The sequence below is a fragment of the Centropristis striata genome, chromosome 13 (assembly GCF_030273125.1).
Source record: "Centropristis striata isolate RG_2023a ecotype Rhode Island chromosome 13, C.striata_1.0, whole genome shotgun sequence".
Lineage (NCBI taxonomy): Eukaryota > Metazoa > Chordata > Actinopteri > Perciformes > Serranidae > Centropristis > Centropristis striata.
This window is the reverse complement of record NC_081529.1, coordinates 7,674,912-7,803,311: the sequence shown is the minus strand read 5'-3', so window position 1 is coordinate 7,803,311 and position 128,400 is coordinate 7,674,912. Positions and strand designations below refer to the sequence as shown.

The window sequence follows — 128,400 nt, the reverse complement described above, 5'->3', positions numbered from 1 at the left end:
ATTTAACCATTTCTGTCCAGATTTGTTTTACTTCATCTAATGGGAAGCATGAAAATATTGTGCCCCCTTTAAGGACATTTTGTGGGTCATATCTACTCATTTTAAGCTCATCACATGTCATCAAACGCACCATTCTCATTCCCAACGGTCACAGTGGTTTACATTGTGAATTCAAACAAAACTACTTGGTTAGGTTTAGGAAAATATCATGGTTTGCTTTGAAATAAGTACGTTTGCTGTGTACATTAGGTTACATATGCAAGTTAAATAGTCAACATAAATAAGTTAGCTTGACTTTTGGTTTCACACAGGACCAATAGACAACAGGGCCAGCAGGGGGCGACTACACTGGTTGCAAAAAGAAGTCAATTGTATTGAAGTCAATGACAAAATTTCTCTACTTCTCACTTGAATTATCCCTTCTCCTATTAACTTTCAGACTTCTACAATACAGCATGATGTTCATTTAGTAAATTATGGCCCCATTTGGAGTTAAATACACGATCAAGCAGGGTATGCTTTCAGTGATCTGTGCGTTTTAGTCTAAGAACTTTTACCCTTTCACGGCTCATTAAAGTCATTCGTAACATTTTGGTCACTTCTGGCTCCAAAAAATCAAGACAGCCTAAATGCCAAATATGATGCTTCAGAGCCGCAGTCCACAAACCAGTGGTGACGTCACAGTGGCTACATCCACTTCTTTTTTTATTCAGTCTATCCATGGGACACTAATAGCGTCCTCCTGGGTGAAAGTCATGTGTTTTCTTGCTTTTTATACTCCGTCACATGACTTAGGGAGCACTTGCTCTGGGTGTCTGATATGACTGTGGCAAGAAATGATACGAAAAGCAAAACATGCGTAGTGATAAAAAGTGAAATTACCCCCAAAAATAAATTGGCACGTCATTCATAGACCATTTGGTGACACCAGACTGAAATTTTAATCGAGATCAAATCAGAGATATCCCCCTTCAGCCCTCATGCTTGTCCTGTTTTGTTCTTCCTTTAATTACATATCCTCCATCTCTGTCTGTCAGTCCCTTGCTGTTCCCATGCATGCTCCAGAACCCTGACAGCAAAAGCAGCCCACAAATCGGACCTCTGAACCTCAGGAGAACATTTCTGTCAGTGCAGGAAAAAGATGAAAAGGGGGAAATGAGGAGGAAGGGGCAAGCTGCTCGGTGACCGCAGGCCTCGAGGCTATCAGCTTTTCATTAGCCAGTCAGTGAGTGAGTGAATGAGTGTGATCGGTGGAATGGTAAAATAGGAGAAGCCATGCTGGGCCACGTCGGCTATTAGGGTGATTTGGGGGCTCCCACTGACTCCTATTGTGTATTGTCTCCAAAGTGGCGAGGCTCAACAGTGAGCCTTTGTGTGGGACATTTAAATGCCTGTTAGCATGCTAATTATGGGATGTGTGTCTGTGTGTGTGTGTGTGTGTGTGTGTCCATCATCTTCTCGACCTTTCCATCCCTCCATCTCTCTCCTGGGATTTATACTCCTTTTCCCGTGTCACTTCTTTAACCATCTTTCCCCGAGGCACTAACACACCACTGATCTCTGTGTCTCACCCCTTTTCAAACTCCTTCCTTTTTGTTCCCAGTTCCTTCACTTCTGTCTTTATATCTAAATTTGTGTGCTCCCAGGGTCTAATTTTTTTTTTAAAATTAATCAGCTGCTTTTGATTCTGCCATGCTTGGATCCGCTTCGCTTTCACTCTCACATTTCAACATTAAGCCTCTCTCAGTGTCAGTGCAGGACATTATCCACAGATTTAGCTGTGGAAACCCCCATTTCAGACATGCCCCCTCATTCATTACGAACAATCCAATTCATCTGACATTCAGCCGTCTTTAGCCTGTATAGTTCATCGAGCTGTGTGCACCTCTGGATGATATCATTTATCCAGACATAAAGGCATTTGTTTATCCAACAGATCTGAGACTTCTACAGCAGGTACAAAGCAGCAATATTATTATTATTGTTATATTATTTCGACCATGGTTGAAGACAGAAAGTAACGGCAATGTTGTTTACATCTTATATGAGTAACAAATAAACACAAATGTGATCTCATGGTTAAACTCTCATGAGTAAAGCTAGACGAAAAACTCACTTTGTAAGACTGGTCTAATCTCAAAAACGACTTCATAGGTTATTCCTACAGGCAGCAAAATACAACCCATATTCCCCATTTTCAGTACAAAAGTATCAGTGTCAAAATGTACTTAAAGTATCAAAAGTAAGTAAGTAAGTAGTAAATCACATATTCCAAATATATTATTGGATTATTATTATTATTTTAAATTGATCATATTTTTTCATGTTAAATCTTAAACATGTAAAGTAACTAGTAACTGAAGCTGGCAGCTAAATGTAGTGGAGTAAAAAGTACAATTATTGCCCCTAAAATGTAGTGAAGTAGAAGTATAAAATGACAAGTACAAGTACCTCAAAATTGTACCTAAGTACAGTACTTGAGTAAATGTACTTAGTTACTTTCCACCACTGCCCCCTTACTACGTAAAAACAAAACCCCAGGGGGCAAAAACCCTTCTACAACTTGAAGTACAAACTCTGCATGTCTGGTCATCCAACCATCTTATTCAAACTGAATACATTACTTTTTAAATTTTAGAACACAAAATGAATGTTTCCATTGGCAAATTTTGCTTAATAGTCTCTTGTATGCTTTATATTAACAACAAGCACATTCCATCTCAGAGCAGTTAGCTAAAACTGTCCTTTATCTCTCATAGAGTAAGCATTTCATGTCGATGCAGATCCACATTCCAATCAATAAGTAAGTAATTGAATACTTTTGGCGTCCATGTAGGTTAGTATGTCGACCGAGCGAATCGAGCTGCTCTAATGTAACTTGATGTCGTTGAAATAGAATTATCTTAACTGATCAAGTGGAAATACAATTGAACAGACACAACACTGAACAGTGACAAGCGTCTCTCGCTGACCACGACAAGGGCGGCTTTGTTTGTTCGGCCTGATAACTTGAACCCTTACACTGATGTTATTTCTGATCTGGACGCTCTAGACTCAATGCGAGTAATAGGGTTACAGGTGGTGAAAATAAAAAATGTCCATCACTCAAGCTGACATAAATGACAACCGATGTAGCAGAGTAAAGTATTTCTATAGTATTATATATTGTATTTATGTACAGTATAAGTAGCCATAAAAAGTCATGCAATATGTATCTCAAAAGAGCATTCATTCACATAATAACTCTCCTCAGCTTCATTGCAATGGACTTGTCGAATCATACTTTTTCAATTTTAATGGCTATTTGTCAGGAACCTTTTGAATTTATGATGTCTATAAATTATCTTGTGGTGCTACACAAGGTGGTCTGTCACAAGCATTTCTTTGAACTGCTTTGATCAATAACTTTGTACACTCTTCTTTAACTCTCAGAACAGATGTGATTCTTTAATGTCTTTAACCTTGGGCAATAAAGTTTTTCGAATATTTAAGTGTTTTTTCTGGATTTAAAAAAAAATCCACAATATGCGTGATCTTTCCGTGTGTGATCGACTGGTGTTTTTGAGTGTGCACCTAAAGGCACTGCATAAACATATGACCGTTTGTTTGTGTGTGTCTGTGTGTGTGTGTGTGTTTGCTAGAGTATGCATCACATGTATCTAAATGCATTTCTTTTAGATTCAGATGCTCGTCTGCATGTATTTTTTATGTGTTTGTGAGCATGTGGACATCCATGTTTTCATTCATGTATGTACATCTGTGTGTGCGTGTGTGTGTGTGTGTGTGTGTGTGTGTGCGTGTGCGTGTGTGTGTGTGTGTGTGTGTGTGCGTGTGTATACGCTAGCAGCTGTGGGCCCTGTGTTTGAACTCTCGCTCACATGGGCAGAGTGAGGGAGGGCCGCAGGGTGAGAAGGCGATGGGAGAGGGGACTGATGTCCGACAAACTCGCCATCTCCCTCTCCCCTTTCATCTCCCTCTCCCAGCATCAAACAACGAACTCTTTCATTCAGGCATCTTTGCGGCCAGCCGCCCCCAGACCCTCGAGGCCCCCACCCGTTCACGCTGCTTAATTCAATGTTCCGAGAAAAACTCATGATTGGAAAGTGACTTTTTTTATCCTCCTCCTTTTCCATATCTCCTCCTAGGACGCATCACCCCTCTTCCTGTTCTGCCTCACTCTGTTTTTCCCTCTGACATCAAAACAGCTTCTGCCCTCTAAACACAAAGGAAGTAAAATCCCAGGTCAATCAAGTCTCCGACTTGGACAGTGACGGTGGAAGGCACTCCCAATTATCAGTCAAGGGTTTATACAATTAAGATGACAGAACATTGCATGCCTGGCATGAAAATTATGTTATAATACCCATTATAGTGATTCACTCTTTTTTAAAGGACCAGCATTCACTCATAATAATACAAGAAATAAGTTCCTCCAGTTCATTAAAGAGTGAAAAAAGGGCATGAATGACTCATCAGCTCTTCATTTGCACATACATAACATAACCAAACCATCTCAAAAGGATTTTTCTACTCGACTTATTGGTCTTGATGTTATGAACTTTCAGAATGAGTTTGGTAGGTTTTCAGAGCCTGGGCTGGGAATACTGTGACTCTCATCTGTGACAGCACCAGCAAACACGAGCAGTTTTTATACTTGTACTATAACTTTTTTATAGTTCTGAAAGCCCCCCTTTTACTGGGATCACAGTGCCAGATAAAGGAATTATCTTAGTTCTTAGAATGCAGTTGTGAGGGAACTTTTGTATACTGTATGTGACGGGGGTAGGTGGGATAGCAACGTAATTCTGACTTGTATTAGTATCAGGTCAACCGCTGGCTGGCTCACATCCCTCAGAGATCCTGTTGGTGGCACAAATGCAAAGAAGAACTTCTCAGTGGTCAATTCCAGGAGGAATGAGAGGGATCTGATCACTGACTACACCTCAACCTGACTGAGAGAAGCTGCTGCTAATTCATGTTAGCATTAACTGGAGCATTAACTGGGATGTTAGTTTTGGCAAAAAACAAAAACAAAATGTACATTACTTACCTCAGAAAACTAAGCAGCGACTACTTGGAGTGTCTGTTAGTCCAACCAAACGCTGAACAAGACATTATTACTGAACAAAACGTTCACATAAACTGTCATTAAGGGAAAATATAGTGTGAAAGGGTCCTTTATGAATTTATATATAACTTTATTGACAGGTTGCCGTGGATACGCATTGCTCTGCTTCTCTCCTGATGACGGCTCGCCTTGTTAGTGACCTGTCAATCAAAGGTAGCCACACCCCAAATCATGCGATTCTTTATCTTCTATTTTCTTCTAAATGGGGCCATTATTTGAACTATTAACATCAAATTGTCTTGAAGAAGATTTTTTACTAGCGATTGAGACTATAGTGTTGTCCTAAAAAAAAATTCTGAGGTTATAAATCAAGTGAGATGTTTTCTCATTTTGCAATGAAATGAATGGACAGAAATCTTTCTGCAGCCAAACTTAGCGCCCCTTGCTGGAATTTTCAGTAGAATGCAGCTTAAGGCACTTCCTGGTTTGCCTCCCTGCTCAGACCCGGAGGTTGCCGCCTGCTAGAAACATCGGGAATTCATTCACACACCGATGAACTGGGAGCAATATTTGGGTTCAGTATCTTGACATGTAGGCTGCCATGGCCAGTGATGAAAACACAACCTTCTGATCAGTTGGCGACCGATCTACATACTGAGCCACAGCTGCCATTATCAGCTGTGCTAACAACATTTACTAACAGTGCTAAAAACAGCAACACTGCTGACAAAGCTAACACCGTGCATATACACAGACACACACACACAGGCTATGTCCCAAAGTCAAGGAAGGATCAACGGCTGAATTTGAAGAATACTACGTCATCGACTGTCCCAATGTCCAGGATCCTCCAGAGGACAGATTTTCAGTTTACACTGGATATTTGTTATCACATAACTTACAAAACCTGTGTTCAAAGTCAAGCAAAACATATGCCCAAAGAAATGCCAGAATATTTAGCTAAAATATAATAAACGTCATCTGATACATTGCCAATTCAGCTAATTGATGTTATCTTAGGAGGCTATATAAGATATTAACAGGGCTTCAGGTTAATTCATATTTACGTGTCAGTCTGATGATGTACTATGTGCAAAGTATACGTAGCGATGCCATTCAGAAAGTTAAACATTTGTTTATTGTGTTATTAACAGGGACAGACAGTCTGCTTTCATCCGTTATTGTTATTTATAATTAACATCACAGAACACATTTCCATGGTGAGTTATACTCCACTGCTTTTATGAAACTAAGTAGCGGCTAAATTCAGCCAGGATCAATCAAATATTCAGGCTGAATCCACTTTGTGGCTTTTACTCGCTAAATTGTGGAGATTCAACCTTCAAGCATCTTCTTCCATTTCCACAAAAATGTGATAGAGTGCTGATGCTAAAACCACATCCTTGTTATGTACTGGTTTTTAAATAGCGGCGCTTAATTTAAGCAGGACTGTCCTATTACGCAATGATGCACACCTGCACACTCAGAAGCTGTTCCTGTTGTGTGTTACACCAGTTATAGGGGCCTCTGGCCTCTGGAGGACCCGACTGAGAAGGAATGGTCCTCCTTAGGAAAGATCTGTGACTTTGGGTCACAGCAATGAGATAACACTGCGTCTTCATCCCCCACCTCCTACTCTTTGCACTACACTGCACTTTGAACTTGATTTTATATTTATATTTTTTATGTCTATTGTCTATGTTACAAAACACTTTCTGCTGCTACACGTCTGTGCAATATAAATATTCTATTTCTACAGCTGTATGTTATATATTTATACTATATTTATCTTATATTCCAGAGTACAATCACTGTGAGCCAATGCAGCAGAATTTCGTTCAATGTGCACAACTGAATGACAATAAAGTCTGTCAAACAGGAAGTCTATGTCTATGTCTAAGTCTACATCTTTACATGGCAAATATTTGTTTACTGCTATATTAATCTTCTGAATGTCTACTACAGCACCTTTAATGTGATGTAGACAGAGTAACAATAGCTCCCAGGAAACATAACGGAGAGAAATACAAAGCATGTGAAGCAGTCACAGTCTCTACAAAGTACAGAATTTTTCTTCTTCTTCAAAACCACCCAGAATCAACACAGCAAATATAACAGGAACCATTACCTATTATTAAGCCATGGGTTGTCGATGGACAGCCGTGACTAAAGCTGCTAATTTGTTTTCTTTTTTTTGGGAAAGTTCTTCTAAGAAAAAAAAAAAAGATTTTTCCCTGAAAAGAGGGTAAATAGGCCGTTTATACTCATCTCCCACTTTACGATAAAGGCCAAAGCTAAAAATACTGCACTCTAATACAACAGCCCTGCAATAATAATCCCACTATGATCAAAGTTAGAACATTTTATATCTGTTGAGAGTGCTTTAGAGAGGTATTAATGCAACTTTATGGTCATTTTGGAGGTTTTACTTTGTGCTGGTGTTAAATTGTGTTGCATTATATTGAAAGGTATTTTATTTGTTTGCTCTTTTAATTCAAATGAGGGTAAACTTATTATCAGCTTCTTCTCAATATTATATGTGAGTGTGCTGTATGACAACAATCTCAAACAGTTATCTAAATACAATAAATCTGATCCAGGCAGTTCTTCTGCTATAGTTAGGGCCACGGGGCAATCGCACCGAGCACTGCACAGCAATAGCTGTAAGGACTGTTATACTGTGGATTTCTTCTTCTTCCTCTTCCGCAATTTCGTCCCACTACTAGTCCTACAACTTGAAGAGTTGCAGGACAAATTATACATCAAAACGTGCAGTTTGATCGGGATCGGTGTGCTATTACTTTTCTCTACAGAATATGAATTTTTCGCGACGTAAGTCGCGAAAAACTGCCCAAAATTTTGCATTGAAATGAATGGGACGACCGAAAAAAAAATGAGCGAAAAAGAACAATAATTGGAGATTTTTAAACGTCTACTTCTCCGGCATAATTTCACCTAGAGACTCCATTTAAACTTTAAACAGTAGACACAAGTCTTGTGTATCGGTGTATTGTGTATTAATCCATGTTTCGATAGGTCATATCGTTTTTTATCAATCCCTGTTCAATGACCATGATCATTTTTGGAGAAATTCTGAGATTATAATGGGTGTGTATTGCACGGAATGTTTGTGTCAGTGTGTGACAGCATCGTCAGAGTGTAGAGGGAGAGAAAAAATTGTCAAAAAATAAATTTGAAAACTGCGCTCCAGGCCGCAAATTCCACTCTACAGAAATAATTTATACATAGAAACGTAGGAAAATTTGTCTTCTCATTCACAATCCTCTGGTAAAGCTGTCAGAGTTATAGTTTTGGCGTACGACGCATAGATGCGCCACCAGCACGCACCAACAACCTCATTGGCTCCCATATTAAAAAACTCAGGAAGATTTCTGAAAAAGGGAGATGTAACAGCTTTTTTAGATCGCTCTAACGCTAAAAAGCTATTTTTTCATTTTTCTTAAAGAAAAACATATGTAGACATTCAGGAAGAACTTAGGACGCTCAAAGTGAAGTCGAATCAATGATAGGTATTATGGTTTTGCCAAAAATGCTTTCTGTTCGAGGCCAGAAATTCCAGTCTGTCCACCTCTGGCTGCTGTCGCTCTTCTGGAACATTCGAAAGGTGGTGGCAGTTAATTTTGTTGATTGCTTTGATCTGATTGCCTTTGATCTTTGATGTGATTACAGTTACAGATACATACACACACACAGTGGGCAGGAGATATAAACTCAGCACAGCCACAGGCATTCACACACACACACACACACATTTTGAGGTTAAAGGGCATAGTCTGAAATCTCTGAAGAATCTCATCATAGTGTACACACACCGGCAGTAGCCCCTGTGGCCCTTTCAGAATTTCCCAAGAGGAAATTTTCGAGTTAAATATTTATCCTCTGGTTGAAAGTAAACACAGTAATACCACGCTATAGATTTGCTACATTACAGCTACAAATCCTGCATTCATGACGTTGCAATCATTTGCATTGATATATGACAATTACTCATATTTTAGAAGCTGATTATGTTTCCTATGATTGTTCACAATAGTTATAGTTAAAGTTAAAATAGTTAAAAGCACAATATTTCCCTCTTAAATGTAGTAAAGAAGAAGAAATATAAAGAAGCAAAAAATTAGAGTAGCGAACAGTACTTGAGTAAATGTATTCAGTTACTTCTGAAATGTATATTTGTGTTCTCTGCGAGCAGAATGTCAAGCTAAATTTGATATTTAATGAGAATTTTGTTTTTTGTCCGGGGGGAAGAACAGTCTGTGAGAGAATCATTAAAATCGAACATTTTTAGAGAGGCACATCAATGCTGTGTGATGATGTCCCGAACAGCCACCAGCCAGACATGCAGCAGGGACATCGGAACAAAGGACGCCCTTGTTCCCAGCTGAATTCTTGAACATCATTTTCTGCATTTTCCTGCAAATGACTCAATCTCCACGTCCCTCGCCTCTCATTCCGCCCAATTATCATTTTTCAAGCATGTCCCCTTGTCCTACAGAGATGGGCTGTTTGGGAGTTTCCAAATCTCGCCATGAAATCTGCTTATATGTGTAGGGATGTGTGAGGGGCTTTACAAGCAAACACACACACACACACACACACACACACACACACACACACACACACACACACACACACACACACACACACACAAACAATCTAGCTGCATGGTAAATGAAGAGAGGTGGACGTAAAAGAATAATGTGACTGATTTTGCACCGAGGGAGACAGGAGACAGTTGTGAGGGATACAAGGCAGCATTGAGGACTCTCTTTCTCTTATTCTTCCTGAATCGTCCCCTTTTATTTCCTTTTGCCTCTTGTTGCCGTCACAGCTGCAGCAGGGCTCAGCTTTAAGGGCCAGTCTTGGTTGATGCAAAAGGCTGTGATACCAGTCTGTTTGTTAATGGCTGCTCAGTGCATCTGTGGCTACAGAATAAAAAAGTGATCAATGTTAACCTGAACTGATGGCTCCAAAGGTATAAGGCCACAAATCTGAGCAGCACTTTGTTCTATCATGGTGATTATGTTTATTGCTTGAACTTAATATAAGTAAGAGGAATTCAACCTTTCACTTAAGTAGAAGGGATGATAATCTTGTGTTATCTTATGAAAATCACTTGCCAAGAATCAATCATGTGTTTGAGAGCACCAGCCTGAGATTCTTGGAACCATGCTGCTTTTTAGCAAACCACTCTGTGTTTCCACAAGTTTTCAGTGGAGCCATTGTAATCAATGAATGTGGACGTAGTCATGCTGTATTGAAGACGACTGAAACTAGTGACTAGAGACCATAACCTCATTAGGAAAATGTTTACTGAGCTAATAAATCAAGTGCACAGTAGGGCCATTTTCTCATAGACTTCTATACAATCTGCAACCAGTGTAGTCGCCCCCTGCTGGCTATAAGAGTCAATGCAGGTTATCACTTGGATATTTCAATAAAGCCAAAAAGGTCAACCTAAACCAAAAGTCAGAAGATCACCAAAGTTGGTAGGATTAATCCTCTGCTGACTTTGTTTGACGATGCCTCTATCATACGTGCTCTACCAGGTGTGCCACCGGGACGCCCAGTCCTCTGGTGACTTTTAAGATATTTTTGTCTGGACCTAGCCTGGGTATACCCATACTGCCTTGCGCACTCGATTTCATGTCAAACCTGCAAAAAGTCTGGAATCTATGGCCGTTTCTTAGGCGTGTTATGACGCGTACTACTCGACAGACAGAAGCTCGTAGTTTTGTAGTTTTCTTACGGATCCAACATGGCTGCAGCAGATGTGAAGCTCTCTTTGGATCTAGCTGTAGACAGTGCTCTAGATAGTTTAGAGCCAAAGTTTATTTTAAAAGGAGAACAATGTTTGACTTTACACTCCCGTTTCACAGTGAAAAAGGATGTTTAGCCTTGCTTCCGACAGGATTTGGCAAAAGCCTAATCTACCAACTAGCCCCGCTACCGCTTGCTGCTGTAATGCCAGAGACCTGCAGCAGCTCGTCTATTGCCCATAAAATCAGTGGATGTGTGTGGCTGAATGACATGAGGGAATAAGGCGTAAAAATAAATAATCTTGCAGAAAGCAAGAACTGGAGAAGCAAAGCAGCAAGCAACACACACACACACACACACACACCAACACTGCCGGTAGACTGTGAGCAGCCAGAGTCAGAACATGCTGCAGAAAAATGTTGCAGAAGCAGAATTGAGCATTTTAGTCTCAAAGTAGAGATGGGCTAGTCTGGCTATGTAAACATCAGTCATGTTCATGCTCGATGCTTCCTCGAATTTCTGTCACTCTACATACGTCATCTGGTATAACTGATACTATTGGCTAAGAGCTACGTACAGACGCTTTTGATAGACATTCATAGCGCCCAATAAACGGCTCTGGGGGATCGCAAACAACGCCTCCTCTACGGAGAAATGAATAGCTCGTTGCCAGACTAGATCTCATTTGTGATATAGTCTGGCGTTAGCCAGGCTAGTCTGGACCAAAGTGGTGGAACGACTGACACAGCCATCTCTAGAGACACGTCACCAGAATAGTTCAAAACTACAAGGTGATAGATTTGCAGGTTGTAATTTCTTAAAAACAAACAAAAAAAACGTCTTGAAATTACCTCTCAGTGTACTTTTCCACTGACTTCATGCAATAAAGCACTTGAACTCTAATCACAGTATGATGAACAATACATGAGCACATAGTTATAGATACCAACTGCCATACTGAGTGAAACAGAAAAGCCAAGTTCTCAAAAACAAGTAGAAGTATGATTACAGTCAGAATACCAGCAGAGATCAGCCACAGGTAACTAAACTCTCCTTCTCTGTCTCACCTGGGACCCCTACCCCAATACTCCCGCCCCATCCAACCACCAGTGCCCTTCCCCACACAGCCCACCTCAGCCCCCATATATCAATTTCCTTTAGATGTTCCCCCTTACACAATTGAAGTAACTAGATTCTTTCCTTTGGCTAGCCAGTGGAGATACGGAGCAGAATGCACAATGGGCTATTCATTAAGGTACCAACACACACACACACACACACACACACACTCTGACGTTTCACCCCCATTCATCGACCAGCCCCAGTAAGCAGGACCGTCCATCACACACATATTTACACATACACGCATGCATGTGCAGCCATACGACACACACTTCATGCACACACACACTCACTATCTCACAAAACCATACAAAAGCCCATGCAAATCCATTCACATACACACATATAGCACACACAACATCCCACCTCACTCCCCAGCTGCAGTGAAAGCCCTTCCAAGTCCTTGCCAACCCCTCACACACACACACACACACACACACACACACACACAGTTTCTACCCCTTTTCCTCGCTCGGACCAGTAAAAGACAAGGCGAACACAAAAGAATAGGAACTTTGGTGGTATGAGCACAAAGACAGGATTCACAGACGTTTAAGAGGGGGACCTATTTAAATGTAACACAGCTGCATGAATTTATTAAGACAGATGGACAGATCAGGAAGGTCTTGTGAAAGGCTGAATTATTTTTATTACCTATTGAAGATCCCTTGACATTTTATTGGGGACATAACTAATGTTTATCACTATTATGATATAATCTATATCACAGTAATTGCATTTTATTGTGGTAAGCTGCTTTTAAAATGGAGAGGTGGTCTGATGCTTAAAAAGAACAAGGAAGCTGGGTTCAAATGCCCTGAAGTGTTCTTCAACAAGACTCTAAATCCCTACCAGCTCTAGTTGTGTCATTCTATGGCTGACCCTGACCTTTGACCCACTGTGGGGTCAGAAAATAAATGGGAATCCATCAGTATCTTATCATTAATGCAATTATTCCAGAGGAACTCAAGTTTGAATGCTGCTTTTATTACAGACTATAAGACAGAGTTGATTACGTTTGTAATAACTTAATAACCGTAGCCAACCGGATCCTTCTGCAAGGTTGACTGATCCACTTCAACCAGCAAGTACGGACACACCTGCTGAGTCCTGCACAGGTGCATGCAGGGAGAGAGAGAGAGAGAGAGAGAGAGAGAGAGAGAGAGAGAGAGAGAGAGAGAGAGAGAGAGAGAGAGACAGAGAGAGAGACAGAGAGAGAGAGAAATGTGTCACATAGAGTGTGTTTGTGAGTAAGAGAGTGAACAGATTGCCAAGGTAGTGACTTATCAAACAAAAGGTAGCCCTGCCACAAAGAATGTCCTGGTTTGTCGTCTACTTTATTCTAAATGGGACTATAATTTATAAAAAAGGACATCATGCTGTATTTAAGAGGACCTGAAGCTAGGGATTGAAACTGTAAACTCTTTCAGAAAATGTTTACTGATGTAAGAAATCAAGTGAGAAGTAGGATAATTTTCTCATAGACTTCTATACAATTGGACTCATTTTTTCAACCAGTGAATTTGCCTCCTACTGTCCATTATAGGGAATGCAGGTTTATGGCACTTTGCTTTTACTTGACTTTTCAGAGCCAGAGTTGCCACTTGTTTAAAGCATCCTTCACAATCATATATGCAGATATTTTCTGAGTACCTCTGCTCAGACATTTGACAAAACCACAACCACATAACTCCCAGGTCAGATGAACAGATTCCTGCCTCTCGTGAGTCAGCAGGAATGTGTTTGTCTGAAACGGAAAACAGGCAACAAGCCAACCCATCTTGGTGTCCATGCTGAAGAATGCTTGGCTTCAAAACACACAATATAATGCATGTAAATTTAGATTCTACATTCCATACAGTGGAAATACTGATATATTTCTCTTCTTGAACATAAAACATCATATCAGCCACATTACTAGATGAAATAAACAAACAACTTTATATAGTTCAAAGGAAACATGCAATAAGTAGCTGACCATAAGGTGTTTAAACTAGTGTTAAATAAACATGTTTTGTAAAATCATGCAATTATGGCAGAATAGATACAGTGAAGATATTGGTATGAACCGCTCAGGAATGTATTGGTACCATGTCAAACCATGTCCTGATACATTTAGGAAGCGGTCTAAATTACACTCAAAAGGTAGGTTTTAGGATCGATTCCCCTATTTCAAACATGTACAGTATTATCTTTAATAATAATAGTAATTATTATTATTATTATTATTATTATTATAAAAATATAACAATTTATGATTTATCTGGCCAAAGCTTAGGCATAAATTTGGCTCTCATTCCACTGGCAATTTCCAGTTTGTTTTGTTTTTTGTTAAATTATAAAAAACGTGTACATTAATTGTTTGTGTTTTCCCCAACTTTAAATTTAAACTTAATTCAAACTGAAAGTGACATCACCTAGTAACAAAGATCAACCAATGGTGGGCATTTCAGTAGCAGTAAATGAGTTAGCTCACACAGTGTAAGGCTCCATATTTAATTATTTATTCATTTAATTGGTTTGTTGAGGAGTCTGTTAGCCCTGTAAACACTGTGTTTGGAGCCCATGGTAGTTGGCACAGAGACCAAATTGGGGTCCTTATCTTGAGAAGCATAAAATGTAATATTCAGTTGGGCTCATGGTCGGCCTCATAAAGTCAGACTGAGTGTGTGTGTACAGCTCTGATGAGGGTGGAGCCCCCTGGCCTGATGGTCACAGCACCGCATGGCCTGTTTCAGCCTTCTGCTTTGATGCTGCTGACCTTTAGCTGTCACCCCGTGTGCTCTGTGTGTCTTTGTGTACTTCACAACAAAGTGCATCATCTCTGTCACATGTCACGACAAGTTTGTACCATTTGTTTGTTTCTTTGTTTCTTTGTGTTGCTCCAAAAATATTTCCATGCATTATAATTATTGTCTCATTTCTCTCATGTAGCGATGTTTTTACTATGAAACAATAGCTTAACTGGTTGAAAGTGTACTGTGACGTTAAATCACTCATCTTGCACGAATCAAAGGAGGGCTGCTGTTTTGAGTTTTCCATATGTTCTGGTTGTTTTATTACTTTTACTTTTTTGTCTTTTTTTACAACATCATACTTAAAGTAAGCCAGGAATCTATCATCAGGAGGAAGTTACGCAATAAATAAATAAATAATTGACTGCTTATTATTTCTTAAAACTCTACCAAAAGGTTTCTTATAAGTTTTGTATGGTTTAGTTATTTTTTCAATTGTCTGAAATTGGTAAAGCTAATTAAGTGACCTGTTATTATAACTACTTAAGCTCAATTGTATGTTTTTTTATAATAATTAGCAAACTTTTTAAAAAGTATTTTCATAATGAATAAATTGTTTCCCTGTAATAAACAGGCCAAATAAAAAAAATAAAAAACAGGCCAAAAAAAAACTATTTGGATCACGAGAATTGGAGGCCTATTTGATAAAAAAAATATATAAATCAAATATTTTTTTAACACTATAAAAAGCACTGAGGTATTGCATGGCAGCAGCATTATAATACGTAACACATTGCACATGAATGTTTTATGTTCTAATCGTTTAATCTATCTCTCTTTACTTAATGAAATGTCTCTGTCTGAGCAAAGTCTGCAGACTGTCAGCTGTCATTATCCTGAAGGCATATTTCAGACACAGGTCAGCCTCTGTATGTATTCAGGACATTATTAACCGTGAATAAATGCTGTCTTTTCTTTTTTCAAGTAATAACTAATAAAACGTTTTTGAGAAAATAAATACATTTTTGAAGCGTTTTTTCACAATAAAAGTCGACCCTTATTTCATTAACCAGCACATTTTTCTCAAACATATAAACACGAATTACATATACTGACATTTTGTTGGTATAATTATCAGAAATGAATGTAGCAATGTATTTTTTGGGCCTGTTCATTTCCCTGAATTCCTCCTCACTTTCATTATTTGCGCACAAACACACACGCCAAAACAAGCACTCACGTCAAACCGAGGCCGGGCCGCAAATCCTCCAGGAGACAAATCCCCGGAGTGGCTTTCTGAAGATCCCCGGGTTTAAAGCTGCAGGAGCCGGACAGTCCCACCGCAGCTCCCCGGGGCTGAGTCTCCGCGCTCCTGGAGCATTTTTCTCTATATGTCAGAGTTTGTTGAGACGCGGACAAAGAGTGGCGGTAGAAGGGAAGACACAAGCTTTTTCTTTTCTTTTTTCATATGCACAAAACTGCTTTTTGTTCCCCACGTTTTTTTTTCATTTAAGAGGGAAGGGGGTGCTCGTTTTGATCACATGATTGCAATTCACCTGAGATAAAAACAAAGGACGCAAAGAAAAGAGGGGAAGGGAGGAATGAAACAGAGAGATACACTCATGGTTCCCTTATCACGGTGGACATTAATGGATAATGAAAAAAAAAGTGGTGATTTTTGGATTGGGTGCCAGTGCGTCGCATGGCGGAGATACAAGGGGTCATTGTTGTGAAGAACAGCGCTTGTGTTTGTGTCCGTGCGGCCCGTAGTGTCCCCCTCTCGTCTCTCCTTTCTGCTGTTTGGTTTGAAACGCGCGCTCGGAGGCTCTCAGTTAGATGCAATTATAACACTAACACATGGACATAAAGAGGCGTCACATAAACGTTTTAAGGGCCTGAATACACCTGCGCTGTGGTTGTGAATATATCACTTAAACATAATATAAAACTCAATACCTGAAGTCTACTTTACCGGACACATTAGACCCATTTAAGCTTCGTGCTGTTGTGATTTAATACATGCGCACTCATTTTGCATCCCAAATGTTTCTTTCTGCTTTAAAAAACGGATTTGGGTGGCTCAGGTAGAGCGCATAAGTCCCTTTGCGGTAAATCTCCCCGTCACTAACAAATAACGCATGAAAATGAAACATATATAGTCTTAAAAAAGTGTTTTTTTCCATGACAAACTGCCGATGCTGGTTAAGTCTCCTTGACTTGTAAATAGGCTAGTTAAAACAAACGATCAATTATCTGATTGTGTTTGGGGGCATTGCGGTGCGCAAAGGTGCGTCAAATCTGACAAACATTTTCTCACCGACTCCATCTTCCACTGCAGTCTCTGTGTGTTTGTGACCCACAGTTTGTACCAATCCTCAATGATCAGGCCTCTAATTAAACGTTTGGTTCTGTCAGTCAGTAACAAAATTATTGTTTTGCCTCCCAGCATGTTCTCAAATGTAAAATTAAACTGCGTCATCCATCATAATGTTTTTGTCAGCTGATCAACTGTCGACGGGACTACAAAGTCATGTTTAGGTATCGTACACAGTTTAAATAGAAATATTTTGACGCCAAAATAACACTTGTGTAATTTATCAGGTGTGTAAATAGACGAATAGACAGAATTTGTGTGACTAATTGACAGGCATGTAAAATAGCGCAGTAGCGCAGTGTGTGCACATTTTTAATTATGTTAACTTCTGTAGGCACAATTTACGCACCCTTATATCTGACTGCATTCAACCTCAAGTCAGAGAACGATAAAACTAAAATGTATTTTACTTATTAATTTCCTCTAAATTTCTGAAGAGAGAGAGAGAGAGAGAGAGAGAGAGAGAGAGAGAGAGAGAGAACTTTTCCTTCAGCCAACCAGAGCTCTCCTGGCCCGAATCCGTACTGCCCCTTTAAGACTCGTCCTCCCAAGTCTCTTTTTATTTTTTTCTCTCAGTCTCATACAAGGAGCTCTTTAAGCCCCGGTACCGACACACAGAGCAGGCATTCATACTCGGGCAGCGCGAGCGAGGGGGCTCGGGAGCGAGCGTCACTTTGGAAACTCGGGAACTCACGGATTCTCGTGCTAAACCGGCGACCTCCTTTTCTCATTACTGAAGTAAGGTGCTTAGCATTTCCAACTGTTTCCTCTCTGCTGCTGGTGGCTGCTCTGACTCTGCGATTTCATTATTTCTCTCCTTCGGGATCCGTAGAGAAGAACCCCGACTCATATAACCTTACAATCAAATAATCGTTAACTTTTCCGTGATAATTATTAACAACTCTTTGTCAGCTTGGACTGTTTGATATTATTTCAGCCGTTCAGGTCGCTGTGTAGAACAGTGGTGCTACTACATCTATTTCTGCAGCAAAAACAATGTTTTACGCATAATTTCTAACACTTTTTGTCATGGATTATTATCATAAACATAGTGATCTTTAATTATCTGTTTATTTTTATACGTTGTTGATTATAATTTGTTTGGACTGTCATTCTGGTCAGACTTTAAAATTAATGTATTTTCAATTAGACTTACTGAGAAGACAGAAGCCTGTTTTATATATGTATAAAAAAGTTTTTAGAAGTTACAAGAAGCTACAAACAACTATAAACGGATATTACTGACAATTATCCCTCGACATGGAGTGTAGATGGACATTTTTCAGTTTTATTTTTATTATTTTTCCTGTTTTCCTTGATTTTAGTGCACTTTGTTTAATTGCATCTTTCGCTGGCTTGTTCTTTATTTACTGTTGTTTTGGAGCTGTGTGGTCCAGATGACACTAGAAATTTGAGCTATTGTAAAACTAATTGAAAATACAAAACAAAAAAAAGTTTCCAAAACAAGCAAATTAAGGCCACCTCACTGGCAAGTCAAGCGGCGATAATGAGTTCACATAGCCGGAATTCATTACTCACAGCAAACGTGCTCAGCGATCTTAATTAACAACAAGCATGATTTGTAAGTGAAAATCAATATACATATTACATTTCCTCAGATAATTAATCAAATGACAAATGATAGGCATGCCCAGTGGACCGGCCACTGTCTGTTGAGTCCATTACTCGCTTGTTTATTCCTTATTCGATGGTACAGAAATAAAAGACTTTACTGGTGACGCAATTTAAGTATAACAAGTGATTTCTGAACTTTTGTTTCCTTCATAAGACTGACATTATAACAGGCGACACATGCGCAATGAGGCGCTTGGTGCCTTTTACGCACGATGTTTACGCATTGTGTCTGTGCAGCAGGGACCCGTTAGAGCCGTGATGACAGACCAGGTGGCAGGCGGATCTCATTCAGGCAGATGGTGAAGCTTTACACGCATCTTAGCAGGGAATGGATACGATCTGTGACATTCAGTCTTATGTTAATTAAAAAGCTAATGAAACTTTTATTGAGAGCCACATAATACTTAATCTAACCCCGGTTAATGGCCCTTTATAGTGTATATACTTTAAAATAGTGGTGGAACTTTTTCTCAAAAATAGAGGTGTGGTAACCCGAGTGTTAAGTGGGTATATCCCCCCACTTAACCCACACGTGAACACACAGACTGTTAAAGTGACAGGCTATTTCATAATGTCACTGGACGTGAGCGAGATGGCTAATTTTCCTGCAACACGATACCTGAGCAGAAAACAAACCAGCGGGCTGTTTGCTGGTTCACAGGAAGTTCGCTGATTTAGGACGTAAAGTTCGAGGCTGGGTGTTGATTTAATGGACAAAACAAGGACACATTTTCTGCCGCCGATAGACCAGCGCCTGTTTAACAAACAGACTGTGTCTGATTCACACACACACGGGGTTTATATTTCCAGCGCCAGGCCATGTTTATCCAAGAAGTGCAGAGTATAAATCCGAGGTCTGTGCTGCTGCGGCCTCATATCATTCCAACACTTTCTCTCCGGGGAGCTTGGAATAACTGCTAAACCTTAAACAGTATACAGCCATACAGGAGCTGCGCCTGTGCAAATAAACCTACATCCTTATTTTAGAGCTGGACTTTATGAGAAATCTTAACCTTTCTGATAATACCGATCATTAAATACCATTAGGAACACCAGTGAGGATATTTCAGCTCATTTTTGTATCTTACACAGATTTAAAAGAATATGAAATCTTTTACTTTTGTTCTCTATGAAAACGTCTCCAAAACTCACAACATTTAAATAGGTACGAATGATATACATCTGTACCGATAAATTATTTGCTGATCATTTGGAATGTATATTACGTATTATTCTAAAAATGAAATAATACTCAAGAAATTATATATGAATATGAAGCCAAATTTCTTTCAGTCCTACATGCGGCTTGTCAGCAGTATTGAGAATTTAAAACACTGACATATGTGATTTGACAGATCATTGTATGATATATTCTGATGTATTATATTGCTGTTGTATGTGATATTAAATCATCCATCTAAACTAAATGTTATTAACTTGTTTTTAAAATACAAAAATGTGAAATCAGTTATCGTATTGGTATCGGCTATGAGAGGCAGGTAGTTATATTGCTTGTATCGCTTTTAAAAAAGGACTATTTTATTGAGATATTAGTGTGGGACAACCTTTTTTAAGTCTTTTACATTTTGTCAAAAAATTGTGCACAATAAAGCCCAAACTTCCCCTGTAGCGAGGTCTTGACTTGGCTTTCATGTATTAAAAACACTAACAGATAACAGCACCTCAACCACATAATACAGTGAATCGGACTGCTATGCAGTTGTGTACCGGGATCACGGTACAAAAATTGACGATTATCACACTGTCTACATTTGCATATCTACAGTATATAAATGAATAAGACATTTACACATACTATTATGGAAGAGGATTGGGGCCAGGTAGGAGAAAAATATGAGGTTTTTTTTTTTCATATCGAGTTTGAGAATAAAGTTGAAATATGATTTTAAAATAAAGTCAAAATGGCGAGAATAAAGTCAACATTTTGTGTTCTGTAAAGTTTGAAAGATATTCACAGATTTGTTGTTCCTGTGTCAATACGTCATCAGAGGCACATCTATCTGAACAGGCAGTTACACAGGAGTGCAAGCTACACCCTGATTTTCATCATTGTCATAAAATGAGCAATAACCACCATATTTAAGGATGTAGTTGTACTAAAATCCCCCTACACAATGAGCTATTCTTGGTAGTAGGATACCACAACTGTTGTTTTGGGTTATTTTATATTAGTCTATTTTTAGACATATTGAGGAAAATCAGGTTGTAACTTGTAGTCTACTTTACCAATCTCAAAAAGTCGACTTTATTCTGGTCTTTTCGACTTTAATCTCAAAGTGCATAATTATTTTTTTCTTTCCTCTCATTATTTTTTTTCATCTATCTGGCCCTTATCCTCTTCCTTACAGTAAATTAAAAAATTTTAAGTTTCACTTTTCATAAAGCATTTGTTCAACCAAAATAAAACCTGTTTTCATTCCTTGAAGGGTCATTGTAACTGATAATAAATATAATGATTATGTAATACCGTGAAACCGTGATCCTTCCTAAGACGGTACGTGAAGATCTCATATGGATGCAAACCAGAGGCCTACAGGTGTTGGTAAATTTTTGGGGTACTGTGGCTCTGCCTTGTTGAACTGACGCATATCCTTCTGCTGTTTCAGGTCCCCCTTGTTGGATTTTAACCGCGGGTCAAACGGTGGAGAGCGTGAAGGGGAAGTGAGGAGGGAAAGGAGACCGGGTGAGTTTGGCGCAGACAGCTGTGCATTAGCAGGTAAACTGGGGTCCAAGGTGCGCACTGAGCCGCCTATGATACCAACAACACGGATGGAAAGAACTTTAATGTCGAACCCTCACAGAGTTTTGCAACGGAGGCTGAGAGTAGAGACAGACTGGCAGTTTATATTATAACTTGAAGGAGGCCAGAGGGACAGATCAGAAAGCCGTCAGCCGATACTCCGTGCGTCACTGTAGGGACAAACAGCAGCAGGGAGCCGACAGGTAGAGCCCAGCATTTAGGAACAGACCTTGCATCCTCTGCGCACCTGGAGCCTTGTGCGTGTAGGAAGATGTCCAGAGAGGAGCAGAGCCTGTCGGAGGTTGAGCTCAGTCCCGGGATGTCGGACGACAGCCGCTCCCTGTCACCGGGTCATTCCTCCGGTGCCACCGGCGGGGGGGACTCGCCTCTCCACGGGCAGCAGCAGCCGCAGCTGGCGGGTCTGGACGACTCGGCGGCGGGCTGCTCGTCCGTCAAATCCGACGATGAGGACGAACGCTTCCCCGCAGGGATCCGCGACGCGGTGAGCCAGGTGCTCAACTGCTACGACTGGACCCTCGTGCCCATGCCCGTGCGCGTGAACACCGGAAGCAAGAGCAAGCCGCACGTGAAGAGGCCCATGAACGCGTTCATGGTGTGGGCGCAGGCGGCGCGGAGGAAACTGGCAGACCAACACCCGCACCTGCACAACGCAGAGCTCAGCAAGACCCTGGGGAAGCTCTGGAGGTGAGGAGGCCACATCCTGATTGTCCGCACATACTCAAATCACTGTAATGTTCAAATGATGCTCATTAAAGCAAGGGTGTTGTTTTCACAGGGGGCCGCCGATTAGATACTATAAGCGAAAGAAGCAATAAACTTTGACTTGATTTTAACAAAGCAGCATACTAAGAAAAGTTCAGGATCAATAGACAGGGGCCAGGGTTAATTTCTAGGGTTGGGGTCAGGGGAAATACCTCCAGATTAGGACAGGGCAAAGGTCAGTGTCATGGTCAAGCCAGAGAGTTTCCATAATAAATGTAACTGGGTTAAGCAGTGTTGTTCTTTTCCACATTTTCCCAAATTATCAAAAACAAATTTTATAGAAATATCCCACTCAATCAGCTGATCTCTTGTACTCAAATCACCCCAAATGTTCTCTTCATTTTCCTTTGTTGTGTAAATAATCTCCCTTTCATTAATGTTACTTCAGGCCAATTTAAACAAGTACATTCACATAGATACTTGAAACAACAGTTTGTTAGGATTCTGTGTACTGTTTACAGTATGAAATTGCAGACACAGTTTCCTTTTTATGTTTTAACTATTTTATTATGCAATTCGTTCTTGTGACCAAAGACATTATTGAGACTTACTTTCATGAGAAAATGTAGCAAGACCTTATTCCCCAATATAAGATGATCTGTGGTATTATATTTTCTCCAAAATGTATTTGCTGTTATTAAGTTGTATATGAACGTGTTGTAGGAGACGTGGTTGTGCTAACACACTATCTCAGCTCACAGTATTTGTGTGTGTGTGTGTGTGTGTGTGTGTTTACTAAGTGTTCATACACTTTTCAATTATTGAACATGTAGCCGGAGTAAATGGCTCCTTCGTGAATCAGGACATGCTTTCACAGCATTTTAGATCATATTTAAAGGACAAGTCTTTAACCCTCAAATTTAAAAGGTATTGCAAGATTTTCCATGTCATTTGATTTTTTACATTTAAATCTGTTACTTCTGTCAAACCATCCATCCAATGTCTCTGTTCTCACACAGAACTGCACTGGCTATTTGCTGACTAGAAGGTCAGAAGGGTTGAATTCATTAACCTTGTTAGGAATGAACATTAATTCAATAAAAACTTGACCTTGGGGCTCAGGCATGATTGGTTAATTGGCCAAGAAACACGATGAACAGGGAGGCTGAGGAAGGTCAGGAGTTTCTCATGCCATTCCTGCCAGCAGTAGTAAGAAGGAGCTCAGTTTCATGTTTGCAGACAGGATGCATCTTTGGCCCGTATTACTTCATTACTGTCCAACAGTCAGAAGCCCCTGGCAGGCCTGATATTAGCTGCAGCTGTGCAGATGTAGTGAATGAGGTAAAATGTATTAATATGCACTGAAAATTGATCAAACTTATTGCTGGAAGTATGTTGCAGAGCTTATCACTTATCTGTGGAAGATCATTTTGACCCATATACTGTGTGTTGATATTCTTTTATGCCCTTTAATCCATATCTGTAAGTCTGAAGCCATAAAGAATCTAAAGTGCATCTTTTAGTAGATATACACACAATATTGTGGCCTAATTCTTACTGAGCGCTGAGACTTTTCATGTCTTCTTCATACCTTAAGCAACCCTATCTAACAACATTTTTTCTTTTTATCAAAGGCTTCTTAACGAGAGCGACAAGCGACCCTTCATTGAGGAGGCAGAGAGGCTCCGGAAGCAACACAAGAAAGACTATCCTGACTACAAATACCAGCCAAGACGCCGCAAAAGCGGAAAACCTGGTTCTGGGTCAGGAAGTGAGGCCGATGGCCATTCGGAGGGTGAGGTCAGCCACAGCCAATCCCACTACAAGGGCCTCCAACTGGATGTGGCCCTAAGTAGAGGAGCCGGGTCCCCTCTGGCAGATGGGCACCACCCTCATGCTGCAGGTGGGCTGCAGGCTCCCTGCTACTACTTTACTGATACCATCCCAGACATTACCATGTATCTTGGGTAATCTGATCACAAGTGGACAGCTTTAACTACGTCAGGTGACACCATCGCAATTAGAATGGGTCACCACATGCGTCCTGAGTGACCACTTGTGATTGGATCTGACTTTCTCTAAAAAAACATGTATATCATTTTCCTTTTGCAATGGCCAAATCTGTTGTTGTTTATCACCAGTGGGAGATAGCAATGCGCTATCTGTGCCTTGTTTGCCAGAAATTTAAAAAAGTAGATACAGACCTCGTCTATTCCTTGGCATGTTTCAAGTAAATCAAATTGCCCGAGAAATCAGACAGCATGTATTCTATGTACTCCATCTTGTTGTCCCCGTTTGTCCACTGTAATATGAAGCCATTGGTGCTCGATTGGGTGTGCTACACAGAGGACATCAGTTAATTTGACAGTCCTTTAATGTGGCCCAGGACACATTTACTTACACACTGCTAAAAGAATGGGGCCATATGTTGCCCAGACCACCTCTGCATGTGTTGTGAGTGATCAGATCTCAAGGCGTTGTCAGTGCATCTTGGGTGCATTCACACTTGTACTTGGATCTGGTATTGGACCAGCCAAGATGTAGGTTAAAGCCAGGTGTGAACAGGGCAACTGTAAAATAAGTCTGGGTACAACTGGACGGCTTGGCACACAGACAGATGATTAAGTTGCCCAATAAAACTACTGTAACTCCATGTTTCCTTCTGTCTCCACAGGTCAGAGTCACAGTCCTCCCACACCTCCCACCACTCCCAAGACTGAGCCTCAGTCTGGGAAGGCGGGGGATGGAAAGCGGGAGGGTGCTGGGAGTGGGGGCTCCCGTGGCGCAATGGGAGCCGAGGGAAGCTCAGGTGCTCCTGGATCTGGAAAACCTCACATCGACTTTGGTAATGTGGACATTGGTGAGATGAGCCATGAGGTGATGGCCAACATGGAGCCTTTTGATGTCAATGAGTTTGACCAGTACCTTCCCCCAAATGGACACCCGGGGGTTGGGCAGAGTGCTGGGGCAGGAGCGGCTGCAACAGCTTCTCCAGCCTCTCCGTACACCTATGGCATCTCCTCAGCTCTGGCAGTGGCCAGTGGACACTCAGCAGCCTGGCTCTCCAAGCAGCAGCAGCAGCAGCAGCAGCAGCCGCTGCAACATCAAGGCCCCCCTCTTGGCTCAGATCCCACCAAGGCCCAGATCAAGAGCGAGGCCGGGGGTGCCGGGGGTCACTTCTCAGAGGCAGCCTCAGTAGGTTCCCATGTCACCTACACCCCCCTCAGCCTGCCTCACTACAGTTCTGCCTTCCCCTCGCTGGCCTCTAGGGCTCAGTTTGCTGAATATGCTGACCACCAGGCCTCGGGGTCTTACTACGCCCATTCCGGCCAGGCCTCGGGGTTGTACTCTGCCTTCTCTTACATGGGGCCCTCCCAGAGGCCCCTGTACACTGCCATCACTGACCCAGCCAGCGTACCGCAGTCACACAGCCCCACCCACTGGGAACAGCCCATCTACACGACACTGTCGCGGCCATGACAGATAACGAGACCAGAGGGCACTGGTGCAGGTTCAGCCCCCATGTCAGACCCAAGAAGAATCGGCAACAACAGCATTGTCGGTGGTATCGGTGGTGCAAGTGGTCTGGGCTGGGGGGAGTGGGCAGGCACTGGGGGAGTCGGCAAGGGAGGCAGGAGGGAAGAAGCCCCATTCTGTCCTTGCCCAAATGCAGAAATGCTGTCACAGCCCAAGGATGAGCTTGGAGCATGGTGCTTTCAAGGGGTGGTTGATTATTTGGGGCGCTCCGTGTAGTAGTCAGAGAATGTATTACTTTGGTGGCATAAAGGAAGAACACCCAGCCACCATCGCAGAGTTCCAGGCTAGATTCTCAGCAGTCAAGCCTTGGTGCTCCAAACAGCAAAATTGGCAATGTTTATAAGTGGTAAAGGATCAAGTCCTTGTCAATTTGGTGACCCCATGTTTATCAGAGGAGGACCCATGCATTCTACCCCCTCTCCTACAAGGGGTCAGTGGCAACAGAGACCATGGTACACATTGAGAATTAGCAAGACTTCAGTCTGTATTATGAAGAGCTTGACTGAGATGGATTCAAAATCGTTCTATGTGAAATGGGGTTGTTTTGTGCCAGAGGAATGGAGTGCCAAACAATTTGGCTGTGGCCCATTCACTTCTCAGGCAAGACTGACCTTTTATCAAACGGATGTCAGTTTTGTAATGGTTTTGGAAATCCATTCAACAAATACTGAAATGATTCTGTTGGTTTCTGAGGCACATTTGTCCCTATTTAATTCAAATGATCATGCTGTTTTCACTTAAAATGCCTTTTGTACACTTAATGGATGTGCATGGAAGTTAAATGCCATAAAACTACAGTATGTTGAGGTTTTGTTTAGTGAATTGTATATTTAGTCAAAAACAATTTTCATGATGACTGACTATTATCAGGATAGTTTATACGATGTACTTGAAATTGCAAATGTATGATTATTGATGCATACAGATTTGAGATATTTGTAAAATGACCAAAGTTTTGAGACCAAAACTTATAGAAAAGAAACAGAAGTTTCTCCCAACTTGACACTCAAAACTACCTTTTGTAGCTAATTAGTTTTCTCTTCGCTGTCAACTTTTTTCCGGTGTGACTTATTGTAAGTGACTTAAAAGCATAACGGTGTCAAAAGCTACTTTTGCCTTTTTTCACAATGGCACTGATGAGTGTGAAGATTTTCATTAGTATTTGACGCATTCATGAAGAACATTCATGATAAAAGACAATTCTATTTATACTTGCATAATTCATTCATTCAATGTGTCATAGAATAGAATACATGATAGGAGCTTTTTCATTGTTTTAACAATTTACTGTATTAATACTGTTAAATGCTTTTTGCCATTATTATCTCCACTGAAAATCTGCACCACTGCCTTTTCTTTTCCTTTGTGTGTCAATCACAATGTGTATATAGAACAGTATTCAATGTGAAACGTCAAATCTAGTTGTGTAACTTAAAAAAAAAATACAGTAAGCATTTGTTGGGTGGTTTAAATATGGGAGATGCCAATACTGAGAAAACTGAGATTAAGCAAGTAAAGCTTCCAGGAGATTAAAAGTTTTAACACAGCCTAATATTTAATATGTTTAATAATACCTGCTACTCACACATGAAACAGAGAAGTATTTTATCTGAAATCATGTTTGTTTTCCTCATTTTTTAGACTAGTTAATCTTTTTCCATGTTGTTTCTTTCCTCTCTTTTAGTTTCTATAGTTCTGTTTCCACGTGTCGTTTCTGTTCATATCTCTGAAACAAAACTGTATTTTAAGTATCTTATTCTCCATCTGGTTAAGTAAAAAATTGCTTTGTTTTTATGTATATCACTCAAATATTCTTTATTACTACTGCACACAGATCTGAACCATAATATGCATGCAGCACTGCTTGTTTTAATTAATGGTCCAAGAGGCAAAATTCATATACATCCGTGTTGCTATGTGTGAAAATATGTAATGTTGCTATGAATTTTACATTTCTTTATTTATATTTGTTTTACGTTTGCGTGCGCTGTTCATTGTTTCTCTCCATTATGAGGACAACTTTTGACTGTTTCTGCCATTTTAGTATTTCATATTTCCATTCATGTATAACTGTTGCCAGCACAGCACGGCAACACGGCTTCGAAATAACAGCGGGAGCGAAAGCCTAAACATGTGATGATGACTAATGACCTTTTACGCTCACTTGAAATAAAGCTCTATTATTTCTGCTTTGATACGAGTGTGCCTCGTGGAACATTTTTACGATGGAACAAATAACAAATAACACATCTCACTCATCAACAAACTGTCCTCCCACATTATAAAAATGCTATGAAGTTGATAGAAACTAATAAACAAATCGTAACCGCATCTAGAGACTCAACTACTGCTCACATTCTCTGCATAATCTGTTCAGCTAATGGATAATTCACTTTGGCTGGCTGGGACTCAGCTACAGCACTCCACAACCATTAGCAGAGGTAAGGTGAACATGAGTGATGGGGCCTTGTACTGTATGTGCAGGCAGTGTATGAGACTGTGGGGACGGTGTGTTACATTACAACAGTAGCAGGACTGCAGTTTGTAGCTTTTTACTACAACAGTTTACTCCAGCTGAACTTGAACTAACCCAGCCCCACATGAGGGTATGATTGGTTATGCATGCCTATATGCATATCTCAAGTTTGTTATAGTGTGCATGTATGTGTGTTACTGTGTGTGTTGCGGGTTAAGCCTGACTCCTAATTCCCTCTCTTTAATCGGCTGTGTGATACTTTGGAAAGACAAAGAGGGCCATTGAAGGGGAGCTAGGGGAGGAGGGAAACAGGGCAATGAGGGAGCCTTACCCATAACTGCCTGGCCTGTAGCTTCACCGGGATACAAAGGGACTCTCATACTCTCTCTGCACATAGACCCTGCAACCCCCACTACCCAGCCTCCTTCCTCGCATCCCCCCACACTCACCCCATCCACTGAGAAAACTCTTTTCAGGTTGGAGCTGTAATGGGATTAAAACATTCCAAAAGTTAAGAGAGTAAACCAGGAATAACACGCAGATATAGTTATTTGATCGTTTTAGTGGTTTTTGAGCATGAAACTGTCAACGCAGGTGTCAGCCAGCAGCAGCAGAACCAGGAACGGAGAGTCAGTGGAGCCAGGTGCAGAGCAAGAATGGATCAAAAGCTCCAAAAGTTAGCAAGGTAGAACTAACGATTCTGCTCATTATCTATTCTTTACTTGCTCAATGAAATGTCAGAATAGAGAGAAAAATGTCCATCCCTGTTTCTCAAAGTCCAATGTGATGCTTTTTGTCTATGATTATGACTGAAATTACATTTTCTGCCATTTTATTTAATAATCAAAACAGTTGGCGACAAATTAACTAATTGATTAGTGGACTAATCGTAGCACCTCTAAGCAGTATAGGTTGTTGTTCATCTCAGTGATAAGATGGCAATCATGAGAATATATGGAACCGGAAACATGAAAATAAGCCTGAGATCTGCATTAAAATGCATGACGCAATTTAGAGAACAAGGCCAAACTGGTTTTAATCTGAAAAGGAAACTGCAGATTTTCAAAAGTGTCATTTGGGCAGGAAGCTTAGAGTGCTGGCAACATGGAGGAAAGCCAAACACAATTCTGCATATACAAACCTGATTCTAAGGAAGTTGGGATGCAGCGAAAACATAATAAAAAATAAAAAGCAGTGATTCCAACATACTTTGTGACCTACATACAGTTGAATGCACAACAAAGATATCTAGTGCTCAAACTAGGAAAGACTTCTTTTCTAAAGAGAGACATTCAATCTTAATTTGATGCATTCTGTTTGCATTTACATTTTACACTGCATCCCAACATTTTTGGTGTCATGGTTGAACTACACATTCATCAATGACACGTTTCCCTTCAAATGTAAAGCAGAATAGCAACAAAGTTGTAATCATGTAGTATCACTTGTTAGAAGGACATCCTGGAACAAAACACACAAGATACCCTTGACCCAATAATCTACAAATCCAGTACACAAATGCAAGGAACCATAAGCCCTTTAGTCCAGTGTAATCTAAGGGAATTGTCAGAGCATAAGTAAAAGATAAACAGCTTGAAAGAGACAGATTACACTTCAAGAAAGAACCAAAAAGTGTGTGACGGATGGACAGACCAGAGAAATAAAGGCATATAAGACAAGAAGACAATCAGAAGAAGAGGAATGTAGAGAGGGATGAACAAAAGAACAAGTGAGAAGATATTAGTCGCACCCTAAACTGGGTTGAAGACGACCTGATGGTGGCCTCACTGTGGTTGGTGCTGGTGAGTGTCACATGGGCTGCACCCTCCACCCCATGAAAGGAGCACAGCGACACCCTCAGGCACTTTCTCCTCCAATCAAAAGACTCACAGATTAAAGCAGTTTTTAAGAAACTCATAGCATGACTGTGGTTAGTTACACACAATTATAAATACCAGTACAAACTGGCTTCTCTCTGATGCCGATTATACAAACCTCTTGGCTTTACTTTACCACGGGAAACCTGGCTGCTCCATCAGTGTCTTGTTTTTTTATCAAGTACGATGTCCTTTCAGGCTTGTAATGCGTACTGTAGATTATATACACATGCTGAATATATAGTCCTTCCATTCATCTAGAGGCTAGGAGTAACATAGTGCAGCTTAGTCTACAATGAAGCAGCTACTCCTCACATGCTCACAAACTTTCAGCCCACTATCTTACTGCATGCACTGGTCCTCTTTCTGCCTGGGCAACAGCCTATTTTCAGTAAACAATACAGTGACTGTTTGGCTGCTATGTGCGTGTGCAAAATGTGTTTGCATGGGGGGGTGGGGGGGCACAGAGAGCATCATGATGATGACAAGACTTGTGCAGCAGCTGCAGGTGAAACATGCTTCACCTCTTTAAAGGCACAATAAGTCGGATTTGTCCATAGATGTTTGTGAACACAACATTCAGAATCGGTCTCTCTTCCCCGGCTCAAGATCTAATTAGCCAGTGAGTTTAGCGCTTGAATCTAGCCAGCTATTAACCCTCTAAAAACTTGGGCTATTATGTCCTTTAAAACATCTGTTAAAAATCTTTACCATGCCATGTTGGTATCAGTTTTTTCAGCGTTACCTCACCTATATGTCCTGATAATTCATTTTTAACTTTTGACTTTCTTACAAAATTTTGAACCCAAAAGAAACTAAGGAAATATAAAATCTGATCTTGAAAATTATATTTCAATACACAGAATTTTTAATGTTGCAAATATGAATACAGGTTGCATATATAACATATAACAGGAAAAATTAGGATAATATCTAGTTCTATATTTTATACTGAATATATTTGACATTATCTCCAGTTTTACTTGGAAGAATATCATTAAAAAAAAATCTGGCATGGAGTTTCAAGCCAGAACGTTAGAAGGAAGCTGATGGAAAGACTCAATGTTGCTTCATTTTTATGTCTTCACGTCATGAAGAAGTAACGTGCCAGTGCTTTCATGGACTCCAGAGCTATTTGTGTCCAGATAGGACATTTTTCAGCAGTTCCTGAGCTTTTGACTTAGAAGACATGTATTACATTACCAGCCAGGCCACGCCCAGAAACTACTTGGACACCGCAAAAGAAAATTCAAAATACAGGCAGAATGTCTCTGCAGATACAGACACCACAACACATCTGTAGTGAGTTGTAAATGATGATTGAGAGGGATTCTTTTTGTATTGGTTTTTATTTTTTGGTAAAATCCTCCTGCAGCTTTAAGACAACTCATCAATATTAAGCCAAATGACAATCTGTCAGGCGTCCATGCTCATAACAAAGGATAGGCTAAATAAATAATATGAGTATGAACATTTTTGAGAAGCTCATAAAGTTTATAATATGCATGATGGTAAATGTATATTTTTATGTATTATTTTGATAAGCCAAATTGTTCTTATTGCCCAAGTGCAGCATCTGCACATGCTGATACAGTAGGTGACGGTGAGCACCTTTAAAGTTGGTTTGCAGTTTACCAACAAACACACAGATATTTCAAAGCATTTCATTTGCATGGTGTATTCAATAGAATAAAATAATTTGAACATTTGAATCAGAACTGTTTGGTTTTGCTGTGTTAACAATATTTATGTCAGTTAGAGTTGGTCACGTCAGAGCTAAGGAATATTCATCCATCTGTGTGAACTACATGCTAGCCATCCCAATGATCAGATGTGCATAAACTGCAGATAATCAACTTAATATTTAAACACAAAAATTTGAAATTATTGGTAAATTGATGATATGAGAAGCAGGTAATTATTGTAAGATTAATAACTGAAACATGACAATGGACCATCGTAAATTGATATAAAACCATGTCTTGCAATGTATTTCATAAATCAAGTTGACATATTAAATACCTGTTCAGGAGGAAGATCAGTCTGGAATCCTTTCACTTCATCTGTTGAATGACCGACCAAGATTTCTGCCCGTGCTCCATCACTGTCTCGGTTCTTGGTCTTCAGTCAGATATTTTATTTATTTGTATCTCTGCTGCCCCATTATCAGCCATTACCACAAAATATAATGTTAAAAATAAAATTCTCTAAAAAAAAACCCCCAAAATAAAACAAAAACACTCTTCCTTACTACTCACTGCCAAACTTGCCTGTCAAAATGTGAACAAAGGCTCGTACGGTCTGCGTACCATAAATCTTTTTGTCTGATGTTGCAGAGAATTGAACCAACAGACCAACATTAAAATAACTATACACTGTAATAAATGATTCTGTAGTCATTTCATTTTACTTAATATATTTGATAAAATGTATTAAATATAAATGTATCCTTGATTTTGAGGCAGTTGTTTAAGTAACTTTAATATAAAAATGTTTGAGATGGAATCTACTTATTTAGATCACATTAAATATCATCTTTATGTGTATGTAATTCTAAATCAAGAGACTTTTGAATGAATCCAACACAAAATAATTAGTCCATTTTTAAATGACAGCCACTTCCTGTTAAGTTGTTATTAACTGAACTTGTAACGTAGTTAGATTTAATTAATAATATTGCGTGCAATCTGTTGCCTCAATTTTATTGAGTAGCTATTGTTTATCTTTTTTTACAGTGTACATAAATTACTAATCTTCTTGCTAATGGTCTTGTTTGCTTATGTAGGTCATATAAAGGCATGACTTCCAACTTGCTCTGGTTTAAGTAACTTACTGCATAATTATACGGTTAAATCTCTGTGACACAGACATTGACCCATACTACAACTTCAAATGAGGTTCATTGTGTTATGAGTGACACATGGTAATTTATACAAAAGAGTTTATTAATAACAATAAAAGAGTTCTTTCATACTAACCACCTCTCTCTTTCCAAACAACAAATGGAATAATTACAACACAGGAATATTTTGTAAAACAAAGTAAATGTTTGACTTAAGTTACATTTCCCCCTTGTGGCTCTAAATGAGACTGCAACTGTTAAAAAAAGAAGATTTTTGAACTTGAGATGTAACAAGTCTGATCACAGGATTATAACCCTGCAAGCAACACACTGTTTAGATTTTACTTCATCTTCTTGTGTCTGTTCAGTACATTTTATGTAGTTATATTTCCCCGACTCACAGAGTCACCTGATGTGATCGATGTTAGTGGATCAAACTGAAGCATGAACAGGTGGGTGATACTTCCATCAGCCTTCTGGGTTTGTGTCGCTGACTGACCTGATGCAATGGTGGGGCTGAACCAGCATATACTATTTTATCAGTGCAGACTGGGTGAGTGATTTAATCAGTAATGATGAGCTCGTCACAGCCCCAGTCCTCATAACTCCCATCTGGAAGGTACCTGCGGATGATGATGGGGATCTTTCTGCTCCTGTTGGAGAAGTTCAAGCAAAACTCACAGTGAGACATTGAGCAGCACAGAGAAGCTTTACATCAAAGATCACTCAAGATGCAGTTATATTATCTAATAAAGCATCAATGATCAGTTACAGTTACAGTATCACTTACTTCAGCTCTTTCATAGCTATTTGCAAGGGGTCTGTTTCTCCCTCCAGCTCAACCATGACTGGTGCACACATCCTGTTAGAAAATCAACACACAGACAGGTTCAGCAAATGCTGAATTTGTCAATATATTTGTGGCAGACCCTATTAAAAACGCCTATACCTGATAACGTTACCTCCAAACATCTAAACCCTCCTACAAGATATTTAGGATTGAGTAATGGTGCTAAAATGGTGCTGAAGACAAGAAGACACATCCACAGTCTTTTATAGGAACCACACATGTTTAGTCACACAAATCAACAGCATTGTGGCTAATAGGTTGCTATCCTCACACACAGCCCTCTCAGCTCCATGCCGTGGCCAAAATGCGGTGAACACAGAAAGCAACAGTGTAAAAGAGTGCGTCAACAGGGGTCAAAGGTCAGAGGCCAGATCTGAATTCAGGACACTGGACTCATGACATAAGGTTACAGTGTGTAGGTCAACATCTATCAAAAACACTCACGCTATCTGGAGAGCTCGGGTCCCGAGCACTCTGGCTCTCTCATATTTGGTCATGTAAGGTGTTGTGATCCTCTTCTGGTTGGCCTGCTGCCCCTCTCCTGCTGGAAGGATCTGCACGTTCTCCTGGTCCTCCTGCACACAAGTAAGCAGGTTTGGACTCAGTAAATATGCTCCAACTCATAGTTTCATAAAGAACAGCATTAACAGAAAGACGGTCTTGCTCGTCACCCATTATTACTCTCATCATCAGCATGGATCACAGTTGGGCTAGGACTGTTGCCATGACTGTTGTAATGGTTATGCATGATTCATCTCATCACTACTACTAATACTATGATCCTCAACAGGGATCATGGTTGGGTCCGGACTGTTGCTGCGATCCGGCTAGAAACCCACTATACCAGTATAAGTCAACCTTTGTATTCTTATTGCTACTGCTACAGACACTTCTGCTGTCATCTTATTTTCACTGCTACTATGACTGTTACCATTTTTTCTATTCCTTTTGTTCTATTGCTACTATTAATGTTATTTGATTGTTGTCATTGCTCATCCCCTTCTCTGTCTTTGTGTCCCCCCTATTTTACTCTGCTGATTTGTTCTGAATAAACAACATCTATTGCTCGTCTGTCCATCCTGGGAGGGGAATCCCTCCTCTGTTGCTCTCCCTGAGTTTTTTTTATTCTCCCCCTTAAACAGCTCCACCACCTGTGCACTGAACATTGCACCAGCACCCATACGTCCCCCTACACTACACTAACACTGTACTTCAGAGCTGCAACAACTATTCGATTAATCTTCCAAAAATCGATTATTGAATTAATCGTCAACAATTTTGATAATCGAATAATTGGTTTCAGCAGTTTTTTCAAGTCCAAATTCTCTGATTGCAGCTTCTTCAATGTGAATATTTCTGGTTTCTTTGTTCCTTTATGACAATAAACTAAATATCTCTTCGGTTTGTGGACAAAACAAGAGATTTGAGGACGTCATCTTGTGGTTTTGGAAACACTGATTGATATTTTTTAACATTTAATTGACCAAACATCTAATCGATTAATCGTTAAAATAATCGACAGATTAATCAAAAATGGAAATTATTAGTTGCAGCCCTACTGCACTTCAATCATGTCCTCGTGTCACTTTACCAGCTGCTGATATACTGTTTTGCTGCACCCTTGAATTTCGCTCCTGCTGCTGCTGCTATAGGTTGTGCAAATCTTGTCTTGTTTTAGTTTTATTTATTTAGGTACTGACATTACATTTTTTATAAATATTTTTAAATTTGTAACATTAACCGAGATCTAGGAAACTATATTTCATTCTTCCGTGCTGTGTTTGAATGACAGTAAAACTGTCTAAAGGTGTTTTTCCTTGTCCGCTGTGAGGGTCAAAGGACAGAGGGTCGGACCCTGTACGGCCTGTTAACTCTTTGAGGTCCCAAATCAATTTGTATTCTTCAATTGTAAAAATGTGTGGTTCATAAACAGCAGACACATTTCCTTTTAACATTTTAGTCAACTAAAATGTGCATCATAGCTCATGAAAGTGTACGGCCCAGCACCCTAACCTCTACATTTTCCCAAATTAAAGTCTAGTTTTGAGTTTCCCTAGCTTTTCTGAGATCTTTCTCAGGAGTCCAGCCACTTATTTGAACTTGGGTCCTCACTGCATTCTGACAAAATATTAATAACTGCTCATTGTGACCTATTAGTAATGTTGGTAGGCTAATTTAGACTTCAAATAAGGCTGTTTTGTCTTCATTGTAAGGCTCAAAACATTTGTGGCTCCATTCTGAGATTGCTTCGCTTATTTTGGTCATCAATTGCTCTTTTGTTAGTGAAGGTTTCCTACCACTGGGTTACACGAAAGCTAAATGCTTGTGAGAACACAAGAAACAATTATCATATAATATAATTAAACGTTGAACTTACATCTTCCACGTTCTCCAGGTCATCTAATCCTTCATCCTCCTCAGCATCATCAAAGTCTCCGTCGTCGAAGCTACAAATTTGACATGAAAAGAGTTACCACAAAGACCACAAATCCATGACAACTTTATTACCATATAACAGCTCGCTAGCAGCTACACGTTAGCTAGCTGTAATATTAACGTTCGCCCACGTTGTCTCCTGTTAGAAAGACACGCAGTTTGATTTCACATGTTAATGCTGTGTGTCGTCACTTACTTATCTTCGTTGTCGGACATTTTTTATTTTGACGCTCGTATATATGAAACCTTTATATTTAAAAATGTTCAGAGACACTTTTTGTTGTCAACAAGAATCCACATGAACGTTAGAAACCTTTAACTTCCGGCAGCTTGGTCCGTTGGTAAATATTCCGGGCCATTCGGAGGTACGTTTGTTTTTCGTTCCGCTTGTCCCGCTAAATTCGTGTTTACAAAAGTAAAAGCGAGCATTCTTTAGTCTTATGTGATAAAATAATTATTTTGTGTTATGAACTGTTGTTTAATGTGATTTTAAATCACCAGTATGCTGCAGGTCATTTCTCCATAACTTTAATAGCTAATTATTTTTATTTTATCTGGACTGCTAGGCTTGATCTTGCAGCTCTAGACTGCCCTACAAAGCCTAACTGCAGTAACTACGTTATTGGTCGAAATTGAGTTATAATTAAAAATGAACTCCTTGATGTCTGTTTTATCTTGCAACAAAGTTTTAGATTTCAATTTTGCTTTATTTCAGAGAAATAATTATATACAATTTGCAGGAACTACAAAATACAACTCAAAACCAAAGCAGACAGCAGTAATTGCACTTACAACAGTCTGCTTTGGATATATATACGAATTTAAACATAAAACCAAAGAAGACCGCATGAGGTGGTCTACTGTGATGCAGTGTAGCCTTGTATTTATTTTCATTGTGTTGAATAGTAAAGACAAGAATAATAGAAATGATACGTTTATTTGATAAGGAAATTATTATCTAAATAGTGATTTAGTAAAAAAAAGTGAGGTAAAATCATATTAAGACTAAAATATAACATTACTTTATCATATTAAGTCTAAAATACACAAATCTTTGAATAGAGTTGTTGAACATTTCTAAATACACTTACAACAAATTCCATTTGAAAATGTTTATTCACTGAAAACAAAATATAAAAGCTGTAAGAAGACAACAACATTGCAGTTACTGCACTCCGTTTTCGCTTTACTTTTAGATGACTTTACAGTAATGCAAAACCAGAGTGCAGTAACAACATTTTTGGGGTCAAGGGTCAAATGAATCATCATGATTTTTTAGCATAAAACTGAGTCATAAATGACTTACCTACTTATAACCCAAAAAAAGTTTTAAAAAACTTTAAAGCAGTTTTTCTCAGTTTTATCCTTTGCGTAGTTACTGCTAGTCAGAAACAAATCAAGACTCCCTTAAAAGCATGTCAATATTCAGTACTGAAAAATACTGACCTTTGAACCTAAATGATCTGCCTTAAATAAATAGTATTGAACAAAATTCTCAAAGCATGAATCATAATTTCACGTAATGGAAGTTTACATCTAGGATAGAGTAATTGCATTACTTATTTCAGCTTTTTGAGAATTTCCAAGCTCCTCTCTCCAGTGTTTTTCTAATCATAACATTGGTTAATGAGTTCTGGATATATGTTGTTTTTCATTAAACACTTCCAGACAAGTTGGTTTTAACTGACTGATATCTTGAGTTTGTTCAGCATGTTCAATAACTGATTTATTACAATGCTGCTTTAACATAAAATATACAATTATTCTGCATAGAAAAGACATAACTCTCCAAATACATATTTATTGCATACTTCAACTAATGCAAGTATTTAATAACATAAAAAATAATAACATAAATAGTGGTTGCATACAGGACATAGGGCAAGTAAAGAAACATGAAAGAGAAAATGTTCATTTATAACACAGCCTCATAAAATTCATAAACTGTTTCATAATTGTGACCATATTCTACTTTACCACCACATTTTTATTTGCCTGGACGTAAGAATTTCCGCAGTCATGATAGTGCTATGCATGATAGTCTTTGCTGCTCTCTGCTTTATGGTTCAGCCTCTTAAACATCTTTATGGACTTGAACTTTCCTTTTGACTTCTTAACCTCTTTAAATCCTTCTTTCTGGAGGTCTGAGGAGAGAAATTTTCAAGTGTGTTTTAAAGGAGAGACATGGACAGGAGAATACACACCACAGTCTGAAAAAGTTAAGGGGATTTTTTTAATATAAAAAAAAATCTTACTTTTGTTCTTCATCATGGACTCCAACAGCAGATCTTCTTCTCTTTCCCTAATCAGAAAAACACAGCTGCATTTGTACTTTTCAATATAAAAAATGTATGGATGTGAATGCCCCATGTGTTTTTATTTATTTATTTATTTCTGTGCACCTCTGCCTGTCCTGATCCAAGCTGCTGACGATCTGGTTCCTCTGTTCGATGATGGCGACCAGCTCATCCATCAGCTGCTGCTCTAGACCTCGATCCTCCTCACTCCAGTCGCTCTCTGAGTGTGAAGACGATGGCGTGCGACATTAAAAAAACAAGACAAAACGAAACACTGCCTATCTCTCCTTTGCACGACATCACATTCACCACATCCAGGAAACTGTACCCAGTGAGGTTTCAGGTTTCTGATTTATGATTAAGATATATGCTTATTTATCTTTGTCTTGTTTGATTAGAGCAGAGAAAAATAGTGTTTTGTCACAGCTATATTGTGAGTCAATTTGTTTTGCCAAGTGTGTCTGGAAGCCTGGTAGGGGTTCTCTGCCATTTTTGTTAACCCCTTTTCTCCTGTTTTTGCTTAGTTAGAAAGCTTAATATATATATCCTTTATTTAACAGGTAAAAGTCAAGTTGAGATTTAAAAACCTTTTTTTTCTTTTCTTTTTATGCTGCTTTCTTGACCTGGCCAAGAAAGCAGCATAAAAAGAGACAAGTTACAACATTCAAACACGGTTATCATAGCAATTAAATACAAATACAGCATCACAACAACACTGAAGGAGCCTTAGTAGAGACTTATAAGGAACAGTCACACAGACCAAGAGAAATTAATTATTTATCCTTTAGAGTCGATTTAAATTCACCGATTGTGATCAATTCAGACCATTCCAATTCTTTTTGCAGATTGTTCCATGATAAAGGGGCGTAACTAAAAGCTTTCTCACCTAATTCAGTTCTCACTCTTGGTACCAGCATCAGTACAATATTTTGCGAGTGTAGACCATGTTTAGCTTGGTTTCGACACATGTATGCACACAGGTAAGAGGGGAGCAGCCCAAGAATACATTTATAGATAAAAACTAACCAATGAGAGCCTGCAAACATACAAAGACGGCATTTTAGCCGTGGCATACAGAGTACAATGATGTGTACGATTTCCAAGCCAGTAATGAAACACAGAGCACAATGATAAACACAGTCCAACTTCTTAAGTCTCTGATTAGTTGCATTCATGAAAAGCAGATCACTGTAGTCCAGTAGAGGCAAAAAAGTTGCAGAAATCGAGTATTTCTTAGTATTGTCTGTTTTGTTTGGTAGATTTAGCTGAATCTTATTTTCCAGTTTGTGGTTGATCTTTGTTTGTTATTTTGGCCTAAGAGACCCTGATGATTTAGTTGCTCCCTTTTTTCTGTAGTGTTTGGTTGGTTTATCTCTGTATGTTAATAAATATGATCATTGTTAAACCTAGTGTCCCAGCAGCTATTTTCTGCCTAGTTTTGGATTTACTCATTGTACGTTACTTCCTGTGTCCCCTAGACATCAAACTAAGGTTGTAGCAACACATAAGAAATTTTAGAAAGAAACATTTTTGGTTTAAGGTATCATCACAGCTCTGTCATATGCATTTATCCACACACTCATATTTAGGTTGGTTATAATAATATATAATAATAATATTGCTGCACTAATGGCTCTTATTGCACTATACCTGGATTGTTCCCCTTTTTTCCTGTAAGTCGCTTTGGATAAAAGCTAAATGACTAAATGTAAATGTAAATGTAATATATATCTTATTTTAGATGGCAATGGTATTATTACAGCAGGTAGCCTACTCCTAGTTGTGAATCACTTTCCTTAATCATTCCAGAGTTTCCCACCAGCGTTTCCACTGTTGTTTTTTAGATAAATAATTGTTATTATGGTCATAAAAAGTGGAGAACACAGTTGCACACTGACCTGGTTTATTAAGGAGACATCTGAGCTCGTACTCCACATCTGCCTGTCGTTCCTCTAATTTGTGCTGCTTTGTTCTGAGAAAAGGCACAGCACAACGTTCAAGAAACCTCACATTACCACAACCATGTAACCTTTTCAATGCAGAGTAAGATGCACTTTCACAATCCCTGTCCTGGTCTAGTGTACTTACAGATAAACCAGCTCTGTTTCTCTGCACACCAGAACATGTCTCTCATGGACCAGAGAGAACCACTCCATCAGCATTTGCTCCTCCTCGACATCTAGAACAAAAAGAACGACCCATAAACATCCCTATTACAGGGTTTGTATTCATGCACACGACATTCACAAGAACCAGCAGGAAACATTTGGTTAACCATTCTTTTCGTCTCTGAGATTCCCCTCCAGTTCCACTCCTCTTTGTTCCAGTGCCTCCAGTTGTTTGTCCAGTTCCCTGATCTCCACCTGCAGGTCTTCTTTGGACACATTCTGGTCCGTCTGCACCTGACAAGCAACATCAAAAACTCACTCACACAAAAATACTATGCAGAACTTCTGCAAAACCAAGCAGGAAGTTACACCAGAATAATCCATCCCGAATGACAAACCCTTGTGATAAAGCTGAAACAATCAGTGTTTAAAATGATCAATTTAATAACACATCCTTTTATTAGGATTGAAGATGATGATGTGGAGGCAAACCTAAACTTTTTGGGAGCAACGTGTCAGTATATGTAATTTAATCACAAATAAAATCCATGTGGCCTACAAGGGAATATTTATGCATATGGCATCAATTTAGCTATTTTCCTAGTTTCCACAAAAGTTATTGCTGCTGTATTATGGAGCTCTGCAGTGTCAAAATCAAATCCAAAAATCAAAATGTAGTGCCAATCATTGACATATCCCAGACTCCCGGAGAAAACCCAGAAAAAACAAATAATACATTTTTATTGCAGTTTTTGGAGTTGGACATGTTTGTCCTCTAAACACAAAAGAGGTTATTTTTATTGTTTGTTCCTTCTGAGCTCTAGATCTTTCCATCGTACCTTCCTCTTGATGAGTGGGAAGCCGTGTCCGGGGGCAGGGGCCCGTGTTGATGGCAGGTCCTGAAAGGTCTTTGACTTGGACATCGCAGGTTTTCGATCAAAAGGATTCTCCTTGCAGGCCAGCTATGGAAAGAAAATGGAACTTTTTAGGTGAACTATATGTGTTTGTCTTGAAAAGTCTGTGACTGAAGAAGAAAACATTTAGATTTCATTATTAACAGCGAGACTCTATCTGTCCTCATACCTTGCTTTGACTGGAGAACTGATCAGATTTATTTTCCTCTGTTGAGTCAAAACGCAAAAGGGAACTCTGACAGTGTGCAGATGTGATGGCCGGCACAGACACACTCCTGGATAGAATGTGACTCTGCGACGCTTCAGCCACATGTGGTTTTGGACCTTTTGTGGGTTCAGTTTCATCCAAATCTGACAGACCCAGTTGACTAGTATCTCCAGCTGGTTCACTTGAAGCTCCCACATTACTATCAGTATTTTCAGCGCCACTTGAACAAACCGTGCCAGGTGTAGCGGCCTTTTCCTTCGTGTCCTCGTCCTCGTCCTCTCCAAATGGATTGGGAGGAGGAGGCACTGTGGGTCTCTTACACGGCCTCCGCAGTTTTGAAACAGACTTGGATCGAGGCGTGGGTACTGGTGCTGGAGCTGGGGGCAGCTGGGTCCAGGGCCCGGGGTGGACGATGGTCATCCATGGATGGTTGGTTTGTATTTTAGGACTACCCCGGGCCGGGCTGGTGCTACGAGGGGAAAGACAAAAGGTGCTTTAAGAGATGAAGTCACTTTATTATTATTATTATTATTATTATTAGGGCCACGGGGCAATCGCACCGAGCACTGGTACCATGCAGCAATAGCTGTAGGGACCAGTGCTCGGGGCGTGATCCTTGATGTGATTACAGTTACAGATACACACACACACACACACACACACACACATTTTGAGGTTAAAGGGCATAGTTTGAAATCTCATCATAGTGTACACACACCGGCAGTAGCCCCCGTGGCCCTTTCAGAATTTCCCCAGAGGAAATTTTCTAGTTATTATTATTATTGTGGTACGTGTTAGAATAATCTGTTATTCCGTCTCTTATTCTGTCTCTGTGTGACGAACATCACTATCCATGCATGCGTAATTCACTATATGTGTGTGTGTGACCTCTCTGTGCATGCAATATGCTTTGATACAATGATCATGTGCTACTATGGTTTTTAAACTATGATTAAACTAAATACATTTACTGCATCTACTTAAACTTCCTTTTAAGATTAAGAGATTAAGATTAAGATTATTTACTTTGTTAATCCCACAATGGGGAAATTCAACCTCTGCATTTAACCCATCCTTTTTTACACACAAGTGAACACACCATGCATGGAGCATTTAGAGTAAGATTCTATAATCACAAAAAGATATATTTTATGTTTTATTGTTTTGTTGCCAAATCTGTGTCCAATAATATCTCTGCAAGTCCTATCAAGGCAGGAGTTTATGTTTTGAAAGTTTTGTTAACAGGTCAGGTCACAGACATGATGAGCAGAAAGATAACCATCTTCTCTGCTTGGCGACATGACATGTCCATGTATGCAATAAACTGACAAATCAACGGATTAAAAGGAGGCACTTCTGGAGAGATCTACCTACATTCTTATTAAACCTCGGTTAGGTTATAAAAAGGGTTTGAGGGAAAGTAGACGGGTTCGGCCTTCATGAACTGACCAGCCTAAAGTCATGTCAGGGACGTGTAGATTGAACCCAGAGACTCTGTAACTACACATTTCTTGACGTATTGTAATAAAATGAAGTTAAACTGAGAACTGGGACGTCTCCTGCTCATCATCCCCATCAAACGATCGGCGCAGAGAAATAGATGAGGATTTACTGTTGGAGTCAGATAATTTCATTTTAAAGGTTTCCTCAATGCATTTCTCAACATACGTCTCAATATTTTTATAAAGAACCCTGCATCTGATGCTAAAAGGGTCTATTATGCCCATTTCAGGTTCATACTTTTATTATTGGTTTCAACTAGTACATGTTTAAATGCTTGAAGGTAAAAAAATAAGTTTATTGTTTTGGCTCCTGTCTTCATAAACCTCCCTTCCCAAAAAGCCCTCTCTGCTCTGTGTTTTAGGGTCTACATCTGCATTTCTTTGCATCTCTGCACCATCATTGCAGCTGGGGAATGACTGTAACAGCACTAGTGGCACTTTCTACCTATATATAAAACATCTAAAGGCTGAGGATGGCTGAGGTCAAACCAAACCTGCACACACTTGCAGGCTCTTTATAAGTCCTAAAACTTGACTTAACATGTGTTTTTATGTATCTATTTTTCTATGTTTTTATATGAACTTTGGACATATTGATGTATATGGTTATTTGGTTATTTTGGCTATATTCTGGTGTGTTCTGCTGTGACATTCTGCTCTTGTACTGGAAATGTTCATTAACATGCACTGTCTCTTCCAAATAAACAATAAAAAAATAAATATAGCTTATATGTGACATCACAACCACGCAGAAGTCCTGACTGCTTGTTTAAAGGCACAGTCTCTGAATACATGTTATGTGCATTTCTCTGTGGATTGAGTGTTTTTATACTTTCACAGTATTTAGACAGCAGCTAGGCCTGCTTTATAATCTAAAAAAAGCCCCATTAAAATCTAACTTTTTACAATATGGGACCTTAAAAATGTTGCAAACATTTGAATAATGTATATTCCCCTTTTGATTAAAAAGATTAAAGATTAAAATGTATACATATATATAAACAACGATTCTAATTATTGTCAATATTTAATAAATTCAAATATGTAAGTTACAAAGGTTTACTGAGTAAATCAAGAGGAATACAGACTCTTTCTGAACACTCACATGTGAGATGAGTTGGGTGAACCTTTATGTTGGCCTGTGCAGAGAAACAAGAGAAAAGAAAACAAAGAGAGAGAAAAATAAAAATGTCTTTCCTTATCTTTTTGCTCCGTTGTGAAGGAAAAGAGTACATCAGCATACATACATGCATGGAGTAATTCAGAGAAAAGCTGAGCAGCTATACTGCCCTACAAAGTCTAACTGCAGTAACTACGCAAAGGGTAAAACTGAGAAAAATAGTTTAAAGTTTTTTAATGTGTTTTAACTGGCCAGCCAAATGTGTTATAGGTAGGTAAGTGATATTACACTTATTTCCGTTTCATGTATTGGTGATGTAATTATTATGCTCAAAAATCGTGATGATTTATTTGACCTTTGACCCCAAAAACGACTGCACTCTGGTGTACACGGTGCTCACTTTGCTACAATGTTGTTGTCTTCTTTTATATTTGATTTTCAGTAAATAAACATTTTCAAATTTATTTCGTTATAAGAGTATTTAAAAGTGTTTAACAACTCTATTCAAAGATTTGCATATTTTAGGCTTAATATTATAAAGAAATGTTATATTTTAGTCTTAATATAATTGTATCTCACTTTTTAACGAAATCACTATCTAGTTAATACTTTCCCTTTCAAATAAACTTATTATTTCTATTATTTTTATGTTTAAATTAGTATATATATCCAAAGCAGACTGTGGTAAGTGCGATTACTGCTTGGTTTCGAGTTGGATTTTGTGTTTTTTATATAATTATTTCTCTGAAATAAAGCAAAATTCAAACTTAAATCTTTAAGTTACTGCAGTTAGGCTTAGTAGGGCAGTATAGTGAAATAATGTAGCACCTACTACCTGCAGCAGGGGAGCTGTTGGTGCCTGAGGCAGTTCTGGTCCTGGGTGCAGGAACAGGCGCTCCAGAAGAGTCCAACATTCGCCTGGGTGCTGGAACGGGACGACCACTTCCTTCTGTCACTTGTGCACACGGTGAAGAAAGCTCACGGCTTTCTTGAGTCTTTGCCACTTCCTGCTGTTTCTTGCTTTCTGCCAAGATGGATGCGTGTTCTGCTTCTCCAGCCCCTTCGAGGCTCGTGTCTGGAGGAGGTTGAGGAGGCGCTGGCTTTGTTGCGTTGCCCTTTAGGCCAACAGTTGCGTCTCTGTTTTCTCTGTGGTTCAGCTCTCTGATTCTCTCCTGCCTTCCCTTCCCCTCTGACTGCGGTGTTGTACAAACCAGTCTGTCCTGTGACTCTGTTGTCTTAGTGTAATGAGGGACGCTGCTGATAGCCGACCCGCCCAGAGAAAAGTAACCTGGCTGAAAGTGACTCTCAGTGGATCTACTCTGCTGACTGAGGTCAACATGAGAACTTTTACTGTCTGTAATGTGGTGAATGCAGATCAAGGAGCCATCATCTCCTCCCTGTGTGTATGACCCCGGTAAAAGAGTGCTGCGGCACACTGTGCATCTGGAAGAGAAACAATGAAATGTGTTGTTGTGAATATTAAGGGAAAGAAAGGATAAACCTGCACTGACGTTTCAATAACTCATATCTATATAGAGGCACAGCAATTTATCCGTCAGATGATTTTATTGGCTGGTATTTGCATATTACTCACAAATCGGGTCTATTGGTTTGGTATATTGGTTTTTTTGATATGCGGCAATATGGAAACCGTTATTACAGAACATATAATGCAGGAAATGATGCTGGGGTGATTCAGCAATGGCGTCATATCGCTATTTATTTTATTCAAATTTTATTTATTCTTTATTTAAATGGTCAGCAATTGACTAATACTGAACATGCATTGATGTTTATTTGGCTTTTTTAAAATTTATTTTTTATTGTAATGGTCAGCAATTGACTGATAATGAGCATAAACTGATGTTTTTTTTATCAATTTATTTTACTTTTTATTATATTTTATGGTCAGCGATTGACTGATAGAACTGAAGAAACAGAATTACTTAACTTTTGTTTTTATATTTGTCGTAATGGTCAGTAAATGACTGATAATGAACAAAAAATACTATTTTACTATATATATAAATTCTTTAATAAAATGTTCCACAATTGACTGATATTAAACATACACTAGTTATGTTTATTAGGCTATATCTATGTTTTTCTTTATTTTCTCTGTGTTCATTTATAGGATTAAATGAATACACTGTAATGTGTATATTTTTTTAAATATTCTTAAATAAAGTTATTTGTTTATGAAAACCCTTGCATAGCCATATCAATGTAAAATCAGTAAACAATCTACATAGAAAAGGTTGACTTCATTCCAGCTCAAATTTTCATTATATCAACTGTCATATCAGTAATTGGTCATTTTTCCCCTCTAGAATTAGTATCGTCTCAAAAATACCATACCAGTCAGGCTCCGTTCTCATGTTTTCTCATTCTAAAGTCCTCTGACGATTTAAAACGAAACAAAAAACAAACAAACCCAGTTCTCTTCTGCTGTATAGCTGTGCACAGATATAGATTCCTTCAGCTATAATCATGTGTGAGCAGCGACGCCCAGTATGAGCACTCTGGTCACTTGAAACACATCTGAAACGCATTCTTGTGTGTGAAGTGCAGCCTGTCTCCACCAGCTCTACACAGACTGAACGAGTCTGGATCCAAACAGAAGCAAAGAAAGGCTGCTGTTACCTGGTAAACTGTGCTGTTACCTGAAACAGCTGCGGTGGTAGACCTTCCCGTCAATCAAACGTCTCTGTATGAGGTGGACAGGCATAAAACACGAAACACACACTGTCCGTGGCCTTCTGCTGGATGAACGATCTTCTCTGCTGGTTTCCGGCTCAGTCGGGCTCTGGAAAGAGAAGAGAAACCAGTAACTGAGACTGAGAACACAGGTGTGTTCACACTGGGAATATATGTGCATTAAAATTACCTTCAGGGGCTTCAGACCATCAGGAGTTTTACTCTTCGAGAGGTTGTTTAAGGAAGTGACATGTGATGACCTCAAACTGGGGAGACCTGTTGTAAAGTCAAGAGAAGGAAAGCAAAGAGAGAACAGTTTGGCAAATGTGATCTTTAAGATTAAAAAGCTGAAGATGTTCTGCTCTTATTCCTCTGGAGAAGTTGACTCATGACCTTAATCACAAATCGTTCTAAAAAAGTTCTGGAGGATCTGGGAACCATTGCGTTCCTTTTTACAGAAGTTATAACTCTTCATCTGTCCCTGGAAGATGAGGCCCTTTCATTTATTTTATGTATGTGCTCTTCGTTTACCTGTCTCCTGTCATCTTTTTATTTACTTACCTATTTTATGTATAAATAGAAATATATAGTGCAACGCTCACTTAGTTCATGGTGGGACGTCTTTTGTTTTGTTTTGTGCTTTGTTGTCTGAATTGTTTTTGTTTTTGTTTTCTAACGTTTGTGCTTGAAAAAATGAAAAAACAATAAAAAGAGTATTAAAAAAAGAGCTGAAATTGAAGTATGGAATGTTATTTCATTCAATAATAAATACATACATCAATAGGTCTATGAAATAGATCCTGAAATGTATTAGGCAATAAATATATAAATATGTATAAACATATATATTATCAGTTTAACAAATAATAACAATGTAACGGATGGCTATAAAAGGAGCTGTTTATAGCTTTTTATATATCTCATACTTGTTTTATGGTATTTATAACTTGGTTGGTTTCTATTAATATCCCATTTTAAAAAAACCCTCTTTAGGATATTATTATTTTATTGTTGTTGCTCCTTTTGTCTCCTGTTTTTGATACCTATGTTATTAAATAGTTTATTATCAGCAGTAGTAGTATAAATCAATCAATGTGAATTTATTAAATAAAAGTCCTTTGTAAATGTTTAAATAAATATTTTAATATTTATTAATTTATTTAACCATTTTGACGCACTTATGTATTTTTATTTACAGTTATTAATATATTTATATTCTCTTTCACATCCAGTCGTATTTATTTATGTATTTATTATATTCATATATATATAAAACAATACAAAATATATATAATATATTATGTCTTTCAATAATCATGTATCTTGTTAAAAATGCTCAATCAAGACAATATTTCTCCACTTGCTGATTATCTGCATGCAGCTCTGAATAAAAGCATCTGACAAAGAGCTGTGAAACAGAAAGAGACATTATACTCAGCACACCATAAGACTTCCTGTTGAAGAAGTGGTAGTACTGGGACAGATAGGTGATGACGCTCAGACAGTCAGGAACCTTGGTAGAAACCAAGTCCTTTGGGTCCAGTAATGCAGGGATGCCCAGCTTCCTCTCTGCAATCTCAAAAGCCTACAGGAAACCATGAAAGAGAAACAGAGAATGAAGGTAGACGAGTGTAAAAAAAATAGGAGTTGACTTCTTCTTTTTGTTTGTTTACAGTCTTGAGAGAGACAGACATAGACAGAGACAGATAGAAATGACTCACCAGTTTGTTATTTTGAAACACATTATCTTTGGAGAGGGAGCTGAAATCTCTGGAGCAAAGTGAAGAAAATAGATTAGCTGATGATGAAAAGACAAAATCACAAACAAACAACAGTAGTTGATCAATCAGAGACTCCAGGGACATAGAGTAAAGAGCTGCACACGCAAAACACAGTGGAAGTTCAGATATTTAATTTGATCATTCTAGTTCAATCACTGTTTGTTAGAGGTAAAACAAACCGACTAATCCCATTAAACTGGACAAGAAAAGGTTAAACAGAGGGACAGAGACAGATTAAGCAGATTAGACACAGTGTGCAGGTCTTCTCCAGATTAGACAGCACATCAGTCAATCTGGTGCAGCCCCACAAAGAGGACAAATACATCCTGGACAGGACCCCCACAATGTGTTTACAATGTTAGAAAAGTCATAATATGGGATGAATGCACTTGAAATGCTATGAAACTACAAGTCTACTTACATCAAGTCAGGTCGGTGTTTGTGGATGATGGCACAAAAAGCAAGTCCATCCCTGAATGAGGTTGACATGTTTTTTATTTCCACATTGGGATAATTGGCGCATGTGATGCAGCACCACTCCTGCACAGTCTTCTGTGATGCCATTTCTTGTGTGAGATTTGACATGTGGGCCGGATGATCATGGCACTTCACAAGTTAGAGATCAGATGAAGCTGGGCAGGTTTGGCTTTGAGAGGAAACAGGAAACGAGCACCTACTACCCATGCAAGCTACTTCTTATGCAGAAAACCTGCGGACAGACCTGCGCATCGAGTCGGTGGAGCAGCAGGAAGGAAGTTAGAACCTATTTCTATCATATTTCTCCTCTCGTACGTTGTCAAATACAAACGGAGCGACTTCACCTTGCTTCAGTTTCCAGCCACAACTAACGGCTTTCCTCACTCACGCCAAGTTTTCACAACAAACCACAAAAGAGCTTCTGAAAGAGGCCAACTGTGGTCAAAAACCTCTGCAGTAACCCAAAGACTCCTGGTAGATTCAATAAAATGGGTGTACATTTGAACCAAATCCCGTTACTTGCGGTAGTCCTTCTTGTTGTGCTCCACGTTGAGTGAAATGCACAATAGCTGCCGCTGGAGGGCGACACCGAGCCGCTGCTGCTCTCTATAATTAGGAAGGAGAGGTTTCTGGTTACAGATTTATTTCTCCACTCTTCTTTTTTTCTATTAACTAAGTGGCAGCGATATGTGATTAACCCTTGTGTACTGCTAAAAAAAAGTATAACACCAATGGTCCTCAGGGGTCAAAAAGGACCCCATGACATTAGACTGGTTTTAGGACATGTAGAAAAAAATTATTACCAACTTTTTTCACCTTTTAAGGCAACTCATGACCAACACATTGGTATATAATTTTCATATTTTTTTCCCCATTATTATTGGTCAATTTTAGTCAAATATACAAAATTAGACCCCATTTCAAGAGAAAAAAAGTCATAAAACCTGAATATTTAAAAAAAATATAGTTATAGTGAAATAATAATTTCTTGATGGGATGGTAGTAGGTTATGTCAACTTTTAGTAAAACTTATGTTTTGAAAGTATTGTTCATTTTTGGATGTCAGCAAAAATAAAAAAAATATAACACCCATGCTCTTCAGGGGTCAAAAAGGACCCCATGACATTAGACTGGTTTTACGACATGTAGAAAAAAATTATTACCAACTTTTTTCTTTTTTCTTTTTACCTTTTAAGGCAACTCATGACCAAAAAAAATTGATATATTATTTTCATATTTTTTTTCATTATTATTGGTCAATTTTAGTCAAATATACAAAATTAGACCTAATTTCAAGAGAGAAAAAAGTAATAAAACCTGAATATTTGTTTTAATAGTTATAGTGAAATAATAATTTCTTGATGGGTATGCACAGAGTAGGTTATGTCAACTTTTAGTGAAACTTGTGCTTTGAAAGCATTGTTCATTTTGGATGTCAGCAAAAAAAAAAAAAAAAAAAAAAAAAAAAAAGTATAAAACCCATGCCCATGGTTTTAGGACATTATTATAGGTCATTTTAGTCAAATAAACAAAATTAGGTCTCATATCAAGAGAAATGTATAGTATCTATAAAGGATGCAGAAGGGCACATATGCTGAACATTTCAAGCAATGCTATGAAAGTTAACCTATATTAATCGTAAGTTTACGATCTTCCTTTCAATCCTTGCCATTTTTGACCAATATACAGATCTCCTGATCAAAATATTACCTTTTTTATGAGCATATGAATTTTCGGCTATAGTTTTATTTGGTTTTATGAGAACACATCTTGACATTTTAAAATTTCGTCAGTCGTAAAGTAAAACAAAAAAGTACATCCGGTCAAACAAGATAAATAAAAACTATAGCTTTTACATTAACCTGCCAAGTCCTGCAAATTAAAAACTAATGAAATAAAAAATAAGAGGCGAAACGTGTAGAACTACTACTGAAGTAATTCTACAATGTGTAGTTCAATTTTATTTTATTAAGTTGGTGGGCACATCTGCTTTAATTTTGAAGGATTTCCCCCCAGGATGTTGTTTTTGCTGACTTGACGCAGCGCTCTGATCTTAGAAATAGATTTACAGGAACGGTTATTCCCATTCCAGTTGATCACTAAACACATAAACACTGTGACAACTGTGGTGAAGATGTTAGTTTAAAAGAGGACCATGTTTTATTAGATGATCAATATCATTATCAGTTATTGTCCACCTGAAAGTGTTCTTAATTTCAATCAGTGTAATAGTGATAACTGTCCATATGGCACCTTTAAAAACAGGGTTCGCAAATTGTTTTGACAGACACAACAGAGAGCAAAGGCAGGATGATCAGAAGGCAATATAACAACAGAAAGAGAAATAGTACGGCCAATCAAAAGCAAGACAGAGAAAAGGTAGTGAGAAACTAATGAAAAAGTGCCCCAAAAACTAGTTAATTAATACATAAATAAATACATAGATTAAATAATAATAATAATAATAATAATAATAATAAAAGAACATATTTACACCACAAACTAATGAAAAACGCCCCCCCAAAATTAGTTAATTAATACATAGATTAAATAATAATAATAATAATAATAATAATAATAATAATAATAATAATAATAATAGTAATGATAATAATAAAATAATGTATGTACATTATAAACTACTACGGTAAGGTGTTAACACAGTGTATATGAGTATCATATAAATATATCCAGGCGTTGATAATAATAAGTGAGTTAGTATCTCTTCTGTGGACTCTTAGTTAATATATCTTCTATAGACTAGTTAATATATCTTCTATAGACTAGTTAATATATCTTCTATGGACTCTTAGTTAATATCTCTTCTATGGACTCTAGTTAATATCTCTTCTATGGACACTAGTTCTGTAAATATCTCCAGGTGTTGATAATAATAAGTGAGTTAGTATCTCTTCTATGGACTCTTAGTTAATATATCTTCTATGGACTCTAGTTAATATCTCTTCTATGGACTCTAGTTAATATCTCTTCTATGGACTCTAGTTAATATCTCTTCTATGGACTCTTAGTTAATATCTCTTCTATGGACTCTTAGTTAATATCTCTTCTATGGACTCTTAGTTAATATCTCTTGTATGGACTCTTAGTTAATATCTCTTCTATGGACTCTTAGTTAATCTCTTCTATGGACTCTTAGTTAATATCTCTTCTATGGACTCTTAGTTAATATCTCCTCTATAGACTCTAGTTAATATCTCTTCTATGGACTCTTAGTTAATATCTCTTCTATGGACTCTAGTTCTGTGTCTCCTCCTCCTCTACGTGCCCGTGAGTCCCTCGCGAGACCGACGCACCACATAAATCTCGCAGTGATGGCTGCGCCGCCCGATACGGAGAGTTTGGAGTCTCGTATCAGTGAGTATTTTAAACTTATTCCGTGGAGCAGGTGTGGTCTGGAGAGCCGGACACTCACTACCTACCATCCGCGAGTTGTTGTCGGTGCGGTGACGGCTCAGCTCGGCAGCGCTAGCCCGGCAGAGGGGCTCGGACCTGCCGCCACATCCAGGATGCTAACTAGCTCCGGAGCTGCTGTGCTGCCAGCTGTCAACACACAACACACCAGGCGTAGCTTTAGCTCTGCGGCTCGATAGCTCAGCTAGGTGGTGGGCAACAGGATCCCGGGGGGCCCGTTTTTAGTCCAAGTAGTTGGTTAATGATTACGCAGAAAGCTAATGGCCTCAGAAAGTTCTAGACGGTGACACAGAGCAACTGCCGACAGCAAGCTAGCTACCGTGACACCGTGTTAGCACCTGCCCTGTGTGTTTCTCTGCACGGGGGCAGGCTGGGTCGTTGTGTGGCAGTGACTTATTGAATTGTAAGTCATGGAGTCACTGGGAAAGCCTGTGGGCTCTCTTGGGCTTTCTTAAACCTCTGAAGTCAAGGAGATTTTGGTTCAAATTTGTCAACTTCCTATGCATTAATTCTGTCTCTGTTTAGCATCTTTCTGTCCTTACACCTGATGCATGGCTCCTCTTTCTCCACACAAACTTGGCTATCAGTCAGATTTTACATTTTTGCAAATTAACAAAGTATAAAGCTGCCAGGAACCCAAAATACAAACAAAAGACACAGGTTTCTATGAAAATGTACCATTTTTTAAATAACTATTTTTACACACAAAACAGCAGAAAAAATAACAGAGTCTTTTTGCATGTAAATTAAAAATAATGAATGAAAATTCACATTTTAAAAATGGTCTAGAAACATAAATGGCACACTGTGTGAAAGCCCCTATGATTGCACTTTCAACTGGCTTTCTCATCTTGTCTGTTATATAAATAGAGTTATTACTGGAAATAAAATATGCTCAGTATATTTTCGATGAATAGATGGACTCCAGAAGGTTAAGTGCTTTGCTGAAGTTGTTTGTATGTGGAAAGCTTAAACATTTTTGAGTCAAAATGTCTCTATCATGTGAAGATAATTTGGGAATAAATATTGATCCTCCCGTTCAAATAACATCTATTTAGTTGCCAGATTAGCTACTTCTAGCTGAAATTATACAAACAGAAAATAATTGCACAAGTTGTGCAAATAAGTCTGGAGGGTTATAATGTTTTTGCTGTGGTTCTGTTAAGTTATATTGCATTGTATTTGGGTGTTTCACATATTTTGGTTTTATTGATACAAAACGACTGCAATAGTGTTATATAGTTGTAGCTAGTAAAGCCACCTGAGAGTAGAAACAATAACTAAACAAGTGGGGATGTTCACTGTTAATTTCACACACATTTTAAACAGTTGCATAGTAATGTATTGGGGTGTGATCGATATATCGATTGAATGAGCGATGATCCAATATCGATGCAAAGTGATACTATCATCTTTAAGATGCACTTTTAAATGTCAACGTTATAGTTATTCTTGGTATTAAAAAAAATAGATTAATAAGACAAATGTCTGGAAGAGCTCAGTGATAATATTACCAAAATAATATTTTAGTTGATATGATATTGTCTCTTATCAATGGCGGTCCCTGAATTGAACCAGACTTTGTGATATCAGCAAATATCATATTGATGTCCAAAGACTTGATATAATATAGTATTGTTATGAAATTTGTGATGTACCCATAGAATTGCAGACTTTCAACAGTAATGTCACCTTTAAACACTGGAAGAATGTCCACCCATCCATCCATCCATTCTCCTCCGCTTATCCGGAGCCGGGTCGCGGGGGCAGCAGGCTAAGCAGGGCATTCCAGGCGCCCCTCTTCCCAGCCACATCGTCCAGCTCCTCCTGGGGGACCCCGAGGCGTTCCCAGGCCAGGCGAGAGATATAATCCCTCCACCGTGTTCTGGGTCTTCCCCGGGGCCTCCTACCAGTTGGACGTGCCTCGAACTCCTCTAACGGGAGGTGCCCGGGAGGCATCCTTACTAGATGCCCAAACCACCTCAACTGGTTCCTTCTGACACGGAGGAGCAGCGGCTCTACTCCGAGCTCCCCCTGGATGTCTGAGCTCCTCACCCTATCTCTAAGGCTGAGACCAGCCACCCTACGGAGGAAACTCATTTCAGCCGATTGTATCCGCGATCTTGTTCTTTCGGTCACTACGCAAATCTCATGACCATAGGTGAGGGTTGGAACATAGATGGACCGGTAAATCAAGAGCTTTGCCTTCAGGCTCAGCTCCTTCTTCATCTAAACGGTCCGGTACAACGCCCACATCACTGCCAACGCCGCACCAAACCGCCTGTCCATCTCACGCTCCGTTCTAGCCTCACTCGTGAACAAGACCCCGAGATACTTGAACTCCTTCACTTGAGGCAGTACGAATGTGTTATTTAATATTACAACGATTGTTGTAACCGACACCTCCAGATATATCTATTCTAATGTTATTACAATAATAATAATGATATAATGCAGTAAAGTTCAGGTAACATCTATTACCTCTGCTGTCTGACATCTCATTATCTAATATTTCAGATAGAGCCACAAACCCACTGAACAGAGACACAGACTGGAGCAGCATCCATGCCTTCTGTGACCAGCTCAACAATGATTTGGAGGGGTAAGAAGACGTTTTTGCTTTGTACTTTAATTATGGTCTGAGTAACTGACTCAAGTTTAGTAATAACAGACTCCAGCTGCGGTAGTGCAAATCTTTTCTACCACAGAAGTTTTCCCTGTTGAATATAATTAAGTTCTTCATCTTCGTTAATTAAACTGAACCAAACCAAACTGACATGCGTGTAAAACTAGAAACAATAAGATATGAAAAAAAGGAAACAATAGATATGATATCTAACTTGACTCTACTTGCTGCTCTTGCATTCGCTCACTTGTTGTATGCAGTTCTTTGGACACTCAGTTTTGTTTGTGACTTGTGTTACAGACCTCAGCTGGCCACCAGGCTCCTGGCCCACAAGATCCAGTCTCCACAGGAGTGGGAGGCCATGCAAGCCCTGCTGGTCAGTTCACATCTGTTAGTGTAAAGTAGCTGCTGCATAAAAATTATGATGATTTTCAGGGCAATTTTTTGTGTCATCAGTTTTTTTGTATTCCACTAATACTACGTTTTTTTCCCACCGTACTAAGTGTACAGGATATTTATATTTTGGGGGTTACATTCTCTATTTTAAAGATGTTTTACTACTACGGCAGATTTAATCAACACATTTTCTATGGGCTCCCAACCCCCTATATGCATCCTTAATCACAAGTGTGTACAGTATGCTGAATTTTAGAGCATGGTGTTGTTGTTTTCAGATTTTGTTTTATTTTTATCTTTTGCACTGTATTCATTTTTAGGTTCTGGAGGAGTGTATGAAAAACTGTGGGAAAAGGTTTCACAGTGAAGTGGGCAAGTTCCGTTTTCTCAATGAACTCATCAAAGTAGTTTCTCCAAAGGTAAGACTTTGCTGAGTGTTTCTCTGAGTGAATCTGTTTTTCAGACTGTTTTCTGCTGCTGTGTTTTTTGTGGGTAAATCACTCAACTTTTGTTCTGAATCCCCCACTCAGTACCTGGGCGCACGGTCCCCAGAACCAGTAAAAAAGAAGGTTTTGGAGTTGATCTTTAGCTGGACTTTGGGGTTACCTGACGAGGCCAAGATCTCAGATGCCTATCAGATGCTGAAGAAACAAGGTAAGATGCCAATAGATGAATGAAAATTATAACTTCTAAAGTTGTTAGAAGGTACTAAGATTAACTTTGACAAAATTCTTGACATAGTAATGATGACTAAAGCAACTACTAATTAGTGATAAATAACCATTTAACATTTTTTTGTTCCTTTTCATGTTCTGTGTTTGTAAACCAGGTATTATTAAACAAGACCCAGAGCTGCCACCTGACAAACTGCTGAACCTTCCTCCACCCAGACCCAAGAATGCCATTTTTGAGGACGAGGAGAAGTCAAAAGTAAGAAACAAGCTGCTGGAAGTCCACTCTCCTCTCAACTTACTGATGCTTTGTATTACCTAAGCGATCGTCTCACACCCCATTTGCTATTCATCTAGCTACTTCATGCTGTGACAGAGAGTATGCATGCAAATGTTTATTTTGAATTGGGGACATGGCTGGATAGCTCGCAAGTCTTGTTGTTTTATCATCTTCATCAAATGATATTTACTGTTTTCCAGCCGTACACAGTGTTACTGACTTTGAATCTTGCTAGCATAACGTTAGCTTTCTGGCAAACAGCTGAGCCAAAGGGTTCTATAAGTCGTATTTAAGGTTTGTCCTGTTTACTGGAGTAGTCCTATTGCATAAGAACCTTATTGGATGGTAATGATTGTTCCAGGTTAACCCCACAGATGTTACAAGGGAAACTGAGTTGTTGTTTGAGAAAATCTTTCAAGTTTGATTGCAAAAAACATGACTACACAAGTTAGTGGTCAATATTTGTCTCTGGCATATGACCATTGTATAGGTGGGATAATTCCCTTCGAGGTGTTCATTATATGGAATTAATGGACTCTGCGGAGGCATTCTGGCCTCCTAGTCGTCCATTAATTCCCGATAATGGGCACTCCGTCGGCCATTATCCCATACAATTTTAAAAGATGCTTTACCAACATGATAATAATGTGACCTGAGCCATTTACTTGCCCAAGGTAAATTGCTGTGATTGTGCCCGTCTCCCCTTTGGGAGATTTGAAACCTGATCACTCATTTCTCACCATGGGAACTGTCTGTTTGTCAGATGCTGTCTCGCCTGTTGAACAGCTCGCACCCTGAGGACCTGAAAGCCGCCAACAAACTCATCAAGGAAATGGTCCAAGAGGTAAACCTGATCTGCTTCCTTATTAATCACACTTTTCTGTTATATATAAACTAAACCTCTTGTGTGCTATTTTTAAGAAAAGGGGTGAAATACAAGAGTGCTGCACTCATGGCAGGAACATAAACTGGATGAGGAAATGGGTTGGTTGCCCTGGAGGGTTTTGTGTGTCACTGGCACTGGTGATTCAGCAGGACTTCAGAGTAAATTTGTCCTGATTTCAGGGGTAATAGGAACTGCTCTTTGCTCTTGCCAGTGTTTTCAAAATGGCCTTTTCCCTTGCTGTACTTTCCTTTGACTAAGATTAAGTGTTTATATTATATGTGTCTGCAGATTGCTTCATGTGGGATCATTTCTATACATGTGCATGTGTTTGTGGTCACACCTTTGGGATCTCTCGTGTGTTTCAGGATCAGAAGCGAGCAGAGAAGGTGTCAAAGCGGGTGAACGCCATTCAGGAGGTGAAGGAGAGCGTCGCTCTGCTGACTCAGCTCCTGCAGGACTATGACAGCACCGCCGACAATCAGAGCAACGCTGAACTCATACAGGTGGAATGCAAGATATTTTCAATCAGAGGGAGATTTAGACTGTTCGGTGTATAGAGACAGAAACTGGATATCAAGTATTTAACAAAGTGTGTTTGTGTTTTGTGTGGTCAGGACCTGTACCAGCGCTGTGAGAAAATGAGACCTACACTGTTCAGGCTGGCAAGTGACACGGAAGACAACGACGAGGCTCTGGGTGAGCGTTATTCTTATTCTACATCTGCTCTATTAGGTAGCTTTCACATATAAAGTGTGGTGGACTCAGTGAGATTCAGTGGTGAAGTTGTTGCAGTTTGGTTTGCTTTTACACAGTGTTTTATCAAGCATAAGCAAATGTCCTTTGTCTATTGGACAGAACATTTGAGGGAAAGAGCTGCCACTTATCTAAGCAAGTCGCAGACTTTAAAGAATTGTTGGCGGAGTATTTTCACTTTTATTGATCCGCTGTGCGATTGATTTCATAAGCCACCATTCTGTTGCTAAATAATTTGAAGGCTCTGTTGTTTTGTGTGTAGCCCCAAGCAACTGTGTTCTGTGATCGTCTGACCATATTTCAATAAGTGCCTTACTTCATCATTAGACCACATCTGTCAATGAGACATATTTCAAACCTGCTACTACCTTGAATGGCGTTGATCCTGAGATTTCCGGCCAGATACAACCCAGAATGCTCTGTTTTTTGGTTGCTTCCTTCCTTTGGTTTGGACTGATTTCTCACCTGCAGTGAACTAAACTCTGGTGCCAACCAAGTTTGTTTGAGCATTCACAACAGTAAAAAAAAACTATCTGACAAAAAGCACCAGAGTTCGTTTCAAAGCATTAAGTCCTTATCAGTTAGACCTAAAGTCTGTTCATCATTCAACTGTTTAGGTGTTTTCTATCTTAAAGACAACCAGCAGTACACTGAACTCTGACTTCCTTATTCTTTAAGCCTGATAAGAGTGCCAGAGACACACCCACAATATAAATATAGAAAACATGGGAGCTAATCGTTGAAGCAGATGGTTACCACACACCATGTTGCTCTCAACAAAACGGCTGCAAAATTCTGGTACTATTCAGGGTGGAATAAAATGGAAATATAGGAGTTATCTAGCTATATCATAAGCAGATATAATCCTTTTTTTGCCACATACATACAATGTAAATTGGTCAATTTGGTGGGTTAGCTAGCAAGTTCACTAACGGGGAAAGTTACTTTAGTAACGCACGCCCACATTGTGGGCAGTGCACAAACTCAGGAGAGACTTGACTTCTGACTGTTATCTTAACAAAACAAAGAGTACAGAGCATTCTGTCGTGTCTTTCCAGCTGAGATCCTGCAGGCCAACGACAGCCTGACTCAAGTCATCAACCAGTACAAACAGCAGGTGAAGGGGGAAATTGTAAACGGCAACAACGCATTAAACACACAGAAACAAACAGGTGGGTGAAGGACTAAGCACAGAAATACATGAAGTGTGCTCGATAGATTGTTTGGTAGGTGTCAGTTTGAAATAAACTGGGTTAAATCCATTTGTTACAGGAGGAGGGACAGCCCTGCTGGATCTGTCAGGATTGGACACATCACCACAGTCGCCTCCATCCTTCCCAGAGTTCCCCACTCCAACAGACAGCCTCAACGCCCCCTCGCAAGAGATGGGCATCAGTCTCCTCGACGACGAGCTCATGTCACTCGGTAACAGCATGTCAGACACCAATGAGTTGAACGCAGGATAACGATTGTTTAACCGCAGTCCTAAATAGCAGCACCACTCTTTGTACACACCACAGGTTTAAGTGAAGGAACACACACCTCTAACCCTCCATCACAGCCAGAGGACTCCACAGCCTGGGACTCCTTCCAGGTGAGCAGAGGGAGGATTTGTTTTGAGTTATTATTATTAAAGGGATAGATAAGTGCAGTTGTATGAGGCACTTATCCATTGTCAGTGTATTACTTACAGTAAATGGCGGTCGGAATGCCTCAAGTCTGAAGAAGCAGGCAGGAGCACAAGCTGGAGTAAAAATGTGCTGTTGTGGTCAGGTGCTACAGCAAAATATATTTTAGTCACTTAAAAAACCCTCTAAGTATAATAAGTGTATACTATATTTTGAATATTTTCACTTCTTTAACCTTTCTGTCAGACAGCCCTGTTTGTATGTATGTGCAGGGCACTGAAATAGTTATTAATGTTCTCTTCAAAGTCTTTTGTCATTTTACTTGCAGAACTCTGAAGTAGCTGGTCTACTGTAGCCTTGAACGCTTAGTTTATTTGTGCTATTGTGCAACTTTAGTGTTTAAAGGGTTTTTTCAATTCACCAAAGTCATAAAAACAAACTGATCGAGACAGTGGTAGACAAGCAACACCTGTGTTCTGTGAGGTAAAAGTACTGTTTTTGTCAATGGAGTCTAGTGGCACAAAAAACAGTTTCAGTGCCGGTATTCCTGCTTGGTTATCCAAACTGGGGGCGTGCTAACTCCCATCTCCTGTAGGTAGAACACTGACTTTAGATAAGGACCTCATACAACCCCATTTAAAACAATCCAAACCCTCCCTTCAACAGTTATACGACTTCATTTGTCAAACAAGCACAACTAATTTCAAATGAAATGTTAACGGGCATCATCGCTCTTTACACAGTATCTAGTATAATCAAGACTCGTACCACTGTTTTCACACACTCACCCACACTTTCTTCCTCCAGTCCTCTGACAGCATAGACGCAGACATCCCAGCAGCACCCAGTCTCCTCCTGAGTCCAGACCCACCCTCCTACTCTCAGCCCCTTTCGTCTGGCTCCACTCCTGGGAACTCGGCCCTGGACGAGCTGGACCTGCTGGGGAAGACACTGATGCAGCAGTCCCTGCCTCCAGAGGGCCTGCAGGTCAAATGGTATGTGACATTCCTGCAGTAACGGTTGGAAATAACCTCAAGTTAGCCCTAATATTTCATAAGTTTTTGTTTGATATGCTTGTCTGCTTGGTGTGCCTTTTGTATACATATTTAGTTTAAGTAGATTAGTGCTATAGCAGCCACTGTAGGTAAAAGATTTCAGTCTAGTTTTCAAACATCAGACACTCCTAGAGCACAGCCACAGCACTCCTGATTAGGTCCTGATCAGAGAAACAACAGCCACTGCTTTGAAGCCTCACATTTTTATTCTGGCGCTTGTTTTATTAACTTGTGTTTGCCTATGTGGCTCAAAATGCTCCTCAGTTATTAAAAGCTTGATATTTAAAATTGGCATTTATTTAAATTCAAAGACAAAAAAATACTGAAATGATATATTTTTACTGTTATTTTTTACGGTAGAGACTATAAAATATGTGAAGCAGTTTTTAATTGAGCATCCTGTGAGAAGGACACACAGATTCATTGCTCCTTTATCTGCTTTCAGGGACAAGCAACAGTGCAAGCCAACTCTGAGAGATCTCCAGAGCAAGTCTGGCTCCAACATTACCCCAAACCCCATCCCAACCTTCGCTGCTGAACAACCTGCACCTCTCAACTCTCAGCCCGGCCTCGCAGTCACGTTGCTGGACATGTCCCCGACTCACACTGAGACTCCTGCAGAAGTCACCCTGACTGATGTTTTTGTACCGTTAGAATCTATTAAGCCCAGTAAGTGAACCTGATGTCTTTATGCTTTTCTGGCCGTGAAAGTACAGATTTATGATCTATTCTGCTCCTCTTTGTCTCTCTAGGTAGTCTGTTACCTGTGACTGTGTTTGACGGACACAGTCTGCGGGTTCTCTTTCACTTTGCTCGCGAGTCGCCTCCGTCTCGTCCTGATGTGCTGGTGGTGATCATCTCCATGTTGTCATCGGCGCCTGTCCCCGTCAGCAACATTAACTTCCAGACTGCAGCTCCAAAGGTCAGCAGAAAGAAAAGTTCAAGGCTCACTCTCAATAAGAGCCGAAACATACAAGGTTCATCTTGTAAAGACGCTTTTATTAAACCACTCCAGCTCATTTTTGCCTTAGTAAAGAAAATGTGTTGTGTATCACCTGTAGTCTATGGCAGTGAAGCTGCAGCCTCCATCAGGAACAGAGCTCCCGGCTTTCAACCCCATCCTTCCTCCTGCTGCTGTCACGCAGATCCTGCTGCTGGCAAACCCAAACAAGGTAAAATGACATTCCACATAGACCTTGGGGTTATAAATTTAAAAAAACACCTACTTTTTTGTCTCTTAAATGTATGAAAATTACCTTCTACTGGATTTAAATTTCTCAGGCAGGACAGTAAAAGTCTTAGCGGGGCTAATGATGGCGGCATCATATGCTGAACATATTGACAACACCCTTTAGGCAGAATTGTGATATTGGGCTATAAAAATGAAACTGACTTGACTTCCTATTAATGTACCAAAGACTGAAATAACATTGAGACACTTGACAGAACCACTCTGCTGACATTTACAACAAGAAATGCAGTCACTGAAATAAAATAATCCTTTCAAATATCCTTTCAAATTTGGTCACATTATTATGGAAGAGGATTAGGGCCAGGCAGGAGAAAAAAATAATTACATAAAATATGTAACAACTACACTATTTAAGGTTTTAGTAGTACTAACATCACACATAAATTAGCTATTCTTGGTGGTACAATAATTGTTTTGAATAACAATAAATGCATGGATTACAGAAAACTAAGTGTTTTAATTAAACCAGCAGGGATTGGTTTGTGTGGGGGGTATTTTTTATTTATTGGGGGGTATTATTATTTTTTATTTTTTTGACCCTACACCTTCACATGGTAACATGGTATTTTTGCAGCATTTCTCCTGGGTATTACTCTTTGCAGACAGTCCCTGCACATTCGAGCCACTGCTAGCAGTGCATAGGAGCCAACTGTAAATTGTCGTGCTTGTGTTGAGGAAAATCTGTTTTTAACTTGCAATCTACGCAGCTGTCTACCAATAGACGTGCTGCTGAAGACTTATTGACACAGGAACATCAAATCTGTGAATATCTCTAAAAAAAGACTTGACATTTAGACTTATTTCTCAACATTCTATATTTTTTTCATAAAGGGGTTTACTGAGATGTTCTCTTATTCCGTGTGTGTTTGTGTGCTTCAGGAGAAAGTGCAGCTGCAGTACACACTAACCTTCACCATGGGAGAGCAGGAGCACAGCGAGAGCGGCAGTCTAGAACAGTTTCCTCCTCCAGAGACGTGGGGGAACCTATAGCATTTAAACATCCACAACCTGACAGACTCTCTGCTTTCAGACTCCTTCCTCCTCCAACTCTCCAACTCAACACTCTGCATACGCCTGTTTTTCCTTTTGTAAACATTGTACTTTCTTTGATCGGTATCGATTATTTTCCTCAGATTACGATCATGCTCAGTCAGTGTAATGTGTGTATGCTTTGCTCTTAATGAGTCATGTGTGTCTAGGTCTAGTCTGCTATGTGGCTGCTTCAAAACAAACTTGCAACAACTTCTCCAAAAGTTGTTGTCAAAGTCTTGTCATATTGTTTAACAAACAGCGCTACGAAGGAAGGAAACTCCATCAAACGTGCATATTTGCTCATTTGATGTGCTTGATGTTTTCAGGCGCAAAGTCTGTTTGAATCAATTATCAGTTGCGTTTACCTTCACCTCTGCATGCTCTTCCAACATGGGACACCATGCTTGCAAAATCCAGCACACCAAGAGAGAAAGGACAACATTACATAGATGCAGCCCATCTTGTTTGCGAAACAAAATATACTTAATCAGCGTTTGTGGTGTGTATTTTCTGATCACTCATGATTTCTTTCGCTACGACCGAGTCCACTTTTGATTTGCACAGAATGATTTTTTTGATTGTACTGTTTTCTTGTCTTCTTTTCCCCATCTTGTGTAAAAAAAACAATATACTGTAACATAGTTGCGTATCATCTGCCATATGTGCCTATTTTGCAGTTGTAACAATTAACTTTTTGGTGCGTTTGGATGGATTTGTTTTTCTCATCTGTTACACATCAGTCATTAGGTCTGCAGTTCGTCTGCAGCTACATTATTAACCTTAAATTCTTAATATATTCAAAACATTTTCAGTAGGGTATACGTTACATTTTGACTAATCTTTTCTTTAGCTTGTGATTTAAGTTAATATTTCAGCATTTATTGGGTAAAACGGAATATCATGCAAACTGAGACGACCCAGGTGCTCTGAGCACAGACACGCAAGTGTCTCAAACATGTTCAACTTGTTTCTACAGTCCGTGATGCATGTCAGCCACGCTGAACACTTCTTCCTCCCCACAGGCTCTCATTCACATTCCGCTGCACTTATCTCCAATACGACTGCTTTGTAAATACCAATAATGGCAGTCCTGTTATGTACATTTGACTTGTGCAATGTGCAAGAGCATAACACTGGTAAAATATTCCAAATGGGTAATAAAGTTTTTTTCTTGGTGACATGAAGGCCTGTTTTTGTGTTACAGTGCTGTCAGAAAACTTCCATTATTTCACTGATTCTAAATGTCTAACACTGTTATTTATAGAAATTATTATATTTTCCATAAAACTTAACTCTTATGGATTGATTTGGTTGAAATCTATGGCAAAAAAAATTAGCAGTTGTACTGTTAGCTATTGCTACTTGGAGTGACTGAATGTTAACAGTTTTAACACTTTTTACAAACAATTTTAAAGTTTTACTATTTGAACTATTTAGTCAGTGAGCCGACAGAGTATTTCAACAAGTTTTTCCAGAACTCTTATATTATTTTAACTGTTGTACAAATTTCTATGGTTTAGTCAAAACTTCAGACTATTTATTTCTACCATTAATTCATTACTTTAAGTTACCTGTTTAAACTTCTGTGCCGGCATACTAGTTTTCTCTCTCACACACACTGCAAGATGTAGTGTTCAAGTATTACAGCTGATATATTATTCTAATCGAATCATTTTCTTTTTCAAATAAGTTTAGCCAGTTCTGTGAGTTCTGCCTCACCACATTAAAACTAGACAGTTTGAACCCTGAAGCTACAGCCTTCATGATTTGTGTAAAGAATTTAAAGACCACACAGTGATACATTAAGGACCTTTATTAAACTGTAAAAAAAAATGGACTTGCTATTTTCTAGGAAGTTATCAATCATTACTGCTGCAAAGACCCACACAGGTTATTAACTGAATAAGGTAATCTATGGTGGAGTTACAGTTAACACAAATATGAAAGAAAAGAATTCATGACTTTGAACCACCATGCCTACACAAAGCCCCTGCAGAGTTGCCTCTATAAGGCCTTAAATAATATATATATGTGATAAAATCATAAAAATTAACTTCAAAGAAAATGTTACAGGGCATTCTATGAAATAAAAAGTTATTAACCGTAACTCTGCACCAGGATATTCAAGTCTTTCTTTAATCAATTCAAACTAGTTTTGTGGCTTGCAAGCTTTTAAACACAAAAATAAAGATATTGAACTTAAAACCGAAACAAGCCTATATACAAGAATCAGCACCTACCTTCGATACACCTAAAGGGGAAAATCAGATACTCCAGCAGCCCTATGTAGCAGCTCACCATACAAAAACAGCATGTTGGTACAAAATGATTTTGTTTCAAGACCTTTCATTACAAAGTTAGTAAAATGACACAGATAAGCTTCTGTCACTCTAAACAATGAATGCTGATCAATTTGACTTCAAAGAAAAAGACCACTTTAATTAAAACTGGGAGCCAAACCAGGAGCCAGTCTAAATGATGTCATTATTTTGAGACTCTGGGTGTCGTGTGTGTTTTGTGTGGCAGATCACATTACTTTCTGCCTGATGGAGGGGGTGGTGCTGGAGGAGCAAACTGGAATGGCGAGTGTCCCATCAGGCCCATCATGGGCTGGGGAGGGTTGAACTGCTTGGCCATCAGAGGCTGGGGGCCTGATGAAGAAGGCGGGGCCGGCCCCGCTCCTCCACCGCCCACCGACCCGGAGCTGCCCCTGGAGCTGCTGTACTGACTGCTGCTGCTGCTGCTGTTGTTGTTCTGGTACTGGTCGTATGAGTTGGAGCTGGAGCTGGAGCCGTAGCTGCGTCCTCCGTCCCTGCTGCTACGATCTCTGTAAGACGAGGAGGATGAGGAGGAGCGGTCCCCGTCCCGACTGCTTCCTCTGCGGCCGTCTCTGCTGTCGCGGCTGTAGCTGCTGCTACTGCTGCTGCGGTTGTCCTTGCCACTGCTGCCCCCACCCACAGAACGCATACGTCTGTCACACTCATCCTGGTACATCAGGTTGGGGTTGTTAGCATTGGAGCCGCCACGAAAACGAGGACGGCCACCTGGTGATGAAAAGGACAAAGGGGAGATAAAGGGACGACAAGCAGCCATCAATCTGCTGTGTTGGCTCACCAGACAAGTAACTATTTGTTATGAGATAAAGCACTAACGCCTAAAACATCATCAAGCATTTTTCATGTTAGATAAGACTTAGCCCATCTTTCACATCACCCCTACTAAAGACACTGGACATTAGATAAATACACAAACTCCCAAAAAGTCCAAACCAATTCCCCTGAGGCAATGACAATGATTTAGCCTCGGGCAGATATTTTCACAATATGCAATCTTGCTGGCTATACAACTCGCCTACTTTGAGACAAGACACACCCACTTTACTACACGACACGCCCCTGAGATAACTTCAGGTATCAACATCCTTATTTAAACCGAAACCGTGATCTTTTCCTAAACCAAGTAGTCTGGATGACTAAATGAAACCAGACTTTGTCCATTTCAAGGGCCTGCCGGGCAGTAAGTGTGTCCTGTACTACTAAACCAGCATATATACACTACTCTGGCAGCTTCACCAGAACCCCAGACAAATCAGATCAAATGGGTATCCAGAGCTAGACTTCCTCTTCCGAGCTAGGGTCACTGTTTACAGTTCGGAGAGCAACTTGAGACATGAGAATGGAGAAGGAAAAAAAACGAAAAAAACGACGTCTATGACTGGACTGTTTCACAAGTAGCCAATTTAGCTAAATTGGCTAAGCTACCAAACAGCTTAATCGTTGATGATAGCTGATTGGTTCCAAATTTGCATTTCCGCAACCTGATTTGCTCTACACGATGAGTGTTTACCAGCAGTCAACCGAAGCCAACTCAAATGTGATTGGTCAATCCTACTTGAACAAAAGACACCGAATGCTTTTGTTGCCAAAATGCTCAGACTAGATAACAGTAATCTAATCAAGCATGAAGTGACCCTCACCTCCACCGCCTCCTCCACGCCCAGTATCAACCAGTTGCAGCAGTTTGGGATTGATGGCCTGTCGGGCCTCCTCCAGCACCCGGATCAGCTCGCGGGCCTGGCGGAGGTTCCCCGGAGTGAAGAAGGTGTAGGCGGTGCCTTTGTTGGTGCTGCGGGCCGTACGACCGATCCGATGGATGTAGTCCTCAGATGAATTGGGGTAGTCATAGTTGATGACGAACTTGACGTCCTCCACATCTTGACATTTGAGGCAGTAGTGGTAGTTGAGAAGGGGTGGAGTGATGGAATCAGTTACAGGGATGGAAAAGACAAAAACACAAGTCAGGACAAAACTAACACCGGCTGAAAAATAAATCAATTTGCTCCATTCATGGATATTAAGTTATGTGCTTTTTGAACTGGGAACATTCAGACAGACAATACCTGCAAGACACCCATCAAAGCTTACCCTCACTTACCTGTCCAATGCTCAACTGTTCGTACAATGCACAATTAGAAAATTATTTTACTTACCATGCTAATTACACAACACGGCTCAATAATCTGGTATAGTGATGAAATAGTGTTCTTGCACGCATGCAATTAATTCAAGTGCAGCCAAAGCTACAGATCAAATTAATTAAGTGATGAAAAAAGTTGCAGCGGTTTGCTTAAAAAACTTGGGGAAAGCAAATTTTAAGTGGCCCTACAGGCGATCCCTGTGTAAAAGACGGATTCAGTGATCTAAAGAGATTGCTGATTAATGATTTGAGAATTAAATGGGGAAACTTAATTTCTTTTAGGAAAAAAAACTGTTCAAAACAAATTAGAGGTCTGTTTCTCATTACAGTTGACAAAGGGCTCTGAAAACACTGCTGATTAGAGGAAAAACAAGTCTTGTTTTGGAAGCTTCATGATGAAGGCTGGCGGAGGAGAGAATAGGGAAGGGGGAGAGTTGAGGTTCAGTACTTACCCTGGATCAGAGATTAAGTGATGGTTTATAAAGTGACCCCTCTGTCCCCCTACCCATCACCAGTCCTGGGAGGTCTGCAGGGGTAGGAGGGGAGCGCACGGGACAAAAGCAGTCCCTTGTCCCACCTCGCCACTCCTCCACAACACTCCCAAAGCTGGAAACTTCCCGGGCCAGAGCTCCAGCTCCACTTTTCTGTGCCTCTTCATGTCAGTTTATGTGGTTTGTAGCACAAGGGGATTGGTGGAGACCTTTACTAGATTCTGTCACGTGAACTTCAAAGATTTTAAGTCCTTGTAAGTACGGTTAATACCTACCTATTAGAAGTTTTTGAAAAGACTTTGAATAGACTAAATTCTGTATTTGTTCAGAGATTACAAGATTTGGCAATGGGCCATTAGTCACAGGACTACAGCTAGATTCATTCTGAGATATTTTCCCATCCTGCTCCAGTTGGAAAATATTATGCCAAATTCCCTTTAAAGGAATATGACAGTTTCCATTCCTACGTGTCCGTAACACATTACTCTAGAAACAAAAGATGAAGGACTTCACATGTCAACAGTATTATTGTCTACCGCAGCACCACAACTCTCGCAAAACTCTCATGATTTCCTGAAATTTGTTCGCAACAATGAAATCACTTGAAGACTTGTTTGGTGTAAGACCAGCGTTACCCTGCCATTTCTCATATTATTGGGTGGCAGTGACAAATAACTGTCCCATCGTCACGTAGAGCGGTGGAAGTGGTAGATTTTCCTTCAGGCTTTGGTCGGTGTGCCCTGTTCCAACTGCCTCCAAAGGTCACTTCCAATGGCAGTGATAACGAGCCCAGCTTTTCAAGTTTAGTAACAAGAAACAGACACTAAGGAGAAGCCATTTGGATGCTTTCTTTAAGAAGGATCTAAGAGTGGGCTCTGTTTGTGCCAGCCCGTATGGGAGGATTAAGAAAGTCATCTAAAGCTGGCGAGTTATTTACAGACTGGACTGGTGGTCTCTGGGATGATGTATACACAGAAAAACTGTCCTAAGTGTTAAAGACAGGTGGGGTGGGGGGTGGGGTTGAAAGCAGGACGCACAGTAGATTTGGTGAAAGGGGGGTAAGGGACAAAAAGGACAGGGGTCAGCAATGGTTTAAAGAAAACAACAAGAAGATAATAGAAGACCAGGAGAAGTTAAAGGGCAGTAAAAAGAGGTAGAGAAAAGAGACGAGTGAGAGAAAGAAGGAAACATTTGAGAAATTAGAAAAAAGTACAGATCTCCACTAGGTGTGTCTCCCTCTCCCAGAATTAAAATAATACTTAAACACATGCTTTTTGGTAGGGTATGTATTTGCTGAATTACAGGAGGTGTTTGGTCAGATTTGGAAAGGATGGTAAATCGAGTTCCATTGGTACATCTGATTGGGAATTAGAGCCAAATTATTATTTTCCTTTTTTTATTGTTACAGAGTTCTTCTGACACAGACAACAGCTCACAGAGAGACTGTGCAGCAGCTGGTGAGCAGTTTCAACTTCATTTGTTCCTCTGGTTAGTGCTAGCCAAGTCTTGGGACCCGCAGTTTATTTTTTGACAAAAATCTAGATTTACCATCTAGACTCTAGAGGAGTGAGGTGTCAGCAGTCAATGATGGAATAAACAGTCAGTAAAATAGGTTTTTCAAAAACTGTGAATCATCGCAACCACTAGAGGTTATTGAGCGCACACTTATAAATGTGCATTAAAGATATTATGCTAATTGGCCAGTAGAATATGAGTTTAGCTGCAGACAGACGGACAGACAGATGCACGTACGTCAACACACGACCAGAGAAAAGATCTCCTCCAGGCTTATACCTGGCGGAGATAATTAGCAAAGAGGAGAAGAAGTGATAAAGTGAGGAGACAACAGCAGGAAAAAGAGAGATGATGTGTGAGCGAGGCAGAGAACTTGAGTGAAAGAAAGGACAGAAAGGAAGAGAAGGAAGAGGGAAATCGCTTATAGAGAGGTGGCTCCTCCAGGCCAGGACTCCTGCCAGCCAGGACCAGACATGACGTCCGCAGAGGGAGAGGCCGGCCGGCACAGCCAGTGGTGGGGGGTGTCAGGGGCTGGCATCAGGGGGCAGTTCAGAGGGGAGCCTCCAGCAGAGCCGTCCATGCCCGGCTTTGGCTGCTGTCCACCCTCACTTCCTGGCAGTTGTCTTCTTGTAACGCACCACTGTATCTCAGCTTCACAAAAGTATCATCTATCAAACTGTATTATCTGCCGGACCAATTTGGATAACAAATTTTGCTGTCTAAAGTTTGTTACTGGGAATGGAAATGTATCTCCTCAAGGACTGTCCACAAAAGCTTTTTTAAAATCCATATCCCATCAGAATAATATCGAAAACTTTGTCAGAGTCTGAGAATTTATTCAGGAAATGGCGTGGTGCGTCACTGTGATGATGGCATGGCTGAGGGGAGCCCACCCTCCTCCATACCCCCCTCTTCGCCCTCTCACCTGACAGCCGCCCCCGACCCTAGGATCAAATTTGGAAGCCCAGCAGCACCCCGCGGTTGCCACGCCCCCCCTGTCACCCAGGCAGCCAGTGTCCTGGAAGGGGGGAGAGTTTTGTTTGTGGGCTCTGTTCTAGGTTTTCAGCGGAGATGGCTGTGTCTGGGACTGATTAATCAGGCCGTCTCTCTCCCCAAGTCAGCTTTCGATTTGTCATGCCTAGGTCCGGCTGCAGGCTCCCGAGGGCCTGTGTGCTTCTAGTTGCCGGAGGAGAGACTTGGAAACAAAAAAAACAAACAAAAACAAAATGAAAAGAAAACAAATGAACATAGAATTAGGTTAAAGGTTGATTGCCATCCTGTAAGGGGCTGCTGCACTAGCCTCACCCCTTACATCTTCACACTTTATTCAACATCATACTTATCTTTAGTGTTTTCTGTAATATTTAATAAAGCAAAGTGGCAGGAAACCCTGCTTCAAATATGACAATCTTCTTAGATACATATTTTATCTGAGAAGCATCATATGTTCTTTGGAAGAAAAGCATCTGTATGTGTTTGTGGTTATATTTTGATCATAAATCTACTGTAAATTAACATGCAGTGAGTCTAAGGATTATTTAATGACCATTATTCTACAAATTAAATGGTCAAATATCTTGTATGTGTATGATATCAGGGTGTGATTATACTGAGGAAATTATTGCTTTGCACTTGACCACACAGGACGTACCCAAACCACGCGAGGCCACGTCAGTAGCGATGAGGATTGGAGCTTTGCCGCTACGGAATTCTGCAACACGAGACAAAGAATAGATTATCAGGATCATCTTCAAAGAGAAAGCATAAAAGAAAAGGGATCAGAAATAAGTCACTGTTGTTAAAATGTCAGAGTGTTTGTTGTACCTGTTAACACCCAGTCTCTCTCGGGCTGGCTTTTGTCACCATGAATACACATCGCTGGCCACCTAGAAAACAGACAAGCAAGCTGTCACATAGAGAACCATGTACAACTCCGATTCAGTGAGTGGGAGAACGTATATTGTTACAACTGTGTTGTAGATTTAACCACTTAATGTCACTACTGATAATTCTGTATCACCAAAAGGAAATTAATGCCTTCCTGTTTCCACAAACATCTTGTTCATACATGAGATCTAGCATCTTAAGAAGACCAAAAAGACAAACCTGTATAGAACTTTTATTACTACTCACCCATCACGTCTCATCCTGCGTGTTAGATCGTCACATCGTTTCTTGGTCTCCACAAAGATGATGGTCTTGTTCTCTTTCTCAGCCATGATCTCCTCCATCAGCTGGATCAACCTGAGGAAAGAAAAATATTAATAAAGTACAAAATGTACAATATTATAAATATAATTAACATTCATCTTACTTGTTACTCAAAAAATAGTGCCCACTATCATTAAATTAGGGATTAAAAGAGACTGAAAAGAAATACGGTATACAGGAAAAGGTAAAAAGTCAAATAAAGCAACTAAAGGCACCTAAACAATACAAACTAAACAAACTGTAATAAACCAAAGCAAGAAAAAAAGTATTTTACTTGTGATCCTTCTCACTCTCCATACAGACATCCACTATCTGAAGAATGTTGTGGTTGGCGCTGAGCTCCAGTGCTCCAACATTGATTTGGACATAGTCTTTCAGAAAGTCCTCTGCCAGCTGGCGAACCTCTTTAGGCCAGGTAGCGCTCCACATCAGGGTCTGTCTGTCGGGCTGAGACAAAGAGTACACCAGATAATCAAAAACAAGTAATAATAATAATAATAATAATAGTAATAACTTTATTTATAAAGCACCTTTTAAAAACAGCAGTTTACAAAGTGCTTCGACGGAGAGCAGTTAATCACAGGGAGAATGATGCCATAAGGCTAAAAACAATTCTTACATTAACAGAAAAACAAAAAGAAAAACAATAAGAGACAGAACAGGAACAGTCACAAGACATTCTCAGATTCACAGAAAATAAAAGGAAAAAGGAGTAGAAAAAAAATGTCATTGCAGATACTAAAATGAGTGCTTCACCTGACAAAAACTTACTTGAACATAGTACATAAGCTATCACATCCAGCATTTATCTGGTTACCCATACACATAAACAGATTAATTGTCGATAAAAACAAAAATAGGTGTATTAGTTTTACCCTGATCTGGTCCACAATCTTGCGAATTTGTGGTTCAAAACCCATATCCAGCATCCGGTCAGCTTCATCCAGAACCAAGTAAGTGCAGCGTCGTAGGTTAGTCTTTCCAGCCTCAAGGAAGTCAATCAGACGACCCGGGGTGGCAATGCAGATCTCAACACCTAGGAGAGACAAACTTGCTGTATTAGACTTAAGAAACAATACTTTTAGCTCAGACATTAAAAAAATAAAGCTTATTAAAGGAACCTAAACAGTTGACACTCCTAACCTCTCTCCAGGTCTCTGATTTGAGGTCCCTTGGGAGCACCCCCATACACACAAGTGCTTTTGATGCGGGATGACTTCCCATAGTCGTATGCCACCTGCTGGACCTGCTGTGCCAGTTCTCTTGTGGGGGCCAGAACCAAGCACTGCAGAGCACATGTAATACCATAACAATCCACTATTTAGCATATTTGATACTTTAATGTTATGCCAAGATGGATTTTAATATCATTCATGTAAGCTCTGACATCCCAAAGCAGGCTACTCAAAAATGACTGCATTAGATTTCTCCTCACTTACAATGGGTCCATCTCCACGCTCCAAATAAGGTTGATGATTGATGTGCACAATGGCAGGAAGGAGGTACTGAAGTAAAAAAAGGGGGAGATATCAGTGAGTCATGCTTCTGTTTCATTCACCAGTATGTTATGCATTTATATTTCCAAGTACAGTTAGAGAATGACGTATCTCACCGATAAGGTTTTCCCAGAGCCAGTCTGAGCAATTCCCACCATGTCTCTACCACTGAGGGCCAGAGGGAAACCTTGTGCCTGAATGGCTGTGGGCTCCTTGAAATTCTGCTGCATCAGTACATCCATTACATATTCTGGATGGAGAGGCAGAAAAATATCATCCTGGTTATTTCTGCAAGAACAGATCTTGTTTTTTTATAGTAGTTATTGCTGTGCATGTGGAGATACCAATGAGTGCATGTACTTACGGGGAAACTGTGCCTGATGGAAGTTGGTGACAGGCTTTGGGCAGCCTGTCCCACGAACAGTGATTTCTTTCTTCCTGCAATACTCCTCAACATCATACTGAAAGCACCAGACAACAACAGAGAGTGTAAAAGACAGACTTAACACCTGTGTACAATGTTTTAAATATTGCACCGCATAATACAAGTTTACTTCTATCTATAAAAGCAAGAAGCGTCTGTGTGTGGGTGTGTGGATGTGTGTCTAGGGCATATCTGTCTGACCGTTAGTCAGACTGACCTCAGGTTTCGTATGTGTCTTGCGCATGGCACGAAGGTGTGCATTCTCGATTTTGAAGATTTTTTAAATTTATTTTTCAAAATATCAATATTTACGTAGGACGTATTGCAGCATTGCACTGTTTCCAATCTGGCGACTTTTAGTGGAGCTCCGCCCCATTGTGTGATAGGCCTACACCGGGTCAGTAACACAATTCACTCTGGATTTACACCCTGACTCATCTCATCTGTAAGTCTATTTAGCCTACCTATCTTTGGAGTTTTAAAGTGCGCTACAAAGTTTGATTTTCCAATAATATTTGAAAAGTTTCGAGCGAATATTAATGTTCAATGTGAATGTGCTGGATGGTGTGGTACCTTATGGTAAGTAAGTGTTTTATGGAGTTGCAGATGTTGTAGTGATCTGCATGTTATGTGCAAATTCTGTTATTCACATTCATCTGTTTGTGCTGCATGTAAACTTATTCCCTCCTATATCTGTGTCTGTAATAATGTCTAACCATGTTGAATGATTAAGTTTATTTTTCTTAAAATAACTATTCTCTTTATATCTCAATGTACATCGCTGTATTACCTAATATACACTTTGTATATCAATACTATGCAACAGTATTACACCTCATTGTACATCCCACTTTCACACACAACCTCATTTGGCCATAATTGAAAAATATACTTAACCTCCAACTATATGAATACATACTTCCTACGGGCACTGCACTAGTTAGGGGGATGTGTAGAAGATACTTCAGGAATACCTGGCTCAATCGCTGCACTTCCGGATGTTCACTATAAAAGTTCTTCTCAAATTTGGGAAGCTCATCCAGGTCCCACCTCTTCTTCCGTAAACGCTCCCCGGGGTTCCCAAACTTTCTGCCAGGTGGTGGACCGCCTCTGCTAGACCCGAAACGAGGGCTGCTGCAATATGACAAGACACACATTGTATTACTAACTTTACCATACTTCTCTTGCATCGATTATTAATGTTGTCACAAATGCATCAAAGCTTTTTGAAGTAACGGTTCACCGTTAGCTGCTTACCCTCTGTCACGGCCACGGTCTCTATCTCTGTCTCCGTATGAACCTCTCATTTTGAGGAAACACAGTTATACAAAAAGAAAAGCAATTTTTTAATGTTTAAGTTTAGCTGGCTGTCGCTTGTTGGTACCGTTTCAGGCCTTGCTTGCAAGTAGCTAGCTAATGTTAGCTGTAGCCGACGCGCCCACTATTTCTGCCAAATGCAAACGTTAAGTTGAAACGCTGACTAAATGAATAAACTGTCGCTTTCTTATTGGCTTGTCGAAAAGTTAAATGTCGGACTAACCTATTTTTAGTGTTAACAATTTAGACTTAAGGTAAATTGACACAATAAAGAGGCGCAGTAAGCTATACTGCTATGCTGTTATGGTATGTTTTGTACCGCTGGCGAACGGAAGTGACTGTCTGCTTTAAATGTCCCGCCCCCACGAGTGATTGACGTGTCCTTTTTTCTCCTTTAAATAACATTTTATATTTTCTGGTCTCATGAGGACACAACAAATCTTAAGTTTGTGGTCTTTGCACACAAGTCATAATTGGCTCTTTACCAAATTCCATTCCAACAATAATAATAATATGTTAAATGTACATAATGCACAAATGCTTTCTAAAAGTATTGATTTGTTTGTCTTGGTTCTCTCCTGCCACTTGATTGGATACTGTCAAATTGGTCAAACATAGTAGACCGTGTTGACTTGCTGGAAAGGAAGATATTTCTATTTTTATAGGCACTCCTTGTTATTTCTATAGTGTTTTTCATAAAAGCAGAATAATTATTAAATAATAAGAAAAATATTCCACAGTTTTGATAAAAATATCTACTTCAGGAATGTCTTGCTTGCATTTGTATTTTATTTCCTTTTGCAACACCAACAGAAAACAATATAGCATCAAAACAAGAGATAATATTACCGATATACAAATTAAAAAGTGTACAACAGAAATAAAAGAGGAGAATATATGAAAATTAAAATATTAAACTAAAGCACTATACCAAGCAATGCCATTACAGTCATCATCATCATGAATGTTTCCCAGTGCTTAGTTTAACTCTATTTACAACATTCCTTCCTTTCTGGTATAATATGTCCTGGTTTAATATATTCAGCTGCAGCTTTTATATCACAGGGTATCAAAGCGATCACTTGATAGTGTTTTGAATATGATATGCTCAGGGCAGAGTAAAAGGCAATTAATGTATCTCTTTCCAAAACTACAAAGTTAGTGTTACAATTATAGAACAAATTCACTCAACCTGCCTTTGAAATTGAAGCACTACAGGCTCAGCAGTCAGTCGGATACAAAAGTGATGCGTTAGTAACTGAGTGTAGAGTGTATATGAGTAAGCAGTCCCGGCAGGAAACCAACTTTTCAACTTCATTCTGATATTGAATATGATTTTCTCATTAGCAAGTTCTCTTTTGAGTATGCACATCAATTTGGCTGTTCATTCTTCATCCACACTACATTCAATACTCAGAAGTACTTCACCATTTGTTTAGCTGTGGTTAATAGAATCTGTACCATCTGTTTGGACCCTGCACTCAATATAAGAGGAAAACGATGGTTGGACATTTAGAGGCGGCAGTGGGCCGAATGTCACTCATCAAAATGATCTACTCAGCTTTTACATAGCTGTGCTCTGCCGTTTAACATTTACGATCACGACCACAAGCAGTTTCTATACTGGCCCCTGCTAAAACGCATATTAAACATCAGTTGTAACATATGAACAATTAACTCTACTAATAACAAACAGAGGATACCAGGCAGACCTGAAGGTGCATCACTGCTATAGTGTCCCTGAACAAATCTATGTGCATGTTGCAAACTTTTAATGCCCATATATTCCCTTTCCAGATGTGCTTCCAGTGTAATTTAAAGCCCGACACATCTTTGCATGGCCTTATCTCTCTGTAATGTCCCTACTAACTCACTACTACTATAGCAGTGATGCCATTATAAACAATACCAGCAGAGGCAGGCCTGATCTGTGCTACACGTAATGCCCTTAATTATGGGATTACAATCCGCAGCACATCACAGCTGGGCCCGGCTCTGCAGGGAAGTGTTGCTTCTTCAGTAATCTGTAATCTGTGTGGGTGTCAGTCTCTCGACCCACACTAAAATCTCTCCCACAGCTGTTCCCTCCACAAACAGTAACAAAGCACGAGAGAGCCAGGCCGACAGCTTACACTTTTGAGTCACTTGTTCATACAAAATGAAAACAAACACAGAATATTTATAACATTTCAGGAATAACAATTTTCCAACAAACTACTCTTTAAACGAGTTAAACCTTCAAGGTCATACAACATTTAAATAAAATAAAAAAAGAGATTAGATTCTTATATATTAAAATGAAGCCTGGCAATTCAAAGGCTCCGTAGTTTTGCTTGACTATAAATCAATTCTAAATCTTAAGACAGTGTGTCTCATTGACAGGAGCACAGGGTGCTCCCTCTATTTGGCAATGTTGCGGTAAGAGGCAGAATTGGCAGAGGACTGAGGAGGAGTTTGGATTAAGAATCAATATAAAAAGTGAAAAAAAGAGGCCATGTGTTTCAGATGAAGATGGCACTTATTGACTATAGCATACACCTTATATCTGTCTTTTTTTCTTTAAAGTGCAGCAGAACAATGCTATATGCAGGCACAGTTATTTGTACCCATGAGATATGGTAGATCTGTCAGCAATGGCCTCAATGACATCAACACAAATGACAGCTTCACTAGTTAATGAACCTTATGTCTAAAAAATCATGACTTCTCTTCTCCCATCCTCTTCTCCTACTGTATCAATTACTTTGCCTCTTTCCTTGTAAAAACACTCATTCCCTTCCCACAGCCTGTTAACCAGTCTAAATGTATAGAAATAAATCTCTGCACACCTGAATGTGAGCTATGAGATGTAAAAGAAAAAAGAAAACAAAATCTGATCTGTAACGTTAATGTAGCAACAAAAGATCTGATTTGTCTCACATAGTTGATAAAAATTCAATTTGGGCTACAGGAGTAAATTGAGCGTGTGCGCGAGTCTCAGAACTCGTCGTCAGAGCTGAGCAGAAGGGTCTTTTCGTTGTCTCCGCGGGTGCTGAGGTTACTGTGGCTGCGGGAGAGGGGCGGCCCCCCGCTTCGCTCCAGTGTGGACTGCTGGGTGTACTGCTGATAAGCTGGGGAGAAGTTATGGATGGCGTCCTGGACCATGTCCCCTGGATTCATGGTCTCCTTCAGGCTGCTGGAGATGCTCTTCATTGGGGCACAGCGACCTGGAGGTGGAAAAATTGGAATATTAATAAGGAGACACAAAACTGGATGAACAGGGAGGGAGATAGGAAAGTGACGGATGATTGAAAAAAAAAAAATTATAAATTCAAATTAATTTTCTAAATAAAACTTGTAATGCTGCCAAAACGTATCTGTTGCCTAAAATGCCATAGACATGCAATTCACTTAACAAAAAAGTAACAGGGGGCTGCACAGTGGTGTAGTGGTTAGCACTCTTGCCACACAGCAAGTGGGTTGCTGACAACCACCCTCTCATTCACTCCTACGGAGAACATGCAGACTCCACACAGAAGAGCCACAGGCCGGAATTGAACCGGCGACCCTCTTGCTTTGAGGCAAGAGTGTTAACCCCATCACCATCATGTAGACCTAACATTATAATAGTTGGAAACAAATATCTACTATGTAGTGATATAGTGCAGTAATGGCGTCCTGAGCAGAGAATGAAGTCACACTCCGTGTGTTTGTAATCCAAACTTCTCTGCTCTTTGTTAATGCATGCGAGTTCTTCCCTTTCAAACTATTGACATCACCTGAGAGCTGTGTGTTCAGCCATTCCTGTTTTGAATGTAATATACAGCACCTTTGACATTTTATGGCATATAAAAGGGCACGTGGCAATGGTGTTATAGGCAGATGATGATCTAACATCAGTTTACATTATTCATTAAGGTTGCTTCAGTTAATGTCAGTTTTAGTTTTTCCTCAAAACAAATGTTTTCTGCTGGCAGAGAGACAGTAAAGGGGACCACAGAGCCTGGGTAGGAACATGACCAAAACAAAATTGTGCCAGGAAAACTGTTCAAAGCGGAAATTCACTGAATGCAAAATTAACATAAGGACACAAAACAAAGCAGCCATAGAGCCATGATTATTAAATGTCTGAAAATGAATTCATGCCAAACTGAAACCAATGTTGACATTTAACCACAATCAAACAGAAGAAGCAAAACAAAATCACTTTAATGGGGGCAAAAATACAGAACTGTGGTAGATACAGACGAAACACAGCTAACATCAGACCTACCGTACTGTCCATAGATAGGAAATGAGCCTTTGAGTGCCGCACAGTGAAGACGAGAGAAAAAGGGGAAAGGAAGACAGAGGAACAGAAGAAAGTCAAGATGAAATGAAGGAAAAGCAGAAGAAAAGAGACTCAAAATATGTTGAGAGCATCAAAGATAGGAAGTAAAAAATAGGTTGGGAGACATAGAGTGAGGTCAGATCAGTTCTGTACGACTGCAGGAATCAGTCTGTATCGAAAACAATTCCAGAGCAGAAAGATTATATTGCACATAGTACACAGGCTCGTTTTCTCATTATTTACATATTTTTACTATAGTTTTCCAATCTCAAATGAATCACAATTACACAGCCTCTTAATACTTGTGCACACACACACACACACACACACACACACACACACACACACACACACACACACACACACACATGCATGCCCACCACACACTTCCCTTACCATATGAATCCAGTCTTTTATCCATGTAGACCTTGTAAGTAAAGGCATGGCGCAAAGCAACAGCAGCAAAGAACATCTCAATGCAGATGATAAAGTTTTGGTAACCAGCGGCAACTGTTCCCTCGCCCACAGAGAAGTCAGCCGAGCTGATCTGAGGGATGGCCCCGCACTTCTCCAGGATGGCCAGCAGCATCCCTGACAGTCAGAGTGAGAAAACAGAAATCAGAAACTGAGAAAAGGCACGAAAGCTGTGTGCATTTTTAATCCGTGCATGAGAAAACATTTCCTATTGCAAGTGCAGAGGCTGGCATATTAAAAAAAACATGATTTACAAAAGGGTAATGAAAGCAGATGTGAAATTCAGAGAAGATGCTACAAAATCCAAAATAATTCTTAAATATAATATAACAATTACAGGTTTCAAATTTCTTTGGCAAACCTCTTGAAAACCTATTACCATTCTTTATAAAAATAAGGGATTTTTAAAGAAGGACTGCCTTCCTGTTCACTTGTAAAGCCATATATGTCATACTGTGTTGAAATCTGGGGAAGTGCATATAAAAAAAATTTGGGCCCTATAATTAAACTTCAGAAAAGAGCTATTAGAATAATAAACAAAGCTGGATATCGTGAATCCACTATTCAATACTTTATAGAATCCTGCACTTTAACATTTCCAGACATTGTTCATTTAAAAACATCTTTCATGTAGTGAACAATAGCTTTCCTGTTTGGATTCAAACATTTTTAAATGAAGAGAAAGAAATTATAATATAAGAGGGTTGTTTATATTTGATACATGTAAAGTGAGAAGGAATATAAAATACTGATGTGTTTCAGTTTTGGGGGTCAAACTGTGGAATGGACTTAATGATGGGTTGACTTGTGTAGCTCTCTGTTGGGGTTTAGAAGAACTTTAAAATGTAAAATAATTAATGATTATAATATTATTATTTTTTCCTTCTTTCTATTGCTGATATTCTGGGTAGGATAGGCAAAAAGCCATGTGCTTCAGCCTTGGCTTATTTCAGTTTGTAATTATGGAGAAAAAATGGGTGAAATAAAGTAATTCAAAAGTCACTTAAAATCTATACAATATTTGGATTATGCCATACTTAAAAGCTGCTTAAGAAATGATGTCAGAATAAATGTATATGTGTGCATCTGTGTGTTAACAATTTCAGAAGGGAGTCTTCTTACCTTGCCAGAAGGAGAGAAAGATGACCGATTTGACCATGAAGAACTTGAGCACGGGGTTGTATGGGACCAGCAGTTCACGTGTGGCGAAGTAGAAGAGGAAGAGAGCGTAGAGTGACAGACTGACGGAGATGTTGTAGATTATGGTCACATACAGGTAACCGCTCGCCACGCTGGAGGAGAGAGATAAAAATAATATGTTTTAGTTTAGACACACATGGCAAATTTAGAACTGAGGAAACAATGAGGAAACTGATTTACAATCAACTTGGAGTTGGACACAAGGCAAGTTTATGTTGACAATTTTCATTTGGGCATAAAGTGAAAACCCTTTCAGTTTCTTAGTGCTGGGGAGGCTGCAGCTCTTCCTCATGAAGGATGGTGATTTTTACAGAAATGTGCAGCTTTAACATAACATAAAATCAACCTTGTTCCGGAAAAACATTTTTTCACCATCTAATATTCAATCTGTGCAAAAGTACTTGTGACAAAAACAAGAGTTAAAAAAAATATGTTGACGTGCAAATTACAGGGTTCGTACACTTTTTCAGTGGTCAAATTCAAGCACTTTTCAAGGACTTTCAAGGTCCATTTCCAAGCTTTTCCAGGACCTTTCAATGGTTGTAAATGGAATGTTTTAGATGAGTACTTCGATACTAAAAGGGGTAATTTCACTTAACCATACCACCAGCAATGGTATTACACTTTTAACAACTAAAAGTAGTTTGCTAATCTCATAAAACATATTGGTATGGGAATCTAGGGGCTAGGAGCAAAAGTAAACTCACAAAAATCATCAACCGGCAGCTGGTGGAACTAAACACTACCCAAACTAGGAGGAAAGCCCCACAAATAGCCCTACTTCAGGACCCTTCACATCCACTAGGAATTTTAAAAACTCCCTTCAGTAAGAAGATACAGGGTAGAGCAACAAGAAACACCTCAGAAACAAGAAGACGCAGGCAAGACCCAAGCGGAGCGGTCTTCATTTCAGATAGGCTATGGGCTATTCAGTTTTGTTTTGTCATTGAAAATGCGGTTATCTATAGTCAGATTGCAAGAGAAATACAGTAAGAATTTCAAGCATTTACAAGCACTTAATCCAAAATCCAAGCATTTTCAAACCTTGAAATTCAACATTAAAATTCAAGCATTTTCAAGGATTTCAAGCAGCCATACGAACCCTGAAATTAATTCCACACACACAAAAATGTCCCTTTTGTGCAAAAGCCTTTACAGTAATAACCTAATTTATATCTTTTGAAAATGATTCCTCCTTCCAGACAGGAACTGTCTGGGTTCAACCAACCTCAGCCATTATGGTGTGAAAAGAAGTTTGCCAGTGTCTATAGTAGTGTGACAAAACACAAGTCAGAATGAAAGAAATCACTGCTCAGTGAGCTCTTTTATGCTGTGAATGATAGTGGATGTTGTGAATTATTGTGGGAACCTACTTAAAATCTCCATCTCTGTATTTCCCGAAAGCCTGAAGAATGACAGTGATCACTGCCATCAGAGGTTTCACCACGCAGAACTGGAGAGTTGCCTTGAGAAGAAAGAGTGAGACAAAGAGTGAGAGGAGAAGTAAACATGTTGGAAAAAAATGAGGATATAATGATGTCAGGAAATATCAGGTCAGTAAAAAGCAGAACGGGTACACCAGAATGTTCCACTCGTATGTTCTACTCACCCCAAAATCACATTCTACACACTTCATGCTCAATGTGTGTACGATTGTTCAACATCATTTTGTGCAAATATTCGGAATATTTTGACAAACAATATGTAACACTGGACAGTTCATCTCTCTCAAAAAGACAACAGTAAACCCTTTGTTAAAATTAAACAATGTATAACATACAGAACAGGCCAAAAGTTTGGACACACCTTCTCATTCAATGCATTTCCTTTATTTCATGACTATTTACATTGTAGATTCATCAAAACTATTAATGAACACATGTGGAATTATGTACTTAACAAAAAAGTGTGAAATAACTGAAACCCTTTGCTTACTAGAATATAAGTATTCTAGTAAGCAAAGGGTGGTTACTTTGAGGAATCTAAAATACAAGACATGTTTTCAGTTATTTCACACTTTTTTTGTTAGGTACATAATTCCATATGTGTTCATTAATAGTTTTGATGCCTTCAGTGAGAATCTACAAGGTAAATAGTCATGAAAATAAAGGAAACGCATTGAATGAGATGGTGTGTGTCCAAACTTTTGGCCTGTACTGTATATGTCAAGAAGATGGCTAGTACCTGTTTGCAAAACCTGAGGAAGCCAATGGAGTACGTCCTTCCCCACAGGCAACAGGTCCCATACACACAGCTGGACCTAAAGTGAAAAGTTAAAGGAAAGTTAACATGGAATTTCTGAAGTAAATGTAACAGGAATTAAGAGAATGGAATCAAGCAAACAAGACTTACTCAATAGGTTTCCCTCTGATCTCAGCCATGATGGCGCTCTCTCCTCCCAGATACTCATAACACAGACTTAAGAAGTTGTAGATGACAAAGGCTAAAGAGAGAGTAACACACAGAAAAAATGTTACTGTTACTGAGCAGAGTCCCAGCCTAACTGCATTTTGTAAATGTCATGTCAACATTGCTGATGTGGAATTGGAAACACTGGGAATTACTAAAAGCCTCCAAAAACATAAAGATGCCTGATTAATTTTAGGGGTGGGTAAAAAAAAATACAGCAAAGTATAGCAATTTCTTTTATAACATTCACATGGCAAATACATTGAAGTGAAATGAACAGACTGAAATCAGATGTTTACAAAGTTTTCTTCCCCTTGAAAAAAGGTAGTAAATTGCAATATATCCTAATAAATTTTATTACATTATATTGTATTGCAAAATGTTTAAAATTGCAATATTATCATACAAAAGTTTTCCTTTATGTTGAAAAAAAGGTAGTAAATTGCAATAAATCCTAATATATTTTATTACACCAATTTTATTGCAAAATGTTTAAAATGGCAACATGATCATACTGTAACTTAGGTATCATGATATCATATCATAGACACTCTGTTGATTCCCATCCTTAATAAGTCTAACAGCATTGTAGTAGTTATACAGTGTTGCCAACACTTGTTGTAACTGCCATAATAATAGTAATGTTTTGCTGATTTTGTTTCAGAACTGCTGTGCTTGCCATTTCAGAGCAGAAAGGTGAGTCACCCCCCGCAGCAGACTTGAAATGATTGGGTAATGTTGAGAGTCAACGAGAAACCTAAGCATAATTGTAAGGTATAGTTGTCTAGTACCGGTTGCAGAAGCTAAGCTGTGGGATAAAGGGACGCCTGTGGAAAAGAAAAGCAATAATACAGAAGAAAGCTCATGGTCATGTAACACTGCCACACAATATAGTCACATAATGTAATGTGATATGTAATATGTTGTGTAACTACAGCTAATAAAGGTAAAAACATATTCCAACATGTGATGTTTTGTGTTATTCTTCCACCGCATCATGGGCCTTAATGCGAAGCTACAACAGGTCTAATCTCTTTAGACAGATTTATGATCATGGCTGCAGAAGCTGTGGGAAACAGGAGGAGATTTTTGTATATTAAGTGTTCTGGTTTACGTTTCAGTCAAAGTCAAATAGGCAAATCACGTTTGAGCGGGCTTTGGTTGCATGCAGGTGAACCGTCTGTGTGGAGAGCAAAACAGGTGAAACGCATTAGCCAAAGTTAAATGTTGTCTGGAACTAAAATGTATAAAAAGTATGAATGAAGTGGCTTGAACTAGGGATGGGAATAATTATTTGATGATCGATTAATGGTCGTTAATAATTTGGTCAATCACGTGGAATTTTTAATTGATCGGTGTATTTTTTTATTTTAATTTAATCTATGACTGTATCAGTATCACTGAACTGAAACAGGACGAGCGTTCAGTTCTGCAGCCGTACGTCAATAAGCCAATAAGATGAGAATTATGTTGGATAAAGCTACAGTTTGCAAACTGAAAGTTGCAATAACAATATTAGTATTCATTTGAGCAAAACAAGCTTACTGTATCAACCTTGCTAGCCTGAATTACTGAGTATAATTTTATTCAAAACTTATTTAAACACAAAACACATTTAAATATGCAAGATTACTGTGAAAACTAACCTCATGCCTCTTCGGGGGCTAAAACATAAAACATTGAACTCCTTGACAGGATCAAGTCTCTTTTCGTCCTTTCAAAATAAAAGCGTCCGTTATCAAAACAGGCTTTTGCACAGTACTGTATATAAATCTTTTGATTAATTGATTGTTAACATTATAGATAATCAAGTTTGCAGGTTTCTTCCAAACGCCCATCCCCATATAAGACAGTTATGTCATATTCTGTCTGTGTAATGGCCAATCACTTCTATATAAGTAATAATTTACTTGACATTTTGTTGAGAATAACATACCATTGTATAGACTATATAGTGCAAATTGATCCAGGTAATTGGTGTCCCTGAGAGAGCACAATGTTTTTTCATCTGCTGCCCCAGGTGTTCTCAGGCTAATTTAAGGGTAACCCACAGATACCAGCTCCCCACTGCCTCAGCTCTCATTACCGAGTTTAGAAGTAAGCCTGTGAGTGAAGCACACTGAATATCCTGCCAGAACACAGTCAGCACAGAGCTGCCTTTGTTAATGTTGCATAACTACACATAAGGTAGTTTTCGCTCCAAAATGTACTCTGCTGCTTTTAGCTTGAAAGGGGCCAGCAGATTAAAATAATTTGAACATGCGTTTATTTTTAAAGTGTAAATATCCAATAGTGTAAGAGAGCAACAGCACACCTACATTTATCTGTCTTTACTCCTAATGGTGAAGACAAAGCTTATCATGTCAATACTCTGCCTTAATAAAGCTAATTCTGTCACTTCTATCATGTCTAATAGCATAAACAGTAACACCCACTTCTACCATTTTGTAATATGTACTGGAATGTCATACTGTTGTGGGAAAATATAAAAACAATGTATGCATTAGAGTGTGTGTTAAACAAGATAAAAAGCAGTAGTGATCATTCTTGACTTGTGTTGATCTAAATGTGTGTATGTTACAAGTAAGAGCTGTAACCTGATATACAATAAGCAATCACTGTAATGACCAGACTAAAGGCAAAAGTAATGTGAGAGTAAAGCACGGTAAAATCCTGATATGTGTTAAAAGGCTTGTAAAAGGATATTTGTGAAAGTTATAATAATTAAAAGCATGATTGTGAGCGAAGTTTAATTCATAGTACATAGTACATCTTTCACAGAAGTACTATAAGAGCCACATAATCAGGGGCAGGATGACATTACAAAACTAACACCATGATATAACAAACCTGCAGGGATGCAGGTTACCAATTTTTCTTAAATGAATCCCTCAAATGTGTTCTTTTTGAATCAATTTATTGTTTCTGTAGTCACAAACGCCCATTACAACTTCTGAATCCAAGGTGACGTCTTTAAAAGGATTATCCAACCAATGGTTCCTCACTCTGACTATGTTAATATGCACACTAATATTTTTTTTACAATATTATGGATTTGCTACAGGTCATGTAAACAGCATATTCCATTTGGATATTCTGTATCACAGTTTGTAAAACGTGATATCTGGCCTTGACACAAATGACATTTCTATTTGGAAGGAGACACTTTTTGTTATTATTTAAAAAATATCATATGCACATAGACAGTCAAACAAGTCTGCCACTGGCGGGAAATTACAAAGGCAATTCCACTTTTCCATATTTTGACATGATAAACATGTCAGAACATCGACCCCTGCCTAACACTCTACAATTGGCATATGCACGGCTGCATGTATATAAGAATATTAGTGTAAAATTATTTTTTATTAACCAGGTAAAGAGCTCAGTAGGATTTTTTTTCCAAAATAAGAGCAAAACCAGCAATACTTTGTGCTTGGAAATGTGAACCAGCTGATAAATGGGATCTTTGTGATTATTGTAAATCAACTAATACTATAAGCACTTCAATCCTGTTCAGGCAATTACCCTAATTAAGTACCTGTAGAGTACTCAAAGCAAATTTCCATTAACATAATCATAGTATTTCATGTAATTGCTTGCTTTATTCTTATTTGTTTTCAGATTTTGCACTAAAACTGTGAGAAATTCCTGCAACAGTCGAAGCTTTACAGTCTGGTTAAGTCAAAGAACAAGCTTATCTGTTCACAAGTGAGATGCCATTTAAAAGTCTTCTCAAGGATTTGCTCGTTTTCATACAGTTGCTAGGAAACAGGTTTCCCCTCCCCTGCAATCCCAAGAGGCCATGGAGCCACGAGGACAAAGATGGCAACCTTTGTAAATGAAGACACTACAAAGGCCATCTGCCAATGGGGTATCACGACACATAAATGTTCACACCCGTCTGTCTACTGGGAGTTCAGGGACACACTGGAACACAGAACACTCGCTCCCACCGCGGTGGTGAATATTCTGCCGCTTGCATGCCAAATACGGCAGCACATAATCCAATCTGCAGCAGAAAATGCAAGTGTTGCACTGCGCTCCTCCATCCACTCACCTTCATAGCAGTCTCGGACTGTGTCAAAGTACACATAGTACTCCTCATTGGTGAAGAAAAGAAGGCTGAGCCAGGAGTCGAAGGCATAGATGGGGACTATGAAGAGGATCCTGACGATGTGCCTCTGTTCATTTGGGGAGCTGTAGTAACGTAGGTGCATGTAGATCTAAAAAGAAGAGAAAAAGAAAACACTTAGAAAAAAAAAGGTCAGAAATCTAAGATTATACTTTGTTCAGTGATACCATGAAGCACACCATTATGAAACACTTACTAACTAAACACTTATGTGCTTGTGATTAGCAAATATCCATTCAATGTTATTTTCTATGATCTTGTCATAAAATTGATGCACAATTCAAGCCTGAAACTGAGGCAGATTTGACATCTGGTTACCTACTTATTTTGTTACAGACCACAAACTGTGGTGCAGTACCTCAGAAATTTAAATTAGAATCTTCCCTTAAAATACTTATTTATGAAAAGCAGACATGCAAAATGACTAAAACATTTGGTATTTTGTTGCACATTTGCCACATTAAAAATTAGATAAGAAAATTATTATTTATCATCTCCCTCCTCAGCTCATAGCGTGGTTGGATAAATGGGTTTAATTGAAACTAATTGCTTCCTCATAAAACCTGTATGTGTGTTCTCATCAAGCTCTAGTCAGTCTGTACAGGTCAGGGTACAGCCAGTATACATTTGCCTGAGTGGGATATTGGAGTACTGTGTGTGGTGTTGTGTGTGTGTGTGCATGGACATGGGTTGTTTTGGGTAATTGATACTGGGCTTTTATCACTCCTATTGAGAGCAGCTGACAGACAGGAAGAACGGGGTGGGCCTTTGTCACCAGCACCTCTGTCTGCTCCATCCGGCTCCTTTCCACTTACACAATACCCCACCTATCACCTTTCCTGGTCTGTAAACAGACACACACCTTTGGTAAAATAACAAACAGTGGGTGACAATACACCGAGCGAGACGGTGCGCTCCGCTCACAGGGCTTGTTGCTAGGTGACCCTCCTCCCTCCTCCACGCACAAACACTCCCATCACTGGCTCTCTCACGTCCAAGTCGAGCCGGGAGCACCTGTTGCCAGAGTGACCGAGGGCTCTTCTTTAAGCCAGTATGTGAAGAACAATGGTGGACAAATCATTAACCTAAGCCTCGAGGTACAGTAGATCTCACTTACATAAAAGGGACTACTATTACCAAATACTCATGTAACATGAGGGCTGATAAATTGACACAAACAGCACTTTACTGAACGTATCTACAACACTAACACTAAACACCTCCATTCTTCAGAGATTTTTAACATAATTCTAAGCTGTCAAAGCACAGAAGACCAATCCATGTCCCTTTGCAATTTATTTCTCCGAGCTTTTCCACCCCTAGTTGATATTTTCTAAATCCTAAGGCAGATCATTCTATAGGCTACTGACAAGCAGCAGTTAAAGCAGCACACATGCTTCCCCTGTGGCTAGGCTTTCTGAGGTATTTGGCACTTGTTGGGTGTGTTTCAGGGGGCATAATCAGCCTCAGTCAATCAAAATTGGCACTTAGGAACTCACTGGCAGCCTTGGATTTCAACATCTCTGGTTCATCTCCGGCCAGTGACATTTGTTGCATGTCATTCATTGTCTTTATCTCCACTTTTTCCTGTCATTACTCTACTGTTGGCTATTAAATAGAGGCATAAAATACCCCTCAAATGTATTATTTTATATTCATTATGTTCAAAAAACATGCTCCTTTTAGCAACTGTCTCTTGAAACCCCCCTTGCGAAAAAAGCCCAGTCTGCTCTGATAGTTCAGTGTTTCTAGAAGAAGTTATGTTTTGAGGCAGAAATCTCTACCTATGGAAAGCCTTTCTAGCATGTGGTTAATATGGTAAAACACCTAACAAGTACTTTTGGTGCCTAAGTCTAAACAAACCGCAACTAAAAACAAAAAAAAAGAACAAACAAAAAATAAAACACAACAAGACAACTAAGTCTGGTGTCTAATGGGACACGCACCCCAATCTTCTCATAATAACTACTTTTTTTTTGTCTCATTCTATTCACACAACCAGGAAAAATGTTTGAATAAATTCTCAGTGTTAAGCCAATGTGCAACAACTAGTGTGGACCAGCTCATGGAAAATCTGCTTGTTTTTAAAAGAAGCCTTCTCACCACAGACTGTGAACTTTATTAAGCACATGCATGTGTGTCTCAAGGTTCATATTGCCTTATACTACCAGGGGCTCATGGAAAAGTGCTCCTGGGTGTGAATGTGTCTGCTGTTTTTTTCTTTTGCTGAAAAGGAGCTGTTTACAAAGCATAATGAAATAAAAGTACTCATTCATTTCAGTAAGACCACAGCATTGGGAGCTAGGTGTCCCACTGCATGCTAGCTCCAGCGACCTAACATTATTCTATGACCTACTACATCATATGTTACCCACTCATATGTACTTAGCACACAAAGTGGTTGTTGGACAAAATAAGTAGTTGTGGAGACAGAATCTGTTATCTTGAAAGTTAAGTTTAGTTTGAACCCTCTGACTGAGATCATCTGCAACCTCCAGATGTCATGTTCTCCTTACCTGGTGACATGTGATCAAAAGAGCTGTCCATACGAAAAAACCCGATATAGTTTGGGCAGTGGAGGTCATGAGGAAAATGGGCTCTTCTGGTGCGACCACTGGGGCTTCTGGTACCCAGGAAGTATTGGATTGTTGTGGGGCCACCGTTGCTGGGGGCCCCGGGGCGAAGCCGACAGGAGAGTCATTCCCCAACCTCTCTGACAGGGTGATATCTCGTCGCCAAAGCTGACCCATCTGTATAAAGAAAGAGTGTACATGAGACTCAATCAAAGAAGAGGCTCTTTATCTTGAACTAATTTAACTTGGACATTGAGTAAGTGGTAGCCTATGGTCAACAACAAGAAGCCACAGAATATAACATGCAAGACTATGGAGCCTGAATGAGTCACTGTAATGTGTAAATGCATCTCAACAGGCCTGCACAGTCTAAGACCTAAATCCTCAGCCAACATCCCCTGATGTTAGAACGAGAAAACAGAAAAGGAAACGGAGCAGAGCAATGTAGGGCATTACACAGATCTACAATGCAAAAGAGATTGTGTGGATAGACAAATGGAGATCAAAATGTGCAAAGCCAAAAAAGGAAGCATAAGGTAGGTGGGTGAGGAGAGGCTGATAAAGAGTGTAAAAACACACACACACCAACACATGAAGGGGGAGGGATCAGTCAAACACAGCAAATCAGTGTGACAGCAAAGAGCTGAGGGCTGCTGACCCAATTTCTACCCTCTTTTTGCAGTGCTTTGCTGAGGAAAGAAGTATAGTGTAGCTAGAAATGATGCTAAACGCAAACATATATTTTCATTGAACACCTTTCCACCAATTGGCAGCAAAGTTGAGGCTCAAGAGACTGAGGCCCAATGCTGCAATAAGATAGATCCATGACATAAAATTGAAAAAGAGTGAAATAATTGTAAAACCTCATCTTTCTTTGTCTTCCGAAAATGGAGCTATCACCAGAGCAATAAATTTAGAGAGATTAGAGGCGTTGGGCCTTATTCAGGAAGTGATATCCAAATAAATTTCCTCTTATTTTGTGGTCGAAAGCACTCGTTCCAGAAGAACTTGAGTTGCCTTTATTATAATATTTGTGTTTCCATTTTTCTCAACATTCATTGTCAAAAACTGTAAAGCACTGTGCAGTCCAAAACCTGCAGCATTGTCTTTAGTGGGTTTGAAATGTAGCAATCCTAAAGCTTAAGCTGCAATTGTGCCATGTCAGCAGAATGGGAAGCTATCGCCTCCACTGCAAAATCTCCATATCTCAACATTTGATGTGTGCCACATATGTACTTACACAGGACAGATTTGGATTTATCATATATATGTGAAAATAAGACCAAACTGGAGGTTGCCAACATCAACAAAAATCCAGAAAAATGCTCTATGTGCCACCACCCGCATGATCACATCATTTCAGATCTGGTGACTGTCATCATCCATCTACGCCAGTGTCTTCGTGTGGATTCCAGGAAGGCGATAATCTAATCATTCACAGTGAAAACTAATTTCACAATGACTTTCAAACCCCCCTGTGCACCGGCTAAATATAGGCTGGCGCTCATTGTGGTTATGGATGACTCACGCTGCTTGCCAAAGCCTCAATCAGCTTGTGGCAATGAAGGAACTGGGAACACATCAGTGTGTCAAATTTAAACAAGAATATGTTGAAAGGGACATCTCACCCCAAAATCCAAAATACACATTTTTCTCAACCTGTAGTGCTATTTATCAATCTAGACTGTTTCGGTGTGGGTTACCAAGTGTTGGAGATATCGGCCACAGATGTCTGCCTTCTCTTGAACATGATGCTTGAGGTGCTCAAAGTAGTTTCAGGTAGGAACTAAACTAGAAAGAAAACTTCAAGAAACTGCTCACAACCAGCTCTGTGAACTACCTTGAGTAATCGGGTTATGTTTCTGGAAAGAAATATTTCCAACACCTGGTATGTGTATACATGTATTTTTGATTTGGGGATAAATTAAGTACCAAGGGAAAGAACCTTCAACAACGCATCTTTCTGAAGCCCTGGACTGTTTTATGGAAGAAATAAAAGATTATGATTTTTTCTGATAAAGCAGTTCCACCCATCAACATCAAGTAGACCATCAAACTGCTGTGTCCAGACAGATGTAATGTACTATATAATATTACTGGTTGGGATGCTCCGATACTGACATCGGCCCAATACAGACAGCTGTATCCAGTGTTGATGTCAAAGGGGCTGTTTTTTTCATTTCAATTCTATGTTTATACTACATATTAATATAAACTTGAATTGTAATTCTCATTTAAGTTTTAACCAACAATTCAGTAACTAATGTCTACATATTTGTTTGATACATTATATTTCAGTTTGGAAAGAAATGTCAAATATCAAGCATGATGTTGCCTTGAACATAAAAGAATGATCCCAGTTAGAGCAAGAATGACATATGGACTTGCAATAACGATATATAATTGGTCAATATTGGCCTGTCACAGATGTATTTGCAGCTATCAGTACCGCTGTATATGTTGTCCAATATGTACTAACTTTTCTTAAAGAACATATAATGCCGAAAACGAAGCTTGAGGTGTGGGAGTACTTCTCCAAAGATGGTGCTGTAACTCACACTGTAATATATTGTATGTAGAAAGAATAAGAATGCTAATATACTTTAAGTTGTTTATTTAAGAAAGCAGCCTTCTAAGGAGTTTTGCATAGTCTTAACAATGCAAAATCAGTGTATAATCCACAGAGCAAAAGTCTATTTTAATTTCATTTTATAAAATCGTATTGGTTGTAAATCCCATATCTGTTGGGACTTAATCCCAGTAGCTTCCACACAGTGGAATACATCCTATTAAATAAACACTGGTATCGGGATTGGTACTCTGTATCAGCATACTGTACATATCAACTTGCATTTACCATGGTATCTTTTTGCCATATTGCCTTGCCTGATGAAGAGTAGTAATCTGAAAATGGATTCAGCTTTTTATTTACCACTCATGGTTGGTTGGATGCATGAAAATCAGTCAAAACGGGTTATCTACATATCATCTGATAAAAATGAATACAGGGTCAGGTCTTTGGTCACTGCATACAAGCACTTCTGATGATCACCAGCACCAGCTCAACTCCTACAACAAAGCTCGGTGCTTCCCAGTGGGCCACAGACAAGAGAGAGAGGCAGCTCATCAAACCTGCTGACTGCACCCATGGGTAGGTTTCAAAACAAGCATTGTACTTTGACCTCAATCGAATCAGCAGTCTTTGTGACAGGCCATCATATGTCCTAAGGACAGGACAGCTGTCTCAAACATATTGTAAAGCATCCGCCTATTAAGGCTGCTTTCAATCAGAGGCACTAAAGACCACAAGACCACTTAACAGTGACCACAACTCATTTTAACTGTTAAAGTGTTGCTATAAAATCCCACAAAGAACGGTGAAGCGTTTCCCAGCTTACAGCCAACAGTATACACAATACCGTGCTGCATTTTTGTGTGACATCATATTTAATGAAAATCCAGCATTTCACTTAGGTGCGCCGATTTGGCTTATTATATTTCCAATAAAATGCGAGTAAAGAAAAACACGCTGAACAGAATAAAATGGTAGCTGGTGTGTTCAGTGCTCATGGCTCCATCCTGCTGCTGTTTTACTCACCTCCTCTGCAGTTGTTTGATCTGCGCTGCTTTGAATCAAAGCATCAGTTTAGCTCATCGTCTCAAGTCGATTGCAAACCTTCTGGAGTAGAAAAAGTTAACTGGTCTAATACTCAGACGACAGCCAACCGCGTCTCCAATCACTGCATCATTGTTTGAACCCCAGAAACTTATCTCTTTTTTTTTTATAAAGCTGGCAAGTGTCTGCAGCTGAGCCTGATCTGAGCCGAGCGCTGCTAGCTGTTAGCTTACGTTAGCTAGCCTTCCTAGCTTGGCAATAGCTTACTGTTGCTTGTCCTCGTAATCAAAACAAAGCCAAGAAATGTAACACGCTCTTATGAGGCGTCGCACTCAAGTACAATGTCAAAACGTCAATAAAAAAATGTTTTTTATATCGCTATTTCCCACCCAAAGCCAGTGGAGTAGACACCGTTATTTCATCCACATCACCAACGGCAGTTCACTGTATCAACAGCAGCTGCTGCCTGCCACCGAAACTGCTGTTAGCGCATGCGTAGTAACAGTTTCCAGTTCCCCGAGTCTCTGCCATTGACTATGATGTAACTTTCTACTGGACCCACTGAATGTTTTATTGTGTCCAGAAAGACCAATTAAAATCAAACGCACCACCCTAAAAAAACTTCCACACGCATCAGTGAGCAAAAGCTGAAAAGAAAGGTCATCAAAATGTTGTGAGCAACGTTATTCATTTTTATTACTTCATAAAATATACACAAATACTGTTGTAAATAAAGTGTGTTAAAGAACTGTACAAGATATCAGTACACAATACATAAAGTGAAATCCCCATCACCTCAACCTCTTCTATACCATTCCCAACCCGACAGTTACAATGCCACTGGGTCATGGTGGCCTGTACAAAGGTAATTACACACACACACACACAGTACACTGCTATTTACACATCCCTGCAATTGCATCAGTTATGTTTTCTTTTGAATGACATCATCAAGGTTGCTGGAGGTTAAAATCCAAAAAGGTGACATCAAAACTATTAGCATATCATTTTTGCAGAAGGAACATTAAAAGCCCTATGTATTATACAAGGTGTACAACCTTTGAAGTATAAGGACAGAAGAGCAAATGGACTAAAGAGCTACGTCTAATAAGTTACAGGAAGATGAAAAACAAAAACAGAACAAAAGACATGAAGTTATTTCAGACATATAAAAATAGTTTAACATAAATAGCAAATAAGGGGGATAAAAACAATTTACATAAAAACAAAGGACAAAATGAATATTGAATTTTTTTTAGCAGGGATTCACTGTATCACTTTCTCTCAAACACACACTCGAAATATTGGATGACCCAGCTGGCAGAGTAACATTAGCTCACCCCACAATTTAGTTCTTTAAATACCTAAAATCTTGAACCCAGCCCCAATTTATGTCATTAGTATGCATTTTTCTACTTTTCGCCTTAAAACAAATAACCACATTTTGGCTTTACATCAAAATAAAAAAATATTTACAGTGAAGTAAACATTAAAAAAAAAAATCATTGGATGTCCCATCCCCCTAACTGAGACTGCCCACTCCCCCATGACCTCCAATAACAAAAAAAAGAATTAAAAAAAAAAGGTAACATTTAGAACTATCATAAAAATTGCAGCCACTATTTGTTAGCCAAAACGGGCAGCTGTGGTCTCTGGTCAAATACACTGAGAATTTCCTGAGGAGCTTCCCTCAAGACTTGGAGTGTGTCTTTGCAATATCTATGGTCATTCTTCACCTTACCCACTCACATTAAAAACAAGTTTAAACAGGCAAAAAAAGGGGGATGGTGGAGGTTTTGGTGGAAGAGTTTTGAGGGATAGTAAAATCATCACGACATGGATGAAGGGCAAGCAAGCACCAATTGCTACTTCACCAGAAACATTACTCTATGACAGCTAAAACATCACTTACTTATCCTTTTTAAAATGACCTGTCTTTTTGCCCACTACCCTCTCACCTGCCTCTCCCCATTTCTTTATCTTTTAGCTGTTATTTCTCTCCCTCAAAAAAAGCAAAAGACAGGAAACTCATAAGAAGCTCCAATTTAACATATCCTCATGAAAGATAAAAGACATACACTTAAAGTTGTTTTTGCAGTGTTGAGCTGAAAAAAGATAAATCTTTACTAAGCCTATAATCAATCACAAAGTTGACCTTTGACGAGAAACATGCGTGTGTCCCTGATACCTTTTTGCTTCTTTGATGCCAACAGCTCTTCACATTTGTCAGACAGAAGGTACTGAGGGAAATGTTTTGAGGAGTGGAGCAGGTATGAGCAACCACAGAGTAAAAATGGTGGACTGTCATTCGTTTTGCTCTTTGTATTGTGGTGGTGGTCCACGGTTGAGTAAAAAGGGTTCGTTAAAGATCATGTTCTCCTCTGGATCCTTTAAAAGATTTACTGTCCTTTTCCAAAGATCCATGTGTCCATTGGCAATCTTTTCATAAGACAAGGTAAAAATAAAGGAAAATAAATTGGAGCGATGAATAAACCTTGCAGCCCTGCAATAACAAAAGGAGCTATAGTTATAGAAGGCAATGTATGAGCAGGTGGTGGATTTCTGCATTATGTCAGTATGGGAATAAATGAGTGACAGTAAGATCTCACCTGTCAGGTTCATGTGCATGCAGAGCCAAAGAATTTTATTTCCCCATGTGCTCAAATGGCACGCTGACCTGCAAGAGAAACAGAACAAAGACTCAGGAGCAATTTCACAGTCTAGCTCTCACATTCACACTCTAACACACATGCATCATGCAAAATTATAACATGTTGAACCAGGTCCCTCTCCCTTAGTAGATTTATTTCCATTCACCATTTTTCATGTGCAGTTTGAAATACTGCATAAGAAATGCTGACTGGTAATGCCAAAATTTGATAAAACTTATTCTATTACGTTTGTTTGAGGTGGTTTTTGCTTTCATCCGAAAAGAATGAATGTGCTAAGTGGGTTGAAGATTGCCTTTGCTGAACAAGTTCTCATGTCGCAAACTCACATGACTGATCAGCGGTTCCTGCTGTCTGCGTCATCCCAGATAATGTATTAAATTGTCTGTCTCTGGACAGCATGAAACATAGACAATACCAGCCAACATGAAAGAATTAAGACTTGCCCAACTGAACTAAATGCCTGAAGATTTATTTTTGCAATTTGAAACCTCTACTCCTATTCCTTTCTGGTAAATTACAACTGTGTGGCCTATTGCACAAACTATGCTTCTACTTCACTTTACAATTGAATGAAAACACTATTGTGGGTAGAAAGAGGACTGTATGATATTACCTTTTAACCTTACCTATTAACCTTTAACTTAATATTAACATTGTTGAGATTAGGTCTGTATGTTAACGAGCTAGACAGCTTTTTCAAGTCACTTAATTAATAATTATCCCAGAATTGACATGATCAACAATCAACTTATTGAGAGTGTTTTTATTAATATTTGCAATAAAATCATTATTGTGGACACACATATTAGGTCTACCTGAAATTGAATACTTTAAGGAATACTCCAAGAAATAAAAAAAGGCAATGCTGTGATGGACAAAATGAACTGTCGCCATTTATACCCATGCCTAGATGAAGACGAGTTAACTATGGGCTTAAGGAGCTGTTATTTCCTTTTTATTTTTTGGATGCAAGGCTTTAAGCAGAAACAGATTCGTGAGCCTGACAAGTAGTCCAGGAGAAAATGTTGTGAAATACATTCAAAACTGCTCTATAACTGAATAGTCAAAAATGTCTGAGACATGTGGATGTCCTGCTGCATGTGAACTGGTGGTTCATGCTTTGCCTAGTCAACTTCAACTCACAAACTTTTTTCCCCCTAAAAATGCGTTTCTGACTAAAGGAGCCGAGTGTGTTTTCTCACCTGTGATGTGGAAATTCTGGATTGGTCATGGCGGGCTGTGAGGTCAGAGGACGATACGTTGGCAGGAGCTCCACGGTGGAGCCGCATGCTCACCTTCCTCTCTCTCTCTGCACGGGAAATCGCACGGGGCGACGTGTTCCCTGAAATGATGCAGAAAATTAAGAACTGACCATGTCATGCAGATAAGCAAGAAAAAAAGTGTTCGACAAACAGCACAAGTTTAAGACTTCTGAGCAGGAAACTCACCAGACTGCTGGACCCGCGAGGCAGGATTAGAGATGGCCTGCTCCGGCCCGTTCCTGACTCTGTTGGCAACTGCAGGATTGGGACCCGGGGGGAGACCCCGCGATGCAGACCCCCTCGGGGCTCCTCCAATACGCTCATCCCTCTCATCTCCCGCCCTCCTCTCCCGATCCCCGTCCTCGGCTGTCCGACTGGCACCCTGATAAACAGTAGTCACATTAAATTATTCCCATTAAACAAGTATTGCTTTGAATTAGCGGTTATATTGTAAGCTATGTTGTAAGTAGATTGACAAAATAGAGGGTTCCCACAAATGCTTAAATTTGACTTTGGAAAATGTAAGCACTTTCCCAGCATTTTAAAGCTTTTCCAGGCTTTCACCTCAGCAACAAAACAAATGCCAATGCTTTACTTACGAATTTGAGCATGTTCCAGTCAAAGACGTAATCATAGGAGAAACCCTGGCGGTGGAACAGATTCCTGAAGAGCTGTCGTAGGTACGAGTAGTCTGGCTTGTCATCGAAACGGAGTGAACGGCAAAAGTTCAGGTATGTGGAGAACTCAGCTGTAGGAGAATACATGACAAGCGAAACAGTAATGAGAAGTTCAGAACATACAAAACATTGACAAGTAAAACTTAAAATCACTATTATCATTTCAAAACTACAGGTATGTTTGCTGCCCCCACAGTGAGGCGATACAGAAACACCACTTACAAGGATATCCTTTGCAAAGAACTTCAATGGGTGTGGACATTTTCTTCTCACTGATTCGTTCATACTTCTGTCTCTTGGTAGCGGCCTTGAGGCCCTGCCAGGGGAGGGAGCCCAGGTTGAAGTACATGAGAACATAGCCGAGAGACTCGAGGTCGTCACGTCTTGACTGCTCTGTAAACAGAAAGCGGGAGCGAAGAGTGAGAACCTGAGGGACATAGGTTCCATTTACAGTTGTGAAATAAAGTACTGTCTTCTTCAATCATCTGTGAATTTAATGAATTGCAATAAGTCACAGTTACAGCTTATAGCTGCTGGTAATAGTAGTTGTGATAAGATTTCATTTTGTCACAGCCCTAATGTTTTGGTCACAGTGGGAATACACACAATTTGGCCAAATGATTTATTTTACTCCACGATTATAGTTTGAAAGGACAGATGGATGTAGCTGATGCCTCATACATGTTGGTTACTGATTTTTTTTGCTGATGTTTGGACACTCTTGGCTACATGGTAGCCAATATCCATTGCATTTACAATGCTAATGTTCCTGACTTGATAATCTAACTCAACAAGATGTTTGTGTGCCTCTTTAGGAACTTGTGGAGCTTATTCAGCTTATTCAGAGTTATTCAGACCACACTCAAAGAAAATGACTTCCTAAACACTGTTTGTATATGCTTTTTAACTGAAAACAAGGTATGAACAAAAATAAATGAAAATAAAGTATTTTTAGGAAGGTTTGTTACTACAAATGTTACATTATATCCCCCTCACTTTAATGTGTCAATCCAGTAAAGATATACATAAAAAAAAGTCAGCTATATCTAGCTACAGAGATCGTTAACCTTGTTAAAACTTTTTTGGGCTTCAACTGCTCGGCTAGCACGGTTTAGATGGGTTGCCATATTAAAATGCTACGTAGATGTCTTAGGCAGCACTGCACTGACATGACACCACAACAGATCTTTTCCTTCCCAAACGGTACTTCCTTCTTTTTCTCCTTCATAAACCCTCTTCCTTCACATCCTCTGTATGATCTGATAAGGTGTGTATAAACAAAAAGACGATGCAGAGAGGAGGCACGTCCTAAACAGTGGGAGGTTTGTGGAATGTAGAGCTAGGACTGGTAGAAAAGTGAGAACGAGATTTAAAAACCACTCAAATACTCAAAGATTGTCATTAAGTTCTGACTCAGACACTAGAGCATGCTGAAAGCGGATGTGACTGATTCAAACAAGATTCCAAAAGACAACTGTTGACGGGGAAAATCTGGCATATAGTACAGTGTATTACACCTCCAGGCTAGAGATCAATGTCATGTAGAGGGAGATATCATCAGAAGCCAGCTCTGATGAGTCATATTGAACGTGGTGTTCAGAGGCAGCTGTCAGTGTGGAGCGAGCGTGTGACCCTGATGGAGCACTATTCTTGTAAACAAGGGCTGAACAGTCTTATTAATACAGTCAATGTTAGTTCAACTTTTTCATTTTTTTTTTACTTTGAATGACAGTTTTGATTGACATTGCTGTATTCTGTGTGCTTTACTTAACATTATTCATAGAAACATGTACCTCTCACCATGGCAGCAGTAAACAGAGTAAGCAAACATGAATCACAACATCTCTAACAGGGGCTTTTTAGGAAGCTTCATCACGTGTGGCTACAACAGAACTGCCTGACATCATGTGCGTGAATAACAGGGCCAAGAGCTGCTTTTCCGTTATCCGTTTATTTTACAAGGAAAATCTGGTGAAAATAATTCCCTTTAAGCTGTAAATTAGTAAAACAACATGAGCCCAGCAATAGGTTCTGGTTATTTTTTTGTTTTCAAATACTTTCAATTCTATTTTCTGAGGAAAAGCCTATAGTGAATGGAAATTATTTGATTTTAAGTTTGCAGCAGCACGCAGAGCTGTTATGAGCCAGAAAGACCAATTTGTCCCACCATAGTTTCATAATGAACCGAAAATATTTTTAGACATGTCAAAGCACTGTGTGGAGGTGCGCCATGAATGGCTCTAGGACATAGTTGCTTCCAGCGGCAGTGGACTTGATGCTCCCTGTGTCCTCTCTCCCTGTAGGGAGGGACCTGCCCCCCTGGTCCCACACGAGTGTTGATGGGACTTTCATCGCATGCATGTTCATAACAATGATACCAAACACACAAACTCATTTGCATCCTTCACAATCAGATTTGAGAATTTGCTCCAAGTGTATCTTACCAATCCCCAGATGTGTGTTGATGGAGGCGTAGCGCGCTGTGCCAGTCAGGTTCTTGTTCTCCCTGTATGGGATGTGCTGGTGTGTGCGGGCATCGCGGTACTTTTTGGCCAGGCCAAAGTCAATGATGTACACCAGGTTACCCTTCTTGCCGAGCCCCATCAGGAAGTTGTCCGGCTTAACATCCCGATGGATGAAATTCTTGGAGTGGATGTACTCGATGCGACTGATCTAAAAAGGAGATAAACGAGACGAAGAGTGGCAAAATTGTCAGGTTCTGCAGCACACAACATAAAATACCTTAATTCAAACAAAGCATACATTGTGTACATGGCCATTTGCTGTAAAAAACAGCACTGTCCTTGAGGTTTCTAATAAAGTCACAGAGCCACAGCAGGTGCACTCAATATATCAATACCTTCAGCAAACTAAGGCATACAGGAGGACAAGGGAGGACAACAGGATATATGAAGACAGGACAAGGGAAGGTGGTGACCCCAGACTATAAGTGGAGAGTCTGACACAGCAACTTGGCTGCAGTTAGAACAAAAGGTGAGATGAGTTGGGTTTGAGAGAGCAATGCTTGAAATGAAATATCTAGGCCAGCGCAGTCTAAGAAGAGTTAGAAAGTAGACTGGATGCAGAGTAGTGGAGACCAAACATCTAGAAGCCTTAGGGGAATCATGTGCAATGTTTATACATGGAGAGAGCATGCACCAATAAATAAAAGTGAAGTAGGTCATGCACATGACCTAATGGGATCATAAATATTATCTCCGTATTATGCAGAACTGTTTTACAATCGGGCTGGGACTAATAACTTGTTAGATAATCAATTAGTTTGTTGATTATTACTCCAATTAATGGATTAATGGGATATGGAAAAAAGCTAAATGTTCTCATTTTTAGCATTTTACTAAAAACAAAATGTTTAAATACACTTGCACAAAGCTCTTTTAAACATTTACATGTAACAGGCACATGTAACTCAATATATACCTTGTCCCTTGTAGTTAATAACTGCAGATGTAAAAGTATAGAGCCACTACAATTAAAAAAAAATAAAAAAAAAATAGATGAAGTTTTGGGCAAGAACCATGCACTGAGAATAGAAGGAAATTTAACTAATATATAGTTGATCAGATATTGCTCAAGTTTCTGTTGTGAAGAAATAAAGGATTCACTTCAGACAGTCTCTGACTAATGATACAAAATATTTCAAAAACTCCTTAACTTCACGTTATTGTATGTGAATGACATCAGCTGACAGGAAGAAAGGGGGGGAGGGGGGCTGTTAAAACAATCCTATTTTTAAATTCTGTGACTTTACATGAAGGTATGCGTCTTACCATCTGGTCTGCCAAAAGCAGAACGGTCTTTAGGCTGAACTTCCGGGAGCAAAAGTTGAAAAGGTCCTCCAGACTGGGACCCAGCAGCTCCATTACCATCACATTGTAGTCTCCCTCTGCACCACACCACTTTATCGATGGAATACCCACTGGATAACACACAAACACACACGGTGTCATAAAGTGATTTCAACCCGTTTTACCTGCCACTACTTTCATGGTACCTAAACCAAAAATGTCCACACTCAAAACCTTTATCATCACATCTATATCTACAGCAAATAATCTGTTTATATTGACTTTGATTATATATTTTCATCATAATAACTTACTTCTTGCTAATTTATATCAGAAGTAAATTATCAGCTGAGGACTTCTATGGCTATTAGCTAGCTTAGCTCATTTGGCGTGAGACACCAGAGGAAAACAAACAAATACAACAGGATTTTTTCAAATATTAAAAACCAACCAATTACACCAGATTATGTTGAAAGGAGCATATTCAAATTCAAGCATATTCCTAATCTTGAAAACATAATGGCTAAAAATTAAGCATTTTCTACAGTTTCAAGCCTTTGCATGTAGCCTCAATGAGAAAATACGTTATCCACCATTTTTTTCCTCATTAGGATACACGCATCTCTAATATTGCAAGTGAAAAAAACATTTGATAAGGACTGGTTTAAAAATCCTGCTGAGCCTGTCAAAGCAACATTCACTCCTCACCTCCTCCTTGCATCATCTTGTAGAACTTGCTTTCAATGTGCAACTGTGGGTGTTTGGTCTTCACACATTCCAGCTTGATGGCTACCTCCTCACCAGTGGCAATGTTGGCACCTGAGGAAAAAAAACACAAAAGCACAGCTGTAAAGACAATTGTGCCAGTACCAGGCAAATGATGGCTTAATATGGAGGAAAATCAGGTTTGGTGCCCAGATAAGAGTGGAAATTAATGGTACAATATGAAATGAGAGACTTTACAGAAACAAATGTGGAAAGACTCTAAACAGAGAAGACATGGAAAGTTGGGTAAAACAAAAATCAGTCTCAGTTAACACTTACCGAGGTAAATGTCGCCAAAGGAGCCACTCCCTATCTTTCTCCCGAGCCGGTACTTGTTCCCCACTCTCAGCTCCATGTTTGCGAGTCGTCACTGTCAGCAACAGACAGACAGACAGAGATGATTATAGGAAGGCAAAGGACACATGACACCATGCTAGCTCATCTGGGCTGAGCCACTTCTCTCTCTCACCACTAACTCGGAAACATTAAAAGGATGAGTTAACTCAACCGAATATAACACACAACTATTTCCTCGACTTTCCTCCCGAGTGGTAGAATGAGGGAAAGCATCCTCAAGAGTCAGTCAGCAGCTCACATGATGATCCCTCAATCCCAGACACACTCAACTGGCCACGTGTTTGCTGATCAACTAGCCCTGCTCAGGCTACATTCTATCACACAAACAGCTGTCTGGCCTCCAGAAACACACGATTAGATTTGTTGGGTGGCTGGGAGGGGGGAGATGGTTGCAGCGAGATCAGCAAAAACAGGCAAGGGAGGAAAAGGAGAGCTACACTGAAACGCTGCTTGGGCCAGGAGTGGGACAGAGTCAACTGCTACACTAAGACTTTGCACACATGAGGAAATGAAGTGAATCTTCTGAGCTGAACTGCACGTGATGCTGGAGCAGGATCATCATTTATTTAGTACGCTCTCTACCACGCCACATTGTGCAGCCACTGCAAAAGCAAGACTAAGCTCTCCACTGTTCTGCACTAGCACTGCCAAGGGAGGGAAGGCATGAGCGGCTGCCGAGCGCTGGCTGGCTGGCTTTATCTGTGTCAAGGCCCTCAGACAATTCTGTGCAATGAACTTTAGGAAGCAAAGTGCTGCTGAGTACGTATCAACGCAGAGCATCATTTATCAAAGAGATTTGCTTCCTCACCACCAATTTGGGAACACTGTGTAAACAAACTGTGCCCTTTATAGCAGCAGTGGACCCTTGTTCCAAATGTAGCACAGCTGCATCTCCAAATAGCACTTCCAGTCATGAGTCCCATTGACATTTCAATTAGGCTCAGAAAAAATTAATTGGATTTTCATCAAAATCGCAATCTGGACTACATACGAATCGCAAGTGGCGCAATATTTGTTAAAGGCAAAATATGAGTCAAAATACCATTCTGAATTCAGTATTTTGGTGCTGCAGTGACTTCCTGGCCTACAAATCATAGTCTACAGATTAAGCCTGACTGATATAGGATTTTGTTGAGACGAATACCGACATGGATTAAGAGGGGTAAAACTCACAGATTAGCAATATGGTGGTTTATAGTGATTTCTTTTTAGCTGGAATTTCATCTTGTACATGGATTTTGCACTGATTTTGCATATTAATATGCAAAATTTCTAAGACGGTTGCCTTCTGGAACAAATAACTTTTTTTTCCCACTTATTACTAAAATGGAAGCTGATATATTGAAGTTTTTTAGTTAAAATAAAAATAAACTTTTTACATGTGAACTGTCCACCAATATGACTGCAGAGATACAGAAAAGGCTGCCTTCTTAATAAACAACAACAATTATATAATACTTTTATAAGTTATCAGTAATGTGAACAAAATCTAGAAATGAAAGCTGAAAAAATAAAGTTTATTAAAAATGAAGTAAATACATGAATACACTCAGAAATGCATGTTCAGAATCATGCTCATCATTGAACTGAAAAATACATAAAAATTAAATAAATAGCCAACACCATTTCTAAATCACCTGATAAATCAAATCAGCCTCGACTACAAAATCAGGCAAATATTTGTTTTTGTTTTTTTTTACAAGGGAATACATATATTTTAAAAAAAAAACATAATTTAATGCATTATAAAGAAAAAATATAATAATGAAGCAATTGCAATTTCAAAATAGGATATTTTTGTTCAGCCCAACAAGGCAATGTATGAAAAAGAACATATTGTTACTGCCTCATCCCCATCCCCTATAGAAATAGTCTCATGACAACTCTGAAATTTGCAAAACAAAGCATTCCCACAAAGCTCACTTTTGTGGACATGCCAACCCAAGCTAACAGAAGAGTCATCAATTCTGCAGAGCCAGACCTCTGCTGCACTCAGTCCACCTCCTCAAAAAGTCCTCTATCACAGCATAAATGATCCCAGAAGTTACTTTGCTCGATTGTAAGCCAATCGGTTAAAAAATAACTGCAGACTCCAGCTCTGTTTTAGAACTACCGTACCTAAACAGTGGCAACTCCTGACGTACAATCATCTCGGATCATCTGAACCTTGATTCAAACTTGCATTGCACTGCCCTCATTTCAACTGAACCAACATATTGTAAAGCTGTCGGTCCTTGTCAACTCTGGCTGATGAAACGACATCCTGCCATAGTGGATGTGATGGAGGCCGATGGATTTGGATTAATAAAGGGTTAGGTTTCATTACACCAAGAGGGTGTCTCATGTGCTGCAGCCAGGGACCCGATTTAGGGAGCAACATTAATCACAAGGCTACACAGTAAGTGCCATTGATTAATTGCTTGGTACAGGAACGTTGACACACAATTTTAAACCTGCACGGTGTTTCACTGCATATTTAACTGTGTCCATGTGGTTTTCAACTGCATGTACTCTCATGTGTTTATTTTAAAGAGTGAGTGACAAGGGAGAACCTGGTATTGCAAAGACATGCATAAAAATTGCGAGCAATGTGAAGAATGCATGAGGTTTTAAAGACGGCCTGTGTGATGTGAAGCAGGTGGAATTAGAATTGTAAATCTGAAAATGCACCATGTGCTCTTATGGTAGTAACAGTCTACAGTACACGTTGGCTGGTTAAGGGAGGTAATACTGTGGTTAAACCATCTATACATCATTAGAAATCACCTGATTCTCAAGCGTGAAATAATTAAGTATTTCTTCACATGTAACTCAGTCAGACCCAGTTATGTATAAAGTTCCATATATGGAAGTGAAAAAATAAGTCATCTGCAAGAGGGAAAACAAGTGTCAGAGACCCAAAGCCAGAGGATTTCACAGTCACATGAAAAACAAAGCACTGCTACGCATCTCACACTCTGGCAGCTGTCACTCTACAACCAGTTCGTGTGTTACGGGCTCGATACTAAATGCATGCAATAATAAAAAACAAACTTGCAGAATTAAGTAACAGTTGAACATATATATATATTTAACAGTAATGGCAGACTACGTTCCTCTTTCCTGGTTGCAATTTGACGAGAAGCAAGTCAGTTATGGTTTAACGTTACGTTACAATATTTGCTACAACTTATATTTGCTACATTTTATAAAATAACTAACCGCTATGATGTGTTAAAACACCAATTCGTATAATATACAGACGCTTTAAGTGACGCTAGTAAAACATAAGGCATTTACGTGAGTTCACTGTTAGCTGCTAAGAGTAAGCTAGTGGAAATACGTTAACGGAACCGTGATACGTACTGCACCATTATCATTTTCGACATTAAAAGGAAGCCATAAATGTGTAGAATTTTATACATCGCCACATTTTGTTTTATAGTTACAACCGCACCCATTTATGTCCTGGACTAGCCTGTGTAGATAGCCATCCCTACTACTCGCCCCCTCCCCCTCTCCTGTAAGCCGTGAATACGAGACTCTGATTCGGCCGAATCTGGCCGCTTTTCCCCCTTGGTTTCCCTGGTTCCCCGACCCAACACTCACCCGATATTGGGTTCGTCCGAGAGCTGGTTCAGTGGAGGTTCTGATCCGATGGTTGTCAGTCGGACAGGGGCCTGGGCAGAGGAGGATGGGACCGGATTCTGGCGGCTCTCATACCCCCAGCTCTTAGCTCTGTCGTCGGTTGCACTCCCTGTTGATAGTCCCTGAGAAGCTCCAGCAGCACGAGCGGCCGTTCTCCTCTCGAGTCTGTCTCCCCCTCTCGTTACTTAACAACGCGCCCGTTCACAACGTCGATGATGTCATTCTCTGGATGTCAGGGCACAGTCATTAAAGGAAAACGTCACAAAACTCGCTGCTATTTCCTCTGTAAATTTCACCATTTGTTAATTATCATGTTTCTTCCTGTTGCTCACTATGAGTCACAGTTCAGTTTGCAAAGTAAATCCGGTCGTATTGATTGATTAAAAAAAAAAAAAAATCATATATCTGGAGACTTATTTCGTTCGCTGTCATGAAGAAAAAGATCCTTTAAGTCATGATGATCCACTTTCTCGAGTGTTTTACGTCAAATTATATTTTAGTATCTCAAAATATTGTGTAGTAAATAATAACTTGATAACTTTCTCAACAATAAAAATAAAAGTAATTATGTTAAGAAACGTATTCATTATTTTGAGACATTAAGCCATTCATATTAGCGAAGTTATCATTTTGAGATTCTAATTATTTTGAGATATGTGATTTTGAGAGAATTGAAGTCAATATTTTTGAGAAAGTTTGTCATTATTTATGAGAATGTTTCTTTTTATTTTCTGGCACCAAGTCATTATTTTGAAAAATATTCTGATTATTTTAAGATACAATGTCATTTTGAAAAAGTCTCTGTGGGTTTGCAATACTAAGCCATTATTCTGAGAAAGCTGCTCATTATATTTGAGAAATTTCTAATTTTGACATATTTTTTAAGTGTACCAATTTATTATTTTGAGACACAAAGTAGTTATTTTCAGACATATAAGTAATTATTTTGAGAGCTTTTAATTATTTTGACAATAAGTATTAATTTAGGGATTTTTTAATTTCGAGATTAGTCATTACAACGAGAAAGTTTCTCATAATGACTTACATGAGCTTTTTTTTTTCATCAGAGGGCTAAATTTTCACCTTTTTCTTTCTTTTACTGGTGAACATGAGCTTTAATACATGACACTATAATGTCAGTATATAATTTTAGTTTTTGTGACCAATAAAGTTTAACTTATTTGGAGCACAGTATGTACCTACTGATATGAAGCCTCTCTCAGTTGATGTCTGCAAATAATATTCTGTGGGTTCAGCCTGGTTATCAGCACATAATTGAGAATGGTAATGATAGGAAATACTTTACACTTGGGCTTAAATCTATGTAAAAAAAATATATATATTGGTCTATATGTTGGCAATAGTGTGTCCACAGAACACAGTGAAGCCTATAACTCCATCAGAGAAGGTATCTTATTTCATACAGTAAGCAGTGGCTTACTGTAAGATGACGTGTGTGTTAAATAGGATTGGTTTGTGGATGTTAATGAGGGTGACAGATGGACACACTGGCTTGTTTTTCTGTGGCCTTGCCTGAACAGCCTTTACGCTTTTCCCTTGATGTAAAGTAATACTCATCACTGTAACATGCACAAAGCATTTTTTTTCATTGTCAACATACTGTGCAGTGCTTAGTGTTCACATGGGCACTACAGCAGGAGCCGTTTGACTGGGAAATCACCAGAGAGCTCAGTGGAGGAACAGATGGGGAAAATGTAAAACTTAGTTTGATTGAACATAGAAATGTACTCAACAAGTATGTTAAATCACAAACCAGAAACCTAAATTCACACACAAAAACGACCCCGAGGACAAATTTAGAAGCCAATACTTTCATCTTTATTAATCTTGTTCTCATTTGTTTAAATAAATTTTTCCTTTGTAAAATCTCATAACGAAAACACTGAACAGGAGTGTTAAAGCCTGTCTTAATTTAAAACGAATACACAACAACAGAACATTAAAAACGTACGGTAACTCTTACTCTGCATCTGTAAACAACCCGTCCCACCCCTCCCTCCCACTCCACACAGTTTGATAAGATTTGGCATGTCCATTTTACTCAACGCGTATGCCTTCAGCTCTTTGTGTCATTAAAATGTTCTTTTTTATTATTGCAGGTCGGACAATAAAAAAGACAAGTCTGCTAAAAAAAACCCAAACAACTTCAAATGAGAGAAAAAAAAGCATTAGTGCCAATATTTCTTAACACACAGTCAGCAGTATACCGAATGCACTCAAAACATTTTTGTATAGACCTTCTGTATAGTAAGCAGCCTTGCCCACATTATGACAGGCAGTAACATGCACACACACACACACATTATCCTCACATTCACACACGCACGACAACTGTGGTGGTTTAATCCACTTACTTGGTCTCTGTCTCACTCATACTCATGTCCATATAGTGTGTATGACACTGCGCACAGTATCGACACATGGAGAAATGCAACATAGCCTCAAACTGCCAGCAATTTAACATTTATCACTGCAACAGTAACAAACATGTTCAAGAGAGAATAACAGAGAAAGAGTGCGTGAGATACAACAGTAGGAGGTCAGCATTTTTGAAAACAGAACAATGACATTTTTCAATATTTTCACTGTTCAAAAAAATTAAAACCATACATACAAACAAACAGAAAAAAAACTTAACATACACAGTAAGATACAGTTCTGTTTTCAATCAGAGCTGTTTGCATGTGTTTGGATTCGGTCTCCGCTTTTAAGGGGACGTGAATACAAACTGCACTTTAACCTCACATCATGTAGTAGTTTTAAGTTCTCTTATACGATGAAGGTAATGCTGTTTACAGTGCCCATCTGTCTGAAGGCTCGTCTGTATTTGGTGTGTGCATGTGTATGTAAATCTGTTGAAAAGTCCCCTATTTACTAAGCACATTGCAATCCAGTCAAGTCTTTGAGACCAACTGACTTTTCATTCTTTTTCAGGTTTCAAGTCTAAGCAGTTGAAATCTTCATCTGTGGAAAAGGCTGTATACACATCTAACAGTCCCTGCATTTGTTTATATAATAGCTTAAGTCTGGCCACGAGAATGTGTGTAAGCATGTCTCACATTTCTGCTTGATGTGTGTGCACGTTAATATGCATGTGTGTATATGTGTATTACATTAATATGCATACCATGTAAATGTGTGTGTATGTATGTGCTATAGTAAGTACATATGTATCCCAGTGTATTTTGTATCAGTGTGTCCAAACCTACACGTACAAATGGAAGGGGGCTCATCAGATGGAATCAGCTCCTCCCCCCAGCAGGTCGTCAGGCAACAACGGGCTGTCCATTTGGTGCCTTTCCTCCATTTGCGGCGCTCCCCACAGGCTGCTGCTGGGGTACCCTGCAGTCATGCCCCCCCAGAGCCCAGACCTCCCAGAGTCTACTGCCCCAACAACTGCTGCCTCCCCTGCCCCGTTGGTGCTCCACTGGGAAAATATCCCCAGCCCGGGTCCTTGGGCTGAAGAGGCTTCTGAAGAACTGCCTGTACCATCAAGACTCTGCCAGGCAGAGCCAGAGGACCTCACGCTACCTAGAACCGCTGCTCCGCCTTCTCCTCCTCCGCCACCGTTTCCGCCTGAAGTTGTGCCCGCCGCTGCTGCTGCTGCTGCCCGCTCATTCCCCGGGGAGCTACCTCCACTGCTGGCCACAGCTGTGCCTGTTCCAGACGAACCCTGCGTCCCACCGGCTGCTGACCCTCCTGAGCTGGCCCCCTCTGCCCCTCCGGCCTGGGAATGTGCAAAATAGCGAGCAACTTCTTCCTCACTCACAAACTCCGCCAGGATTGTGGTGTTGCCCAGAACACACCTGAGAGAGATTTAAAACACAAAGCTTTTTAGATCAACAGGAGCGTATTCAATTTTAAATACATGTGTATTATTCTGCATTTCCACTGAACGGCACAGCTCAACCCAACTCACTTGATTTTGTTTTCCACTGCACAAAGTACCCCCTTAGTATAGCTGATCATCATAGTGACTATCCAATAAACTACTATAATATCATCTAAAAGGCAACACTTGCTGACTGAAAAAACTGTGATCTCCATCGATGGTAGCATGGCTATTTAAAAATCAGGGGTTTGTGCAGGATGTCCCAAGTCATGGTAGTGAAGATTTTCTCAGCCCAATCAGCCTGCAGTGTTTTAACCCCACCTTTTAGTACCTGCTCAGCTCGCTTGGAACCTTGACCAAGGTGTTACCCGAAAAAATACCAGCTACTATCTGCAACTTTTCTGATAGAAAACCATAAAAAGAGTGAGTCGAGTTGAGCAGAGCCGTGGCGTGCTATGCAGTGTAAATGCGGCATTAGTGAGGTTGCAGGTTAACCTACATGTGCAGTGCACCCTGGGCCTTGGCTGCTTCCTGCCGGCTGCTGTAGCGAATCAGAGCGCTGCCCTGGGTCAGGCCAAGATGGAAGGTCAGCAGGGGGCCATGCTGCATGCAGATAGTCCTCAGCGTGGAGCCGTCAATCTACAGGGGAAAAAAAAGAATAAAGTGTAAAATGTGTGTGTGTGTGTGTGTGTGTGTGTGTAATGTGATGATCCTTCAGTAATTGTCCAGTCATCAATTAAAGGGACAGAGAAAGGTCAGGGAATCTAGTTATACAACACTGGTTATGTGTATGAAGCACCATGAATCATTTAATAATGTAGTGAGACTGTACACTTGGGCTTTATCAGTCTGTAATGCTGTCACACTTACAGTAAAATATAAAAGTTGTGTAAGCCTCTGCACACAAGCCAAAAGGATTATTTGAAAAATAAATCTATGTCACTGAAACAAAAACTTGTCTGGACTTAAACATTTGAATTTCTATACTTTTCCGAGACCAGTGTCATGCAAGTGTCATTTGTGTAATCCCTAATTGATTAAATGGCTCATCCAACTTCACAATCCAATTACAGCTGGGTCACGCATCACTCTGCCTAATTTGCATAAGACAGACTGAAGGGGAATACAGATGAATGAGCACAGCGATTTAATGTTTTTGAATTTCAAACCCTGACCGATCTGTCTGGGCAGCTGTTTTACGTTATAGCCATCAACAGTTCTGCTGTGATGAAGGCTTGTAAGAGCATTTAAATTCCACATTGCTTGCATAGCAAACTCCCTCCTTTCCTCACTCTTCTGCACTCAGTTTATGAGCAGCGGCTTTACAGGTGATGACTATTGACTTTTGCTAGGCAATCCCTGAAAATAGTTCATTTTATTCCCATCTCTCTCACTCATTACCTGAGGGGTCAGGTTGCTCAGCAGCAACCAGCAGCTGCCCCTGGAGGCAACGCCATCGCTCCACGCTGAGCCTATGAAGGAACAAGAAAAGGAGGCAAACAAAAAAAGAAGACAAGGATGAAACCATTAGCATTTAAAAATACAGTGAATATGGTGAAGGCTACATTATTTACAAAAAGGCAACTTTTATGCAAGCTGTCATGATACAGTGGGAAGAACAGAGTCATCAAATCTCTGTCAGGAAGAGCTCTCTACAGTATAAAGTTAAGTCACAAGTTGACAAACGGTTATGTAATCTTTTCCCTGTAAACAGTACCTGGCCCAAATCTTGACTCTTGATTCATCCCGCCCCCTCCCCAGCTCCGTGCCAACCGCGGGCCTCCGCTTCCCCATGGGGAGGGCGAGGCCTGCTTCTGATTGGTTAAGCCGGGTGGGGGGCGTGGCAGCTGTGAGCTGTTGCGATTGGTCTTCCATAACTTGTTTTGTCCGATGGGCTCTGGGGGCCAGCTGGGCTTGTACTCCGAGTACTTTCCTGAAGAGGAAATGGGGAGGTGGGAGAAAAAGGGGGGAAAATGAGTTTCGATAAACAGACCACAGAAATGGGTGTGGAGGGGACTCCAGTTAGCACAGCTAACTCCTTTGGTATTTTTCTTGGAATATGCATAACTTGAACACGTGTAAAACACAGTGCAAACACGAGTATAGTGAAAGAAACAACAACATTGATAGCTGAGCGATAACATGGGGTCAAAATGCAAAAAGAAATAAAGATTATACAAAAAATCAAACAAATCAAAATGTATACCTGTGCTGTGTGCATTGCTGAGGGGGCTGTCTGAGGCACTGTAGGGCCAGGCACCAGGTGAAGGCAGCGAGGTGTTGAGGGAGGGGTTTGGCCCTAAAAAACATGACAAGTTTAACTGTGATAAGCAAGAGAAGGCTGCACAGAGTGCAGCTGCACTGCAGATAGAGCCTGCAAGCAATACTGTCAAACCTTTGCCCTCAGACTTTCTGTCAATAAACAGAACACTGGAGCATGTTTACAAGTAAAACCAACAAATATGCTCATCAAAATATAAGTCGCATCCAGTCAAATACCTATATTGTCTCGCAGTAACTGGTGGTCAGAGTCGTTGAGATTCGGGGGTCCTGGGGAGCCAAGAACACTACCAGGGGTCATGTAGGGGTCGGACTCTGGGTCTCCACTGCTCTGGATTCCTTTCCAGGGCACACCAGGCTGGAACTCTGTATGAAAGAGATTAGTACAAGATGTATAAATAGAATAATATGCAATATTTCTCTTTTTTAAAAACAAACATAACTTGAACATAATTAAAATGCTTTTGACTGTGGTTAGTGTTGTGGACTTGTTTATTTTAGATTCCTCATTTCTTACATTTGCACGTTAGGTGGCTATAAAAGCAGGAGAAGATTATTGTATTTATTATGTTACTTTCTTAGGCAGGGCATTAAATGAAAACAGCACCACAGAATACAACTTTTAAGATGGAGAAGTATAGTGGAGAAGCCAGTATACAAGCACACACACAAAAATAGTGGACAGGTTGACACCCATCTAATACACACTGCACTCTACATATTTGAGCCTGACATGACATAGGGCTGACCCAAATACTTCAAAACTCTGACTTTAGCCATGTTGTTGTTTTCTTAATAACAGCAGAAAACGGAGCTCCTTCTGTCAATGGATGCAACCGAAGGAGAAGTGACTGTTGCGTCATAGGAGAAACTCTTTTTTTTTTTTAAAAAGGTGTTTTTACACCTATAGTTTGTTTGCTCTGTTCCGAGTTTGTAGATGTGGAGTTTTAGCCTTGGTTCGGTTTATTTTAACACAGTAAAATGCATGCGAATGTTCACTCTGCTTTCTGGTCTGATGTGTCTGGGGCAGGAGCAAGAAAGTAAGTACAGGAAGGAGGTCCTGTGTTCTGGACTAGTGCATATTTATGAGAGAAGTATTGCTAGAGCTGCCACTACTACTCGGCAAGCTGCTATAGTTTGTGCTCCGACTGTCGCATCAGGTTGAAACTTGATCCCGCTCTTCTTGAGTGGTGGAGACAAAATGCAAAGTGTAGATTCCAACGGGTGCAGCTGCAGAACAATCTGGCTACAACCTAGTATTTTTGCATCCTCTAAACGGCTTCATACGACATGGAGCATTTCGGCCTTTATTATTTATTCTTGTTTTATTTATTTATTTTTGGCTTGATCACACTGTGGGAACAACCAGCATCTGGAAACTGTTGCAAAATGTTCATTTTCACTGAAGCTTCGAAGCCCACAAAATGGTCGATTTCTTCTCCTATCCTAATGCTTTGTCCTTCGGTAACATGTAGCAGAGAGAGGCCTATTCACCTGGAGGCCAGCTGGATGTTGCCGGTTTGTTCCCCATTTTACTCCCAGGGGTCCGGTGCCAGTTGTCTGCAGGACCTTGAGGGGGAATCCCCAAACCATCACTGCCCAGCATCTCATACTGGGAGTAAGGGGATCCTCCTCTCACCTTTATAGAACTGGGTAAAGGGCCTTGGGAACAGCACACAGAGAAATAAGGTCAAACACACCAACATGAACATGTCTCAAAGCACTTTGATTCACACCGGGTCATTCGGAAACAGAGAAATAAGGTCAAACAGACCGACATGAATATGTCTCAAATCACTTCATTCACAAAACACTGTGAGTAAAGGTGATAACCAACGCTGTTAAGAACAGATTGACAACAGCCTGGGAGGTGTGTTTTCCCAGGTGCAAAAATCTTGTTACAAACCATCTGTTGACCTACCATTCTTGTGAAGGGTTGTGTCAGGGGGAGATGGAGCTGGGGAGTGTCCCTCCATCATCCATTTGAAGCGGGATTGCTGTCCTCCTGTGTCCTTCATCCCTCCCATCATGGGACCTAGCTCTAGTCCTGACAGGTTACCACCAGGGGCAAGCCCTGGCAAGCAGAAAAACACAAACATTCATGAGTACATTCAACTAAAATTCAGTTCAATACAGCTGAGCTGGTAAGTGCATTTCTTTCTTTCTTTCTTTGTGTTAAGTATCACTGGGATTGCACCAAGTACTAGAGACTAGGGGCCGTTTAAAATGGAGGACTGTTGTTATAGCAACCAAGGTAACATGTCTTGAGTTTACACCAATTAGACAAATATGACTTGATGTGCTTTTTTGGCTAGACAAATAGACGACTAAGCAACAGGATACTAGATCCTAATATTGTAGGTGAGCCTCTCTTGGGAACACTAGATCCTAAATCTTGGGCTCTGTTGCTTCATCTGAATTCATGTACCCAAGATAAGGGTCTAAATTGCTACTCTGGCAAATACATACACAACCTTAAAAGATTTACACGTTTTGGTGCACAATATAAAATATGTCAGTAAATACCCCATTTGTTAACAATTGTCTTTTCTGAGACATGTCATTGCTTCAAAAATGGCTTAAGTGGCTGAATATGACTACAGAGGGAATCAGGGACATTAAATGTCATTGCGAACTTAACTGTGGTGACTTCAAAGTCATGCAACTGTGGTGTAGTTCTTTTAAAGCCTAATTATTTTTCTTCTGGCAGCTGCATTTGCACATCAAAAATTATGAAAGTGGTGCTCATTTGTGAAGACTACCTGGCTGAACAACACGCGTAAATACCATAAACTGTTTGCTACAGAGCTAATTTTCTAATACAATTTAAAGATCCCATTACATGCATTGTTGAGGGAACCAGGGCGATCCGCAGCCGCCTGTATCACATTAAACCAAGCTATTTGCCTGTTGGACTCACCAGAGTACATCCCTTGCGTTTTGGCATGAAGGTCTGATAAAGGCCCCCCCATTCCAGGATGTGGGAGGGGGTCTACCATGGGCTGTTTGGATAGGCCTCCTCCGAGATGAGAGGGGGACAGTTTGGAGCTCCCTCCTCCTGCTGCTGCTCCTCCAACTCCGCCCTGCTGATGCTGCCTCTGCTGCTGCAGAATAGCCATAATCCTTGCCAGCTGTAACAGACAAGATTCAAGAAAATGAACCATTTTTAAAGTAACTGCAAAGTAGAGTTTTTACAGCAGAGGAATACAGTGGTAATGGTCCTGATGACATAACATAACATGGTATGCTTGAGAACATGATCAGGCTCACCTGCTGTGGGTCTGGCTGCTGCCTGAGAGGCTGAGGCTGAGGGAACTTCCTCTGGTTCTGCAGGAGCTGCTGCTGCTGCTGCTGCTGTTGCTGCTGTTGTAGCAAGAGCTGACAGGCCTGTGGGTTGGTGGGCAGAAATGGTCAGAAATGGAGGTAAACAAACATTACACGTGCTATAAAATGTAAATGACAACAATATATGTATTTCAGTATCATGAATCAATCCAGTCAACAATGTCACATTCAGTCATGTACCAGATGGAACTGCTGCATGTGGGGGTAAATGTTGCTGAGCATTGCTAGCTGCTGAGGGGAAATCTGAGGAGGGAACACTCCTCCACCAACACCACCGACCCCTCCGACACTTCCGACGCCACCGACACCTCCTACTCCTCCAACCACTCCACCCACACTGCCACCAGGAGAGGGCATCTGCTTCAGCATAGGACCCGGCACCTGCATGTCACAGGAATTTCTTTATATGGGTCTGTTGGTACAGACGCTTGATCGAGTGATATGAGAAACAGGGAATTCATTGAGCTCTAATCATTCCAAATTTTTGAGTGACCAAACTAATTGAAATTCACCATTGACACCTCTAAGTCTTAAAGTGACAGGTACTTGAAAACTTTTAACTAGGAGGAAAAAATCCTGCACACGGTCCAGTCTTGGTGGAGATGAGGGCTCTGTACATTTATAAATAAATTGAAGGTGTTCCTGATATATTTAGCTTATACATTGTGTTTCTACACTTTATCCAAAGTCAAATTCAAGCATGTTCAATCTTTTCCAACAACATATAGTTGTGGTAAATTACAGATTTCTATACAGTACATGCAGCTTGCCCATGAACAAACACTGCAGCTGATGTCGACAGCTACACATCCTGTGTCCCTGACGCATTCAAATCTGAAAGGACGCAGTAAACTTTCTATTGATGCTTCCTGGGGACCCATTCTATTTCTGCCTTGATAATGATGAACAATGATAATAATAAAAAAAAAAAATTTTGAACAACAAATCTGTGTTGAAATCGGCAGGAGGAGAGCTAGTTATCTGTTAGCAGCCGGTTGGCAGCTGAGTCGTGGTGTGCACATTGAGGCTGCGACCTGATTTGGCTTCATATCACACCGTTTCATTTCTCCTTCATATTTGTGCTATTAGATCTAACACAGTTAAACACACTGCAGGGCTGAGAGTCTGTGTTTAGAGGAATATGAAGGCATTATATAATGATGTACTAGTCCACGGTACGATTTTGATGATGATTTTTGAGCCCTAATATATGTTTTTAATTCCACATTAGCAGGACTCGGTGGTGGGGGATTTCATTCTCTCCTAACTACAACATTCATCATAACTTATAACATCAGAGACAGTAGACAGACCTGAGCAGACAGGAACTGATGAGGCACTTGAGCACGTAACCCCTGGGAGGGGTTTATTGGATGCATGCTAGGCTGGTGCATCCCTCGAGGCTGAGGCATCCCTCCGCCACTGCCAACAAACACCCCATGGCCACCCATCTGGAGTACAATGGAAACCATACAACAATAGCAATTAATTTGTATTGAAACAGGATAAGTGAAGAAATCAATATGTTATGAGAAATCATGACATAAAATCATAAAGCCTCAAGTTAGCACAACTGTAGCATATTGTTTATTTAAAGTTGAAATAATTCAAAATGGTAGCTAACTTTGAAAATGTAAAGTCTGTGGAGTCACTTAAAGCTAGCTGGCACTATAAACAGACTCGTACCTTTTCACCATAGGGCCCCATGTCAACAGGACCCATGTCTTTGGAACTAGGCATGCGGTAACCTCCTCCACCTCTTCCTCCTCTCCGCATCTCTCCATTATAGTCACTTATTCCTCTCTTGTCTCCTTCCATCTTTTTGTCAAGACTTGGATCATCACCCTAAAACACAACAAAGTCAAGAACACACTCGTTTTCATCATCAAATTTTAAACTATATATATTCACACTTTTTTGTTCTTGATGTGGACGGCTCTAAACACATTACAATTGCAGTTTCCAATATCTAGAAATATTAAGTTAACTTTTTAGTGTATTAATATCTTACCAGAAGACCCATGTTTGAAAACTGGCGTGACACCGGGTTCATCCAACTGTCCCCTCCCCCACTCTTTAGGGAAGAAATTCAAACATTACAGTCAGTCAAAAAAGGAAAAATTACAAATGACTCTTAAAATTGAGGAAAATTACTAAACAAAACAGGAGTTGCTTTGTCTTAATACAACGTGTACAATAAACCAAGTCAGACCACGTTAATTCCTTTTCCCTACCTTCATGTTGCCTCTCTTTCCTCCATGACTCTGACCCCAGCCTCCAGAGTTATATGAGGAGCTATTTCCCTGGGAGCCAGTGCTGTTCCAGACCCCACCACTACCATCATCTTCCTCGTCCCAGCTGGGGTGACGGGAGGCTGCTACAGAGCCCTCTCCCTTCCCACCCCAGCTCTCCATTGACTTGGTGCCTGCAGCAAAAACAAAATCAGATAAGAATTTTGGCAATCAATTTTTTTGATTTCCTCTGTTTGTGGCTTCTGGTGTGAAAATGAGGAAACCTTTTTTTTAAAAGAGAAATGTACAATTGCTTGATTTGAGTTTCATGTCTCATTTTTTTTTCTTCTTACCAGGTTTACCAGGGTTGGGTGAAGGGTTCCCCCAGCCAGAAGCTTTGCCGGGTTCATCTGGTTCACCCCAACCTGTTGCGGTATCTGTTGTCTGGCCCCAACTAGCCGTACCGTTATCCACTGATTGTGCTCCACCTCCCCACATGCCTGGACCTGAAGAATGAGGGATTTGCAAAAGAAAAATAACAAGTTAAATGTGTGATTCTGATGACAAGACAAGTAATTGAAGTGTCAATGGTGCAGACAGTGTAGTTACTAATACAACTTGATGGCAAAGTAAAGACAATTTGCAATACTTGTAATGTACTTTTCTATGTCCTTTTGGAGAAATTCTACTTTTACCTCCTCAAACGAGGTAATGTTATCGGTTTGTTTTACCCCTTGTCTGTTTGTCGGAAGGGTTAGGGTTACGAAAAAACTACTGGCCAGATTTTAATGAAACTTAGTGAAAAGGTGGAGCATGCGTCAAGGAAGCAGATCCAAATCACAGGGCGGACATACAAATCGTTTTCACCCTTTTTTTAATATTGGGAGATTTTTTTTTATTTAAACACAAGCATCAAATATGGAAAGGTATCAGAACGATTTGTCCTGTGGTGACCAAACAGACGGGGGATTCAGCGCCAATTCCACTCTCCATACCTGGTCTGTCAGAGACTGGATGAGCCACCCTCTGGTCCCTTTGCCTGAGCTGTCGCCCCTTAACAAACACCTCAAATGCTTGATCTACTTTGGTTGGGGCTTGCCAAATGCACTTTATTTGTAATGATATAACTTGTGCTTACCCACTGCAGCATTGCCAGGGTTCGTGTCCCTGCTGTGTTGCATCCCCTGCTGCCTTCTAGGTGGTTGTTGGATGGATGGTGGTGGGGCCTGCTGACCGTGGCTTTGGCCAGACATCGCACTCTTTTTGTCCCACAAATTCACATTCTTACTTTTGTAGTGGGTTGGGTCTCCCCACGCTGAAGTGCCATCATCGATTTCCATTTTGCGACTGATGGACTGAGGGGAGGGTTCTTCCCAGCCGCTGGGCTCCAGGGAGTCACCCCCGCCCCCAGAGATTTGGGGGATTGGGCCGGAGGTCCAGCCCGAGCTTTGGTTCTGATTCTTGGATGGTGGACCTCCACCTCCAACATTGGACCGGCTGTTCCACCCGCCTTGAATGGGCCCTCCTTGTGGCTGCTGGCCCTGTGATTGGTGCTGCTGTTGATTTGGGGCTTTCATTGGTGCCACTTGGCTGTTTGGTATCTGTGCTGCTGCTGTGTGGGGCTTGGAACTCCCCCAGTCCTGGTGGGATTTGCCTCCGCCCACATCTCCCCCTCCCCATCCTCCTCGCTGAGATCCCCCTTCATCCAAATGACCCCAGGAAGATCCCTTCTCATCAGAGTTGTTTCCACCTCTGCTTCGCCCATCTCCAGGTACAGAGTCTCTCTGTCCTCTGTCACCTCCCCAACCACCTGACTCCCCTCTTCCAGTCCCCTTCCACCCCCCTGTCCCTTTATCCTCTGGACCATCTGACCACCCACTACCCTGTTCGCCAAATTCTCTCCAATTCCCTCCTCCTCCTCTGTGATCACCCCATTTTTTTTCTTCAGTCCCCCATCCCTTGCCTTGGTTTTCAGGGGGGAGTTCACCCCAGCCTCCAGCTGCCTTCCCCTGGTTGCCCTCCATATCTTCTTCTGGTGTTCCTGGTTTCCTATTGAGCATGTGAGGGGCACAGGTGGACTGTGTAGGACCACAGGTGGACTGTGTAGGACCACCTTCCCAGCCATCTCTCGCTGTAACAGGGCCAGAGTTCAGGCTGGTTGTGTGACTGCCAGCTGATGGATCATTAGTTATTGAACTGGCATTAGATGGGTACCCAGGCACACGACTAGTGGTAGTGTTCATGGTTGCTGATGAGAATGCAGAGGAAGATGAAGTGCTTCTTTCATTTCTGTTTCTTACTCCTGTTGTGGTGTCCAGGTCCCAGGCCACATTCTGTCGGATCTGGGTCTGCCCCCAGCCTGTGTTAGACAGAACTCTGGGGTCCAGGTCGGATCGATTGAGCATGCTGAGTAAGGCCACGTCAGCATTGGAGGTCTGGTCGGAACGTTGTTGTCCCAACGAGGCTCGCTCCTGCTTTTGTCCGCTATCACTCCCTCCTCCACCACTTCCAGCTATGGACCCTCCTCCGCTAGAGGACGAAGGTGCTCCACCTGCAGTGCCCCCACCCTGCCCCCCTCCTCCACCCCACTCCCCAACTGCCCCATCTCCACTTTCCATCCCTTTCTGATTGTCCCAAGCTTTTGTCATAGTTGCAAACTTTGGTGAGGCAGAGTCCTGCAAAACGCTGCCGCCAACACCTACACTGCCTCCACTACTGCTGCTGTTGCTGCTCCCGTCACCTCCTCTTCCACTTCCTATTGCTAAGTTACTCGAACTTACACCTCCCGCTGTGCCACCCCACTCTCCTTCTGAACTGCCTCCTTCCCACGCTCCCTGAGATACCGCTGGGGTATTTGAGCTACCATCATTTCCCCTTCCCCACCCGGCCTTGTCACCCTGGCTTCCAAAGCCCCACACATTCCCTTCTTGCCCCTGAGCTCCAGTCCCTCCTCCGCCCCACCCATCTGCCTGTGAGGCACCTGTACACAGGTCAGAGGACACTGGAGGCATGGATCTCCAAGAAGAGGAGGCAGCAGAGGAGGAAGACGAAGAGCCAGAGAGATTACCACTCCCTTCTCCTTCGATGCCAGCAACAGCACAGTCCCTCTCATCGCCGCTTTCTTGATTTGGTCCTGCTCCTCTTGCTCCCCCGCTTGAACCCAACTCTGACCCTACGTTTCCTAAGTGCTGCTGCTGTTCTCCACTCCTGGCTCCCACAGCTGTCTCAGTGTGCTGCTGATGGAGACCAGTTTGATTCACAGATGAAAGAGAGTGAGTGGTGATGAGTGTGGTGCTGGCAGAGAACGAGGAAGCTGAAGTAATGGATGAGTGTAGTGGAAGGCCGTCGCTGGCCGAAGTCGATGTCCCACCCTGCACCAGGGCGGGCCAGGCGGAGGGGTTTACGTTGGGGTTGAAATTGGCACCAGGGACACTGCTGCTGCCACCCACAGGGCTCTCCTGAGGCCCAGGAAGAAGATGGGAGACTTTGGAATTGTAAAATGCTGCTGATCCAAGCCCTGCCTCCACCTGAGAGGAGGTGGAAGAGCCCCACACACCACCACTTGACTGAACACATTCATTAAGCGAGGAAGAGGAGGAAAGAGGAGAAGAATGAGGTGAGGAAGGATTGTCCATGTTCCCTGCTCCTCCTCCTACTGCTCCTCCTTTCTGCTGGATGTTTCTCTCACTCCATGAGGCACTACTGTTGTTGTTGTTACCAGGGCAGTCTTGCTCCTGCACCCCTCCTCCTCCTCCTCCTCCTCCTCCTCCTCCAGCCCCGTCAGAACTCAATTTGGCCCCACCTAGGATGCTAGGCCAATCCCCCAGGTCCGTCCCATCCACAATCACCTTCCCGCAGCCCTGAGAAGAGGACTGGCTGCCAGAGCCTGCCCCCCATGTGGAATTTGCATAAGTTGAAGTAGTAGTAGTAGTAGAAGAAGACGACAGAGCAGCGACACTTAATGAGGATGAGGAGGAGTTGGGGGGTGAAGCAGAGGATGAACCCAGGTTGGAATCTATATGGAAGAAATTGAGAAAATGTATTTAATTAACTATTTAAGCATTAACAATACTGAAGGATAACTTGCGGAACAAACCACCTGATTACTACAGATTACTAGTCATTAACCCACCTGTGCCTCCAGCTGTGTTTGCATTGGGGCTATCTGCTCCCTGTGAGGAAAGGGATGGGGCGCCTACCCAGCCACTGCCTCCTCCAACCCCTCCCGCACCCCCTTCCCCTCCGCCTCCCCCCAGCAGCATGGAGGACAGCGGTGGCTGGCCCCTCTTCAGTAGCACTTTATGGTCCTGCTGGCAGCGAAATCTCGGTGGAACCTCTCTGGACATGTATCGCTGCTGCTGGGAGGTCTGGCTTCCAGAGGGGGAGGAGGAGGGCTGTCCGTTGGCCACAGCAGTCCGCTGCTTTGCATTGTTCCCGCCACCAGGAGGAACTTGTGCAGAAACCCCGGCTGCACCAGGACTGGGGGATGAGGGGGCAACAGGGCCAGGGCTGGGGGACACTGAGCCTGGGGTGGCGAGTGGCTGGGAACAGGAGGGCTTGGCTGATTCTGGCACTGAAATACACAAATAAAGAGGATGTGAACCACTCATAGATTTAGGTATGAGAAGAGAAAGACAGTCATGTTAACAGGTATGTTTCTGAGCTGTAGGTAGATTAAGCTAATCTTTACTTTTTTACCACTCGAGAGTTGATGAAAGTGACCAAAAATCTCTGCAAAATACCACATTAAGACACTAAGCCCTTGAGGAACATCATTGAAACATCCATGTTGTGATTTCATATAAAAAACTTATGACATTTAGGAGATTTCTGCAAGGACAAGATTTAATAACACGTTTGGTCTTCATGGTGTTAAAACTTAACCAGCTACACCCTCTTTCAGACAGTTATGTCAGCCAGCATCGCTGGCACTCTAGCAGGTCTCAGAGGCTTAAAAACATTTAATAAAATGTGTTGAGTGTCTACGTGTGAGCATACATGTACATAATCCTATACAGTAATGCCCATGGTTATCACAATACATTAAAGTTAATATAAGAACAGGGTACTGCTGATTTCAGCATATTTAACTACAAGACATAGAAGTCATAACACTAATATGATCATATGGAATATGGAGGACAAGAGTAAGGTAGATAAAAACAAAGAAAAAAAACATACCTTTGATTTTCTGTTCTGGCACCTAAAATAGAAAGAATAAGTGAGTCAGATGTAAGGCCGGAGAGAATTTGTTTTTTGGAACACTGATTAACAAAAGCTTATCCTACTAGGTTTTACTTGCTACTGAAACTAAGAAATAAACTAGCAATGCACTATTAAAGCAAACATGATGACTATTCATTTTAGAATTTACAAAGACAAAATCCTTGCCACAGCTCTAAGCCATACATTTTCAGTTACCGGATAAAATATTGAAGCTCCAATGAACAAAAAGAATCCTGGCCAAGTAAGTGGTAACATATGGAAGCAGTACTATCAGACAGATTCTCTGGGAAACATATAGGCAGAGTCAGCAGTTAATGTTTGGTGAACCTGTTTACCTTCTGAGAGGTTTCCCTTTTCTTTTTATCTTCTTTCTTCTTTTTCTTGTCTTCCATGAACTACTGCTCCCTTTTCTGATTCTCCTGTCTGTGAAAAGAAATGTCCACATTCAATTATTAATGTTACACCTCTAGGTACACAAAGTAATTTAATGCTCACAAAAGCATACCTTCTCGCTCTCTCTCTCACTCACACACACACACACATATATATATTTATACAGACTGAATAATATGTATTTGATCAGATGACTGTGAACTATTTTCCCACACAGTGAATGTTGTAAGGACTGTAATGTTAACCAGAGGCAGACAGCTTGACAACAGCCATTGGTAGCCTAGCTTCTCATTGCATAATTCATTAACCAGCAAACGATTGCAATCCCAACCAACAGACAACACAGGCTGCAGCCAAGCAAACAAGTGACTTTAAACTCTGCAACATTTCTGGAAAAGTCCAGTTCTTCTGCATTACAGTAGAGGCTGTAATGGCAGCACGATCCACAGCTTTAATATGTGTATATGACGGGATCTGTCCACTGTTACGAAAGACATGCTCTAGCTGACTTCATACTGGCTTTCCATCCTGCCAAAAGTAAACCAATACAACATGCAAATACACAACCCATATCCAAGTCACGTGACCCGTTTATGTAGAAAACAAAAATACCACAGGGAGCTGAAAGGGGGTCAATGTGTGAAATGTAAAGGGATCTCAGATATCAGAGAGATGTAAATACGACTGGGCCCAGTGTTTATGCTAGCTAAGCTGCACATAATTAGCATCATGTCACACAGCGCTAATGAAAGCTAACTGGATAGCTCATGGCTTTAGCCCTTAGCTGTATCCTATGTAAATGCACCAACTGCTATGGCCATTAAAGCCCAGTTAAGGTAATAACTGGGAAAGGGAGATGTTTGCAAAAAGCCTGGATTTCATGTAAATAACAGGCCAGTAAGGGATCGCTGTGCAGCTACTAATAGGAACAACTGAAGAGCTTCCCTTAGATGAGCAACTAGCTAATGCTAGTAGACTTTAAAGCAGCTGGTGAGCGGTGTGCCGTGACCTGAGAGCCGGGGCTCTGGTCCACTGTCCCACACCAAGTACCTCTGCCGCTCCGCGCCACCAAACTAACCTCTACGCAGTTGATTGCAGACAAGAGTCACGCCATATTAGTCTACGATATGCCCCTTATTTTAAAACACAGGCTTTTACACTTGAATACTTTATTGTTTCAATTCGTAGCTTCACAGTGGGGACAAAAACACCACAAGTCGGTGGCCGGTGTTATGTCCTTACTGGTTTCCACACTAACTGGTTCACTACGACACAATTGAATTGTTCATGAACCATCACCTCTACAGTCATGGAAAAAATGATTAGACCACCCTTGTTTTCTTCCATTTCTTGTTCAGTTTAGTGCCTGGTACAACCAAAGGTACATTTGTTTGTACAAATATAATGATAACAACAAAAATAGTTTATAAAAGTTAAATTGAAGAACTGATATCTACACATTTTCCATGTTTTTATGGATTACAACCAAAATCATTATCAAGAAAACCATGTTAAATGTCTAGATATTAGCTCTTAAATTAAACTCTTATGAGCTATTTTGTTATCATTATATTTGTCCAAACAAATGTATCTTTAGTTGTACCAGGTATTAAAATGAACAAGACAGCAAGGAGAAAACAAGGGTAGTCAAATAATTATTTCCATGACTGTATGTTTATCAAATATGTGACGAATCTGCTAAATGAGGCAGAAAACAGCTGCACACACCAGTACGGGCACCAGTTAGTGTGGAAACCAGTAAGGACACAACACCGGACTGCTAGCTGGTTTATCAGTAGTGACGGTCGACAGGCCACATTAACACGACCAACTTCAGTGACGTTTCTTCAGCCCTGCAAAGCGAAACAAGCGAAGCTATCCTAAAATATTCTGCTTTAGGGTGATCACAACTGACGTCATTAACAAGCACACACATTACGAAAGCTACCAAAGCTCGCAACGTTAATGTTGAATACTCACCTCGGGAATCACATAGGACATAAAGTGCTTCTGTGCAAAAATTCTTGCAGACCTACCGCTAGCAGGCTAGCAGGGAAGCTAGCCTAGCGAGCTAGTTCTTCGAGGCTTTCAAGGCTAAATTGAATAAGAAATGACATCACCGAAAGGCGAAATGTTAATCGTAGAAAAAAATGAAGAAAGGCGAGTATCCTTTTTGAGCGACTATAGTTCTCAAGCTGTAAACAAAACATGCATAACCCCTTGATGACTGTCAGACGCTGTATGATCGGTTAGTTTACTGTCGGCCATTTTGCTTCTGTGTGGAGGTTTAGGCAGCATATGATATCACCGAGCTGTTGTTGATCAGAGAGGGGAGGAGGAGCAGGCCGCTGCCGCCGCCCTCCACCAGGGGGCGCGTCATCCCTCTAAACATGACGTCATACACGCAGTAAATAAGTAAACAGTCTATACTCTACTCTAAATAAAGTTAATAATATACCCGTAAACTGTGGCAAGATATTTGCAGATTTATTTTAGATAATATCACCTGTGACTTCAAGCTCCTCTTGCAAGATGTACTTTTTGGTTTTTAAAATGAGTAACATTTCAGTTGAAAAATAATATTATTTAATTAATCTAATTATACTCCTTGCAAAGTTTTACAACCATAAATGTAAATTTGCCAAAGTGAAACCTTTTTTTGTGGGTTTTTATGAAAGAACTGGAGATGTACTTCAAGTCAATATTTAATGCTAAAAACAAGAAAGCTATCAAAACTGTAAGATTATGCTCCCACTTCAGTATTTTTGATTCAATTTGCTTATATATATATATATATATATATATATATATGAATTATTATTTTACTACTATTGTTACTTTCATTTTCTATTTATGTATTTATTTTGTATTATTTCGATGTTTCTCAAATATTATTAATATATATATATATATATATATATATATATATATATATATATGAATTATTATTTTACTACTATTGTTACTTTCATTTTCTATTTATGTATTTATTTTGTATTATTTAGATGTTTCTCAAATATTATTAATGTAATGTTTACCCTGCTACTTCTGTTACTGCACAAAAAAAAAAAAAAAACACAGTCTATGCTCATGCTGACTGTATCTGTGCCCTCAGCAAAATATTTTTTGGACAGCGTTATATGGGGATATTGACTGGAGGCAAATTTGGCGAGTTGGTGATTAATTTGTCTTGAATAATAAAGTTAAAGACGTCTCCATTAGAATAATGCATAAAATATATCCAGCAAAAAAAACAACCTTAGAGAGATTTAAGCTTGATATTAAGTATTCTTGTGTGTTCTGTGGTTTAGAGGAGGAAACAATTTGCCATATGTTTTATGACTGTGTATATGCTCGAATATTCTGGAGGGATGTGCACAATTTTGTCAAAAGTAAAACTGGAGAAGTAATCAACTTTAAGGAAAAAGACATTATTATTTGTTTTGAAGAAAATCAGAGAGAAAAGGACTTTTTGTACAGTTACTTCTGTTTTTAGGGAAGTTTCACATACATAAGAAGAAATGTTCTGACTCCAAACCCAGTTTTGTTCACTTTATACAGGAACTGGAGCAATACTGCACTTATATTAAAGGACTTAAGAGCAAGAAGGCTCTGAAAACTGACTTTGTTTTGGACAAATACTTTATTGATTGATGAATCATACATCATGGTTTTTTTTTTTTTTTGTCTCTGTTTCTTACCCTGTGTTTATTTTGGATCTCTGTTTTGGAATTTATGTTTGTCTGATTTTGTGTGTGTTCTTAGCATGGAATCTTTTTTTTATGTTCATAACTTTTCCCCTCATAAAACCCTGCTATGGAATAACAAAGACATTATAATAAAAAACAAAGCTTTCTTTCTTCCTTCCTGGCATGCAAAAGGCATATCTTTCATTATTGATTTTTTTGATAAACATGCTAACCTT

General features: G+C 40.0%; 8 protein-coding genes across 11 annotated transcripts; 2 read left to right on the top strand and 6 right to left on the bottom strand.

Annotated features, from left to right (window-relative positions):
• The first annotated feature begins 17,803 nt into the window (after positions 1 to 17,803).
• On the top strand, positions 17,804 to 25,725 carry sox10 (SRY-box transcription factor 10). Its single transcript, XM_059347282.1, has 4 exons — positions 17,804 to 17,823; positions 21,343 to 22,181; positions 23,834 to 24,102; positions 24,874 to 25,725. The coding sequence occupies exons 2-4, from the start codon at positions 21,748 to 21,750 to the stop codon at positions 25,677 to 25,679; spliced, it is 1,509 nt and encodes a 502-aa protein (XP_059203265.1). The 5' UTR covers positions 17,804 to 17,823; positions 21,343 to 21,747; the 3' UTR covers positions 25,680 to 25,725.
• A 7,288-nt stretch (positions 25,726 to 33,013) lies between these two features.
• polr2f (RNA polymerase II, I and III subunit F) lies at positions 33,014 to 36,581 on the bottom strand. The gene is made up of 5 exons (XM_059347293.1): positions 36,414 to 36,581; positions 36,159 to 36,228; positions 34,226 to 34,356; positions 33,722 to 33,793; positions 33,014 to 33,584 (listed from the first exon to the last, which is right to left on the bottom strand). Exons 1-5 carry the CDS (start codon positions 36,431 to 36,433, stop codon positions 33,494 to 33,496), a joined length of 384 nt encoding a protein of 127 aa, XP_059203276.1. The 5' UTR covers positions 36,434 to 36,581; the 3' UTR covers positions 33,014 to 33,493.
• Positions 36,582 to 38,002: 1,421 nt separating this feature from the next.
• Positions 38,003 to 49,849, bottom strand: LOC131982713 (MICAL-like protein 1). Its single transcript, XM_059347277.1, has 15 exons — positions 49,266 to 49,849; positions 48,785 to 48,833; positions 48,507 to 48,648; positions 47,254 to 47,339; positions 47,030 to 47,172; positions 45,202 to 45,809; positions 44,352 to 44,385; positions 41,706 to 42,213; positions 41,462 to 41,584; positions 40,790 to 40,916; positions 40,603 to 40,693; positions 40,413 to 40,486; positions 38,620 to 38,734; positions 38,473 to 38,519; positions 38,003 to 38,361 (listed from the first exon to the last, which is right to left on the bottom strand). Exons 1-15 carry the CDS (start codon positions 49,427 to 49,429, stop codon positions 38,246 to 38,248), a joined length of 2,427 nt encoding a protein of 808 aa, XP_059203260.1. The 5' UTR covers positions 49,430 to 49,849; the 3' UTR covers positions 38,003 to 38,245.
• A 2,748-nt stretch (positions 49,850 to 52,597) lies between these two features.
• LOC131982714 (ADP-ribosylation factor-binding protein GGA1-like) lies at positions 52,598 to 64,510 on the top strand. 2 transcript variants are annotated; one of them, XM_059347278.1, is made up of 17 exons: positions 52,598 to 52,696; positions 55,271 to 55,355; positions 55,680 to 55,755; positions 56,096 to 56,194; positions 56,306 to 56,429; positions 56,605 to 56,705; positions 57,490 to 57,570; positions 57,978 to 58,115; positions 58,227 to 58,308; positions 59,424 to 59,537; positions 59,638 to 59,790; positions 59,886 to 59,959; positions 60,801 to 60,988; positions 61,494 to 61,717; positions 61,801 to 61,970; positions 62,110 to 62,220; positions 63,180 to 64,510. In XM_059347278.1, exons 1-17 carry the CDS (start codon positions 52,654 to 52,656, stop codon positions 63,288 to 63,290), a joined length of 1,974 nt encoding a protein of 657 aa, XP_059203261.1. In that variant the 5' UTR covers positions 52,598 to 52,653; the 3' UTR covers positions 63,291 to 64,510. The 2 variants fall into 2 exon arrangements, with proteins under 2 accessions (XP_059203261.1, XP_059203262.1); XM_059347279.1 differs by lacking the exon at positions 52,598 to 52,696 and adding an exon at positions 53,140 to 53,156.
• A 620-nt stretch (positions 64,511 to 65,130) lies between these two features.
• Positions 65,131 to 75,595, bottom strand: LOC131982716 (probable ATP-dependent RNA helicase DDX17). Its single transcript, XM_059347280.1, has 13 exons — positions 75,203 to 75,595; positions 74,920 to 75,079; positions 73,886 to 73,982; positions 73,638 to 73,771; positions 73,465 to 73,530; positions 73,169 to 73,310; positions 72,901 to 73,061; positions 72,300 to 72,472; positions 71,948 to 72,058; positions 71,639 to 71,700; positions 71,466 to 71,525; positions 67,309 to 67,545; positions 65,131 to 66,376 (listed from the first exon to the last, which is right to left on the bottom strand). Exons 1-13 carry the CDS (start codon positions 75,250 to 75,252, stop codon positions 65,865 to 65,867), a joined length of 1,965 nt encoding a protein of 654 aa, XP_059203263.1. The 5' UTR covers positions 75,253 to 75,595; the 3' UTR covers positions 65,131 to 65,864.
• Positions 75,596 to 77,390: 1,795 nt separating this feature from the next.
• Positions 77,391 to 94,447, bottom strand: LOC131982719 (transmembrane protein 184B-like). 2 transcript variants are annotated; one of them, XM_059347284.1, is made up of 10 exons: positions 93,961 to 94,447; positions 90,306 to 90,539; positions 87,715 to 87,880; positions 83,598 to 83,688; positions 83,430 to 83,505; positions 82,619 to 82,710; positions 81,168 to 81,337; positions 79,968 to 80,162; positions 79,515 to 79,541; positions 77,391 to 78,468 (listed from the first exon to the last, which is right to left on the bottom strand). In XM_059347284.1, exons 2-10 carry the CDS (start codon positions 90,537 to 90,539, stop codon positions 78,239 to 78,241), a joined length of 1,281 nt encoding a protein of 426 aa, XP_059203267.1. In that variant the 5' UTR covers positions 93,961 to 94,447; the 3' UTR covers positions 77,391 to 78,238. The 2 variants fall into 2 exon arrangements, with proteins under 2 accessions (XP_059203267.1, XP_059203268.1); XM_059347285.1 differs by lacking the exon at positions 79,515 to 79,541.
• A 202-nt stretch (positions 94,448 to 94,649) lies between these two features.
• On the bottom strand, positions 94,650 to 107,529 carry LOC131982720 (casein kinase I). 2 transcript variants are annotated; one of them, XM_059347287.1, is made up of 11 exons: positions 107,109 to 107,529; positions 103,443 to 103,533; positions 103,107 to 103,217; positions 102,381 to 102,529; positions 101,034 to 101,262; positions 98,812 to 98,982; positions 98,512 to 98,660; positions 98,099 to 98,294; positions 97,853 to 97,992; positions 96,588 to 96,655; positions 94,650 to 96,417 (listed from the first exon to the last, which is right to left on the bottom strand). In XM_059347287.1, exons 2-10 carry the CDS (start codon positions 103,516 to 103,518, stop codon positions 96,623 to 96,625), a joined length of 1,254 nt encoding a protein of 417 aa, XP_059203270.1. In that variant the 5' UTR covers positions 103,519 to 103,533; positions 107,109 to 107,529; the 3' UTR covers positions 94,650 to 96,417; positions 96,588 to 96,622. The 2 variants fall into 2 exon arrangements, with proteins under 2 accessions (XP_059203270.1, XP_059203269.1); XM_059347286.1 differs by having other exon boundaries at positions 94,650 to 96,481; positions 107,109 to 107,327.
• A 1,434-nt stretch (positions 107,530 to 108,963) lies between these two features.
• On the bottom strand, positions 108,964 to 126,800 carry LOC131982709 (trinucleotide repeat-containing gene 6B protein-like). The gene is made up of 21 exons (XM_059347272.1): positions 126,456 to 126,800; positions 124,418 to 124,505; positions 124,038 to 124,059; positions 122,989 to 123,429; positions 119,995 to 122,871; positions 119,210 to 119,362; positions 118,860 to 119,050; positions 118,637 to 118,699; positions 118,312 to 118,470; positions 117,939 to 118,076; positions 116,806 to 117,006; positions 116,551 to 116,667; positions 116,201 to 116,411; positions 115,202 to 115,354; positions 114,775 to 114,942; positions 113,500 to 113,646; positions 113,207 to 113,299; positions 112,718 to 112,933; positions 112,402 to 112,472; positions 111,500 to 111,639; positions 108,964 to 110,974 (listed from the first exon to the last, which is right to left on the bottom strand). Exons 2-21 carry the CDS (start codon positions 124,472 to 124,474, stop codon positions 110,401 to 110,403), a joined length of 6,192 nt encoding a protein of 2,063 aa, XP_059203255.1. The 5' UTR covers positions 124,475 to 124,505; positions 126,456 to 126,800; the 3' UTR covers positions 108,964 to 110,400.
• Positions 126,801 to 128,400: the final 1,600 nt, after the last annotated feature.

Excerpts from the sequence above, each read along its gene's own strand:
- LOC131982714 (XM_059347278.1), top strand. The coding sequence starts at position 52,654 with ATGGCTGCGCCGCCCGATACGGAGAGTTTGGAGTCTCGTATCA. Across the intron at positions 59,791-59,885 it reads CGACGAGCTCATGTCACTCG|GTTTAAGTGAAGGAACACAC; the intron begins GTAACAGCATGT and ends TACACACCACAG. Across the intron at positions 59,960-60,800 it reads CAGCCTGGGACTCCTTCCAG|TCCTCTGACAGCATAGACGC; the intron begins GTGAGCAGAGGG and ends TTCTTCCTCCAG.
- LOC131982713 (XM_059347277.1), bottom strand. The coding sequence starts at position 49,429 with ATGTCAAATCTCACACAAGAAATGGCATCACAGAAGACTGTGCAGGAG. Across the intron at positions 48,834-49,265 it reads AAACACCGACCTGACTTGAT|AGATTTCAGCTCCCTCTCCA; the intron begins GTAAGTAGACTT and ends ACTTTGCTCCAG. Across the intron at positions 40,694-40,789 it reads TCTCAGAGACGAAAAGAATG|ATGTCGAGGAGGAGCAAATG; the intron begins GTTAACCAAATG and ends TTTTTGTTCTAG.
- LOC131982716 (XM_059347280.1), bottom strand. The coding sequence starts at position 75,252 with ATGAGAGGTTCATACGGAGACAGAGATAGAGACCGTGGCCGTGACAGA. Across the intron at positions 72,473-72,900 it reads AGATTGTGGACCAGATCAGG|CCCGACAGACAGACCCTGAT; the intron begins GTAAAACTAATA and ends TCTTTGTCTCAG. Across the intron at positions 72,059-72,299 it reads GAGAGTGAGAAGGATCACAA|GTTGATCCAGCTGATGGAGG; the intron begins GTAAAATACTTT and ends TTCTTTCCTCAG.
- LOC131982709 (XM_059347272.1), bottom strand. The coding sequence starts at position 124,474 with ATGGAAGACAAGAAAAAGAAGAAAGAAGATAAAAAGAAAAGGGAAACC. Across the intron at positions 118,471-118,636 it reads TTTCAAACATGGGTCTTCTG|GGTGATGATCCAAGTCTTGA; the intron begins GTAAGATATTAA and ends GTTGTGTTTTAG. Across the intron at positions 111,640-112,401 it reads TGAGCAACCTGACCCCTCAG|ATTGACGGCTCCACGCTGAG; the intron begins GTAATGAGTGAG and ends TTTCCCCTGTAG.
- LOC131982720 (XM_059347287.1), bottom strand. The coding sequence starts at position 103,518 with ATGGAGCTGAGAGTGGGGAACAAGTACCGGCTCGGGAGAAAGATAGGG. Across the intron at positions 102,530-103,106 it reads CAAGATGATGCAAGGAGGAG|TGGGTATTCCATCGATAAAG; the intron begins GTGAGGAGTGAA and ends TGTGTTATCCAG. Across the intron at positions 98,983-101,033 it reads CAACACACATCTGGGGATTG|AGCAGTCAAGACGTGACGAC; the intron begins GTAAGATACACT and ends TTCTGTTTACAG.
- sox10 (XM_059347282.1), top strand. The coding sequence starts at position 21,748 with ATGTCCAGAGAGGAGCAGAGCCTGTCGGAGGTTGAGCTCAGTCCCGGG. Across the intron at positions 22,182-23,833 it reads ACCCTGGGGAAGCTCTGGAG|GCTTCTTAACGAGAGCGACA; the intron begins GTGAGGAGGCCA and ends TTTTTATCAAAG. Across the intron at positions 24,103-24,873 it reads GCACCACCCTCATGCTGCAG|GTCAGAGTCACAGTCCTCCC; the intron begins GTGGGCTGCAGG and ends CTGTCTCCACAG.
- LOC131982719 (XM_059347284.1), bottom strand. The coding sequence starts at position 90,539 with ATGGGTCAGCTTTGGCGACGAGATATCACCCTGTCAGAGAGGTTGGGG. Across the intron at positions 87,881-90,305 it reads TTTTGATCACATGTCACCAG|ATCTACATGCACCTACGTTA; the intron begins GTAAGGAGAACA and ends TCTTCTTTTTAG. Across the intron at positions 79,542-79,967 it reads TAAAAGACTGGATTCATATG|GCTCATTTCCTATCTATGGA; the intron begins GTAAGGGAAGTG and ends CGGCACTCAAAG.
- polr2f (XM_059347293.1), bottom strand. The coding sequence starts at position 36,433 with ATGTCCGACAACGAAGATAA. Across the intron at positions 36,229-36,413 it reads ATGTCCGACAACGAAGATAA|CTTCGACGACGGAGACTTTG; the intron begins GTAAGTGACGAC and ends TCAAATTTGTAG. Across the intron at positions 33,794-34,225 it reads ACCCGAGCTCTCCAGATAGC|GATGTGTGCACCAGTCATGG; the intron begins GTGAGTGTTTTT and ends ATTTTCTAACAG.